This window comes from Pteronotus mesoamericanus, unplaced genomic scaffold (assembly GCF_021234165.1).
Source record: "Pteronotus mesoamericanus isolate MK-2021 breed Mesoamerican mustached bat unplaced genomic scaffold, CSHL_Meso_final contig_22, whole genome shotgun sequence".
Taxonomy (NCBI): Eukaryota; Metazoa; Chordata; class Mammalia; order Chiroptera; family Mormoopidae; genus Pteronotus; species Pteronotus mesoamericanus.
This window is the reverse complement of record NW_026555090.1, coordinates 3,979,284-4,122,329: the sequence shown is the minus strand read 5'-3', so window position 1 is coordinate 4,122,329 and position 143,046 is coordinate 3,979,284. Positions and strand designations below refer to the sequence as shown.

At 46.7% G+C, this 143,046-nt stretch overlaps 3 protein-coding genes and 1 non-coding gene across 9 annotated transcripts; 1 reads left to right on the top strand and 3 right to left on the bottom strand.

The window, feature by feature from the left end:
- Positions 1-40,951: 40,951 nt before the first annotated feature.
- On the bottom strand, positions 40,952-60,696 carry TVP23C (trans-golgi network vesicle protein 23 homolog C). 3 transcript variants are annotated; one of them, XM_054571211.1, is made up of 7 exons: positions 60,602-60,696; positions 57,437-57,519; positions 56,134-56,278; positions 51,085-51,174; positions 49,864-49,995; positions 43,608-43,736; positions 40,952-42,053 (listed from the first exon to the last, which is right to left on the bottom strand). In XM_054571211.1, the coding sequence occupies exons 1-7, from the start codon at positions 60,611-60,613 to the stop codon at positions 42,027-42,029; spliced, it is 618 nt and encodes a 205-aa protein (XP_054427186.1). In that variant the 5' UTR covers positions 60,614-60,696; the 3' UTR covers positions 40,952-42,026. The 3 variants fall into 3 exon arrangements, with proteins under 3 accessions (XP_054427186.1, XP_054427185.1, XP_054427187.1); XM_054571210.1 differs by lacking the exon at positions 60,602-60,696 and adding an exon at positions 58,827-59,178; XM_054571212.1 differs by lacking the exons at positions 56,134-56,278; positions 60,602-60,696 and having other exon boundaries at positions 57,437-57,521.
- A 3,469-nt stretch (positions 60,697-64,165) lies between these two features.
- FBXW10B (F-box and WD repeat domain containing 10B) lies at positions 64,166-102,717 on the bottom strand. 4 transcript variants are annotated; one of them, XM_054571075.1, is made up of 14 exons: positions 102,213-102,717; positions 100,179-100,355; positions 98,827-99,027; positions 98,603-98,730; positions 97,696-97,818; positions 94,658-94,767; positions 92,879-93,079; positions 83,354-83,475; positions 78,975-79,123; positions 76,868-77,010; positions 70,253-70,411; positions 68,273-68,544; positions 67,228-67,383; positions 64,166-64,983 (listed from the first exon to the last, which is right to left on the bottom strand). In XM_054571075.1, the coding sequence occupies exons 1-14, from the start codon at positions 102,715-102,717 to the stop codon at positions 64,166-64,168; spliced, it is 3,264 nt and encodes a 1,087-aa protein (XP_054427050.1). The 4 variants fall into 4 exon arrangements, with proteins under 4 accessions (XP_054427050.1, XP_054427052.1, XP_054427053.1 ...); XM_054571077.1 differs by having other exon boundaries at positions 67,312-67,383; XM_054571078.1 differs by lacking the exon at positions 70,253-70,411 and having other exon boundaries at positions 67,312-67,383.
- Positions 102,718-108,440: 5,723 nt separating this feature from the next.
- On the top strand, positions 108,441-108,549 carry LOC129068823 (U6 spliceosomal RNA). The gene has a single exon (XR_008528956.1). It is a non-coding gene; the product is annotated as a U6 spliceosomal RNA (small nuclear RNA).
- A 6,450-nt stretch (positions 108,550-114,999) lies between these two features.
- TRIM16 (tripartite motif containing 16) lies at positions 115,000-132,010 on the bottom strand. Its single transcript, XM_054571209.1, has 6 exons — positions 131,460-132,010; positions 126,016-126,111; positions 122,663-122,896; positions 120,299-120,464; positions 119,740-119,835; positions 115,000-115,935 (listed from the first exon to the last, which is right to left on the bottom strand). Exons 1-6 carry the CDS (start codon positions 131,940-131,942, stop codon positions 115,352-115,354), a joined length of 1,659 nt encoding a protein of 552 aa, XP_054427184.1. The 5' UTR covers positions 131,943-132,010; the 3' UTR covers positions 115,000-115,351.
- Positions 132,011-143,046: the final 11,036 nt, after the last annotated feature.

Here is a 143,046-nt window from a genome sequence, read left to right as displayed (position 1 = left end):
AGGAAATCAAGTTAAAATTAGGTCATTAGAGTGGTCCCTAATCCAAAATAACTGGATTTTTGTGCCACCCAGCGTGTGACACTTTGTTGAAACAGCTCTAAGAAGCTACTACAGACAGACACCAGCTGAAGCAGAAAAAACAACGTCATCGGAACTGTTTTCCTCAGTTTCTCTAAGATCTGCTTTCCTCAGCATGGGCTCCTCTCCCAGGCGACCTGTCACTACATGGTGGCCCCCAGAAATGACAGACCTACAGCCTTTCAGTTTCAAATGCTCTGAGGAGAGAGTTTCTCTTCCCAGGAATTCCAACGAAAGACCTGGAATCCTCTTGGCGACTTGAATCTGGGGTGTGGGGCAGGGTTAGTCTTTACCCACCCTGCCTCCCAGCGTTTGAGAGCGAGATAAGGATTTTTTCCCCATGGAAAAGCAGGGTTCTAATCCCAAAAGCAGGGAAATGGGTGCTGCTGAATGATAGGCAAAACGTAGGCAGGCATCTAGGCTGCATTTTAACATAAGGGATTCAGTCCTCCCTTCCATCCACAGGTATTTATTGAGGACAAGCACGATTCTAGGTATTTGAGATACAGCAGTGAGCACAGTGGACAGGGACCCCTACCGTCCCGGAGCTGACACTCTGGTAGAAGGAAGAGAGAGTCACTGAAAGCCAGAGAAATCACCGTGGCACATGCCGTGCCTGATAGGCTCATGGGCTATGAATGTTTGCTACAGAAGTAAATGAATGAAAATGAGAACGAGTGGATCTGCCCCCTGAATTCCAGCTACATCTGAAAGCTCATGGAAATGGGGTTATGGGAGTCCCAACGCTATATAAAAGGGGATTTCAGTAGGGAAAGAGACGGGTGGATCTCTGAACCCCAGAAGGTGATAATAAATAACTTCATCCATGTTGGAGAGCCTAAGGCTTGGTGATGTAACGCTCCATAACGAGCACACGGAAAACTGAATTAAAAAATGGACATGCAAAACCCCTTTACAATGGTCCTTTTATGGAGCTGAAACTGGATGTCTCTTAAATGCTGTTTTTCTGTTCCTTCAGGGAGCGCCTCGCCAAGCTGCCCTGGTGTGAAGAGAACTGTGATTATTCCAAAGGGAAAAAAGAAGAGCATGAAGTCACCCTATTTTGCAATCGGGATTCTTCAATAGCCAAAAGTGTTTAAATCCAAAACGCTCCCTCCCTAAATGAGATCACAAATGGAGTGAATACTTGCAGCTGAGTGGGGGAGCTTTCAGAAAAAGCCAAATTCTAAAATAATGGCTTCAACCCATGCACTTCCCTCTGAAAGTGAGTCACTCATAAAAGTCCCTGTTCCCCAAGCAAAAGACCCAGTCTTTTTGTTTGTTCTGAACCAAGGGCAAAGATGGTGGCCACTGGTGAAGGCTTTAGGTGGATATTCACCACCTTCAAAATCATCAGTGATGTATTTATTCATTTATTTATTCATTCATTGACAAATAGATTTTGAGCCTGGTGCCCCAGCGTGAGAAGCAACGGTCAGCAAAACCAGCCTCAGTTCTTCCCTCCTGGAGCTTATGGCCTGTCCTAGTCTATAGTTTGTGCAGCCTACAGTGGCATCAATCAGTCCCAAATAAACAGAAATTTTCAGGGTGCATGGAGCATAGATGGGAGGATGGGACCCAACTGGGATGGAGGGGGGGAGTCAGAAGACGTCTCATGAATAATAATTGCGGAGAAGTGATCGTGCGACTGAAATTTCAAGGACTGAGTGGAAGGTATCCAGTGAAGAGAAAGGAGAAGGAATCCTTCCAAGGAAAGGAACAGAATGTACAAAGGTTAGTAGTAAAGAACAGAGACGCTCCAAGCGCTGGAAATACACAGGGGCCGTGCAGTGAGGGATGGGCCTGAAGAGCGGGCAGGGACGGACATCCATCAAAGAGAAGCCGCGGGAAGAAGCTAGGTCTTCATCGTAGGAGCAAGAGGGAAGTATCAAGGTTTTAAGCAGGGAGTGAGGCACTCAGATGCGTGTTTTGAATTCGTGGTCGACACAACATGGAAAACAATGAAAGGGTCCAGGTGAAAAGTGGCAGAGCAGTGAGGAGGCTGTGGTGGTGGCGCTTGGGAAGGCGGATGGGAACTGGGAGGGCGGCGGAAGAGGATGAAGAAACGAGGCTGAACCCAGAGTCGGTTAGGGGGTCCAGGCGTCAGGGCGTCCTGTTAATGAGGTGCAGAATTGAGTGTGAGAAGGTACCAAGGCCAACTTCTGGATTTCTGGCTTGTATAATTGGAGGCTTGATGGAACCATTGATTGAGATAGGATGAATTGAAAGAGGACCTGGTTTTAAGGAGAAGGCAGTGAGTGAGTGTTTGTTGTTTTAATAAGTAAACTTTATTTTTACAGCAGTTTTAGTTTTAAAGGAAAACTGAGAAAAAAGCACAGTTTCCCCACATGTCCTCCCCCACAGTTTTCCATGATTGACACCTTGCAGGAGTGTGGTGGGTTTGCTACAACTGATGAATCAACGTTAAAACCTTATTATTAACTAAGGCCCATAGTTTAAATTAGGGTTCACCCTTTGTGTTGTATATTCTACAGGTTTTGACAAATGGACCATGTCATGGATCCACCGTTGCAGTGCCACACAGAATAGTCTCGCTGCTCCTGCGCTTCATCTGTTCGTCCCTCCCTCTCTCCCCGCAAGCTTCTGGCAAACACTGATCTTCTGACTGTCTTCATAGTTTTGCCTTCTCTAGGATATCATATGATTGGAATCATACAGTGTGTAACCTTTTCAGTTTGGCTTCCTTCACTTGGCAAGATGCATTTAAGTTTCCTCCATGACTTCTTTTTTTTTTTTTTTAAGATGTTATTTATTTATTTTTAGAGAAGGGAAGGGAGAGAGAGAGAAACATCAATGTGTGGTTGTACCTCACACACCCCCTACTGGGGACCTGGCCCTCAACCCAGGCCTGTGCCCTGAATGGGAAGCGAACCAGCAACCCTTTGGTTCGCAGGCCAACGCTCAGTCCACTGAGCCACACCAGCCAGAGCTCCTCCATGTCTTCTTGTGGCTTGACAGCTCACTTCTTTTTATTGCTGAATAATATTCCATTGTCCAGATATACCTCAGTTTTATTTATCTATTCACCTAATGAAGGATATGTTGGCTGCTTCCAAGTTTTAGCAATTATGAATAAAGCTGCTGTGAACATTCATATGCAGGATTATGTGTGACATACTTTTAAACTTATTTGGATAAATATCAAGGAGAAAAAAATCATATGGTGAGAGTACATTGTGTAAGAAGCTGTCGAACTGTCTACCAAAGTGGCTGTACCATTTTGCATTTCCACCAGCAATGAATGAGCATTCCTATTGCTCTATATCCTCACCAGCATTTAGCATTGTTCCTGTTTTATATTTTAGCCTTTAAAGTAGGTGTGTAATGGTATCTTGTTGTTGTTTTACCTTTCAATTCCCTGATGACATGATGTGGAGCATCTTTTCATAAGCCTGTTTGCGATATGTATATGGTCTTTGGCAGAGTATCTGTTCAGATATTTCCCCTACCTTTTAATTGGCATGTTTGCTTTTTACTGTTCATTTTAAGAGTTATTTGTGTATTTTTGGAGAGAAATCCTTTACCCAATATGTCTTTTGCAAATACTTTCACCTAGTTTGGGGTTTGTCTTTTCATTCTCTTAACAGAGTCCTTTGCAGGGCAGAAGTTGGCGAAATTGATTTTGAACTTGTTTCCCTTGAAGATCCCCTGTGGCACTGAGAGAAAGCTGCCAGGCGGGCAGGTGGGCCAGAGAGAGCGCGGTGAGTTCCGGGACCCCGATGAGGGAACGTGGCTGGGGCAAGAGATGGGGCACAGCCAGCCTGTGCAGGCACCTGCAAGCTTGGGTGAGGAGTCAGGTCTCTATCCCACTGAAGAGTTAATTCCTGAACTTCTGATGAGTCACCCTTGAGGCCAAGCCTTTCAATTCTGACAGAGTTAATACCGTAGACAAACTCCCTCCTCAAAGGCTGTGAAACAGTGAAGAACGAATCACATCTCAGGGTCTAATCCGGTGCTTGGGGTTGAATATATGTTTGACAATAGTTGTTGAGTAAATGAACTAACGTCTAACACAGTGTGTGGTGGCATTTATATAAATATTTACATGATAAATTTGTTGATTCATTCAAAATATATGTCATGAGTTGCTATCATGCGCCAGGCACTATACCAGTTGTGAAAACAAAACCGACTAAGGTCGTTGCTCCCAGAGCTTATGTTCTAGCAGGAGGAAATGGCAAGGGGAAATACAAGCCTAACAAGTAGATTATACTGGACACTAAAGGAATTGTCAAGTTCTAGGAGAAAAGGAAGTGTAAAACAAGGTAAGGGAGTGCCCAGTTCATGATTTTATATGGAAAGCCATGGCATGAGTTGTGGTAAGTGACATTTAAATAAAGATTTTAAGGTGAGGGTGGGGGGGGGGGGCCATAGCCATGTGGTTATCAGGGAGAGAATATCCCAGGAATAGGAAACAGCCAGTGCAAAGGCCCTGAGGTAGGGAAGTTCCTGTAAAGGTCAAGAAACAGCAAGGAGGCCAGGCAGCTGGATCAGTGAGAGTGAGGAAGGAAAGAGTAGGAAATGCTATTTGGGGCTCCAGGAGGCCAGGTCCCATAAGATCCTGTAGGCCAGCATGGGGACTTGGGCTTTTTTCCCGTGAAATGGGGAACTGTGGCTGGGTGTCCGTGGAGCAGTCATGTGACCTGGCTTGCATTTAAAAGGATCCTCTAGTCAGTTGAGAAGAATGGAAGGAAGGACACCTGTGAAGGTTGCAGTCATTCTAGCAAGAGATGATCGTGGCTTCATTCTAGATATACGAGAGAACCCACAGGTTTTCCTGAAAGGCTGGATATGGGGTGAGTGAAAGATAGGAATCAAAGAGGACTTCAAGGTCTTTGACCTGAGCAACTGCAAGGATAAACTTACAATCAACTGAAATAGAAAAGGATGCAGGGAGGGCAGACTTGGGGATGGATCAGGAGTTCAGTTTGGGAGGTGTTGGGTTTGAGATGCCACACCAGCTAGTGAATGGAGATGTCAAGTAGGCAGCCAGAGGGGTTCTGGGCTGGGATTTGAACTTGGGAGCCCTAGAATATAGAAGACAGTTAGACCGTGACACTGAGCGAGGTCACCTAGTGAGTGGAGACAGAGAGAGAATGCAGAACAGAGCCCTGGGGTTCAGTCATTACCACGTTCTCTGCTACACCCTGACCCAAAACCCATCATCAAGTGCATTTCGGCAGCTTTCAACCAGCTCCCTGGTGCCTCACGCGTTCACCTTCTGCCCGTTCAGACAGCAGCCAGGGCCGTCCTGCTACAGCCAGGCCCCGTCACTCCCGTGCTCAGCCTCGCCGTGGAGAACAGCTGACTGGTGTCCACCAGCGGGCGAAGGGACGAGCAAAACATGGCGTACGCCTATAATGCACTATCATTCCAAAATAAAAATGCATCGATGTGTGTTATAATATGGACAGACCTGAAAAATATGTCAGCAATTACATATGTATACACATATACACATACATGTATACGTGTGGGTAGCAAGTCACAAAAGATCCCATACTATAAAAGGGGGATCCCAAAAAATCCAGAATTATCTCCTGGAGGACAGGCCCTTGTAGTACAGGCCTTCCCCACTAGGTGAGTGTTCTAGGATCCCCCCTGTAGCAGGGCCCCAGGTGGAATTGTTCTGAGAAGCCGTGTTCAGCTTCAGTGAATTTTTTTTTTTTTTGAAGACTCTGTCAACCCGTTTGCTCATTTCATGACGGCTGATTTATGGGCACACCTGCCCTGCGCTGAGTGTCCAGCAGTTTTTCACCACAAATGGCCTGACCCCTCTGCCCCACCCTCCCTATTCACCCTCTCTCGCCCCAAGCGACTTTTTTTTGTTTGTTTTCCCAGGTGAAAAAAGTCCTCACAGGGAAACATTTTGCTGATGTGGAAGAGGTGAAACAAAATGGCAGAAGCGCTTAACAGCATCCAAATCGACAAGTTCAAAACCTGTTTTCAGCAGCGGAAAAAGCATCTCGATAGGTATATTGCATCAAATGGAGACTACTTGGAAGGTGACTGAAGATTAAACATCTAAGAATATATACATAATGTTTTATAAATAAATTCTGGGTGTTTTGGGGTCCCCTTGGATCTTTCATCTATGTGATATGGCCAACACAGACGAATCCATAGAGACAGAAGGCAGGCTGATGCGGGCCAAAGGGCTGGAGAGAGGAAGAATGAGGACTGACTGCTAACAAGGAAGGAGTTCGAACATCACACAGTGGTGGTGGTTGCCTAACTCCGAATGTACTAAGAGCCACTGAGTGGTACAACTTAAATGGGTGAATTACATGGTCCATAAAATCTCTCTCACATGCCTATTGAAACACCCTGCTGTGCGGCCCCATCCCACCCAAGCCTGGTCACCCAAGGCTCGTCCAGCTCCTACTGTCTGTCTAACCTCTGCTCTCTGCTCCTCTCCCTGCCCCCTCCATCCTCCTGCCCAGCCCCCTGGCTGGCCCTCAGATATGCACACCTCAGCTCAGGTCTCCAGACCTGTTATTCCACAGACATGCATACTTCACGACCTCACTTCCCTCCACTCTTCACTTGAAAGTCACCTTGTCACCTTGCCCACATGGCCTTTGTTGGAGGACCACACGTGCCTCCGGTGGTAGTGCCTCCTTTGGCCATGTTCTTACTGCCTATTTCCCCATTATCCTTCTCACCATCCAGCCTACATATCCCTTTTGTTAGTTGCCTGTGTCTCAGCTGGCAGACAACATCCTATGAGGGTGGGGATTTGCTTTGGTTTTGTGTGCTGCTGAACCCACAGGGCTTAGCACGGAGCTTGGGGTCCAGAAGGCAGTCAGTAAAGTCCCATCTCTTCCGTGAATGAACGAGTAGCTCTGTGTGATTTTTTTTTCCCCAGGTGCTTTTTTTTCCTGCAAGTTTTCCGTGGTGAACATGCATTCCACAGTCAGGGGGAAATGTTACAGAAGGAAAAAGGGTCCCACCACGGCCCTCCGCAGCCCACAAGATGCAACCCTAAATTCCCCAGCAGATCCTGGCTTTTTAAAAGCTAAACTCCACATCCCCTCCCTACCCTTGGCCAGAATGAGTCCTGTTTCCCAAAAAGAAAGTAAACATTTGAAAAAAGGGGGTTTCCTTTGCTTAAAAGCAGTCAGACAGGCTATGCCCAGTTTTGCCTTGCTAAGAGCCTCCCGCAGCCTTCCGTGCGCGGCGGGACTCTGTGAAGGTACAGCCGGCCACATTGCCTGACGCCTTTGACCCAGGAACCCTTTCCTGGTGGCTGGCCCCAAGAATTAGAGCTCCGGAAGCAAGGCACCGGCCTGGGCAGGCAGGACTCCTGCCCGTCCAGAAGCACCTGTGTCCTCCCGAGATGCTGCTGCTGCAGCAGCCCTCCACCCTTCCCCACCTGCAGGACCCTGCTCGCTCCAGAGCCCAGTGCAGCACGCCTGCCTGTGAAGCTGTCCTCCTCCTCCTGCCCCAAATTAACCTCTTACTCCCCTGGGTTTCTACAGAATTTTATTTATGGGATTGAAGCTTGTGACATAGTTATCGCTTGAGCACTAACCAATTGTTTAAATGTCTGCCTCCAACACCAGTCTGTGAGGCCCTGGAGGGCAGCAATGAGACCTCCCTTCCGGGAGGTTCCCAAGGGCGGCATGGCGCTGGGCCCCAGGAGGGTCTGTGCTCCTGGAGCCAGCCCTCGCTCGGAGGCTGGCCTCTGTCCCTGTGGCAAGCCGCCAGGCCGCCTGCTGGGGAGCATCCTTTCAGCTCCCTTCTCAGGCTCTGGGGCCACTGAGGGGCGAGAGTCCTGGACATCAATTACTTAACTATTCTCATTCTTTAAGTTTGGAATTTCTGAAAAAGGCCTTCCCCCAGTTTTCCTGAGATGTACGTTCTCAGGAAATTGACATACAACACTGTATTAGTTTTAGGTGTACAACATGTATGTGCAATATGTATACATTGTAATATAAAAACCGCAATGTTTAGTTAACCTCACAGTTACAATTATTTTCTCTTATGATCAGAACTTCTTTTCCCCATTCTCTTCCTTACATGCTTGATCCAGAGGAGAAACTAAGCGCAGGAGCAGGGGACGGGTGGGGAGGGGCCCCTTGTCTGGGAGCCCACCGCCCCGCCCCCAACCCCTGTGCTGTGATCAGAACTTTTAAGATCTGTTCTCTTAACAGATTTAAAGTACATGAGTCGTTACTGTTAGCTCTAGTCACCACGCTGTGCATTACATTCCCAGGATGTAGTTCTCTTTTAACTGGAAGTTCGCACCTTTTGAGCATTTCCGCCTCTTCCCCCAATCCCCACCCTCTCTGTCTGGCAACCACCAATCTGTTCTCTGTATCCATGAGTTTGGTTGTTTTTAGATTCCAAATACAAAAGCATATGCTTTTATTCTCAGCCAACATTTTTTATTATTTTTGTCTTTTATCCCCCAGTATCTTAGAAATCGTGTGGAACTGTTTTGCCTACGTGAGTATAAAATGCCTCTACATTTTGATGTCCAGCTTTAGTGATAAAATTAGTTTTTTCTTGAAAAACATGACTTCACTTGTTGTACAAAAAATTAATCAATTTACCTGCAAGTGATTTAATAGAGTTTCTTAACTGACAGTTCACTGAATGTGGGAACAGATCATTGTTCCAATGAAATTCAACTTTAAGATATAAATTGCCATAATTCCTATTCATGTTTTAATTTTTGGCATTGTGTTGGAAATTAGAGGATTTGTAGATTTTCTAGTCATGGTATTTATAGATTTTCACTCTAAATTCCCATTTAGGCTATGCTTACAGTTAACTATTCTATTGTTATTCTAAGATACACTCTGTTTCTCTCATATTATTCTGTGTATACTCTATGTCATTGCTTTCATTACTACTTTTATTCCATTAGTGAATTGCTTCTGAGCCCTTGACTCATTTTTGCTATGGCACTATACCATAAGACAGTAGCAACAACAACAAAAAACTAAACATTGTAAGAAATAGCCTGCAAATAATGAGAAAAATATTAGCTGAGATAAACTGTACCTTATAAAATAAAAGTTAGCCAAGATGAATAACCTGTTCCAGTCATGTAATTTGTACCTGAACTTTAGGTTTAACAATTTACATTAGAATAACTACTAGGGACATATCTAACTTAATGTTTGGACCCTTAGAAAGAAGACACCTACTAAAAAGGGAACCTTCTTAACAGGGCTCAGATTTTGAGAGCAGAGCCTGGTAGCCGTTGCAACACACGAGCCCCTCACCGAAACGGCCCGTCAGGGAGCAGCGGCCCCAGACTGCCTGCCCGCGCCTGCGCCAGCCCTTATAAAGGAGCTCCCGGAATCCTCTTTCAGCCAATAGGACTGAGGCTTTCCTTACCGCCCCATCAGCTTCTTCACTGACCAATCAGAACAGCTCCATTCTGACTAATCATGACAGTGCCTTTTGGACCAATCAAAGTTGCGGCTTTGGAGTGCTCATCTGCCTGCGGGTGAGCCAATCAGGGGCCAGGGGCAGGGTTGTCTGTCTATATAAGGCAGCTCCCCGGGGTTTCCGGAAGTAGTCTGCTTTCCTTGGGAGCGTGCGTTTTTCCGGTTGGTACTGAGGTGCCCTACCTGAGCAAGGTTCGGGGTGGAGCCCCAGGGGGACCAGGCCCCAGGACCAGCTGTTTTTATAGCCGTGCCGTGTCACAACTGAGTAATCTGCACTAAATAAAGCTTTTCTCTGTACTGCACCTCAAATTGGAGATTCCCGTTGGTGTTGAACCAATGCCCTGTGCAATTGACAATTTCATTTTTCAATCGTGTGAAAGGTAGTGAATGATTGGCTTTATTATATTTTCCCAGGAGAGCACGGTTATCATTACCATCCCAGCTTTCTGTGAGGTGGCCTTCAGGGGTATTGCTAGTTTCCAATGTCTACTTTTAGAAAGGCGGAGCCAGCGTCGGTAATGTTCACTTAGATAGAAGGGCAGAGCTGGAGAAAGGTAGCACTTTATTTTTGTTCCTCCTGAGGCCGTGGGTTCCCTCTCCAGACGAGACAGCGAGCTCCCAGCGGGCGGGTGCAGCGGCTCTGGCTCCCGCGAACCTGCTCCGTGCCCGCGGCGCGGGGCTCTGGCTGCAGCACACGGAGCTCTGGCATCAAAGGCTGAGGCTGCGCGGTGCTACTGTTTCTTCTCTGGCCGCCTGTTAGACCGGAGAGCCACTCTCACCAGAGGGTGAAGCCCAGCCTGGACATGCAGGCAGAGAGGTCCACAATGCCCAAGCCCCGCGAGGCTTGAGCTGCCCAAATCCCTTCTTTTGACAAAGACCTAGTGTTCCCAGGGCGCTGCACAGCTCAGCAGTGGGGGCGGCCCCAGCACTGACTGTCTCTGGCAGCCACCCAGGGGCCGCTCTGGACCCTGCGGCCGGGCTCTCCGGTGCCCGGAAAGCACATGCTGTCCTCCCCAGTCAGCAGCTCTCCCTCTTCCAGCTGATTAGCTTCTAAGCAGGAACCAGGCGAGGGTGGGGCTAGTCAGCTCCCTCCTGTGAACGGTCTCCAAGAACATGCTTGTCACCATGTCCCTCGGCTCCTTTTGCTGTCTGGTCGCACCTCCACGCCTTTGCGAGATTGAGGGTCTGTTGGCAGGGGTCCACGTTGCTGTTACTTTGGCCCTTACAGGAACGCCCAAGGGGAAGCAGAACTGAGATTGATGGGCTTCCATCGTTACCACCAGTACCTCTGGGCACACAGGGCTGTGAAAAATTAAGATTAGGTTTATTTGAGAGCTATTTTATATTACCTGCATTTCTGAAAAATCTTAAGGATAGAGAGTGTTTGTTAGGAGGATGGTTTAGCTGTGGTTCTGGGAAAAGGACTTGTTGGGAGACCTGGGTGGCATTATTACTATTATTATTAGTAGTAGTACTACATTTATTGCGTGCTTACAATTGCCAGGCATAGTATGTGTATATAGTCTCATCTAGTCCTCCCAATTCCACTGTCACTGCCAGTTAACAGCTGAGGAAGCTGAGACCCGTGAGGGGGAATGCCTTGCCCAAAGTCAGGAACCGTGAAGTTGAGATGCCAGGCACTACTCCTGCCTTTGAGAGCTTGGTAAGATGCTGAAGTCATGGTCTCCTTACTTGGAAAATCAAGGGTGGGTTAGTTGACTTCTAATGACTTTTTTTGCTCTAACACTATCCCCTTATGTCATCATCTCTGAAAATCACTAGGTCACATCCTAAGAAATGTGTGGAGTGGAATCTTCTACGTGTGTGTCTTTCCCTCCCCAGCCCTCAGCAGAGCTTACTCCATGCCCCGAAGGGAGCCTGTGTCACTGTGTAATTTACTGTTAGTTCTGCTTCTGTTAGAAACCCACTTAGAGCCTTCACTTATGCTAAGGAGCGCACGCATGGTAACAGCCTGAAGTGTTTCTTTGCCACCTAAAGATGGAGTGGCAGGCGCCAACCAGTGGGCAGCAAAGTATGCGCACTTCTAAACGATCTGTTTTCCCCAAACGGCTCCATCCTGCCCCTCACCCCATGGTTCCGTGGGGAAGCTCAGGCTCAGAGAGAGGCTTTGCCCGGGACTGTCAGTAGCTTGCAGACTTGGGACGGAACTCAGGTCTCTAGATCCTCCGCTGGGAAATTACACGAGGGGTCAGTAACACGAAACCTCTCGCACCCTGGAATGTTCAGATTCCCGGCACAGGGTGATACGAGGGGGCTGGAACATTCCAAAGGAAACAAGTGCAAGATGAGTAGAGAGACCAAGACCTGTTAACACCAGACTCACAGTACATGGGTGAGGGTGGCTGGAAACTTCCCAGGGCTGGTGACCGGTCAAAGGACAGTGACAGGAAATGCTGACTCCCAGGGTCCCCAGTCTGGAAGGAAGTGTGGCATTGCCTCAGGCTGTGCTGCTGTGAGGTCTCCATGTTTCAAAGAGCCTTGGCCCAAGGTGACTCAGGCTTCCTGAGAACCCTCTTATCCCAGCCAGCACAGACGTCTGCTCCTCGTCGTGTCCGAGACGTCGCCCACTCAGGACCACTCCCTCCCTCAGCCTGATCGATGGCCCCTCATCGCTCTGCAGGGAGTGTCCCAGGACCAGCCCCATGACCATGACGGAAGCTCCGATGACTGTCTCTCTAGGGTTTCTGTTTGTTTCCTCTCCCCTGTCCTCCTCCCTGTACTCAGAGGCTCCTGCTAGTCCAGGAAGAGTTGACTCATTCTTCCCTTGGGTTTCTTGCCTGCAGGGGAACCACGCCATCACCATAGTCACCATTTTTTCCAAACTAAATCAGGACAAGAGGCTGGATGGAGAGAGGGTAGTGAAGGGACGTGAGGACCACGTTTTAGATTGGCCTCATGAATGCTTCCTCTGGGTGCGGCTGGCCCCCAGGGAGGCAGTGCAGGTGGTTGCAAGTCACACTCAACTCTCTCGGGCCTGAGTTGCCCGTGTCCTCCCCAGGGAGAAGGTGGCCACGCCCCCCCCCCTCAAAGACCACCTTGGAAGGGTCTGGCAAAGCAGGTGGTAATCCCATTTGACTGTTCCCGTTGGTGGTTGTGGAGACCATGGAGCTTTACTGCCTAAGACGATCCTATATGGTCGGTCCTTTAGGGTTGGTCGTCAGACTATTTTAAAAGAAAGGTTTCAGCAAATATAACCCTGGAGGTTGTTCCCTTTAAGTTGATCGTAAGCCCCAGACCTGCAAAGGATCTCTAAGGTCTTCTCATTTTAGACTTGAGGAAATAGTCTCAGAAACGTTAAGTGATTGATCCAAAATTCTTATAATGTTAGTGACGTTCTTAGACTCAAATTAGTGAATTCCTTCCAAATTCTAGTCCAATACTTTTTCCAGCAAGTAAACCCTCCTTTTCACACAGTGGGCATTTTTTATTTTCTAAATATTTCCTTTTCCAACTAATCAACTAGTAGATGTCAGGCTCAATAAGATATGATTATAGTGAGGCCAGGTTAATTCCAGCATCCAGATCGTCTGATTTAAAAACAGATCTTTCCACAAATGGTCAACAGGTACACAAAAAAGTGTTCAACATCACTAATCATCAGAAAAAGGTAAGTCAGAGCCAGGATAAGATATCACCTCACCCCTGTTATAATGGGTACTATTCAAAAAATAAGAGAAAGCAAGTGTTATAATGAATGTGGAGAAAAGGGAACCCTTGTATACTGTTGGGAAGAATGTAAATATTTAAGGTGCAGCCGCTATGGAAAACAGCATGGAGTTTCCCCAAAAAATTAAAAATAGGACTACCATATTATCCAACAATTTCACATCTGAGTGTTTATCCAAAAAACCCACTAACTCAAAAAGATATATGTACCCTATGCTCATTGCAGCATTATTTACAATAGCTAAGACATGGAAACAACCTAAGTGTCCACTGATGGATGAGTGGATAAAGATGTGGTATATATACACAATGGAATATAACTCAGCCATAACAAAAGGGAATCTTGCAACAACAAGGATGGGCCTGGAGGGCATTGTGCTAATGAAATAAGTCAAACAGAGAAAGGCAAATACTGTATGATCTAATTTATGTTCGGAATTTAGCGATAAATTCCTTTATCAAATGATACTAATATCAATGTGTAAGAAGTTGCTACTGAGTATGACAGCAGGTATTTATTTTCATTTGCAACTCGTCTAAACCAGTGGTTCTCTACTGGGTTCAATCTTCCATCCTGCTCCGCTGGCCAGAGACATTTGGCAATATCTGGAAATATTTTTGGTTGTTATAGCTGGAGAAGGTGGCTGAGGGGAGAATGCTACTAGCACCAATGAGTAGAAAAGCCAGGATGTGGCTAATATCCTACAAAATACAGTTCCCACAACAAAGGATTGTCTGGCCCCAAGATGTCAGTAGAGCTGAAGTTGAGAATCTCTGATCTAAACCACTAATGTGCAGAATATGAGTCATCAAAATGGATAGAGTGAAAGAGAGGAGAGGAGAGAAGGGGAAGGGAGGGACATCAAGAACTTAAAGACTTCCGTCTTTTCTTGAAAACTCATGCTATGGGAGAAGAGAGGCTGTTGTTAAGATCATGATTATTTTCTGAGTCATGATGTTCACAAGGCCCCTCGGCCTCCCTCAGCTGAGCGTCAGACACGTGTGCGGCCTTCCTACTTAACACCTGCTGGATTGGTGCAGACGAGGCCAACTAACCTCCCCCATCTTGACTCGGTATTGACGTAAATCGTGAAACCTGTGAATATGGTCAACGTGTGGTTGCTGGAAGTTCATCTTTTAAGCTTGTCTTATGAGGAAATGAGCCCAAATTCAAGATTCTCCTTTTCCACCCTGCAGAATGCAGGCACTCGGGGGGAAAGTACTTTCTTCAAGTTTCGAAAGGAGTTTTTAAGTTAAAATTCTTTTGCTTTGAAAATTATGTCAGAAAAGGCCATTCTCAGGATCCCGAGTAGCTTACAGGGGCGGTGTATCTCACCCGTATGTTGAAGATGAATTTTCAACGCAAAAGCTACATTCCTGCTCAGAGCACATAGAGTTCGGAAATGGGCCTGCTGCCTGCCGGAGTCCCAGGTGGTGAGCATGGGGGTGCGCTCTCTGCTGCTGGATTTTTAAACCCACTGGGGTCTCGCTCTTCTCCCACCACCCCATGCTTTGGAGTTAACCTTGTGGGCAGTAGGCAGGGGGCCTTTTAAGAGAACTTAACTGTTTCCTTCCTTTTCATTTTTCTCTTCTCCAAACCACAGAGACTTTTTAATCTCATTTTAGGTGAGAATATTTCCATTCGCAATGGGAAAGTGGTCACACTCCCGGGGACGGGGAGAGGCTGCATGCTTAGAGAGGGGCGGACAGATGACTGAGAGCCAGGATACCAAAGCCCACACACTAGAGGCTACGAGACTTGAAAGCTGATGGGGATAAAGGCACGAGGATGCATCAGTGGGTACCTGTGCAGACCGCAACATCGCTCAGACTGATGCCGCGCCCCACCACCCCCGTCCACGTTAGATAATGGGGAAGTGGACTCACACACTTTTCTGGAAAGATAAGAAAGATGAGAAAACCCTAGATTTGAATTTAAGGGAGGGACCCAGAAAAGTCCTGCTGTGACTAAGTTTACTCTGAATACTCTGAATTGTCAAGGTCGTTTTCTACGCTCAGTTGGAACTGAGCCTCAGGATCCGGAATCTAGTGATGCTGCTACTGTTAATGTAATGATTATAATAAATGGAGGTCCCTTTCTTACAACGCTGTGTACAAAGTTGGAAAGTCTGAGCCCCACCGTGCTCCTGAATTAGTGTTACTATAGAAACTCAAAGGAACGTGTGGATTTCTACCAGGGCTCCGGAGAGGGGAGGCTTGCTTCTGAGGCATCAGCATCCACCAATTAAAAACCCAGACTGGGGGACAGCTGGCCTCGCCGTGGCTTTCATGCCGACTACCACACCGACTACACCGGATGCTGGAGCTGGGAGAGCCCCGGCGCGCAGAGCACCGAGAAAGAACATCTGCCACAGGACATTTCCTTGGAGCAGGTCCCTTGGGCATTGGGGGCTTCAGAAACACCAGCATTTTATTTACAGAAACTGGGGTGACAGCCAGGAACTGGAAAGAAGTGATGGTTATAAGAAGTTAGGGTTTCAAGGAGCCTATGGATTCCCTCAGTAGAAAACAAAGAGCACCAAAGTGCCGTCTCGGCTTCCCCTGCGGATACGAATCCCCGGAAATCGGCACGTCAGCCCGAAGGCCCCCGACCCCGGTGAGTGGGGAGGGCGCGAGCGCACAGCCAGTCATTTCAAAGCCGCCCTCTAAAGCCTACCCCAAAACTCATCACACACTCACAGAAAACAACAGACTATCAGGCTCCTCAAATGCTAGAGCTGCGAAGCGCTTTCCACATTATCCAGTCTGGCAACTTCGTTCTGCCGATGAGGGCTCAGGGACCCAGAGACAACCTGCCCTGGTCTTTGTTACCCAGTTAGGTATTGGGAATAAAGTTGGAACTAGAACTCTGGTCCTCTAATTCCATAGCTAGCACTTTTTAAAAGCAAAGCCAAATACATGTTGAGTTGTTTTTGTGGGTTTTGTTTTTTATTTTTTATTTTCTGACTGACTCGCTCTAGGGTGACAGCAGGGCACAGCAGGGGAGCAGAACGTAACAGTGTGGCCGGAAGAGGGGACGGGGGCGAGGGGCTCCCACGCGCCAAGGTGGCCCGTGGCCCTGCACGACAGGGAGAGTTGGTCCGAATAGTCTGGAGCTGTGCTTTCCAAATGTCTTCATCATCTATTGGTAAAATGTTTGAGTGTTAAATTATAGACCTGCTCTATTAGATCCATGGGGAGAGAGAGAGAAACATATGCACCAAGGGTAGAAAATTTTTAAAGATGATATTTTTAAAAAATAAATTTTAATAAAAGTCAGTATGGGCTCATCACTGCAACCAAAAACATAAAGCATCCCCCACATTACAGTGGCTTTGATACAACAGCCTCTGCCTTGCTCGTGTCGGAGCGCAGCGTGGGTTGTCAGCGGGCCTCTGCCCCCTGCGTGCCCTGGAGGATTCAGGACCCCTCCACCCTATGGCTACTCCCTCCTCCAGGGCCTTGAGGTCTTCATTCAGCCAGTGGAGGGACAAGGAGAGGGAGCCTTGATGATTCAGAGCCGGGGGTGGGGGGAGCCCCGGGAAGCAGCACAGCTTCGGGGCTGCCCCCGTCCCCCCAGTCCAGATGCAGTCGTGTGGTCCCAGCTAACTGCAAGGGAGGCTGGGAAACGTAGCCTCGCGTGTGCCCGGGAGGGCAAGGCAATAGGGTCTGGTGAACACCTAACAGACACTGACACAGAAGTTCAAGTCCCCCACTCCCTCCCTATTCTCAGAGGGCTACTGAGTTTCCTGAGAGATACATGCTTCTTCACTTTGGAAACCATTGGTCTAGAAAACTCATCCCGTTGCCTCCCCCCTTCCCTCTCCCACAGAACAGGACTCCCTGTGGAGAGCCAGATTTGGGGTAACACAGGAAGATGCTGATAATAGCTAACATTACGGAGCACTCACCCTGTGTCCAGCACTAAGCAATTTACATGTATTGACTCACGTAATCCAAGAAACAACCCAAAGAGGTTGATGCTATTATTATCCCCATTTTTCATATGAGGAAGCCTTCGCTCGGAGAGATTAAGTAACCTGTCCCAAACCACACAGAGGCAGGAATGAAGCTTGACCTCAGACACATGGCTCCAAAGGCCGTGCTGTCAGCCAGGGGAACAAGGAGATCAAGTCCCAGCTCTCTGCAGGCCTTGACACCAGGGGACAAGTGGGATGGGGCTGGCCTGACGTGGGCAGTGCGCTGAGAGCCGAGGCCCCAGGGACAGGATGCGGGCAGAGGGCGGGCACCCGGGGAACGGAGGGTGAAGGGATGGGCCTGCGAAGCCAGGCTGTCAGAGCGCTTTCGGGGGTCCGTCAAAGATTCCGAGCGCCCGGCACTGCCCGCTGCCTACGGGAGCCCCTTTCACGGTCGAGCCTCTCCTTGATTAAGCGCTGGTGAAAACTGGGAATAAGATGGCCCCGTGGCATGGTCATGGACTGCCCAAGTGGCATCCAGGCTGTGAGGTGTGGCAGCTCCCCAAATCCTCCAGACTCAGCCGAAGGGAAGAAGGGAGCCCTGGCTCATTCCGCGCCCAGCTCATCAGGCTGCCTTCTGATGAAGCCTGTCCTGGTCACCCCGCTGAAGAAAGCTGCTTTCCCCGGTCAGAGGCCCTGGGTTGGTGGCTCTGGGGTACCTTCGCTGCTCTCCTCACTTTGCCCTCTAAGCCAGGGGGCTGAACGACCTTGGTTCCATCTCCTCCTCGACTGTGATCCGGGCCTGCCCCTGGCTAAGAAACAGATACTCAGGTTGTGTGTTTGAATGTTGCTCCTGCCGTTGCCGACTGTCAGACCACAGGAAAATCACTCCATGGCTCTGTGCCTCCTTTCCCTTCAGTGAAATGAGCCTAAAACATGATGACTCAAACCCCCAAGGAAATTCTCAAGTTGCTCCGTGTCTCTTACCCTCAAAACTGGTGAGTCCTTTTTCAAAGCGGTGGATGGATCTTCATCTGAGGATATGTGGGTGATGATTTACACGGACAGACTCTGGCATCCCGCGGTCTGCCTGCGGCGAAGAGAGGCCTGCCCTGCCGATGCCAGGTGCCTGAGGATGTCACAGAGGCCACGCTAGCTCCGCCACTCGGCTTCCTCACTCTGGTGGCTGTTAACTCTCCTCCCAGAGAAAACCTCTGCTAGTTCAGGGATACAACCTGGACCGTGGCCCCTGCTTCCGGAAAGGAGATATATGCCTTTTCTGCTTCAATTTTGATTGTTTTAAATGACCTACCTATCAACCCCACTGCTTATCATTTGCTTTAACCAATTTTATTGGACGCGATCCAGGTGGGTCGGAAGCGTGACGTCCTACAATTCCCTGCAGAACCATCGGTCCACCCTAGAACGCTTTTCAAGGCTCTGCCACCCACATGATTCGGTGTCACCCTTCCAGCAGTCCTGGGAGAGCCCTCTTCCTATCGCCATTTTTGGATAATGACACTGCAGCTCGAAGAATGTAAGTGACTCAATCCAGTTCGGAGCCCGTCTGTGGCTGACCGGGGATTCAAACCTAGGAATCCCGTGACTCCGGATCGCAGCCCTTCCTCCTCACTCTGCCGGACCAGTGGGAGAAGGAACATAAGCCAAGGAGAAGTATGTTAAATGGAATGAAAAGAAAGCGGGGAAGTAGGGGGACACAGTCTTGGAAGATTTGACAATCCAGACCCTACCATGTATGTCTATTATAATGGCAGATTCTTAATTATCTGATCTCTTAGAACTGGCAGAATTGCTTTTCAGCTTATAGTTTATTCTTTCATTGTTTCAATAAGAATTTGTTCAAAAATTATGTGTGAAAAATCTTACAAACCTTATATTTTTAGGATATATGGAATTATTAATTTTTAAGCCTGTGGGAGATGTAAAAGATGTAGAAGATACAATTTCTGCCCTGAGGAAGCTTATAACTTGTTTAGTCTACAATATATATATGTCCCTTTAATTTCTTAGACCAAGACTTTAACATCCTCTAATAACTGCGGGAAGGTCCAGGATGTAGCTGCAGTATATCCGCCAGGGTTTTCCTAATGTTCCCCTGGGGGCTTCCTATTCATCACTGCCTCGTCCTTGACTCGTTTTGGCTTGGGATTCACTCTGATCACTAGATCCTTTTCTTCTGTCCTCTCTTCCTCTTGGAGTTCATTCGGACCATTTGAGGATGATTTTGATTCATATTCACAATGCCTACCTCCCTCATCTTGAGCTGACTTGGCGACTTATTAACAATAGTTCCTATTTCATCCAGTACATCTGTGGGAAAGAGAGAAACATCACATTTGTGGGACTGGCTGCAATGCGCCTACCATCAGAGGCCTCACGACCGACTACTAGGGAGTCCCTTAGGGCAGTTAAGGCAGGAAAGGGTCAAGAAGTCAGCGTGGCCTGGCCTGGTAGCTCTGTCTCGTAGCTCTGAACTCTCTCTTCCGCACAAACTGCCAATACACAGCCTCCAGGAGCAGTGAGCGAACGATGGGGTTGCCCAGAGCGGGGCGGCGGGGGGCTGTGGGCAGAAACCGTGCGACGTCGCTGTAAAGGTACGAACTGATCAGATTTCGGGGCTGCCACTCACCTGAGGACAGGTGTAACCCCTCTGTGGGCAGAGCTCTACGCAGGCGGACCCAGCCCCTCTCGACCTTAGCCACCAAGGCATCTCTGGCCTCAGGAGTAGGAGGGAGAGCCAGACACCCGCGAGGCACAGCCTGTAGGGGGCGCCCAGTTGGCGTGCCGCACGCCCTCCCCCCGCCCCGCCCCTTTTCCTTCCCTGTCCTCCCCCTTCTGCCCACCTTCCTCACCCAGAGCCGTATCTGGATCTCTTAGCAGTATTTGCCAGCACTTAGGCACTAAGTAGTGAAATCAGTAAAACTTTTTATCATGAAGGCCCAGAAAAAAAAATAAAAGATGAAATCAAATTAGGGGAGAGGTGACAGAAATACATATTTTCTGGAATTGGACCTGGTTAGCTTTACCTATTAGTCACCCACAGAAGCAAGAGTATGTCATTCTATAGAGGGGCCAAGTCGCAGGCAAAGGAGGGAGGTGGCAGGCCTCCGCCACTTCCACCATCTCCGCCCAGGAGGGACAGCGTGCCGGTAAAAGCGGGCTGGCACGCCCGGAGCTCTGGGGAGCCTGCGGTGCCATCCTTTGTTTGGACCGTCTGTCTCACTGCTTCCTTCCTCCAGGCTGTGCCCTGTCCACCCGAGGGGATGTGCAGGGGGCAGGAGGCGCCTAGCCAGGGCGGAAGCCCCCCTTCCCAGCAACCAGGCCCTGCTGCCCTCTGCCCTCTCCTCCCCAATATTTCCTCTCTCTCTCTCCCTTCCTCTCCCTCCCTTCCTCCCTCTCCCTCTCCCTCCTTTTCTCTCTCTCTCTCCTTCCTTTTCTCCCTCTCGCCCCCCCGCCCAACTCTCTCTCTTTCCTAAGGAGATGAGATTCAAATTTGTGGACTGTCGTTAATGAATTCCAGATGCCAGAAGAAATCTTGGCCCAGACTCGGCAGTCCTGCCATTGGGCCCCTCCCCTCCGCCCCACCCCTGGCCCAGAAAGCCGGGGAGAAAAACAGGCTGCCTGGCGCCACCTGTCGGCAGCCGCGTGGAGCTCACTGAAGAGCAGGAGGGTTTTAGGGTGGGGCAGGAGGTTTCCGGTAAAAAGCTCAATTCACAAATCCTGGGTGGAAGAATTCGGTTTATCTGTTGAGGAGCCCTTGGGGCAACAGATTACATAAATTAGAAAGCTCTGCTCCTTGGAAATGCACGATGAGGGCGCTAGAGATTTATGGGCGAATTGGGACGGTCCTCTGTCTCATTCTGGTCCTTTGTTATGTTCTAGTTAAATTTTTTTAAAAAAAATTCCAGTCTGGAGCACAGCTGGGTTGTTTCTAATGGCAAATCCTTTGAAGGGTGGAGATTTTTGCATCTTGTGTTAAACAAAATTAGCCAAGACAAGACTGCCTGCCACTTCACTAGTAAGTCTGTGGCTTGCTGAAATTCCACAGGCAGCGGAGGAGGGAAATTTAAAGTAAACGAAGCAAGTAGAAATAAACGGTCCTGTAATTTTCAGGGGGGGGAAGCCACCATGAAGATATTCAAGGCCAGCCTATAAAGGCCATGGACGTTTTAATCACACAGAAGGAAAGTTTCTGAAGATGGTGAATTATAGCAGTGCTGTGCTACGGGTGGATTCCAGATCCATTCAAAGCGAGAGCAGGGAGGGGCGAGAAGGACCCCGGGGAGCACGTGAATGAAGTCCCAATGCCAGGGAGCCCGGCACAACCTGGGGCCAGACGGGCCACACAAAAACCGAGGTAATGCTTTTCAGGGAAAAAGATAAAGAGCCCAGTCTTCCTGAGAGCAGAGCGTGCAGCCCGCCCCGGCTGCGCGCGCATTTCATCGGAACTTGGTCCTGCCCCATCACATCAGGCCTGGCCAAAGGTCCTGAAGCCTCACCCAGCCCTGGGGGCCCCGCTGCCCGGGGACCGTGGTGCGGGCACAGAAATGCTGAACACGTGGGGGTGTGCACCCTTTCTTCTCTGGGTTCCCGTTAAAGGGACTTATCTATGACAGTGTTCTGCATGCAGTGCATGTTCAGTAAATATCTTTATGTGCTTTGTAGGAGGTTCTAGAATAGAATTCCAGGGGAGGAAGTAGCAGAGGTGAGCAAGGACAGGAGGAAGATGAAGGTAAGAACGGAGGGGGCGGATGCCTGAACGGAAGTTTATAAAGCCCTCCTCGGCATCAGGGGTGTGGGGCTAAGGGCCTGGGCATCTCAGCTCTGCGATGGCCTGAACGTCACCCTAATCCCCTCGCCCCCTCTGAGATTCCCCAGATTGAATGATGCCAAGAAACTGGAAACAACCAACCTTTACAGATGGCTAACTGCATGCCAGCTCTTCTATACATATTAACATATTCCCTTAAAAAATAAAAAGCCGGTGTCACTGGCCCTCTGTATTTTATGAAGGATGATGAGAGGGGCAGCCACCTGCGGGTCACATGAACTTAGACAAGCCACTTCCTGCATTTCATAGCTAAGGAAACAGGATCACAGAAATTAACCACAGGTACCCGGTCTACATCAGAAGTGTTTTATGAAGACAAAATAGAGGATGGGACATCAAAGAGCTTTGAACACTTCAGAACCAGACAACTGTGAGAGTTTATCATGGGCAAACCATGATGTCACATATTTGAAAGCGTTCCCCGCCGTCAGGAACGAGGATCTGGCTTTACTCCAGCGCGTCACCACAATAGGAACGAAGTCCCTGGCGTCGAGGCAGAGACAAGGCCCCCTGGAAGCCATCGGAGATTGCCTGACTGTAACTCGTAAATAGAAAAAGATCCTCCAAGTTTCCACAGCTTCCCAGAACCCAAAGTAAATCGTTCTAGGTCTCGAAGAATTGGAATCACTGAGAACTACTTAGGACAAGCAGAATTTCTGGTAGTCCTGCAACATTAGGTCCCTGCATAGTTAATAAGCTGGAGGACATACAGTTTTAAAATTGCTCCCATGTTCCCAGTTCTCTCTGTTCTAATGAGAACAGTCTTCCAGCCATGTTCTCCTCCAAATCGGACTAGGCCTCAGTGCGGGGTATGGGCTTCCCGTCTCTACTTGAGGCTGGAGAACACCCTTGTTGAGTTCTTCATTTCCCCTTCCAACAGTGCTTTGTGACCCTGGAAAAATAATTACAGTATCTAAATATGTAAAAGTTGGGCAATCTGATATCTTTAAATCTTGATATCAGACTTAATAGAAATGCAAAGAAGACGCAGGGCATTGGAGATATGGCATCTTTGGTGGTTATTTAGAGAGTGGTTCTCAAACTACAACAAGCATCCAAACAGTGAGCCGTGTTAAAACTCAGGCCACTGGGTCCCCTCCTGGGAGCTGTCGCTGCCCCGGGACAGAGGTGGGACACCAGAATGTGCCTTTCTGAGAATTTCTCAGGTGCTGCCGGGGCCTCTGGTCTGCTGGTCTTGGGATCCCCGTTGGAGAGCCACTGACCTAAACCGCGGTTATTGGAAGAGCCAGGAAACACAAACCACCCAAGCCTTCCCTTCTGTTTTTCCTAGGTTGCGGGTTTTATGATGGCAGAGGGGGCTAGGGTTAGGAAAAGCCTGGGGTCGGGGGGTACGTACTGGGCAGGCGATGAGTCTCATTGGTAAAATCTTGGCCAAAGTTTCCCTGAGTCAGGTTATGCACTGGCCCTGGCTTCCTCCGTCCGTGAGCTTGGAACCGTGAGATTGGGGTTGTTCTTATAAAAACAGGCTCTGTCTGTCTCCCAGGGGCCCCAAGGGGACTTTTCCTGCAGGACCCAAAGGGGCTAAGGGGCCAGGGGGAAGTCACTGCTAACTGCGACAGGGCCCACAACCCTGCAGGGCGCAGGGGTCCATAACAAAGAGGATGACATCGTCCGGTCTGGTTGGACCTGCCCCTGAGTGGGAAGTAATTTGTGTTGCTACAATCTGAAGTGACTGGGAGTGTTTCCTCTGCTGTGCATATTAATTACTGGATAAACATTATATATAAATAATATATATTAAAACATATTTAAATAGCCCATAGAAGATCACTGAGATGCTTTTATTAATATAACGTAGTTCTGACTTGGAAATGCTGGTGACGCTCCCTGCTTACCAGCCCCTAAGTATTCATTGTGCGTTAAGCAAAACAAACCAGTCCTACTGTCATGAACAAACCTAATTGGACCGAAGGAAGTGCCTGGATTGTGAGCTGCACCGACTCAAGAGGGAAACAAGCCATACACTCTCCGGTTTGGGTGGCCGAAGCGGCGACAGACAGGGGCAGCGTGGGACCTTGGGGCCGAGCCCTCTCCTTCTGGGTTTTCAGCTCGTCTTCTGCAAAGCGAGGACGCTAACGTTCAGGAGCTTGGGGGCCCTTTGGGCTCGGACTGCCGTAAACAGTACCTCTCTGTTCTTGCACATGCCACTGCTGGTCCCCATCTCCTGGCACTATGCTAAGAACTTGCCCCATCATCAGATTTGAGTTAGGGGGTGTTGGATGCTCAGAAAGGCTGAGAACAGCCCCTAGGAAACCAGGGCAGACTTCAGACTGTACAGTCAGACTCAAATGGCAGGGAGCTTACACAATGTTCCATTGTGGAGTCTAAAAAACACGCATTTTTAAGAGCCTGGGCTTACCAAGTCAGCGATCTGAAGCATTCTCGAGAGACTAAAAATATCTTGAGAGTGGACTGATTTTTAAACTGTGCTTTAAAAACTTTCCATGTGAAAACAATTGGGTATTTCTTCTTTAAAACAGTCCTGCATTTTCCTTATTTAGATGTCCACTACTGGAAACAATAAGAAATATAGAGGGGGTTCAAGCCTCAGGTGGGGACTTGAACATTACGGACCAAAGGGCCACCGAGACCTGAGATCCTATCCAGCGAACCAAGACTTACAACTTTAAATCTCTCAGACAATTGACACATCCAAAGCAAAGAGGCAAAATGTTTTCTCGTTTCCTTCTGACTACTAGTTGAGAATTCTCTTCACAGCATCAACTAGCAGAATAACAGGTGCTTTTCAGCCAGGAGTTGACATCTGCCAAATGCTAATTCTTGGTGTTACCTGCTGTCTCCCAGCAAGACCTGAGCAGAGATTTGTAAATGGTCTCCAACAGGTAAAATGCGTACCTGAGGACCATCACCCCTCCCCCGCACGCCACCTTTCACACTAAAATCCTTGTGGGCACACAGGGGAGTTCATGGCACTGAAAACTGACACAGTTAAACCACTGCCCGGATCTCACCATAAAACAGAAGGAGCCAGAAGGAGGACGTGCCTCTCCAGCGTGCTCTGAGCCAGGGGCTGTCCATGAGGGGGGCCCGGGGCCCAGGCCTGTCACTAACCCGAGGACCACTGCGCCGACAAGGGGGCTGGTGCGCTGCCAAGAGAGACGCTCCTTCCCTACCCACGGGCTGCAGCAGCTTACCTCGGGCTCATGGCTTAGGAGCAGAGGCTGGACGCTGAGGTTGAACAGGGGCCATCAGCCTGGCAAACATACGCTAAAGATTCTTCTCTCAGGCTGGAGTGGGCTTTTCCGTCCACCCTGTCCCAGTTGGCTAGGGCTGTCCCATTAGAGCACCATGGACTGGGTGCTCACACAACAGGAGTTTCCTCTCACGGTTCGGGAAGTCTAAGACCAAAGTGCTCATAGGGTCAGTTTCTGGCCAAGACCTGTCCCCCTGGCTTGCAGGTGGTCATCTACTTGCTGTTCTCATATGGCAGAGAGAGACAGACAAAGCTCTGGTGTCTCTTCCCTAGATGACCTCATATAAACTGAGTCATCTTCCAAAAGTCTCATCTCCAAACTTTCACATTGCGGGTTTGAGCTTCAACATATGAATTCCAAGGGGAGACAGAACGCAGTCCATAACATATCCCTTTAGCATCCCTTTATGGAGCACCTAATATGTGCCAGACAAGTGCTGGGTGCCAGGGATATGGATACTAAGACACAGATCTGGACCTTCAGGAGCTCCCAGTCAGCAGGGGCCAAGCACAGGCAGGTCACTGCAATGCAGTGCACAGGCTACACTAATAGAGGCTGGGGGGGGGGGGGGGGGGGGCGGTGGTGGGGCAAAGGGAGGGCCCTGGGGGCGCCAGAGAGGCTTCCAGATGAGGCAGCATCTACACTGAGTACTTCTTTCTCGCCCTCTCTTTTTCTTTCACTGTTTTTAAAAATTATAACGATATAATCATGCTCAGTATAACAAGTAACATAATAGAAAGATTTATTTTTAAAAACTATTAACCTTCCCCATTCTGCCTACAGCCCCACTTTTCTAATCTGGCGTGGGTCTTTGCTCACCACCTTCTGAGCTCTTACAAATAGATAGGCACATATATGGAAGAGTTTTTCTGCTTTTTAAAATTTCATATTAAGAATGAAATCACCCACTTCACTTTGCACCTGGATCTCCGAATCCGAGTAACCCTCCAAAATGAAACACCTAGAACCGACTTGCTCCCTCTAGCTAGTTGCACCTGGAGCAGCTCGGGCAGATCTTCACAGTTAGTACTGAAGCATCAGCGCATTTTCTTTCTTACTCTCTCATCTAATTCTATTTCATCGGGCAATCTCACTCCTCTCAGATGAGCGCGCTGATCCAAATCTTGACAGAGTGGCAATAGCTATCTAAGACCAGCATTTTACATATTTAAGCAGCTTGTCCAAAGTCTGGCTGTGTGACACAGTCCTCATTCCCACCTTTCATGGTCGACGCTGCACACTGACAACATGGTCTTCACACCCCAGCCGAAATCTGGGGAAACACACCTAAGCAAGTGGTACAGAGGGTAGAAGATGGCAGATTGCCCGCCTGAGCCCGCAAGCCGTCTCCGCCAGTCCCTTCCCCCTACAGTGGCCCCGGGCAGGCGAGGCAGGGCAAGGCAGGCAGGGCGCCCGGGGCCCAGGTGTGTCTGAGGCACAGTGTGCCAGGTGTGGTTAAGCTCTCTGTGGTGGGAGGCGTGCGGTGGTCAGGGGCGAGCTCCGGCCAGAGCCATCGATGTGACGGGCAAGTGTCAAAGCCTCCACTGTCCATAGTGCTCTGTGCAGAGTGTTCACTCTGTTCGAGCCAGTCTGCTCAGGCCACTGTTTTCTTCTCAAGGTCACTGGGGACCTGGATAAAACCCGCACTGGCTGGGGTGGGGCTGCTGGGCTTCCCCAGCCAAGCTCGGGACTTGGACCTCCACCTCCCCGGCACCGTCCCTGTAGCCTGGCCTGAGGCCACACGGCCCGGAAATGGTGAACTTGAAGCAAGGCTGCCTGTTCTCGGCCAGCCCCCTCGATGAATGCATACCGATCCGCACCATGCTGGCGAGACTGCTGGGGTGGTGGTGAGGACCAACGCGGGTCGGCAGACCCTCAGCCGCAGGCGTGGTTGGCTCTGAGGCCATGAACGTCTGGAGGAGGCTGTGCAGGCTGATGGGGCTGTAGGACCCCCTGACCGCTATGCTATTGCCGTCCACGTTTGATAATCATCCAGCTGAGGCATAGGGCCCTTGCGCGACTTGTCCGAGACGATGCACCGAGCCAGTAAACCTGGCGATGGGACCCCAGCCCAGGTGGCCTGACTCGCAAACCTGTGCCCTCAGCAGCTGCTCTCTGTCTGACACAGGCAGAGGGGGCTTTCTCCATGGTTCCGCTGCATGTGCTTTCCATGACAGATGGAAATTCCCTGTTCCCAAGAAAGCTGGTCCTGTGACATGCATATTGACGAGGTAAACGACAAGTGAAGGGGACATTTAAAAGGAACCGCCCTGTTTCTAAACATTGATTTACTTAATCTTGAAAAACAAATCTTAAGATTCTATAATATCATGTAACATGAAACACATCACCTCTTCTCAATTTAGTCCCAGACATTGGAATGTTTGTAAGATCTGTTAACATGTCTGAGGGTTTCCTTACCTGCTTTAAGAACCTTATGCACTCTCCAGCATTTATTACTTTTAAGAATAATATACAAAAAGCTAAACTATACATAATACAGAGAGCATGAAGGAAAGAAGAAAAAAAATGGTGCTAGGAAGCACAAAATTCCAGCTGATGCAGAAATAGTGAGCAGCTATCACCATGGGAGAGAGTAATGCAGGCAATTAAAGGTAAAACTGAGAGTTCTGCATTGTAAACTATCCTGGTCAATTGTAAAGCATTGGGGTCAAAGGTGAAACACATCAAACGACACATGACATCCTGTCATGTTGGATAGGGTTCACCCTACTCTGCGTGTGATGCCTCTACCGAGTTGCAGCGGCAGCTTCCGGAAACGCAGGGGCAACGCAAAGCTCCAGGACAAATACAGAAGCCTGGCTGCGGCCTGGCGTCCCAGCGACGAGCCCTGCTCTCGGGTGGCTCGGACTGCAGACGTGCGCAGGGGGCTGTAGTGGGCCCGGGTGTGCCCCATCCAGATCCCCTGGACCCCTTTCACTGTGCATCCTTTGCTCAGTTTCAGGGAGCTTTTCCTTCTAACAGCCCAGGGGTGTGACTTTTGAAGGACTGCCCTTGGGCTGCAGAAGCCGGTCAGCCAGACGAAGCGGGCGAGGGGCGGGGGCATTTGCAGTCGCAGAGTGGGCGTGGCCCTCAGCCGATGATTGATGGGAGGGACCGAGGAAAGCCCAGTTCCCTCCCCCTTAGCTCGCGGGACAAACTCCAAACTTAGGCCTGACTCACACTCCAGAGCTCCCCTTGCGGATTCTGCCTGACTTACATCTTAGCCTAAAATCGAAGCTTTTCCTGCTCGCCCAGGTTCTCCCGCTCCTGCAGGTGCCTCCCCTGCCACCAGGACGCCCGCTGACCGGGGAGCCCTCATTTCAGCGTCCGCTCCGGACCCACCGGCAAGCACCCGGCGAGAGAGGTGCCGGCTCCCCTGGCCCATGTGGCTCAGTGGGCTGGGTGTCCTCTCGCCTTCGGGTCGCCTCCGGGTCAGGGCACATGCCGGGGTTGCGGGCTCGTCCCTGGTGGGTCCGGGCGCCTTTGAGAAGCAGCTGATTGATGTTTCCCTCCCTGTCTTTCTCCCTCCTTCTCCTAGCTCTAAAGATTTTTTTTTTAAGGGAAAGAAAAAAAGAAGCACGTGCCAGGCACCGGGGCCAGGCACCAGGAGAGAGAACTTGCTGCCCGGGGAAGGGTCAGCCCTCCACTCAGGAGGCGTCGGTGCCTAATGAGAGGCATTGGCAGGAGCAACGAAACAGGTGCGATATCAGACGTGACTTTTATGCGGAAGTGTCACCAAAGTCATTTGCATGCAGAGAACAGTGAGAATAGAGTTTTGTTTTGTTTTACTTGTTTTTGTTTGTGGAGAACCAGAAAGTTCAGGTAATAGAAGACAAGTTGCTGAACACCTCACCAAGGAATTCAGACCTTTATTATCCTAAACCCAGCTCTCCTCCTGTGTCTCTTGTTGTCTCCAGGGTGGACTGTGGACGTGAGCAAGACAAACTGCAGCCACAGGGAGGTCCGGGAGGCCCCCGGCAGGCCTCTGGCCCAGCAGCAGCCACAGAGAAATCCCGGTGAGGGGATGGTTGTGAAGGACCGGAAGGGGCTTGGTAGCTGGTGTGAGAGCTGCCATAACAAAGAGCCACAGACTGGGTGGCTCAGATGCCAGAAGTTTATCTTCTCAGTTCTGGAGAAGTCTGAGCTCACGGTGTCAGCAGGGTTGGTTTTTCCTGAGGCCTCTCTCCTTGGCTTGTAGGCGGCTGGCTGCCGTCTCCCTGGGTCCTTACACGAGCTTCCCTCAGCTTACGTCTGTCTCCTAACAGCCTCTCCTTGGGAGGTCATATTGGATTAGGGCCACCCGAATGTCCTCCTTTTAAATTGATGGCCTCTTGAAAGACCATAGCTCCAAATGCAGTCACATTTTAAGGTCCCAGGGGTTAGGACTGCGGCATATGAATTTTGGAAGGACACACTGTAGTCTATAACATTTAGCAATAGGACAGTGAGTGAGAGTCCAGAAAGGCTGGGTGTGAGGTGATGGCCAGACCTCTCCAGCCTTCATGAATATCCAGCAGGCCATACTGCAGGTGGGGCTGTAAAACCGAGGCAAGAAGCCCTCGCTGCAGACGACTAAAAGAAGAGCCTGCTTGCCTGCTGGACTCGGGCCGTGCGCTGCCTGGGGAAGCACCAGGTGCCAGCGTCTCTCCCCACTATGCAGGCTCAGAAACTCAACAGCACCCTCTTGCCCAGTGCTGAGCAAGCCCCAGTGAGTCGGTTCGTGCCCCTGTGTAAATGAGAATGCCTGCTTAATACTTCTCCCACAGAGATGCCTGCAAGGATAAGAAATGCCAATCATTTGCATGGGACTCTCCTTTCCTGTTGACTAATTGAATTTCTGTCCCCTGTCCCATTACCCTAGTTTCTGTAGCCTGGAAACTGCATTCTACTTGATTTCACATCCATTGCTAAATGTAACCTTCATTCCTACAGGTATCTTATTAATAATTTATCCTCCCCATCATCTACCATAGTTCCCTGCAGGGAGCAGGTAACCAATAAATATGTGTTGATGGCCATGCAGGAGAGACAGGGACTGGCCCCTCAGAGGTCACCATAGAGCAGTCAAGAGCATCGGCTGCAGTCACACTTCCTGCGTCTGAATCTACAGATTCTACAAAGCTGTGTGCCCCTGGGTACGATCAACCGCCCTGTGTCTGTCTCCTCATCTTATTAAATTAAGGTGATACTTAGAGCACTTACTTCATGGAGTTATGAACAGGCAATGAATTAATGTATGTAAGGGGCTTAGAGCAGTGCAGGGCACACAGTAAATATTATATAAGTCCTGGTCATTTGTAATATACACTATGGACTTGACCCATGACTTGGGTGGTCCCATTAAATCTCCAAACAACTCTTTGAGGTGGGTATTGCCATCCCTGACTCCAAGAGGCGGAAGCCAGGTTCGGTGACGGCAAGCGACGTGCTGCGCAGCTGGTACGTGGCAGAGACAGAATGTGAGCTCAGAGCTGCGCCGCACACCCGTCCTTCCTCCTGCACCACAAGTTAGGCTTAAAATAACCTGCAGTCAAGCACATCCCCAGGCACTCGCAGGGCCCCCACAGGCACTAAGGGGCAGAAGGTGGGACCAGTACAGTTTCGGGCTCTCCCCAAAACTACGGGGTTCAGAGATGTAATCAACTCCCACCCTATATCATTGCAACCCTTATGCTGTAGCTTGGGCTCAAAAGGTTTTTCATTTACATCGCCCAAAAGACAACCCTGGCATTCAGTACCCCCAGGGTCCCCTTGGTACTCAGCCAAACCATCAGCAAGCCGGCTGCGCCTGCAGAGCTCCTACATCTGGAAAGCAAATGACAGCTGGGCTCCTGGCAGCTGGTCAAAGACAGACCATGACCAGGACAGGTTGTTACAGCGCCTTAGCAAATCCTAGGCTTTCCTCCAGCCCTGGGTGGCCAATGGTTAAACACGGTCAGTACCGATTGTAATGAACCAGAAGTGATAATCTAGAACCATGGCTAAGGCTGAGTCCAGTGAAAAAGAGAGAGCTCCGAGGTTGACCAGCGAGGTCTGCCAGGAGCCCGGGGCGAGAGCAGGGCACGACATGCCCGCTTGCCCACCCTTCTGTAAGCCAAACTGCTGCGCATTCACTCAAGTGCTGAGGAAGCATCTGGTATCCACGTGGGTTGTTACTGAGGGCACATGAAAACGTGCATGCGTGATGGTCCTGCCTTCAAGAAATGGTACACAGAGGTGAGAGATGGAATAAAAAGTACAAGTGATGTGTAGGGAAAATCGCTCTGTTGGAAAACCCTATGTACATTAATGTTTCTATGGGGCGGGGGTCTTCAGAGACTTTTAGTTTTCCCAATGTGCTTCAAAAATACAATCAGTTGGTGTCACCTGCCTCTTACAGGGGCCAAGAAATAAAACCTGAGCTATAGCAAATGTTGAGAAGGGCCCCTGGGTGACATTTTGGCTCACCGCTTGCCTGCAGCGGGAATGTCTTCGGCAGCAGCCAGCGTGCCTGCTCAGTCCCACCGCCCGCCCTCCAGGGAAGGCAGCCGCTCCCTCCTGACCCACCACGGTGGCCCCGGTGTTTCCCTGGGCTTAGCCAGGGCCTCTTCCTCTGATTTCCATCCAGCCTTCCTAACTGTGGTTTCCGGGCCATGGAGAGCGTGCATAACCGCTCCCAGCCTGACAGTCTTCCTAAGTCCTGATGACCATCTGCAGGCTCCTCCCGGGGCGAGTCTTTCCTCCTCCCATGTAAACAGCCCCAGGACGTCCACTGTTTCCCAGGTGACGCAGGGCGTCCACTGTTTTCCAGGTGACCCGACTGTCCACTGTTTCCCAGGTGACCCGGGGCGTCCACTGTTTTCCAGGTGACCCGACTGTCCACTGTTTTCCAGGTGACCCGACTGTCCACTGTTTTCCAGGTGACCCGGGGCGTCCACTGTTTTTCAGGTGACCCGGGGCGTCCACTGTTTTCCAGGTGACCCGGGGTGTCCACTGTCTCCAGGTGGCCCGGCTTCCCCTGGGCCAGCTGCCTTGGGTCACCTTTGACCCTCTCAGCTCAGAGGGCTGCCAGGCCTCCTCGTGTTCCTCCCTCCTGATCCCGGTCGTCAGAAACCACCTCCAGGCAGAAACCCAGGGCGGGTACAAGGCTCACTCCATGTATTTCCCCTTCCCGGGCACCACAGTCGTACTCGGCCTATTGTCCAATGGCTGAAAAGGAGTTGCCCTATGTGTCTCCCCCAGTTTTCTAATGGCTCACCGTTGGGGGCTGAGTCCAGTCTTTGTTACGACATTATGGCTGGAAGGAGAAGTCCCGCAAAGTATATAGTTTTCTACACATTGGCAATTGTGAAAGCTCCTCTGAGCCTTTTTGGAGTCCCACCCGCAATGTGTTTGAATGCCTGGCTGTATCTCTATCTAGGTGTTACCAGGCACTTGCATGTATATTATCACTTAATCCCCATGATTCTGTCAGGTAGGTATTATCATCCTCATTTCTTTCAGATGAGGAAACCAGGCTCAAGGAGAGGAGCAGGATTCCAAGTGTTCGAGCCCTGCCTACCAGCCTGTTCAGCGACCTGCCCTGGCCGAAGAGCTCGACTTCCGAGGGGAGCAGGCCCACCGGGGACAGGGCCGCCCTCCTCCCCAGGAGCACACGGCCAGGCGAGACGCAGGGCTCCTCCCTCCAAGTCCCAGCCTCCTAACCACACACAACCTAGGCCAAAGCTGAAACAGGAAAACGCAGGCTTCCTAGTGACTGTGATGCGACCTGGCCGAAAGACCGCTCTGAAATCCCAACCTGATCATGTGCACTCCCGTGTTTAAAAACCAGGCAAAGGGGACAACTCTCTTAAAATATATACATAAAAAACCCAAAATTAACCAAAAAAAAAAAGGATAGAAAGCCTGAACAGACTAATAACAATAAAACTAATTAAATCAGGAATTGAACACACACCCAGGCTCTACCAAACACTCAAGGAATACACGTACCACACTTTGCACAGCGGGTCCCAGAGGAAAGAAAAAAGAGGAAACTCTCCCAACTGATTTTATGAGACTAATACAACCTGGATACCTTCCTGCAAAATAAACATCAGGCTCAAGAGCTTGCTCCAGCACCAGTCATTAAAAGAACAGTATCTCCAGTGTTACACCAACAAGCCTAGGGCACGAAGGAGAGAGGCACGCCCGCCGACTCGCTGCGCAAGGCAACCCCGCCCTTGATGCCAAGGCTCCGCAGGACGGTCGGGAAAGGACGTTCCGACCACTCTCACTCATCAACATCAATGCAGGAATTACTTTAAAACATAAACGTGAACCCAATTCAGCTAGACATGAAAATGGTAAGCCATCGTGAACACGTGTACTTATCCCATGAATATAGGGTTAGTTTAACATTAGAAAATTATTTAACATAATTCACCACTAAAGGAGACAAACACAATGACCTTCACATGAATGAAGAAAAAAATATTTCATAATATTCATCACCCACTCGTGACAAAATCGCTCAGAGAGAGAGAGATAGGAACTTCCTTATCTTGATAAATGGTGTCTACAAAAATCATAAAGCAAATATCATGTTTAATGGTAAAATGTTTAAACATTTCCTTTAATACTGGGAACAAGCAGGGGTACTTGCTATCACCACATCTTTGTAACATTATACTGGAGTTCCCAGCCAGTGTATTAAGGCATAAATACATAAAACAAAAATTGGAAATTAAGAAACAAATTTGTCTTTTTTTTCAGTCTGCATGATTGTCTCCATAAAAATCCCAAAGCATCTACACAAAATTCTACAGTATGTAAACTTAAAACAAGCATTTAGAAAATATAATTATAGAAGATAACACGATGATAGCAAAAACAAATTAAAAGCATCTAACAATAAAGCTAACAGACATATAAAAGTTTTTAATGGAGAAAGTTATAAAAACTTTATTGAAAGAAATGAAGAAATAAAGAAATACACAGTGTTCATGGATTGGAAGACTCAATGTTGCAAAGGTGAGAGTTCTTCCAAGTGGTATGTAGCTTCGGTAAAGTTCTAATTAAAATCTCAATAGGGTTTTTGGTACTTTAAAACTTATATAAAGTTGACTCTAAAATTTATATGAAAGAAGGCCAAAGAAAAGCCCCATAATATTCCTAAAGACTAAGAAGTGCCCCCTGGCATGTGGCTCAGTTGGTTGGAGGGTTGTTCCGTGCACTGAAATGTTGCTGGTTTGATTCCGGGTCAGGGCACATGCCTAGGTTTTGGGTTTGCCCCCTGGTTGGGGTGCATGTGGGAGGCAACCAACTGATGTTTATCTCTCACATCAGTGTCTCTTTCTCTCTCTCCCTTCCTCTCTCTAAAAATCAATGGAAACATGTTCTTGCGAGGATTAAAACCAGTTCAGGGGAGGGTTCCTTAGAAGATCGGAAATTATTATGTATAAAGCTGTATTAATTTAGTGTGGTGTTGGTACAGGGATATTCAAATAAAGAAATGAAACTGAAAAAAGAGCCCAGAAACAGATCTACATACATAGAGAAACATAATGAATGATGGAGTTTGTACTGGAGATCACTGTGGAAAGGATGGATATCTCAGTAGCTGGCTATCCATGTTGAAAATAAAAATAAATGAAGTCATGCGTCAGCCTGCCACGTTGCCGCAGTGGGGCTGCACAACAGCCATCGCCACAGTCTCACACACGTCTGCAGTCAGCGACGGCGTGGGTCAGTCCGGGCTCCAGCTCTGCTCCCCGTAGCTCGCATGCTCCGAACCAGGCGGAAGGAGCAGGGGCCTCCCAGGACATGCACTTCTCATGGTGCAGGTAAGGGATCCACCGGGGGAAGCTACACAACACGGCACATTTAAAGTTTCTTGCTGGGTGGGGCATCCATGGTCTCTGCTCATGTTCCATTCACCAGAGCAAGTCACATGGTTACGTTCAAAGACAGTGGGAAAGTGAAGGATGTTCCGCCCATAATAAGCCAGGACAAGGACAGGGAGCAAAGGAAGAACTGTGAGCAAATCATAAAATTTACGACAGCTCTCTACTTCCCACCGTACATAAAAGTTACTCTTAAGGCTTAAAGACAGATGTAAGAGACAAAGTTTACAAAACTTTTAGGAGAATATCTTTATAACCTTTGTGTCATAACGGGATTCCCAAATATGACACATAAAAACAGAAACTATAAAAGCATTGATAATTTCAGCCTTATAATTTTAAAACATCTGTTCATCAGAATTTCAAAGTGAGACACAATATTTGCAACAAATATCAATGGCAAAGGATTAGTATCAGAATACACAAAGCACCCTTCCAAACAAATAAGAAAAACAGGCCTATATGTATAGCAAACTTGGTATTTGGCAGAAGTGGCATCACAAATCAGTGAGAAAAATCTGAACCACTCAGTACAAGGTGCTGAGACAACTGGGTACCTAAATAGGAAAAGGTAGAATGAGATTCCCTACTTCACACGAAATACCAAAATAAAGTCTGGATTATTTAAAAAGTTAAAGATCAAATGCATCATTTTATCATTTTAAAAAAGAAAATGCAGAGTACTGTTATGCACAGCTTAAGGAAAGAGCGTTGTAAATGAATACTGAAAAGTCAAGTTATAAAAGGAAAGGGGTAAATTTGACTACTTAAAAAAAAAAAAACAAACTTGTATAAGCCAAAAATCCCCTAAACAAAGTTGACGTTATAGACCCAAAGAAGATATTTTCAACACATGTCACGAAGGATAAATATCTAGGATATTTGAAAGCTGCCTCAGGTACATGAGAGAACGCTGCTGAGGGAAGCCTGGCCTACTTGGAGGAGAACCAGGTGCCGCCCAAGGTTGTGCTGCACGGTGGCGTGTGTGTGTATGCGTGTGTATGCGTGTGTGTGTGTGTGTGTGTACGCGCCTGCACACTACTCTCCACCCCTTTGCCTCAGCAGTTCCTTTGATTTAGACTGTCCTTTCCCTATTTTCTTCCTGAAAGTGAAAACAACTTCATGAAATTAGTTTTTCCTTCCTTCATGCTTCTGTGTCACATTTTACCTCCTCCATGAGACAAGCTTTAAAACATTACAGTTCATTATGATTCCTATTGTATTCGCTTGGGCTGCCATTGCAGAATACTGCAGACGGAGCCCAGACAGCACGCGGTCACGCCTCACAGTTCTGGAGCCGAGGGGCCCCGCTCCCAGCGCCCGCCGGTTTGGCTCCGGAGGACGGCGCTCCTCCTGGCTTGCGGGCGGCTGCCTTCTCTGTGTGCTCACGTGGCCTTTCCCTGCTGCGTGCACTTGGGAAGGGAGATCCCTCTCTTTTCGTTCTTATAATGTCACCGATCCTTTCAGAGTAGGACCTCACCCTTATGAGTTCACTTAACCTTAATTACCTCCTAAAAGCCTTATCTCCAAATAGTCACGTTGAGGGTTAGGGCCTCAGCTTATGAGGCTTGGGGTTGGGAGAGGGTATACAGGTCAGTCTGAGCAAGAGTTCTACCTCCCCTAGTCCCGTTCTTTGAGATCCGTACAAGTCTTTCTGCATCTCTTACAAGTCCCTCTCTGCCCTGGGTATTAGGGTATCAAGACGAGTGTTTGGTTGTTGCCAGGCTATTTATATAGATAAACCTAAGGAAGGGGGTGACGGACAGAATTCTAGAAGGCAGCATGATGTAATCCTAGAGAAAGGAGAGGAAAAAGATAAGCGAGCATTCCGAGATGTTTTTCAATGCTCACCAAGTAGGAGGTGACGCCATTCTCTTTAAAGTGGAGGGAGGAACAAAATGAGACGCTCAAAGGCTCCCAAAGGGAGGGCATTTGTAGCCCAATTCTTGGGCGATGCTGTCACCATCTGGGTGGGTGCACTGTGCAGTCTCTGTCTTTTCTCAGAAGGGTTGCTGGGTCTCAGAAGGATGCTCCGGGGCTGGTCTTTCAGTGACCACAGGCGCTCACAGATCCAAGGTTACACACCCTTACCTAACCTCAGCTCGAAAACCTTTGCGCTTCATTCTGAGAGGCAAGGTTGCATAAATAGCATCAGGAGCTAGAAACAGGTGCCCACAGAAACCTAAAAACAAAGACAGTACATGCACAGCAGAGTGTCCTACAAGGACCCCTCCTTGGCTCCTGGTGCTGGCAGCCCCTTCTTACGGCCCCAGCAGGAGGGACCATCAGTTGCTTCCCCTTCACCTCCTTCCACCCCGTGCGGGGACCCCCCAGAGGGCGGAGTCTGCCGGCCCAGGTCTATAGCTGACTAAAGGCTGCATACGCCCACTTTCTCTGGTAGAGGTGGTTACACACTCAGTAAATGGTTACTGAGTGCCACTCGGTGCCTGGCAACGGGCTAGGCGCTGGGGATAGAAAGGCAAGCCAGAGAGCCAGGCTCCTGCTGGGGCAGAGCGTCCAGACAGCTGCAGGAGGGCGGTGTTTGGTTTTGTGTGTCAGCTTGGCTAGGCTACAGCACCCAATTGTTTACTCAGTTATCTAGATGTTGCTGTGCAGGCATTTTGTGGATGTGGTTAACATCTTCAACTGTTGCCTTTACTAAAAGCGATTGCCCTAGATACGTGGGTGGGCCTAACGCAATTAGTTAAAAGACCTGAAGAGCAAAACGGATTGTTCCCCGAGGAAAGACAGAGGCGGCCTGGAGTGTGCCGCATGAGCGCCTGCCTGCGTCCCAGCCTGCGGCCCTGCCCTACTGAACAGGGCCGGCCAGCTCCCACCGTCCTCCAGGCCCCTTCCTCGACATAAACCTCCTGTGTCTGTGCACGTTCATCCTAGGGATGTGCACACTTACATAAAGAGATTATGTCAAGGAATGTACCCTACTAACACATAGCTGTAGATATGTACAGATACCTCTCTCTCCAACCGGTTGTTTCTCTCAAGAACCCCAACTGATACAAGGAGACTTGCAGACACACAAGGAATTGCTAGACAGCGTGTGGTACTTGGCAGCGGAAGCCCAAGTCAGAATCCTGGCGCCATCAAATACTAGATATGCCACGACCTTGGGTCAATTCCTACATTCTCAAAGCCTCGGTTTCCCCATCTGTAAACGGAGATAGATGTCCCTCATGGGGTTACAGCAAGGCGCCAAAGGGGTTAAGTGTCTCTGCGAAGCCGGCCCTTACACCCGGCCCGCTCCCAGTGCAGGGACCCCTAGCCCTCAGCCTAGCATCTTACTCCTTGGGGATTACTCTTCAGCTGTTTACTCTTTAACAGACACTTTTGCCATTGAGAGCTCCATACATTGTTACTGTTTCAACTCTGCTTTACAAAGATGCCTCTCAATGTACACCTTTGGCCCAATGCTAAAGGAGAATTCCAGGTTTCCATCCCACTCCGACACTTGGCGGTGATCATTGGCTTCAAATCCAACGAATCTTGTATTCAAAGTCATCGTCTTCCCCCACCATTGATTGACAAGGCCCAGCTTCACCTCTCTCTAGAGGTATGACTCTGGGAAAGCTAGTGGCCCCTTAACCCTCAGAGTTCTGATTTGTTCAAAGGGGATGGGTGTGTTTGGCACTTTAAGGAAGGCCCGCAGGTATCACAGATAGTTCCTATTGCTCAGTGCATTGTAGGTACTATATTATTGTACTTATTCAGCATCTGTGTATTCATCAGCACTGATTTTAATTAATTGCACAAGAGGAAACATGGATGTAGCTCTCGTGCACTACTTACAGGCAAATTTTCTAGGAAAACCATCATTCTCCATTAGACCAAGTAAATAACAGGCTGCTAATTGGTGCTTATTTAATGTTGGTGTGCTGCCATCTAGTGGACGATGTGCAAGTTACACGTATGAAGATTCCGTAGCATAGTTGAATTTCAACAATCTGAAGAACATTAAATGACAGGCTGCGTTTCAAATATAAAATAAATTATAAACGAATGTTATAGCAAGTTACCAGCTCATAATATTATGATCTGACTTGTTCTAAATGAAATTAAAAAAAAAAAAAGAATCCACATTCTTTCCCGTAACTGCTGTGAATTCTCCATGCCATAGATTGGATGTGAATCTAGAGAGAAGCCACTTACCGAGGGTTAGACTTTCTGGTAGCCCCATCTTCAACTAGCTAAACAATTCTCTTGTGCTCTCTAAATAAATTGCCATTACTGAGTGCTCAAGACTATGCTGAATAATTAAATGGATTATCTATCTCATTTAATTCTTAGGAACTGACCCCCCACCACCACTAAAGGGTAAGTAATGCTACTTATGACCCTCCGTTTACTGCCTCATCTGTAAAAGTGGGATAAGTAACTTGTTCAAAGTCAAAACCAGGATGTAGAGACTGGTTCCACAACCTGGGTCAGTGTGACTCAAACACGCGTTCTTCACAATCACATCTTCCTGCATACACCACCTCCGGCTTTCTAGGCATGCTGCGAGGATGAAACTAGCCATACAAAGAACTTTTTGGAGAAAACACAATGAATGCTTATATAACAACGTCATCACCACAGACAGACATAACGCTTTAGATTCTATTGGGACAACCCTTCACTTCACGCAAAGTATTCAGCACGGATTGCGCTTTCTCAGCGGTCGTGTCCCCTCCATCGTCCCTGATTTTAGTCATTTCAGTCTTTTTTTATTTTTCCTAGTCAGTTCCTTCGTTCTCCTTCCTTTGAGTTTACTTTGTCCTTCTCTTTCTAGTTTCCTAAGGCAAAAGATTAGACTATTGACCTGCAATCTCTTTTGATATTTTTTAAGACTATTTTTTAGAGTACTTTTAGATTCACAACAAAATTGAGAGGGCGATACGAAGATTTCCCACGCTCTACATACACGCAGCCTCCCCTATCGTCAGCCTCCCCGACGTTGGTTGCAGTCAATGGCCCTGCACTGACAAATCATAATCACACTAAGTCCGCCCTTTACCTTAGGGTGCACGCGTGGTGGCGTACATTTTGAGTTTGGACAAATGTGTAATGACATGTACCCATCATTATAATATTATACAGAATAAGAACACGTCACTGCCCTAAAAATCTGTGCTCCATCCTTCTCCCCACCCCCATTCTTCGCAACCAGTGATGTTTTACTGTCTCCATAGTTTTGCCCTTTCCAGAATGTCATACAGTAGGAATCACATGTTCTGTAGCCTTTTCATATTGGCTTCTTTCACTTACTAATATGCATTTAAGTTTCCTCCACGTCTTTTCATGGTTTGAGAGCTCATTTCTTTTTAGTGCTGAATAATGTTCTGCTGTCTGTATGGACTACAGTTTATTCATTCACCTCCTTCAGGACATCTTGGTTGCTTCCGATTTGGGGCAATTATGAGGAGAGCTGCTGCAAACATCTGTGTGCAGGTTTTCATGTGGACGCTAAGTTTTATTTCATTGAAATAAATACCAAGGAGCCTTGACTAGTGTGGCTCAGTTGGTTGGATGTCATACTGCAAAGTGAAAGGCTGCTGGTTCAATTCCCCGTCAGGGCACATGCCTGGGTGTTGGGCCAGATCCCAGGGAGGGGGCGTGTGAGAGACAACCAATTGATGCTTCTCTCACATATCTTAAAAAAGAAAGAAAAGACACTAGAGACGAATATTTCCTCTGAAAACAGTAACGTACGTTGATGAGTCTTCCCGCAACCTGTTTCCTGGGGCGAGTCACGCACTCACCTGAAGTTACATTCCCTCATCTGCACACAGGCCTCACGCAAAGCAGGTGCGTCATGAGGATCAAATGAGACTGCACGTGCCAAAGTGCTTTGTAAACAGTAGAGTTTTATACAAATATAAAGTTATGCACCTTCAAAGCTATCACTCCAATTAAACAAAACAGCTTTTACAAATTTTTAACAATGTATAAATACACTGACAAAATAATCTGTTGATTAAGACTCCAACAAAGTTTAAGTATACCTACAAGAAAATTTACAGACATCTATAACAGTTTGTAGACTGTTACATATATTGCTTTTTAAGAAATATTAATACAAATGCATGATTTACAATATCCCCACTATAGCAAGGAAAAAAAAAAGATTCATCAAATAAAATGTCCTTTAGGCATTTGTTATGCCAGGTGTTTAAATGCTTATTCTTACTATGACATAAGAATAGTACTGTTTAGTGGGAAAGACAGGCCTCACTGGGCCAAGACCACTGAAGTGCTTCTGGGAGGCTCCAAGTCAAGTCCAGCCGCCGTTCCAATGAACAGAACAGAAGCAACCTCTACGTATCCCTTTCACATAAATTGTGAAGATTTACTTATATGAATTGAGCCTAAAATACACGATTTGTTACAAGTAAAAATAAAGTTTTACAAACTAGTTCATGCCACTGACCCAAATTTGGTTTTTATCTGCCTGTGAATGCCTAGGATAAGAAATTTCATCATGAGTATATATTAAGTTGTAAAATTAATAATTATTTCTAACTTATACATAAATCAAAATGCTCATTCTTACCATGGAAACAAAATTTCTTCTAAAGATAATCTACAGAAATAATATAATAAACACACAGAGTTTTGAAAGGAGATTAAGAACATCCTGCTATGTCCTACGGATCAAAATGCAAGGGTCATCGTTACAGATGTACACATAAATATTTTCATCAAGTGCGATATGTGGATATTACATGGCTGAGCATACACATATGTACACAATGAACCAAATTTTGACAATGTTTCTAGCAGTACCATATTTTCAAGCCCCAAATGCTAGAAATAAAAACTTTACTTTTTTAAAGTAAGTTTTAAAGTGAAAAAACCAATCCAACACTCTTCTCTGCAACATGTGCTGAGTTCTAAAACGTTCCGAGTCAAGCATCTCTTCAGTCGTCCCCAGTGTAACAGAGCACACAGGCCTTCTTCCCCTCTCCTCAGGAGGTCTGATCCTCTCCAGTACTCTGTAAGAGAGTAAGAACTCCTTAATAAAAAAGAAAAACAAACAAAGCGATTTTACTTAACATACCACACTTCAAAGCACTAGGAAAATATTCTGTATTTATAAGCAGAGCCAGCTACTCTATTAACTTACATTCAATGGCCCAATTAGGTTAAAAATTATGAACATGCTGGAGAAGCAAGTCAAGGATCCACCCACATGTCCGGCAGGCCGGTCTCATTTTAGCAGACCATCAGCACGGGCCATGTAAGTCCACGGATCCTACTCACGTTATGTCAGGCTCAACATCCAATTTTGCCGGTATTCAGCGTCTACCCCACTTCAGAAACCCTGCAAATCCCAGGGGAAAAACCCCGCTTAAGCACACACTTGACAATTAGCGTAAGGCGGACCACAGCGAGGTATACTGGAACCACACAAAACCCTCGGGTGGAGAATCATGTCCCTACATGAATGTTCATTTTCTCTACTTCTTTATACAAGAGAAGCTGTACAGTACAATGAAAAGAACAATGGATTTCAAGAGAGGAGAGCTGGGGTGAGCCCTAGTTTTGTGCCACGTATTAGCTGTGTATCCTGGAGTAGGAACTTAAATCTCCCACGGCTTTAGTTCTCTAAGCACAGCCCTTGAACCAGCTGCACCAGCACCCCCTGGGGACATGCAAATTATGAGACCCCCCTCCCAGAGCCAGTGAATAAGGAGGCGTGGCGGTGCGACCCGGGGATCCCTGCTTCAGCCTCCAGCTGATCCCGCTGCACAGCTGGTCTGAGCACCTCCGTCCAGCACCACACTGCTTGACCAACCTACCACATGCAGACACTTCATCATTTTCCCCAAGAGATTTAACAACCACTACTTATTTCATCAAAAACCTTGATTTAAATATTCATATTGGGGAACTGTAATAAAACCTGTATGTTCTAAAAACAAAATCTGAGTACTTTAAAACAACCTTTAATTTTATTTTGTTTCTCGTTCTTAAAACCCTAAAACCACACAACAGCATTCTTCGAAACTCTTAGAGCCACCAGAACTAATGAGAAGCATTAAAGAATTAACTGAACTTAAGATACTTTTAAAAAAAATTAACTTATTACAGCCCTGTCTGGTGTAGCTCAGTGGACTGAGAGCCAGCCTACAAACCAAAGGGTCACTGGTTCAACTCCCAGTCTGGGCACATGCCTGGGTTGTAGGCCAGGTCCCCAGTAGGGGATGAGCAAGAGGCAACCACACATTGATGTTTCTCTCCCTCTCTTCCTCCCTCCCTTCCCCTGTCTAAAAATAAATAAATAAATTCTTTAAAAAAATGTTATTATCAACGATAGTTTATCTCTCTGGTTTTAAAATATTTTCAGGACACTGACATACATTTCTACAATGTCCTAAAAGCCCCCAAGAAGTTATCAAAATAAGTTTATCATCTTCATTTCATACTTAAATATGTGCCTTAAAAACTTTAAGCATTTCATAAAAATTAAGCTCTACAAGAGTTAGAAGTCACTGTGTTAGTCAATGACCACATCAAATTCATCCTCACATCCAGAAAACGCTTACTTGTCTTAAAAACTGCTTTCCCAGGTACGATGTGGCTATGCTGGTTAAATTCTTTCTGCTGCCCACCTTGCATCTGATGTAGCCGTACAGGTTGGCACCTTGCAGCACCACACCCATGGTAACCACTGCCTGGGGAAGAGAAAATTAATCAATGGTTACTGGCCCTAAAGTGACTAACCTTTCTCTGCGCCATAAATGAGGCAAGGCAGGGGTCATGGGAAAAAGAAAAGGGAGCTCTCAGAGGGGGGCTGCTCCGGTAAGACTGCCCCACTTGCCAGAACAGACCGACCCAACACCGGCTCTGCACCAGGCACCCCATCGGCCACCCAGCAGGTATTGGTTAAGTACACATGTTCTGTGAGGTACCAGGCTAGCCTCGGGGATGCAGTGGGGGGGCCATTCTGTCTCCATTTTCCATGGGCCTGTGTATAAAGATACAAAAAAAGCGAAAGTGGGAAGAGGCTCAAATGATAATTACTCCTTGAAGAATTCATTACGAAAGAAAGGTCAAGAAATAGATCAAGTTCAGCACACTGAGCACGTGAGGGGGTGAATCTCCGCTCGATGCTAGCGAGCGTGCGTCTCAGCAGGCTGCCGGGACGGCACACCAGCGCCTCGGGGCCGCCCACAGCTGCGCCCCTCTGCTGGGGGACAGGCGGGTGGGTGCGGGGGACGGGGGTGGGCACTAAGGGACGCACTTCGGCAGCCTTGCTGCTTCCTGGCGTTCACATCTGGGACCCTACGGACGACCCCACCAAGGTCATTAAAGATTGAGAACAAGAAAATCAAGCCTACTCTTAAATACTAAGGAAATAAAGTTAATTAGGGCAACATAAGGGGATCACATGGTTAAATGTTCTAGAATGGGCCGGCGAAGTTCCGGTACAGGCTTTGCGGGTCGCGTGGTCTCCGCGGCGAGCACTCAACTCTGCCGTTGCAGCCCCAGAGCAGCCCCCCAAACACGGAAACGACGGGCAAGGCTGTTCCAGTGAAAATCTACAAAAACCGGTGTTGGGCTGAATCTGGCCTACAGGGCCGAGTTTACCAACAGGCTCTTGAAAAAAACAAAACAAAACCAAGTCTTCAATTTATCTGCTAGTAAAAGGATTACGGGGGGACCATTTACATCTATAAAAAACAGGACAGTTACAGAGAACGTCTTTTTTCAATCCAGACTTACTCTCCTTAACAAGCAGTGCAGGCGATTTAAAGCAAGTGAGAGGAGGACTTCAGTGTTTTAATTAGGGGATAGGTTCAAATCCTTAGTAAAGGAAGTATGTAGAGTTGTACTTTCTGTTTTAAATTGATGTTTCACAGAAATAAGCACATTAGAATTGCATAAGGTTGCTAGTTACCTAAATAAACATAAAACTATGTTTTTATTTAAATAAATTTCCTTCCACTTCCCCTGCTTCTCCTACTGGAACCACCCTGCGTGAGCATCACCAACACGCCGGGCCCCCAGTGCACAGGCTGAGCGTGAGCACCGCCGAGGCACCGCCGAGGCACCGGCCGCGTCCCCGGGCAGCGGACGTGAACATGCATTTGGAAGTGAAAGCAGGCAGCCTCCTGGCTTACAAAGGCGCAGTAAAGCCAGATACCACGATCTCCCTCCCCCTAAGATATAAACAGCAGAGACTTTTTAAAAGGCAAATGAGCTTGTACCAACAAATATAAAAAAGGGCCGGTTGTCAGAGAAAGAGCCAGCTTGGTGTCGCTCTATACAGCTGCTAAGTGTCCAAAGAAGCTCTAAGGAAGACTTTTACTAGTAATCAGCGCCCCCAAGAACTTAGAGGCAAAAGGCCAGGGGATACAGGGAACCCTAAGGGGGAAACGCAGAAACAGACAGGAGAGCAGCAGCCCCTTCCAACCCCCCAGAGGCAGGAAGACCCGGCAGCTCGACACGCGATGCCCCCTGGTTGGCGGGGCGGGGGCGGAGGCGGAGGCGCAGCACCACCGGTCACGGGGCTGAAGGCCTGCAGAGAGCAGCGAGCGGGGGAGGCTCGCGAAGGGCCTGGGGGGGCCCCCTTCCCCCCTGTGCTCTTAACGTGAGCCCAGGCCCCTGTGACATCGCCTTCCCCTGCCCCGGTTCGGGAAGCGGAACCACTGCTAAAGAAAGACTGGGCTTCTTGGGCTGAGGGAGTCCCATCCGTTCATTTTTTCCTTTATTTCCATTGCCCTGGGAGACATATCCGCAAAAGGAATGCTCCAACGAATGTCTGAGATCTTACTGTCTATGTTTTCTTCTAGGATTTGTATAGTTTTGTGACTTACATCTTATCCATTTTGACTTTATTCTTGTGTATGGCCTAGTTTCATTTTTCTACATGTATTTGTCCAAGTTTTCCAACACCGTTTATTGAAGAGACACCAATTCAAAAGCATATATGCATTCCTATGCAGCATGATTTACAATAACCAAGATCTGGAAACAGTCCAAGTGCCCATCACTAGATGAGTGGATGAAAAGCTGTGGTATATTTACACGATGGAATACTACACAGGCAGAAAAAGAAATCCCTATTCTTTGCAACAGCATGAGTGGACCTAGAGAACGTTATGCTAAGTGAAACAAGCCAGTCAGAGAAAGACAAACACTGTATGATCTCACTTGTATGTGGAATCTGATGAACAAAATTAACTGACCAACAAAACAGAAACAGAGGCGTGGTTACCTGGAACAGACTGAGAGCTGTCAGAGGGGAGGGGCGAGGGGAAGACTGGAAGGAAGAAGGTGAAGGGATTAACGAAAAGAACATGTAAGAATGACCCACGGACAGAGACGACAGTGTGGTGATGGCCAGAGGGAAAGGGGAGCTGGGGCTGGGAGATGGGGACAACGAGGAGGAAAGTGGGGACATCAGCAAAAGTGCCAACAATAAAAATAAAGGAGAAAAAAATGAAAGACTGGCCTGACTCTCCCAGATGGATGCTAAGGCTCCAGGGCCTCACGAAGGATCTAAAGCAGAAGGGGAGAACCCCAACAGAGCACACACCCAACCAGGAAGCAAGACTCCGCTTCATAAAGAGGCAAAGCCCCAGCAAGCCAGACAAGGCCGCCCGAAGCCTGGCTCTGGGCTCCCCCCTCACGCCTGAGCCTCAGGCCTCCGAAGTCTGGCCCCCGGCAGAACCCAGGTCACTCAGATACGTGGCAAGGCCATCCGTCAGGGGAATTCACCCACACGATGCCAGCATAAAGAGAAGGTCTGGGCAGAGCTGCCTGCAAGGGGCAAAGTGGAAGGGCATCTATGCAATACTACAACAAACAAGTAAAAATAAAGAACACAGTGTGCAAGAGACAGGTGAAGAATCTATTCTGAAGAAGCACAGTCCACCAAAATACAAAGCATTCCTGGGAATACCTTGCCCCATGCAAGAACCTGAAGGCAAGAAGTCAAAGAGAATGAAGGCAAGATAACAACAGGAGATGAGGACAGAGCCGGCAGAGCTACGGACGTAGGGAGAGAAGGCTCCCCGTGCGGAGCGACCCCCGCTCTCGCCCTTGCACACTCTGCTCTTGCTCTGCATCGTTTATCTAGGAGCTACTGTGCGTCCACGTTATCCCCTGGGAGAGCGTCAGCCGACCCGGGCAGTTACCTGTTTATCCAGCCGCCACCAATACCCCGGTGCCTGGGACAGGTCTGCTCACAGGAGACCCTTAAAAATATTTGCTGAGTGAATAAACAGAAGAAAACTTAGAGCTCAAGGCAAATTAAAGATGGGAGATGAGAACAGATAAAAGTGATCCAGCAAACAAACAAACAAACAAAAATAGAATGCAAATAAACTTAAAGACTTAACAGAAGACAATTTTCCTGATTCAAAGCAAAATCTGCAGCTGCATATTACAGGGGCACACAGTTTCCAGAAAAATCAATCTAGAAAGATATACACAAGGACATTCTGGTTTTGATATTTTAAAACTTCAACAATAAAAAAAATTCTTTGTCCAGGGAGAAAAATGATTCACTCACTTACATGGAGATTAAGTAAGCCTGGCCTCAGATTTCTCTGCAAAATTCGATATAAGAAAATAATGAAATGGTGTCTTCTAAATGACAAAAGCAGCTGTGACCCAAGATATTCACCTTGCCAAGTCGTCATTCAAGGATAAAGTCACTAGGCTCATATTCTTAAACATGACAGAGCCAAAGGAGAGTAACACCTATAAGTTTTTTGGAAAAAATCACCCAACAATGAAATGTAGCTAACCATCCAAGAGGTAAAAGGAAAAGCTGCAATAAAAAGTTTCAATCAATGTATTTTAAAATACTGTAGTAAAATAAAATACTGTATTTTAAAAGACTGAACAGTCAGAAATTGTTCGAAAGGTAACTGTTACAAACCTTGACAACAAGAATAATAGTGGAATAAACAAAACTCAGGTGATAGAAAGGATAGAAACAAAAAAGTGTAAAGAGTATTTCATTTCCTTTTTCTAAACGGAGTCTGTTAAGTCTATAAACAGGTTTAAGTGTATTACTTAAAATAACTAAGACAAGACTATGTAGTCAAGTTTTGGGGAAGTCAAAAGCTTTACACAGATTTTCAACTGTGTGGGGGGGTCAGCACCCCTAACCCCCATGTTGTTCAAGAGTGAACTATACAATCAACAAAATACAGAGGAGGAAGCAGGGAGGAAAGGCGGGAGAAACCATGAGTGCTGGCTTCACCATCTCCATCCCATAGCAGGAAATCAGATATTAAGTACATTTCCTAATTTATGAAAGAATGTATGATACAAGCATGTAGTAAAGATAAATACTAGAAAAACTAGAAGTAGACAATAAAGCTTCCGAATCGCAAAAAGGAAAGTATTTATGTATATGTACACACAAAGAAAAAGAGAACCTATAGAGCAAAACAGAGACAAGAAAATAATAAAAAATAAGGAAAAAAAAATAAGGCTAAAACATATCTGCTATCAATAAGTGAGACAAACTTAACTTTTAAAAGAACAAGACTCACAGTTTGGGGTAACAGATTACATTTTCTGGAGATGGTAGCAATAATATTGCCTGTTCCACATGCTCTTCTAGAAACTTCTCTACCCTCCCCGCTCCATCAAGGTGTAAAGCCTAATTCCCATTCCCTTGAATATGAATAGGTGGCAAAGTGATGTTGTGGCTTCTGCGCTAGGTTGTTATTATGGGCTGAATGGTGTTCCCTGAAAGTGCGTATGTTGAAGTCCTAAACCCAGTATCCCTGAATGCGATCACAATTAGAGACGGAGTCTTTAAAGAGGTGATTAAAGTAAGATGAAGTCACTGTGGGCCTTAATCCAATATGACTGACATCCTTGTAAGAGGAAAAGAGGACACAGGCACGTACAGAGGGAAGACCATGAGGACACAGGGAAAAGATGAGCATCTACAAGCCAAGGAATGAGGTCTCAGAAAAAACAAACCCTGCCTACGCCTGAAGGCAGATATCACCCGAAGCACTGGACAGGCTTCCAGGCTCTACGGCTGTAAGAAAATAAGTTTTGTTGTCTAAGACACCCAGTCTGTGGTATCTTGTTACGGTAGCCTGAGTGAACACATACAGTTGCAAAAGGTAATTCAGACTGTGAGCTGAAACACTGAATTGGAGCTGGACCCGCCAGGACGCAGTCTGCCCGCCACGGGGCCACCAGGCCATGAGGAAGCCCAGGCCATATGTTCAGAGCACACAGGAGGCCTCGGGACTGATGAAGAGGAGATGCCTCACAGCTCCCAGCCTCTCCAGCCACGGCTGCAGGACGCTGACTGCTCTACGTTAAGGTCTAGAACCTCCACACAAGCCCTTCCCAGGCTCCGCAACCAAAGAAACTGTGAGAGATCATAAAATGACTGTTGATGTTTTAAGCCACTAAGTTTTGACAACATTTACCATATAAGCATAGAGAGCCAGAACAGATTACCAACCAACATTTTCAAAAAGATTACTCTGTTAGTTCCAAATTAAGCTAAACATGTTTGTTTGGAATTCACTGAACATCTTCATCCAACAAGGTAATAATGTGATTAATCTGGCCATCTCCATACAAGGTGGGTTCAATTAAAATTCTCCTAGGCACCTGGAGAACTGGTGCATGGAGTCTTTCACCTGACTCTGCTCAGCAATACCTAAAAAGCAGACGTGGGAAATCAAACTTGGGAAATACATGATCAAGCTGCCTAGTCAACATCGGTCCCTAATGTTAGCCTCGACGGCTGCTTACTGTGATTACCCTGCAGGCGCCCCAATGGTGCCCTAGCTCTGCCCTGGTACTCACCAACCACTTCACTCTGAAGGAGAAGAGGGCACTGAAGGCGAAAACCACCCAAAGCACAGGGCAGGCAATAAGTCCTAACCAGAAGATTCTCGATTCAGCCTCTGAGACCGTTTTATTCTCTTGAGAGGATGCCTAGAAAAGAATATGAATTTAATAATCAATGGTTTTTGGTATCAGTATGAAGTTTAACATTTCTGATGAAAAACATCTTACCCTCAAGTTCAAATAAATTAACACAGACAACCCAAGTCCTAAGTTGGAAACCCCTCCTCCACAAAGAAAAACATTTAGTAGATCTATCACTACTGTAATTTTAGGAACCGGTTTTAATATACTTTGTTTTAAATCAAGAAGTTTGCAGGGATAGGCTTCGATTCGATTCTTCTTGCATTTACACTGTTCAGTCACAGGGCAGCGTTAAATGGCACCTTCTCAGGGGAGGGTCCAGGAAATCAAGGCTACGATCCTCCTAAATGGTCAGATCATGGTCCAGGAAAACAAATGGAATTAAGGGACTCGAACAATGACCAGAGTATCTTAGCAAAACTGAGGAATTTGAAAGAGCGCTGAGTTGTGTATAAGGTAGACTTTATAATACAAAGGAACATGGGCTCACTGAGCAAATGACTGCTCTGTGAGAAATGCCTGCAAGGATGTTCCGAGCGGAAGGCAAGCGCACTGGTGCTGTCTCCATGGGCTTTGTCATCTGCCACCCAAACTGATGTCCACCGAGAAACAATGCTCACTGTAGGTAAGCCGGCCAACCCAAAACAGGGCAGGGTGCTCCAGGGCCCCCGAGGTTCCAACGTAAAGAATAGACTGCTGATCAATTCAGATATTCTGCCCGGTTGCAATCCTTCCACTTCTCTTTCTTGCCCACAATGGAAAAGGACCACGGGGGCAAGGACCGAGCAAGCTGCTAGACGCAGTTATCCGAGGCCTGGCACCATAAAGCTGAGGGTCATCAGACAGCAGCCCCTAGCAGAGAGCTGAGCACACCGTGTAAGTCCACTCTCTGCGGGTGCTTCCTACACCCACATTGTTTCCGGTCTGAACTGGTCAGAAAAATATAATTAGTTTTAGGCCATATGGCTTAGGGTTGACATGCTCAATGTTTGGGATAGTATTTGTAATCTTAAATACTTTGCCCATAAATATTCAAATATAATCTACACCTAATTTATTGATTAGCACTCAAAGAAGGGGGAGGGAGGGGCCTACCTTCCTGGACTCGAACACCCAGTGGCTTTTTCCATCTTCATCAATATGATTCCACCAACGCAGGCCCACCATTAGTCTACCTGTGACATTCTGGTAAAGATTAATATCACACACATGTTTTAAAAACATTATTTAAAGATCTACCATAAAGTCATATCTTAGCATAACCTTTCACAAACAAAGCAGCATCAGCTCTACCTCCATAATATTGTTTTATACCCTGACATACCAGGCCTGGAGAAAAGATGAAAAAATGACAACGGCAGGGCCAGCAGGACGGAGGGGACCGCGTAGGCATCTCCATCAACATTCCCCTCCCCTGTCCCTCCTGGACTCGTCATCCTCCCACCCCTACTGTGTTGCTAAGCCCCTTGCTCTTTAGCACTCTGGCCTATCTTTCCTAGGTATCCTGACATAGCGCTATATATTTTATAACTGTGTATCTCTAAAAATCGTTGTTATGGGCTGAATGTTTATGTCCCCCCAAATTTATATGTTGAAACTCTATCCCCCACCATGTGATATTAGGGGGTGATCAGGATTAGCTGAGGCCATGAGGGTGGAGCCCTCTTACATGGGATTAGTGACCTTACAGGAATCAAGAGACAGCATTCGACTGCCGAAGGCAATGGTTACAGGTGCTGCCCTTCACTCAGTACCTCAAAGGTGCCAAGTTCTCTTCCTCTTACTAACAAATTACGATAGCTTTCCTAATGCTTATTTACTCAACAAATATTTATTGAGCATGTACTAATATGGCGATAGCAGGTACGTTTCCTATCCTCGTGGAGATTTAAGTGCTGTGGAGAAGAGAGTCAACCAATGTGCGTATGTTCCATTACCAAACATGCTAAGTTCTGTGAGGAACAAGTGTGGGCTTCATGAGTCTAACAGGGAAAAACGATCTTGTCAGGAATCAGAAAGTGTCTCTGAAGATGCAACATTGGGAATGAAATTTAAAGGATAAGTAGGAATCAGTAATGCAAGAAATTTTTAATCAGTGGTGTCCATTAAGTCAGGGGTTCTCCGAACTTGGGGGAAAATCCTGTTTATTTTCACTAACTTCTGGCTAAAATTTAGTTTACCTTTAAATTATGAATATAGACAGTTAGCCACGGTAGAATTAACAGTACCTGCAGTTTTGTCACAATAAAAACCACAGATATTTTTCATATTATACTTGTTGCAGATATCACAAAATATGGTTTGTGTTCATCATTGCTTTCAAAGTAATTAAGCCTGCTACTAGATCTTGCTATTTAATGCATGAATAAAGTACATACCACTAAATTAGAAATTTGCCTTTTTAATGTTTTCATTATATTTCAATATAAGTTACTTCCTTTGACTTCCGTAGTGATATTCATTCTTAATGTGTTTTCTTTTATGTATTTAAAAACACTACTCATAGCTTCATAAGACTGCTAAAGGAATCCATGGCACAAAAAGATCAGGAAGCCCTGTGCTGAGGTACCGTGTGAAAGAGAACAGTCCCAGCAGGTAAGCAGGCATGGAGGCCTCAGGCAGGAAGCACAATCTACCGGCTCATGGGACTTGATGATTAACTTGATATGGGGTTTGAAGAAGGCAACTCATATATTTTTGGCTTGCTCATGTTAAAAAAAAAAAAGGTTGATTCAAGTCCCTGTGAAAGGAAATGCTAGTGGAAGAACAGCTGGGAGACGACAAGGAGTATTTTACACATGTTGAATTTGAGGTGCCTCCAAGAAAGCCAAGTGAAAATGTCAAGAAGACAGCTGGATAGGTCTGGAGCAGCAAGGACAAACCTGGGCTGGGGTTGCAGATCTCTGAGGCAACCTGGCTTAGAGATACGCACCCGAAACCAGAAGCAACGAAGGTAGTTCTTAGGAAAAGAATAAAGAAGAAAAGGAGGTGTCTTAAAGACTGCAATTCATTTTGAGGAAATGGTAACATTTCCAAGCTAAAAATGGAGATCTGGCAAAGACCGAGACCAGCCCAAGGTCTATTTTATTGGCATTTTCAAGTAATACCTCTTAGAATATTTCATCCTCTATTTTCCCATTTCCCAATTCTTTACTTTCTACTTTTATCAATATTAGCTTATTTTCCTAATTTCTTTCAAGCTGACTGCTTTTGTTTTTAAAACTTCTGGACCTGCCCTGGCTGCTTGGCTCAGTTGGTTGGAGCATCGTCCTGTACACCAAAAGGCTGCAGGTTCAATCCCTGGTCAGGGCACATACCTAGGTTGTGGGTTCGATCCCCAGTCAGAGCTTGTACAGAAGGCAACCGATAAATACCTCTCTTTCTTTCTCTCTCTCTCTCGTTCCCCCTTTCTCTCTCTCTAAAATCAATAAACATATTCTCAGGTGAGAATTAAAAATAAAATTTAATTTAAAAAATTCTGGACCTCTAATAATAAAAGCCTTTAGTCTATTTTTTTTTGCTCTGAATTCAGCTTCATGCACATTCCCAATGTTTATATGTATATATATATGATCATTATCATTAGATATAATCTATTATTTATAGTTTTTAAATGTCATTAGGTATAATCTATTATTTAGAGTTTTTGTTTTCTTTATAAGCCAAGATATTTATCAGGTTGGCTCTTTTTAAAATTCCAGTTTTCACAACTGTTTTTTATTAATTTCTAGTTTTGTTGCACTGGGCTAGAAAATGTATGTGCTTCGAACAATTTATTTCAATTTTCTTTGTAGTGACATTTAATTTGTGCAAATGTTGCACAGGAACTGAACTCTTGTCATTAAATTATCCTTGTACATAAAAAGTTCCAAATACTGTTATTAAATTGACCTTGCTGTTTCATTCAGATCCTTTAGACCTCATTTATTTTTTGTTGCTTTGATTGATCAGAGGCAGTGGCTTGTTAGGCCCCTACCACAGTAATGTTCCCTCCATGTTCTTCTAGTGTTTCTGGGTTTTTTACTGCGCATAATTTGGCGTATTTGAATTTTGTGAGTGAACCTCACTGTCATTCATAAAATGACCTTTTTTGTCCCACTGAATGCTGTTACTGACATTTCTATTTTGTCTAATGATCATATTCTAATGCCAAGTTTCTTTTTGTTTGAATTGGTCTGATGTTATCCTTGCCTTTTACCCTTTTTCTAATGTCATGATTTTAGTTAGAACTTTTTGGTTGGACTTTTGATTTTTGACCCAATCTTAAAATTCTACTCTCTTAAAAGAGAGTGTAATCTAATTACATTTACTGCTGTAACAAATTTGCTGCCACTTCCGTCACTCTCCTTGTACTATGTCTTGTGATACTTGAGCTTCCTTGACATGTGCTTTCTTTCATTCTCTTGCTTCATAAACTATGTTTTAGTTGCTCTTATCTTCTCCAGTAAGATACACAACTTATTTTAAATTTTATTAATAGTTACCATGAAAATTTTAAAACCATTATTTAACATTTTTTACTCCATTGGAATAAGGAATAAAACAATAGCACCAGAGGCAATAACATTTAAATTTAAAAAATTTTTTAAAATAATTTTACCCTTTTATTTATCTATTTTATTTTTTAATGATTCTATCTCTTCTTTTGATAACTGCATTGAGATGTATAATAATTATGACCCATCTATGCTCTAACTAGTGTGGAACCCTGCCTACCCCGCTTCTCAAGTTCATTTAATAACTTCCCCATCTTGACTTTTTAACCGTGCTCCATCTAATGTTTGTTTGGGTATCTGTAAGTAATTTTGCCACAGATAAAAGGGTGACATTTTTAAGCCCTCATTAAAAAAAAAAAAAAGGCAACTTATCAAAAAATATGCTTTTAGGCTCCATTTTTTAAAACCCTAAACCCACTGGCATTTAATTATAAGAACTTGGTATAAATTACCAGGAAGAACTGCATAAAGGCCATGTTCTATGTGGCTAAACAGAAATTACATGAACAACAAAAAGGAACATTCTTCAAAGACAAAATTGTGACCAGGATACAGTAAACGCTTTAGAGCATAAAGCAACAGACGAAATTCAAAGAAAAACAAGCCAAAGAGGGCCGTACAAAAGAAAAGCCTGAAGAAAAGAGACTTCTGTAGTCTTCATTCTCAGCATTTCGTGGCCTATGGAAACCAGCTGCCAGCAAGCCAGTCACTTCTGGTATCTGCAAGAATCAAAAGATCTGAAGCGGCCGAGCTGGGGGCTGTGAAGACTTGTAACATCTTACTGGCCTTTGAAGCAATACACATGTCTCTTGAATTCCAAAATCGGCTTTTACTTTTTTTTCCTTTGACTTTCTCACCTACCATTTTGCTATGAAAATTTCCAAACACGTAGACAAGTCTAGTTTTATGGTGAACACATAGGGCCTACAGCTAATATTTTAAAAGTTACTGTATCACATACCCACCCGTCTATGTGCCTATCTATCCATCCATCCCTCTACTCATTGCCTTTGAGTTGGAAACCACTTCTTACGCTCCTCTCTATCCTCTACAACAGGGTTTCTCAACTTCAGCCCTACTGACATTATGGGCTAGATGATTCTTTGCTGTGGGGAGCTGTCCTATCCATGCATCTTAAGATGTTTGGAAGCATCCCTAGGCTTTATCCATTCGATGTTCCAAACAGCACACTTCCCCCACCTCAGTGGTGGTAACTAAAAATGTCTTCATTGACATATGTGACAAGGCGCAAAATTAGCCTTGGTTGAGAAATACTGCCCTAGAGCCTTCACAAATGATGGGTAGTCCTGGAGCTTTTGTGAACAAACTATCCTGGGGTCTTTCTAGAAATCATATACGGCACAGCTGGAGGTGACCCTGAAGCAAAGGCAGTGAACTGGATGAGAAGCACTGTGTAGGGCCTGCGCCTGCTGGTCACATTTATTTGTTTAACTGCAAAGCCGACGTAGGCTGACATAAGGCACAGACAAGCAAGTAGGATAACCTGCCTGTGATCTGACATACCTGGCACTCGAACAAAAAGATAATTTAATGCAAACCCAAAATGCTAAGTTTCATTTTTTTATTGTTTATATGCCATTCAATCTCATCATATTAAATGGTTTCAAAGAAAAATAATCAAACCTACCTTGACTGCCCAAAAGTCACATGACAACAACAAGATAATTGTCACCATACAGGCAATAAAGCTGCTGCTGAACAATTCACAGAGAAGATAGACTACAATTGCACTGACTCGAAAGAATAAATGGAAAAATGATGCCACTGGATGTCTGAAAACCAAAACATAAAAAAAGAAATGCAATTACACTTAGACAGGTACTGCGGATGTAGATGAAAAATGCTTCAGCCATAGCATAACCATGCAGTTTGGTCAAAATAAAAGAGATGACTTGGGGAAGAAGCAAACCGCATACCTCTCTTTTTCCCTAAGTCCCACTATTTGACCAAGCCCTGCTGTCAGAGCAAATCCACTATGTAAACATGAGATTAGCACCTCGGTGAATATAAACTTTCACAAAATACATGAGAAGAAACTTTATTATGTTTGGAGAAATATTGAAACCATACTCTCGGGACTCAGTCCTGTTTTTCTATGTCCCAGAATCACGACAAAAGAATTTCAAGGCCCTCAGAAATCACTTCAGGCATGAAGGCAAAGTAACCATCAGGAAGTGCAGTTTTCTTGACAGCTTTATTGAGATACACACCTATACCATACAACTCACCTATATAAAGCGTGTAATTCCATGGTTTTTTATGCATCCACAGACTGTGCAACCAACACCACAATGCGCGGCCGAACTCTTCACTGCCCAAAGCCAGCCCCATGACCGCCAGCCCCATCCCTTCTCCAGACCGCGGCGACCATTCGTGTACATTCTGTCTCTACAGATGTGCCTATTCTGGACATTTCACATAAATGAAATTGTACAATATGTGGTGTTTTGTAACCGGCATCTCTCAGTATAATGTTTTCAAGGTTCAGGTAGAATTTGATTCCATTAAATGAATTTCTTTAGCGGGAACTAAATCTGGAACAGAAATGTTTGGCTTGACATTCTCACGGTATTTATATAAAAGATGCAATTTTGAAATTTGCAAAATAAATCAAAATGTCATGATGCATGTACAGAGACCACCTAAAGAAATGGTCTTTTTAGTAAACAGTAGCTAGAATTAACATACTAGTGTTCCCTTACCTGGATTTGCAGACGTGAACACTCAGTACTGAGTAAAATTCCATATGCCAGTTATTTTCAAAGAAAATCTGAAACGCCATTTTTGTCTCAGACTACAGATCATACTAGTGCTATACAATATTCACACGTACATCACAACCCCTCTGCCCTGGGTCCCATCAGCTGACAGCAGTCTACACACAGAACGGCACTGGACATGAACACAACTCCTCAAAGTTATCTTCATACCTGATTTTGGATTTTTTGGGTCTATTAGCTGTTTCCTCTTCTGCATCAAACAGTGCAACATCTTCAGCGTCATCGTTACTGTCCTAATAAGAAAATTAAATATCCATGAGGCAAAATGAATGCAGTATGTGCATGCCGACTGCATGCAAGGCAGCATGCGAGTCAGAATGGAAGACAAGATTAGGACACGGTCAAAGCCATCTGGAATTCGCAGCCTAGGAAAAGGGCATGTGCGGTTCCTTCATCCTCGTCCCAATCACCTGGCAGAAGCCCCACGTGCTAATCCAAGTACCTGCTGTCTTCGTCCCTACCCGGGCCATCGAGCCCTGTGAGAAATCCACCAGGGTGGAGGCGATGCTCCTGCAAAGTCAGAGACCGCTGAGCCTACCGGGGACACACTCAGTATTTTTGGCTCTTTCATAGAATCGTCTGACTTGCGTTCTTGTTGCCCTGACCCCTTCTCACAACTCTTCTTCTCCAAAGCAAAATCAACTATTTGTGCCCAGAATCACTTCTTTTCCTGCCTCCTGAGAGGCTTGTTCTATCAATTTTCCTTTCATTTATACTTTCTTGCAACTTCAAAGGTTTCTATTGGATCTTTCTAATTAGCATACAAACTTCTTCAGGGTTCTCTTGTAGCAGGGGTCCCAACCTCTGGTCGGAGGCCCAGTGCCAGTCTGTTAGGAACTGGCCTTGAGCAGAGTAAAGCCCACCCCCTCCTTCCATGGAACCGGTCCCTGAAAGTTTGGGACCACTGCTTTATAGCACGAAAAAGATTTTTTAAAAACCCTGATCTTGACTTTCTCCTTCTATCTTCTACTTTCCTTCTTATAGTGCTCCTTCCTCTCACAACTTTAGGCTTCTAAGAATGGTTCACACTTCAACTCACTGCAATTCACCTTCAGCCTCAACCACGACAGATCTGCTCTTTACCCCTTTACTGGTGCCAACCACTCGCCAGCTTCCGCGCCTCCATTTCTAGCCACATGTCCAGCTCTACTCTAGCCTCTCACTGTTCACTGAGTCAACCTCCCAACATGGAAGTGACATGGAACCACATCACTCCCTGCCCCAATTTTTCTATGGTGCCGCTCCATGTAAAGGGTAAAACTGAACTCCTGCACACATAGCACAGATCTCATGATCTGATCCCCCTACTCACCTGAGGACCCTCCCTCCCGCTGGACAGTACAGCAATAGTTACTGAGTGTCCTGAAAACACGTTGACCTCTCCCCTCCTCCTGCCTTTCATATTTTCTCTGCTCAGAAAGCTCTTCCCTTCCCCCATCCCCTACACAGCACACCCTGAGGCAAACACCAAATCATCTTTCAAACTGCAGCTGAAATACTGAATTAGCAGAGAAACTTCCCCTGAAATCCCCAGGCATACCGTTTCCCCTGTTCCCACAGCACTTGAACAAATCGCCCTTTGAACAAGTATTTCCGGGTCTTCTTCCTGCAAGCCTACTCCTACCTCCATCCAGACGCTAAGCTACTGGAGGGCTCTGGGGTTAGCAGAGCGCCAGGTGAGGCAGCGCCCACTGTTTGCTGAAGCCTGCGGGACACAAAGGACACAAAGGTGACGGTTGCCCGTGAGACGCAGCAGACTGGGGTCAGCGCTAGAGAAACGTAGGTGCAGACGGGAGCGCAGGGAAGAGGCTCTGGAGAAGCTTCCTGAGGGCAGTTAATCGGCGGGGTCTGGACAGAACAAGTCAGTCTCCTGCTCTCTCTAGTCCCTTGACCAGGCACATTTTCTAAGGCACAGAAGTGAGGGCACACACGTATGTATAGGGAATGCCCAAGGAACCCACAGAGTAAGTGAGAGGTGGAAGAGGTGAAGCAGGAACTAAAGCTAGAAAGGTAAAATGCATTCAGATCTATAAGACCAGTGGTTCTCCACCCTGGCTACAAGCTGGAATTACATGAAAGAATTACATTTTTTTCAAAAAAATGGATACCTGGGTCCCACCCCGAGGTTCAGGTGTGTGGTCTGGGCATTAGGATTTTTTCTGGGCTCTCTAGATGGGGATAACGTGCAGCCAAGACTGAGATCTGCTGTATGCAGCTCTTGATCCGGAGTCCCATCTCCACCCCGCAGCCAAGGTGACCCTTTCACATTGGGCCGTATCATTCCTGTCTGATACCCACAGCACTTTGGCTGAAACACCGACTCCTGCGGCGCGGCGCCGCGCTCCGGCCCCTGCCCCGCTCTCGGCCCCTGCCCCGCTCTCAGCCCTCGCCCGGGCCATCCCCCGCATCTGCGGCGGCGGCCCCAGCGAGCTTCCGCTCCCTGCGCCAAAGCAGCCCGAGATCCTGGACATTTACTTGGCAGAACCAATTTCGCAGAAGTGATTAAATTAAGGATGTTGAGATGGGCACCATCCGAGTGGCCCCAGGGGTGTAATTAAAATGGTCCTGATAAGAGAAACACAGGAGGGTCGGAGTCCGGGAAGGTGCTGAGACCATGAACGCAGAGGCCACAAGATGAAAACGGAAAAGTGGCCGCTGTGTTTCTAACAGGGGGCCTCAGTAACAGCAGTGCCTGGGCCATAGCAATCCCTCAAACAAGGGGAGGAAAAAAAACCTTTGAGAATCTAAGTTAAAGTGCACTTTACAGTATTTTTTTTTTAATAGGAAGAGAGTATTTAATTATTCATTCTAGTGTCTGGTTGTAAAGTTGTGGACTGTAATTAAAACCATTAACCGCCCTCAATTCAAGGTGTCTGGCAAGTAAACGTGAAAGCAAGGCCCCGGCGGAGCCTCCTATTACTACAAGGTGGCAGCGCACCCCGAGGGGTCAGGCTGCTCCCCCGCACTTGTCCGTCCACGCGCAGCTGAGAAGCCCACCGCCACCTGCCGCAAGGGCGCCTCTGTGAGCCGGCACCGGAGCGACCAGCGCTCCACGCGTGATGACGACGCGCTTTTCCGCACGGGATCTGTTCTCGCTCAGCACAACCTGGGTCACCGTCCACCAGGGCTTCGGGGCGCCCAGCCGCGTCCCCGGAGAGCGGCCCGCGGCCCTCCGCCCGTCCCGCCCCTCCTCCGACTCCGGCAGCAAGCCGGGAGGCGGACACAATGGCCCCAGGCCGTTCCACTGGCGCCCCACCACCTTCCAGGACGAGTCCCCAGGGACCGCCAACCTCACGACGCCCCACAGCCCCTCACCTGCTGCAACATCGCGGCCCAGCGCCTATCCCACTTCCGGGCGCCACGTCAGGCCGGGAGGGGCCAACGTACAGCTCCTGCCCGTTCCCACTTCCGCTTCTAGGCGCCTTGCAGGAGGAGCATATACGGGGGCGGGGCGAGCATGTGGGCGGGGCGCTGGAGCTGCTACAAGGGAGTGGGCGGGGCGACCCCGGAGCTGGAGACCGGGCGTACGCCTAACGCTGGGTCTGGGAGAGGCGCGTAGGGTCTACAAATGCCTGCTAAGGGGGAAAGCGGGACGGGCGGCGGGGTCGCGCGGCGTGGCGGGGCCTTGGCGAGAAAGTGGGCTGGACGGCTATAGATCAGGGCAAGCCTTGCCACTTAGGGCGAGTGCTGATCCAAGACCGAGCGAAAAACCAGCTGGGAAAGGATCCCCGTCCCTGTATTGGTCTAAGAGTGAAAGCTTCGTGGTTTGTCGCGTGGAGATGTTGTTGTTCCCTAAGAGCTGTCATTTCCACCAGCATCGATATCCTGAAGGCGGGATGAAGGTAGAAGGCTTTATTATTCCATAGTTGCGTTTTGTTTGAACGGCTTTCTGGATATATTTTCCTGTATAGTATCATCTTTGTAACTTATATTTTAGAAGCAATTGAAAAAAAAATTTATTGTGCTCCCCAGAAGGGGTAAAAGGTTATTAAGAGGAACAAAGCAGGAGGACTGAGTAAACAATGAAGGGTTTTATTATGGGAGGAAAACAGACCGGACACTGGGAAACAGTAAAAAACAGAAAGGTTGAGAGCTGAGCGCCAGAGTTTGAGCATCTCATTTTGAGCCTGCCCCACTTCCACCCTTGTGCCAATGCTCTAACCTCCATGTACATCTTTCCTGAGTTGTAAAATGGGTCTGATAATGGTCTCCTACAAGGTAAGTGGGTAGTAAATAGAAGATGGTATTCTCACTGCTGTTTTAAGTTTAGCTGCTAATGGTGTGACATTGTGACAATATAGGATAGTAAGAAGCTAGGAAAATTCCTGGGCAAGTGGAGTGGGCAAATACAAAAAAAAAATTGAACAAGGCCAAACAGTTTTGAGCAGCTTACAGTCACATGGTAAATCTCAATACCTTATTCCCCGTAACCAAGGGAGCTAGTGGTTTATAATTCTCCTCTCTGACTGGAGAATGGGTACCTTAAATCACCCTCGTCTGGGGGCTTCCTTTGATACTTCTTGCAGTTGCGACAGACCACAGGTGTCCAGGGAAGAGAGGAATGTTAGGCAGGACAGATAACACACCAAGGAAGGGAGGGGAAGAGAAATTAATTCAGTGATCCTGTTCTGAAAATCACAAGAGAAACACAAAATAAACTATTTCTATTGAGCTTATTCACAGGGCTTAAAGAAGGAGAAAAACAAGACCGGGGTGCACCTGTGGGAAGAAAATAACGTTGGTCAGCACCCTGTAGCCATAGAAACTCACACCAAAAACGGAAGCACCTACTCCCACCCTCCCGGACCCAGTAAAAAGCCTGAGCGTTCGCACGCAGGCAGGAGTCTGGTTCTGATTGCCAGTTTCCTCTCTCTGCAGAGCTGAAATGAATCTTAATTTTCATCATCAGCATCCCTGAGCTAAATTTTTTATTTGGGGAGACAAGAACCCACATCAGTTGCGGGTTCGGTTCGGGAACAGTCTGGCCCATGGGAAGGGCCTGAAATTCAGGGACGGTAAGTCATCTTTGAACCCTGATTTTAGCAACGTCCTATCTGTGTGGCTTACGGGTCACGGTGCTTTTCAAGGCTCATGGAATAATGCATACTAGCACATTTCCTTAACTGAGAGGATTCTTCTGTTAATACCTCTATTTTTACATTGCTATTTTCCAATGCTACTTTAAACCTAATCATGAGAATTTTTTTTTTTTCAATTTGGCAAACAATTGTATTCCTGCACTTGGAAGTGGAAAGTGGAGGCTGTGAACAGGCTACCTGTACACCTAGACTGCCCATGCCATATTTTTGGTGGCCCATCCAAAATATACATTGCGGGGTTTTGCGGCGTTGGGATTTTTGTTGCTTTTGTTTTGCATTCTATTTGAGTTCATAATCATCTGTATGGGGCAGGGGGAGACAGTTCTCCCCTATTGTGTTTCTCTCCTGTGTGTCTTTACTAAATTTCATTAAATTCTGACACAATATACCTGGAGATAGCATCAGATCACACAGTAAGTTAAGGGCTCCTCAGTCCTACCAGACTCTCCCTCACACACACAAACACACACACATTCAGATACCAGTCACGAGCCCAGGTTATAACCTGTGCTTCCTACCAGCCAGCTATAGATCAGAGGTTCCAAGGACCCCTCCTCAGGTGAGATTAACTTGCAAGAGCAGCTCACAGAGCTCAAGAACACACTTACGGTTATCAGTGTATTCTAGGATATGATAAAGGACTCAGATGAACAGATAGATGAAGAGAGACAGAGGGCGAGGTCTGGCGGGTCCTGAGCTCAGGAGCTCCGGGGGAGTTGGTGTGTGTCGCCCTCCCGGGAGGGGATGTGTTCACCGGCCTCGAAGCTCTCCAGACCCCCTGCTGTTGGGATTGTGTGGCGCTCCCTCATGCGGGCATGTTCAACCGTTAACTCCGTTTCCAGCCCCTCTTTTTGTCTCTAAAGAATGGGAGGCTGGGCTGAAAGTGCCAAGCTTCTTATCATCGTTTGGTCTTCCTGGTGGCCAGACCCCATCCAGGAGCCCACCCAAAGTCACCTCATTAGAACAAGATACTCCTACTGCTCTTATCACTTAGGAATGTACAAGGGGTGAGGGAGCTCTGTGCCAGGAGCCGGGGCAGGGGCCGATATGTATTTTCTGTTATCTCACGGCCTCCTGTGGCCCTGCTGAGCCGCTCAGTAGGAGGTATGCCCTTTGGATGGGACTCGAGGTCCCCAATGGGCCATGCCCTTGTGAGATGCTCTCTTCTAAATTATCTGCCTGAACCCTGATACCATCCTAAGAAGGTGTAACTAGAAACCTCAACACACTTGTTATTAGTGCCCACTCCCTTTGTAGAAAGGGTAAGTCTGCTTAATATTCTTTCATAGGAGTTAGTCCTAATAAGAAAAAGAATACATAATGTTCTCAGTTGGAATCGGTCAACACCATTGAGGGCTTCTGCTATAGATTCTTAACTCACTGAGCTTCATCAGGCTTCCATGCAAAAATACCAAGGAACTCCAATGCATTATTCTGATACAATTGTATCCATTCATTCGCTATAAAAATGATAGTACTTAATTGATAGTGATGAGTGGTATTTAATTTCCAGTGATCACTTCCCCACCCCCCCCTCCATAAAATTGGGTTTCCATAGTCTCAGTGAATGGTTTTCAGTGGGAATACGAGGCTAATGTCTCCCAGCCTCCTTCTGCTTTCTTACTTTGATAATATCAATTCTTTGGTTCATGGGAAGATAATTAGGAGTCCCCGTGTTAACTGCCAGGGAACATTAAAAACAACAACAACAAGAAGCCAAACACCAACATCCAGTTGGTTTCCTTTTAATTGCAGAACATTGTAATTTCCCAAGGGTGGTTTAGATAAATACATTTTGACCAAGTTCAGGGGCTGCTGTTTTCCCTTGCTTCATGAAATTATCTATAGGCAGGCCTTTGATCTTCCTGATCCAAGCAGCTTTCCTGGCTTTGTCTGGATTGACCACTCCGGTGAGCTTTCTGGCCTGATATTCTTTCATCTTGGCTTCCTCATACTCTTTCTCCTCCCTCACAGTCAACAGCATGAATTCAGTGTTCACTCTAAAGGGATTGAGGGCCGTGTAGAGACGAGGCCGTTCTTTCTTGACAGACTGGGTTGTCCTGCTTACTGGTGGAGGCAGCATGCGGTTTGGCATAATGACCTGCATGCTGGTTAAGGGGCTGACGCTGCGCACTGTCCTGTCAACTGAACCGGTTGCTCGGTCTTCACCCTCTAAGCGGCCAGCGAGCCTGGTGTGGATAATCCTGCGCTGGGGTATGGTGGACTGGACTCGGGAACTGTGCAAAGACTTCTTCAAGTTAGGCTGCAGTGTCTGAATTTCAAGGGGAATACTGGTTTGTTTCACATCTATGGGAGGGTGGCTGGCTCTCAGCCTATCAACTGCATGTTGTATTGATTTTCCTTTGAAACTAAGGACCTTCCTTGGGTGTGAAATTGAAGGCACCCAGGTGTCAATGACTTGGGTCTGGGGCCTGCGGGGATAGGCAAACTCCCGTGAATTATGGGCTTGCTGCAGGGCATTAATGGTCAGGAGGAACCGGTCTGGCAACATGGGGATTTGCCAGGACTTTTTATTTGAGGGACTGGTCAGGTCTCCAGGAGTTTCCAGTTCTTGTTTTGGTACTTTCTCCACATCATCTTGTTTTTCAAAAAGAAAGAAAGAAAGAAAGAAAACAAATCAGTGTACCATCAAAACATTAAGTATGTATGCATAAAAATTAAATCAATTCTAACTGCTAGGCAGACTGAGGTCTTTGTTGCTTAATGGATATGCCGTCATGTGGGCAGAAGTCCTCTATGATACCAGCAGTTACGGCATATTCCACAGAACAAGTCTTTAACAAATACACTAGTGTGCAAATGTGTATTAACCTGTAGATATGCATCTTCTGCAGGAAACACATGTGATCCCAGTGCTCCACATTTTTGAAACTTCATACCTCTTTTATGATTCCCACAAAACAGGCCTTATACATGTATAGTAACATACCTCTGTTTTTAAAGAAAAAGTGAATCACAAAATTTGATTTCCATCATATTAATCAAATTTGATTCCAAGTGATCTTTGGACATTTTTGAAATTCAAAATCGCCTTAAAAAGAATGTCATCCCTGGGAAATGCTAAATATCACAGCATGACCAGAAGGCAGTTCCTGAACAGGAGTTCCCAAAATGTTTGAACAACATCAGTGGGTCCAAAAGCTGCTGACAAAGACCAGAGATTCATTCTTTCACGGTATATCGTGGTCAAGATCTCCAAAGTGCCTAAGACCGTGAGTGAACAAGGATGTCTTCACAGGTGAGCAGATCTATTATATCAAATCTATTATATTCCATTTGGTCCTTTCAGTCCCTACAGTACTTCATGGATACACTGAATGCATTATTCCTATTTTACAAAAGGAATAACTGAGTCATAGTAAGTGGAAGTCATTTTTTTAGTCAAACCTTGAGAGGAAAAGTCTGTACCCCATACTATACCAATCTATAATTAGTAAATAAAATACAGCCATTTGTTAAGCATATAATTTTCCTTGATCAAATAGTTTTATCCCAAGGTGTTTATATATGAACACACTAGGATGGGATAAAACTTCAAACTTCTCCCTGACTTTTACTTTGTGAATTAAATAATATTTTATTAAAACTTATAAAACTAGAATTAAGATGTCAAAATCTTCCCCTCACCCCTCTCAATTGCAGGGAAAGCTGTTCCACATGTGTATGTACATGCGTGAGAAAACACAGTTATTTCTCCTTTTATGAGAAGGAATTGTGATGACTCATTGTCCATTAACTTGTCTTTTTTTGTATAATATATTGTGGACCTCTTTCTAAGTCAATATAGGGAGGTCCTCATGATAACAATTTAGCTGTTGTAGAATATGGCGTAACATGGATTTTTCATTATTTACTTAGTCATTGCCCACTGATGGACATTTAGTGTGTAAGTGATCACCCTTAAAAAATGCAAACACCATTTTTACTTATCATACAAATGGGAACAAAATGACGGATGAGACCTAGTGCTGGCGTGGGTACAGTGGGAGCTCTCATTCATTCTTGGCAGGATGGTAAAGTGACCCATCATTTTTAAAGGACAACCATGGCAACCTCTTTCTAGTTTTTTAATGAAATTATCCTTTGGCTCAGCAGCGCCACCCCTGAGGCTTTACACCACTGCGTGCCCACACAGGTGCAGACAAAGGTGCCCACTGTTAGCAGAGCCCTCCTAAAATGCAGTCGTTCCATCCTCACCTTGAAGCTAGTCTCTGCAGGGAGTTTGATTCAAAGAAACACTATTCTATTAACCAAAACTATTGGAAAGGCATTTTAAATCTTTATCAAAGTTTCTCAAAAACAACAAAGGGGCATACTATTTGTGATGTCCAGTAACTCTTCTAAAAAGCTCCCTCCCCATCTCTCTCTCGCTCATCTCCGTATCTCACGTACATAGCACCCGTCCCCAAACCTAGCTCCTTCCTCATGAAATCCCCTAACGCACCCTCTGAAATCAGCTGCAACTGCCTGTTCTTTCTTCTGTGCCCCCTTCCTCAGACCGATGACAGTCCAAGAAGCGAGGAGAATGCACAGCAGGGAAGGGAGTTAGGCTGTGAGTCCAAAATTGGAAACTTGGCTCTTACAAAGGTACCTGCTATGTGGCCCCAACTTAGTAGAGACAAGTAAAACCAATCACCCTTAGGAAAAACTGGGCATTTTATCCACCCAGAATTCTTAAAAATAAGCAAAGTATCGATCTGCTGAAAAACCAGACAACAGCAGATCGATAACTAGATTGAGCAATAGAGAAGGGTGGAGGGGGCTGGGGGGAGCAGAGAGAGAGAGAGTTGGGTCTTCCGCTGGTTCAGACTAAAGCATCACCGTTCATCTTATCTCCTGCGAGGGCGTTTGCCTCCGAACTCTCCGGCCCACCATCCAGGCCGTTTGCTGCCTTAGAAACAGGACTCGCTCTCTTCTTGCTGTCTCTTTGGGGTGATGCTGGCTTTCCTTGACCGTGAAGTTCCTCTGTGGAGATTGCTAAATACAAATTGAAGCGGAAACCAGAGAATTATACACAATCCAGTGAGGTGTGACTAGTGGGGGCCTAGCTGATCACCTGACTGGTTTTCACCCAAACCATTAGCTTATTGCTTATTGCTTATTATCTTATTCCAGGGGAAACTAGGTAGTCACCTGGAGCCTAAGGATTCAGTCACTGCCTGACTTCCCTCCTGCGTGCTTTTCCTCCTGAGTACTCAGCTCTGGGCATTATGCAAACCTCTCTCCTGGCTGACCGTTTGCAGTGTAATATGCCGGGGACAAGATCTATTGATCCATGGGCCCAATTTTGCACACCAAGTACAGGGCAGGTAAAGGAAAGGAGTCTGCCTACTCTAGCCCGCACATAATTTATTCCTTGGGTGTCTTCTAAATTGAGTGAGCCACGCCACTCCGCCCCATACCTGCACACCCACATGCACACACGCCCAAGTACCTGCTTTATAACTAATATCTTCCAGGTATGCAGGTTATCAGTCAGGGGTCTAGAGATAACACACTGCATTGAACACTTTTCTGCAGTATACTATCTTGTCTGTCCTAAGAAATCATTATGTACTGTGTGTTCAGCTTGGGGGTATGGGGAGAAGATGTTGGTGGTTTGTTTTTTGTTGTAATGGCAAGTGTTAGTTACCATACAAAGTTTGCAATACATCTGAAAACTCAGGCCTTGAAAATCAGCGGGTTTCCTGGAGCTGGCTAACAGATTGGCAAATCCAACAGAATTGCTCCCACCTTCCTTCAAGGGAGGGACTTCATACCATCAAGAAAACACTGGCCAAAATATCCCACAAAGAAACTAGTACTGGGAGCCTGTCACCTGCCCCACTGGCTGCCACTGAGGGGCCCCGGGAGTCTGTCCTCTTACCTGATGGGAACCTGGCTGCCCTCAGCAGGACACGGGACCTGTGAGGCTTACTGAGCAGGGACTCCAGGGCCACCACCTGTTTACTGGATGTGGAGGCCTTCAGGCTGTATGCCTGAGTGCTGGCTTTGGAGAGGACTTCTGTGAGGCTGCTTTCTTCCCTGTCCTCCTCTCTGTCCTTGTTCTTCCTCTGTTTGGCCCGTTCCTGGAAGTACTGCCACTTTATATTCTCGAACTGGAACATGAGAATATTGCTTTCCGTGTTGATCACCATCCTGGAACCACAACAACGAGATTGCCCACTAAAGGAGCCTGGAGGCCACTGCGCTGCCTGGCCTCCCAGCCTGCACATTGGCTCCTGTCCTGTGCAGCCCTCAGGCCACAGGAAAATGCCCGGGACGTGGCCGTGCCAGCAGGGTGTACAGGCTGTTGGAGGGTCTAGACTGGCGACGGGCAACAGCCACACAGCAGGGCTCCCAGGCTCCGTAGTTGTGTTGTTGTTGCTGTTAATTAAATGTGAGTGGGCACATGTGTTCTGATTACTTTGCTTTTGGAGTTAAAATCTTTTTAAAACAGTTTCTGACTTTGGAGGAAGTGCCAAGCACCTAGGATGCCCAAGGCAGACGCTTAGGTGTTCCGCCCCCAGATGTGTTGAAATTCACTCTGTTTTAAAGCACAGCATCCAAATGCCATGTTTCTAGTGCTGTGATGGGGATGTGGACAACTCCTCAACGGGGAGCGTGCCCCACTTCGACGATCCCCCAGCCCGCTCTCCTTCCCTCCAGGACTCCAGGGTCTCTGGGCTCGCTCTGTGTTTAGATGGAACATTTCTTCTTTACAAAGTCGGGTGAGTTCTGTCTCCCTATTCCCCACTTCAGTGACCTGGTAGGGAAGGCATTCCAAGTCTGGGCCCCCCAAGAACTGCCTCGCACCTCTGCATTGGTTCCTGTCGTTCCCAGTGTCCACAGAGCAAGCTGCTTTCCCCACTCTGGTCCCATAGACCTCCTGCCACTATAGACAAGGAACAGAAACACTGTGTGCGGGTCCCTCCTGGCCCCAAGAGGCTGCAGTTTCAAGACCTTAACTGACTGTTAATGCTCTGAAATGGTGACTAGTTTCAGTTGAAAACACTGGAATAAAATTTGGGGAATCATTCTAATTAGAAATGTCTTTCAGATTTATTTTAATTCAAGCCAAAAGGAAACATTCTCTCTTCAGATGTCCTGAATGAGAAAAAGCCAGGGGTGATTTTTTTTTTTTAACATCATTGCCTCATGACTGAGAAGTGTGTGTTTATTGAGACTTATTACCAGCCCTCCCCCTTCAAGATGAGAAATAGTATTCATAAAGTTTCATTAAAGAGAAGGCAAGATAATTCATGGAGATCAACTGATGCCTGAAGTGAGCCTCTGGTAGAATTTAAAAGTTAATTCTACTTGGGTATTTTCACGTAATATCACCCTGAACGTGTCATATAACAAACACAGTACTACATACAGTCAGTTTAGTCATGGTTCCGGTTTCTGTTGACTCATCTGCTCAGCACCATCGCACTGAACACCAGACCTCCTGCCCCTGCTGTCGCCCGCCTCCCCCAGCCTCCGTACATCTCCACAGCAGAAGAGAGGGTCAAGGATGGCCCTCGCGGAGCTCTCAGGCAGCCGAACGCTCACTCGGCGCAGGCAGGGGCTGCAGTTCGCAGACCGTGGCCCCCGCAGCAAAGCCATATGGCACTCACTGCGTGATCTGCCCAGACGTCCAGAACAAAAAAAAGTGATGTGAACCCTGATTGCTAAGTTTGGTGCAAAGACCACTCGGTTTCCCATGAGACAAGTACTGTCCTCCATCCAAAGTTGGAGGAGAGTCCAATTTTACCTACTCTCTCCCACTGCCCGAGAATCCAGGGCTGGTGTCCCAAAGGAGAAGAAAAAGATCATCCAAACAGAATTGTTCATGGCTCTGACCTGCACACCTACCACCCACCTGTTGCCCTGAATAAAGAAGGACAGCACGGGATCACCTCTGCCGTTGGCTTTCATCACCTTCAGACAGTTCCCGTTTAGGAAGTTGTAGATGCGGATCTTGCCATCTGCACAGGAGCTGATGACCCTGAGGAAGAGAAGGGCCACGTGCAGCACCTCCCTGGAAGAGAACAGAGCCACAGGCAGTAAGCTGTTAGTGTTTTTGTTTTTTTGTTTTGTTTTGTTTTGTTTTGTTGTAGTTCAGGGTATTTTGCGTATGGTTGGGAGGCAGTGGTTTTAATTGTGCCTGAATTGCTGCTTGCCGTCCTTTTAGAATTCTGGATGTCAACCGTAACCCTCAAGATGGGGCTGTCTCTCTCCTCCCTTTCTGCAGTTCTTCCTGCACCTTGGTCATCGTGCCACTGGTGGCCAAGTACAAAGGCTTATGTCATTGTGTGAGGTCTGTTTTATAGGTGATCCTGCTTTTCTCTTATAGTTGATTCCTGGCTATCAACTTCTACAAAAGTCCTCCTGACAATTATTTAATATTTTGATTCCTTTTCAAATAGTATTATTAGAGAAAGAAGAAAGAAAGAAAGAAAGAAAGAAAGAAAGAAAGAAAGAAAGAAAGAAAGAAAAGAAAGAAAGAAAAGAAAGAAAGAAAGAAAGAAAGAAAGAAAGAAAGAAAGAAAGAAAAGGAAGGAAGGAAGGAAGGAAGAAAGAAAAGGAAGGAAGGAAGGAAGGAAGGAAGGAAGGAAGGAAGGAAGGAAGGAAAAGAAAGAAAGAAAAGAAAGATCATCCTTGTATGAAGCAAAAATCTGGTATTTAAGCAGTTTCTTCTGGGTCTAAATTGGTGGCTTTCATTCTTTCAGTTAAACATCCTGAAGGAGAGTTGTGCCCAGGCAGGAGATTTATGAGTTCTCTTCTGTGACAACCAGCAAGAAAAAAGAAAGGAGCAGGTGAAAACTTAGAGAGGTGACTCCAACAAAATGCTTGCTACAATGGATGGGTCCCAGTCAGACTGCAGATATGTGGATTATTCAATGTGAGAGGTATAATTAACCCATTCCTATTGATTATACTGAAAAGTTGAATTGGATGCCACCAATTTGATTTTATACACAAAGCATATCCACCCATCCCTGCCATCTCTACTGATCTAAGTCCATCCATGGCCTGGCTTATAAGGCCGTCTTTGTCTCCATTTCCCCCTGCACGCACATGCATGCACACACACACACAAACTTTAAGCATACTGATGGGTTCTCTAGGGTACAACCTAAGTCTCATTCATCTTTGTGTGCCCAGCATGGGGCCTTGCCCCCAGCAGGTCCTCAATAACTAATTGTTGAAAAAGTGAGTGTTGGCTCATGTTTCCAAGTATAATCATTGCTACGATGTATTAGAAAAAAATGACATCCACTTCATACCATTTTGTGTGAGCCTTGATCAGATCTAAGGGCCAGAGGAAGACTTTTCAAAGCCCCTACCACTAGCAAAACAGAAATAACAAAGAACTTGAAAGGCAGAAGCATGTTCAGCCTATTCAAAGGAAACCAGAGAGGCCAATGTGGCTTGAATCCCTCCTCATGTGATAGAGGATAGATGATAGATAGATAGATACATAGATACATAGATAGATAGATAGATAGATAGATAGATAGAATAAATTAAATATTAGAAAGTCCTACAAACTTACAGATTTTTCCCCAGATGGAAATGGAATACCTTTATTGGTGCCCTAAGTGCATCTTAGTCCACCTGTAGGACAATCAGTACTAGGAAAGATGCCTTGTGGTGGAAGGGTTTGCCTCTTTTTTTGTCTCCTTTGATCTTGCTGAGCTGGGCCTGCACTTTTCATAGATTCCTGTGACATTGGGTAGTTCAGCCTATACCATTACAGCCCACTGATACAAAGCATAGGCTTTGGGATCAGAAAACCTGGGATCAAAACCTTATGCTACCGCTAGCTGGCTGTATAACCTTAAGAAAGTAACCTCTCAGTCTTCAGTTTTCTCTTCTATGGAGAGGGGAAAGTGATTTCTGCCTCAGAGAACTGCTGTTGGGATTAAACCAGGGAAAGTATTTCAAAAACAGCTCAGTACCTAACTTAATTGTGGTTATTATGATCTTAGCGTAGACCAGTCTCCTTTCAGGTTTTGTCTCTGTCCTAGAAATAAGTCATTTGTATCCTCCTTTGTTGCTTGTTTTTCAAAAACAAAAAACACTACAAAGAGTGATGTCAATGAAAATAGAGGAGGCAAGAGCTCAAGAATTCTACCCTTCCATTAAAGTAATGAAAAAAGGGCAAAAAAAAAAACAAAAAACAAAAAAAACAGCCTATCAGAATCAACTATTTAGGAACTATGGAAAATAATCAAAGGCTTACAGAAAGCCAGGGTGCATTTAGACAAAAAAAAAAAAGTCTTAGTCTCAGTATGGACCTTAGTCCCCTTCCTAACTCCCCAGTCCAATGGTCGCCATGAAAATAGCTCATGTTCCTGGTATTGGAGGAAACTCATTCACAATGAATTAATTGATCTGTCTGATGGTTTCCTGAAAACTGACTCAAAAAAACTTATTTCACCTCACTAGGAACTCAGTGCTAAAGCTGCAGCCTGGGGGAATTTATTGAAAACATTTCTAGACTCATATTTTCATCATTGCTGCCTAAGACAATGCATATTTTTGGGGGCATACAACTGACTAACCAAAAAGCTTTGGAGAAAAATCTGGGGGGGTGGGGGATGGTGGGTAAAATGTCCATAGGACTTTAAAAAGCTCATACATATTCCTGGGGCTATGCATTTACTGGGAAAGATGTGGAAAAGCCCTAAGGTCTCACTCTTGGCTGACTGTGATGTTCCACACAAACAGGAAGTAAGAGCTAAGGCGGAGTTTTAACCTGCCTAAATGAGTGTTGAAGGCTTCCATCAACAGCGCAGCACAACTTGACAGAGAATTGGAGGTATTTTATTTCCAGATGTTCAAGTAAATCTCATTCTAGTCACTAGTGTACCACCAAGGCAATAAAATGGAGACCAGTGGCCAAGCAAGATGAAGAATACAGACACACTAAACATACAAACACTACAATAAGCTACAATAATCAACAACAAAAACAAACCCTGAGGAAAAGAAAGGTTTGATTTCCAGAGTTTTCATATTAAAATACTCAAACTGGAAGAAGGAATACTTCCTAACTCATTTTACAAAGCCAGCGTTACCCTAATACCAAAGCCAGATGAGAACAACACAGGCCAGTCTCTCTGATTAACATTAGAAATTAACAATTTAAGGCCAAAGGCCGTAATATAAGAATTAAGGAACAAAAAATATATAAGACTGTAGAAAACAAACAGCAAAATGGTAAAAACAAGCTATTTTTACATTAAATGCGAATGGATTAAACTCTTCCAATAAAATGCAGAGATTGGAAGACAAGATTAAAAACAACATGACTCAACTATATGCTGTCTACAAGAGTCTCGCCTAAGAATAAAAAATGCAAAAAAATTTAAAAGTGAAATAATGGAAAAAGTCCATACCAAACAAGAAATGGTGTGGCTATATTAATACCACATAAAATTAATAGTGACAAAAAAGGACATTATCTAATGACAAAAGGATAAATTTATCAAGAAGATATAACAATTACAAATGAATATTTACCTCATTACAGTACCCCAAAACACATGAGGCAAAACTCACCTATCTAAAAGGAGAAATAGACAACTCAACAATTATAGATGAAGACTTCAATACCACATTCTAGATATTGGATAGATCAACTAGACAGAAGGTGAGCAAGGAAACAGAAGATCTGAAAAACATTAGAAAACAACTAGACTTAAGAGACATATACAAAACTTTCCACAAACTACCAGCAGAGTACACATTAATCTCAAAATCACATGGAATGTTCTCCAGGATAGGCCTTAATTTAGGCCACATAACAAGTCTCAATAAATTTTGAAAGATTAAAACCATGCAAAGTTCTCCAATTACAATAAATTAACTTAGAAATTAATAATAGAAGAAAATGTGGAAAATTTGCACATAGGGAAATTTATAGCAGTTGATGCCTACATTTCTCTAATCAATAACCTAAACTTTCCCCTTAAAAAAAACTAGAAAAAATAAGGTTAAACTAAACTCAAACCAAGGAGAAAGGAGGAAAATAGAGCTTGTAACAGAAATCAGTGAATTTGAGAATTTAAAAACAAGAGAGAAAAATCAATGTAACCAAAAGTTGGTTCTTTAAAAAGATGAACAAACCTTTAGCTAAATACTTGACAATTATTTATTTACACTGACCAAGAAAATAAGAGAGAAAACTGAAATTACAAAAATCAAAGTAATTTTAGTAACTGATGGAAATGTTCTTTAATAAATATTGATGGTTGTACAAATTATGAATATACTAAAAACCACTTAATGGTACATTCTAAAATAGTGATTTTTATGTTATATAAATTATATCTTAATTTAAAAGTTAAAAAAATATAGTACTAGCTGTAGAAAAGGCATTAGAGAATAAAGGTTTTGCGGGGTTTTTTTAAGATTCTACAGAATACATAAGCTTGTCTACAGATTATCATTGTTGTCAGTCCTACTTTGTATCCTCTAATTTTATTTCCCATATCCATTCTCTCCCACCGTATGCATAATTTTAATTTTGGATGAAAAACTTAGACCAAGAAGACAGACAACAACTCTGTTTTTTCACCTATGTCATCTTCAAAAGATGGGTATCAGCCCAATCATTATAACAACTCTCCAGAAAGGCAATCTGTCAAATTAGTTCTCATTACAAATCAAGTGGAAATACTTTTTGAGTACTTACATATGTACAGCGCTAAAACCAATGAGTAGGACGAGGGTTGTATAAACAAAAGCACTGACCATGTCCTCCAGATGTCTGTGGATTTGCTGTAACTACGCAAGGTATCAAGCAAGACCAGTGCAAATGGAATGTTGGGACTGTCATTCAATGCGAGTGAGGATGGTTTAAGAAGGCCTCATAGCTACAGTAGAGTGAGAGGCTCATGGATTGGTGGAACGGTGACAAGACTTCTGGGTTTTCTTGCAACAAATTACTTTTTAATACTTAAACGAAATCCTACCAAATTGAGCTTGGAAGGTTTTAAAAACAGAGTTATAATTTGCAGATGACATTGTAAGGTTTGACTCCCATATGGGGGTCAAGGTTTGATAATCCAGATGATAGGCAAAGAGTTACTGATAATCACCTAAGGACTGGATAAATCACTGAACACAGGCCCTGCCCAGCACGCACCCATCAGTAGTGCAGCCACATGCCACAGACAGAGAACACACACATGGATATCCAAATCCCCTTCCACCTCCCCCAAAGCCGGCGTGCCTGTTCAAGAGGTTCTTTTGAGGGTATAAGGAAATTTAGGGATGTATTTTACTAAATAACTGCCCCCCGACAGATCCCCCGGAAGATCCATTTACTGCTTTAATCGATCAGGATAGCATTTCATCCCCTGGAATTGTTTATATCGCACTCAGAGGAAGAAGAATTATTCGTGTAGCACAGGAGAGGCACAGAGCAGCCTATAAAACCTACGGCCGTGGCAAAACCATTAACTGACCACAATACCCTTTCCCTACGCCCAGATGGGACTTCAGACTACTTCTCAAATGGCTCAGAGCCGCCACCACCACTAAACCGGGATTGGAATTGTAAGATAAAATCCATTTGCAGTCCTGGAATAGAATCTAGCCCACAGACTTGAAGTAAGCTCCTTGAAGCCCTCGGTTATTATTTCTTTTTTCAATTACAGCTTCCATTCAATGTTATTTTACATTAGTTTCAGGTGTATAGCATAGTGGTTAGACATTTATATAATTTAAGAAGTGATCCCCACAGTAAGTCTAGTACCCATCCAGCACCACACATAGATACTAGAATATTATTGTCTGGGTTCCCTATGCTGCATTTTACGTGCCATGACTGTTCTGTAACTGCCAGTTTGTACTTCTTAGTCCCTCCCCCCTTTTCACCCAGCCCCTGTACCCCCTCCGAGCTGGCAACCATCAGCTTGCTCTCTGTATCTATGAGTCTGTTTTGTTTTGTTGGTTCATTTATATTGTTCTTGCAATTCCACATATAAGTGAAATAAGTCAGAGAAAGCCCTCAGTTATTCTTAAACCTTTGTCACTTGGATCATTTTAAGCTTTTGTAACTCTAGCTTCCTAAGGTAAAGGCCAATTCTAACACTTTTAAGTTTACTGGAATTGGCATTATTTGGGACCGTTCTGCCAATATTCATACACTTAGTAGGAAACAGATACAAGTATATCACATGTGTCATAAGTATGACATTTCAAACATTTCTCAAAATCCACATCTGGTATTATTATTTCTCAAGAGACACGAGTAGGGGGGTGGAGGGAGGGTGAGAGGGACTGGCCAAACAGAGCAGGGGACGGAAGGAAACTGGTACCGGGCAGCAAGGGAGGAGGAAAAAGAAATGGGTGAGGAGCAAACGGGACCAAAGGTCAGCAGGCAGCGGAAGGGCCTGATCTGCCAAGACTCAAGGCCTAGGCTGTGACGGGGAAAGGAGAGAGCACTACGTCGTTCAGACAGGGCTTTTCAGGCACGTACTTGGGATGCTTGTAGGCCATGAGGCATCGCTCATACTTGCCCACCATGCTCCAGGCTATGACCAGGCCGTCGGTACTTCCCGAGAGGAGGTGCCACTCGTCAAAGCACAGGCACTTCACAGCTCCCTCATGGCCACTGAGAGTCTGCAAGGAAAGCTGCCTCTGTTTTCAGCCCATCTTCAACTCCGATTGCGCCTCCTCCAAGGGCCAAAGCAGGAAGCTTCTTTAGATAAATTGCAAAGCCACACTGAACCCATCCATGACTCCCACTCACTGGTGTTTAACTAGCCAACTCTGCTTCAGCTCTAAGGGGGCTGCTAGAGTCCATGCCTCCCTCGTTCCAGAGCCCTCCTCCCCCGAGGGAAGGAAGAATGTGACCAGGGAGAAGACTGGCTCCTGGAGGGTCTGCGGCTGAGGCAGGCCCCATCTCCCTGGAGTGCCAGGGAAGACCAGAACTCACCATCCTCTGCTGCCAGCAGAGTGCTCCTTCCCAGCTCCTTGCCAGGGCCCAGAGGGCACCTGGGCATCCTTGTGCCTGCAAACACTGGTTAGACCACAGTGACAAGACTGGTGGGAAAAAAATATCTACCCACCAAGCCAGCACCTTCTTGTCGCACTGCGCGGCAGCTATAGGGGCGCACCGCCACAGGGGAGCACCGCAGAGGGCACAGTGCCCCCTGAAACCTGAGGGAAACAGGCTGGGGCCAGTTGAGGTGGGAGCAGGGCTCTGGAACCCGCAGAGCCCGTCCTGGGTTCCTGGGGTTGTCACGGATGATGGGGGAATAAACACAAAATGTTGCAAACACTTCTCTGTTTGCCGGGAGAGCAGATGGGGCACATCCCCCTAGTGGGGAAGGCCCCGAGCCCTTCTCTGAAATGAGAATCTTATTGAGATTCTTATCAGTGGGCTAGGTAACAGGAATGCATGTGTACACTCGTTACATTAGCATGGTAAGTTTCACAGAGAAGGGATACCTTTAAGAAAACAAGTGGCAGGAATTCACTGATTTACACGGGTCCAAGAGGAGACCAGTCTAAACAAAAGAGAATGAAAGTAAGGGCAAGCGCCTTAATGATAAAGGGTAAAGGGTATAAATAATGTGAAGGTCCTTCGCAGCATGAGCTGGCCAGAGATGTGAGGAACAGAGCACACTCTAAAGAATTTACTTTTAGGCCTGATTACCCTGGCAACCACCAGATCTGATTTAGGGCTGTTTTTCCTGCACTGTTTCAAGCCTGAGCCAGGTGCGGGGAGGGAACCACCAAGAGATAAGGGGACTGCTTCTCGGCTGCAATGAGGACTCCGGCCATGTCCAAGCCAAGCCGAGAGGTGCAGGGGCCTTTCTGCCCCTTCTCCGTGTCCCCCAATTTCTTATCTGCTGCCCATATCGGTCAATGCCTGTCAGGTTGCCCCTCCCCCGAGGGGTCTTACCTGTCCTTGGCAGGTACACAAGACAAAGCATAGCCCCTGCCCAGGGGAACAGGTCAAGTCACCTGAGGAGCTTGTTTCTCCAAGGCCTCCTGATTATTTCCAGCCTTGGGGCCCTCCAGCCTGTTGGCAGCGTTACAGCTCCTGAAACCAGGCCAGGCGTTTCCCAACACCTTCTCAGCGTGATCCTACGATCCTGGCATAAATAATACCTCACCACCACCCACTAGGGCCAGGGGGTTTCAAGTGCAGCAAGAACATTTTGTGTATGTGAACATTCAATCACTTCCAAGACTCAATGTTCTCATCGGAGAGTAAGGAGAAAAACCACTGTGATTTTATTCATTCTCTTACCCATGCCAGAGTCGGAGTAGAATGTTCTGGAAAAAGAAAAGCTGCTTCACTGCTATTGAAATACCCTGAGCCCGTCTATAATGCCAAGGAAGAAAGCAGCCTTCCACCACCGCCGCCATGATCATACGGGTCCTGACTCTCCACCAACACACAATGGCTCAGTTTTGGAGGGGGCCTTCCCCTTCAGCTCTTCAGGACCAACCTTACGGAGACTGTAACTTGACTGCTCCAGGGTGGTCCGGGGGGCAGCACGGGGAGAGACCGTCATTCTCCTCCTACCCATCACCACCAGGGCCCCGTTCGCTCCGCAGCCCCCTGCCCGCACCTTGACCAGCTGAGCCATGGCGATGTGCCACACTTTGACCAGCCCTCGCTCACAGCTGCTCACTATGTAGGTGTCATTGATCCTGGTGGCCAGGATGGGGTCTTTGTGTTTAAACGTCTTCAGGCACTTCCCCGTCTCTATGTCCCACTCTGAAAGGAAGGAGAGAGAGAGGTGGGGGGGGGAGGGTAAGAAGGGGGTGACGGCAGGTTACAGCAGAACTTCGCGTCCCATCCCAGAAGCTAAGACCAGTGCAGCCCATTAAGTCAGGCCCCAGACGGCCTTGGTCTGGGCCGGCACCCCACAGGCTCTCCAGGAGCTCTGTGCACGTGAAACAGAGAGCGTCCTGGTCGTGGGAGAGCCAGCAATGCCTAGACCTTGGCCCTAACCCAGGAACTTAGCCTCGGAGTCCAAGTGCTGGACAGCCCATCTCCAGCGAGGCTCCCCCTCACGCCTGAAAAGTGCTGGCTCTGGCGATGTCAGGAAAAGGACGGCACGTGTTTCGTGGCATCGTTCTTCCGAGAGGCTGTGCTCCTGACCCACCCCTCCTACCCCGAAACAAAAGAAAGCTCTCTATTTTCATTTACATTTTTAACTGTTTCCGAATCTGATGTGGATTTTCCTAACTGAGAGGTTGTCACAGCCGGGGGCAGGTTTAATGCTGCTCCATGTAGACGGTGCTAGAGCAACAGCCTAGGGCAGCGGTCCCCAACCTTTTTGGCACCAGGGTCTGCTTTCGTGGAGACAATTTTTCCACGGACCGGGGTGGTAGGGTGTAGGGAGATGGGAGGCAGAGCTCAGGTGGTAATGCAAATGCAAGAGAAGCTTTGCTCACTTGCCTGACCGCCTCTCACTTCCTGCTGTGCGGCCAGGTTCCTAACACGGTGCTGGGGCGCCCTGGCCTAGGGTACTGCAAGCTGGGTGACTGTGAGAGTGAATGGGTGGGCGGGAGAACAGAGCTTAAAGGCTAAAATTGAAAGTGGGCACCAAGAATTCAGGGACGAGAGCATTAAAGTCAGCTTCATCAGCTCCCAAAGTACCTCCCAAGCAACAGAATGTATGACATAAGACAAAATAACCACAGCTGATACTTGTATAGTGCTAACGACGAGCCAGGCACCATTCAACACGCTTGACATGCAGTAAGTCACCTTCACAAGACAAGCACAGTTATTCTTCCCCACTACACAGATGAGGAAACTGAAGCAGAGAGAGGTTCCGGAACCTGCTCAAGATCACCCGGGTGGTTAGCACATTAAGCTGGGATTTAAACCCAGAGACTCTGGATCCAGGGACATCAGATTAACTCTAACTGCCGGAGCATGTTTTTCTTTTCTTTTTTACATATATATTGGCCCTTTTATCACATTAAGTATGTGAAAATTGAAAAAGGAATTAAAATATTCATTGGCAAGGTGACCTAGTTTAAAGAATTTAAGAAGTGGGGAGTTACCTTCCAGTGGTCACTTTTTCCTTCTATTTTGGTGACCCAGGCAGGTAGGAAGAGCCCAGGGGAAGCAGGTGGGCTGGAGGCCCAAGCCAGGGTTAAGGTAAGAGAGATCTTTTGATATTTTTTCATCATGTGCATTAATTTTGACTTTTTTCATACTGCATTAAGCCCGGCTGGTGTGGCTCAGTGGGCTGAGTGCCAGCCTATGAACCAAAGGGTGGCCAGTTCAATTCCCAGTCGGGGCACAGGCCTGGGTTGCGGGGCCAGGTCCCGAGTGGGGGTCACATGAGAGGCAGCCACACATTGATGTTTCCCTTTCTCCCTCCTTTCCCCTATCTTTAAAAAATAAAGAAATAAAATTAAAAAAAAATAATGCTGCATTCAAATATGTGTCTTGATTACTGAGGGTTTATTTGTTTGTTTGTTTGTTTTTTGGTGCCCCCCTAAGTTTTACACCTGAGGTGAGGGCCTAACCCTCCATGATGGCCCTGCCTGTGGTCACACAAGACTCTCCCAAGCTTGCGGCCTTGTCTGCCCTTCCACCACCGGACCCTCCCCATTTCATCCTTTCTGCTTTCCTTCTCAAAGTGACGATGGCAACAAGACTTTCATTCAGGCCGAGGAGGGCAAAGAGGTAGGGAATATCTTAAGTAAATGTGCGTGTCTATGGATTTAACACCACTGTATTCTCCCTTTCCCACATTTTTTTCCTCCACCTGCCCCTCATGTGCTGTGGTTTCCAGGGTCCTTTGCTTCTCTTCCCTTCAGTCTTTCCTCCTGATCTGCATAGGACATCTCATCCATAACGGGGGCTTCCGTCTCTCATTATAGCTGATAACCACCGAATCACCGTATTTGGAGCTCCAGACCAGGACAGCCACACCTGCCACTCCCCACTGCACCTCTCACCTGGATAGCCTCAGGGATCCCGCACTCAATTTATTAGCTTTCTGTTGCTGCTATAACAAATTCCCACAAGCTCAAATGCTGAAAAAAACACAAATTCACTATTTTACAGAAATCCAACATGGCTGCAAAAGGCTACAGTCAAGGTACCAGGGGGCCGTGTTCATTTACGAAGACTGGGAAAGGGGCTCGATTTCCTCGCCTTTGCCGCCTTCTAGGGGCCTCCCACATTCCTTGGCTCACGTACTCCTCCCTTCATCCTCATGCCAGCAATGTTGCATCTCTCTGACTGTTCTTCCATAGTCACATCTCCCTTTTTTTTAAAAGATTTTATTTACTTATTTTTAAAGAGAAGGGAAGTGGCAGGGAGAAAAAGAAGGAGAGAAACATGGATCAGGGAGAGAAACATCCATCAGTTGTCCCTCTCACACTCCCAACCTGGCCTGCAACCCAGGCAGGCGCCCTGACTGGGGTTTGAACCCATGACCTTTGGGTTTATGGGATGATGCTCCATCCACCGAGCCACACCAGTCAGGGCAGTCATATCTCTTTTTTACCACAGACAAGAAAGTTTGTTTTTAAGGATCCATGTGACACCCCATGGGTCCACACTGAAAACCCAGGAAAATTTCTCCATTTAAAATCCCTTACCTTAATCACATCTGCAAAGCACCCCTTGCCATGCAAAGGAGCAAAGCCACAGGTGCCCGGAGGTTAGACGTGCAGCCCTCCGGTCAGCTGTTATTCCGCCTACCACACTCATCACGCCCAAAACCTAGGCCACCGCTTCCTCTTCCATGCCTCAGCCCACCCTACTCTTCTGCCCCACTTCCTATTTGCATTAATGGCACTTCCAGATCCCCAGTGGCCTGAGTTTAAAAGTCCGGCCTCATCATTTGCCTTCCACCTTTCTCAATTTTCATATCACATTGGTGGTGAAGTCCCGCCGGTTCTCCCTCTGAGACTCCCTGCACTGACATCCATCTGCGTTTCTTCACACTTGCCTGGTCTCCAAGAGCATCGAGGTAAAAACGCCGTAGTTCTCTAGGCTGAGTAGTGTCTTAACTTGTTCCCTGTCTCCACATAGCCACTGCTCTCCAAATCCTTCTTCCACACTATCACTAGAGTTACCTTTCTCAGAGGCATATTTGATCATGTCAGTACTCAGCTTAAAATGCATGTAGAGCTTCCCATGTCCTGTTGGATAAAGTTCAATTTCCTACCATGGTGCAGAAAGCCCCTGATCGCCTGGCCACAGACAAACTTAGCAGCCTTCTCTTCAACACCACAGTGCCATACCAGGCAAGGGGAAATTCCCTGAATGCAGAGCTTTCTTCAACCATCTGTGAATTTGCCTGCACTGTTCCTTCTGCCTGGAATGTCCTCCACTCTCCTTCTGCCTGTAGAAATCCTCAAAGCCATACTCAAAAAGCATCCTTCTGTGGTGCTGCCCCTCTTGCTCTTACTTCTGTGGTCCCTTACAATTCTGAATGTTGGTTAGGAGCATGTGATTTAGACTCAGACAGCCCTGGGTTCAAACCTCCACTCTACCACTTCACAGCTTTAATTTAGGGCAAGTTATTTTTCTGAGTTTGGATTCCTCTTCTGTACCACCTCATAGTGTTCTTGTGAGGGTTACATAAGATAATACATATAAAGCATGTATCGCAGTCACAAAGTTAGTCCTCAGTAAGTGGCAGTTGTTATTATTCACATATTTATTATATTCCCCATTATGTATGTATCTATTTTCATTAGGAGATGATAAGCCTCCTGAGGAAATAACGAGCCATATTGAAAGAGCCATGTTATACTCATTTTTTCCCTTAACACCTACCATGGTGTCTAGCATATTGTAGGTAGTCAACCGATAGTTGTCAAAGGAATGGATCAATAGATATATGGATGTGCGGATGGATGAATAAAAGAGTAAATATGTTGCCTAGAGAAATGAGCAAAATATGTATTTTGGCAACCTATGAATTTGGGGAAACTTCTTTGAAAGTTTAAGGCATTCCTTTCTCACCTTTCACCTGGCAATCTCTTGCTCCAGATACGAGCTTGTTCTTATATAAATCGATGCAAGTGATTGTCCCCTGGTGGCCATTGAAGATTCGTATGCAAGCCCCACTTTTCAGGTCCCAGTATCTGCAGGAATTAGGCCAAAAAAATGTTTTTGAGATTTTCTGAGTGCCCAAAGGATCATACTGTATAGAGTTCTTGTAAATCAAGAAGCAGTTGAAAGGTACAAAAGTTTCCTGGTGAAGCTCAGAGGCCCGATTTGAATCTCAGTTGTAGCACCTATTTGGTATAACTTTGGGAAAGTTACTTAATTTCTGTGTCAGCTTCATTTCCTCATTGGTAAAACAGAAATGATAAAAATTGTAGTTACCAGATAGGATTTTTGTGAAGAATTAAATACAGAAATGCAGTGATTGTCCCCCCAGGGTGATTTCCATGCCAGGGGACATTCAACACTGTCTGAGGCATTTTCGATTGTCTCAGGTAGGGAGAAAGGTGCTTCTGGTATCTAGTGTGTAGAGTTCAAGGATGCTGTTAAACATCCTACAGTGCACAGGACTGTCTCCCAGAAAGAATATTCCAGCCCTGCACGTCAATAGTACTGAAGTTGAGAAACCCTGCATCAAGGCATGTAACATTAGAACAGTGACCAACATGTAGAAAATGCTTGATAAATGTTAGTTGGCATTAGGTAGAAGGGTTCCTGGAACGACCACCAGGCCTAGAATTCCTGGCATTAATTCAGTGGGAGAGCTGATATTCAAACAAGAACAACAAAACAATTTACCACAGCCACTTAGATCCAAAATACTGTGTGTATGTTTCTGAAACATATCTAAGAGGTGTATGGAAACATGTATGAGTCATTTTTTTTTAATAAACCAACTTGCCTGAGGTCTCAACTATCGTCATCACGGATTCCCACTTCCGCCAGATCGCTCCTGTGACGGGGCAAAGCGTGATGTTTAGATAGTAGACGCTGGGGCCGGATGCCTGAGATCCGGTGTGATCTTGGATAAGTCACTGAACCTCTTGGTACCTTGGTTTTCTCAGCTGTAAACTGGTGGTCATAATGTTACCTACCTCATAGACTTCTTATTAGATTTGGCACGAAATAAATGATTAATAATAATATATAATAATAATTAATAATAACATGTTTTTGAATGAGTTAAGTGTTTTCTTCTAATGTTACCAAGTGTGCTATGGCCTTACCCGTCTGACAGAGCCTACTACGCACTCACAATGTGTGTAACAATGTCCCAATAGCCTGAAAAAAAAGCATGTTTTGAATTTCTGTTTCTAGCAACATGGCCAACCATGAGGCCAGGTTGGTTTTCTTAATTTATGCAGAAAATATATTTGATAACACTTGTAGAATAATAAGAATAGAAGGAAATTCCTTGATTTAGTGATCTTATAAACCGAAGTCATAACCGCAGGCATAATGCTCACGAGAGACGCTTCGGGTGCCCGCCCTTCAGGAGGGGGAACTCGGCACAGTGGCCACTCTCGCGGCCGCTGCTCACCCGAGGGCCCAGGCAAAGGCAGAATGAGAGAGAAAGAAGAAATCATGTGATCATTGAAAAAGAAGATAATATATTGTCATTTCCAGTTGATAAGATCATCTAGAAAGACAAACCAAATCAACACCTATACGATTAGAATTAACAAGGATTGTTACCAAGATCAATGGACAAAAAAAATCAAACTGCAAAACTACAAACTACAAAAATTGATGTAATTTCTCCACACCAGCAAAAACCAAATTAAAATATAAGTGAAAATAAGATACCATTCACAATACCGATAAAAGTATAAAGTTTTAGGTATTAAATAAGAATACAAAGGCCTTTTAGTTTTAAAATATTTAATGTTCTAAGAAAGAGCAAAGAAATAAATGTGTTGCACAAATCAGTCTGTAAATGCAATGCAACCCTAATCAAGTCTTAGTTAGGTTTTCTTGAGTCAATAAACTTACACTAAGAACTCAAAAATTATATACCATAGCTAAGCTTCATTAAAAAACATAATATGAAAATATTCTCCAAGTGTATGACTATAAACAAATAAAAATTTGAAAAACAACATGGGCACAATCAAAATCCCAGAAAGTTATTTTCTGGATATAGACAAATTTATTCTAAAGTTTATATGGAAAGGCATCAGACTCAGAATTGCCAACACAATACCAAAGGAGGAAACAAAGTTGGACAACTGCCAGTACCCAGCTTAAAGACTTACTATAAAGCAGGGCTTCTGGTTAAGATGGCACAGTCAGTAATGTGGTACTTGCATCCTCCCACAACCACATCAAAATTACAATTAAACTACATAACAACCATCATTCAAAACTGCTTGAAATCCAACTAAACGGAAGTCTTATAACTGAGGATATAAAGAGAAAGCCATGTTACAACTGGTCCCAAGGAGGGTTCCCAGGTCAATACCAGGCCCCCAAGCCCAGGGTTTCAGTGACCAAAAGACAGGTTCCCATAACTTCTGGCAGACGCAAGTCTTCTAGAGTCTCCGGCATTCCTCTTAAAGGGTTCATGCATGGACATACTTGGCCTCACTCGCTCTGAGTTCCAGCACTGGGGAAGCAGCTCAAAAGGACCTGGGGACATACCAAGAGGAACTGCATTGTCTGCCATTCGGGCGAAGGCTAGAGGGGCAGCTTTCTCCCTGACAGAAGTGTTGGCAGAGGCCGTTGTTCCTTTGCAGAGTCTTTACCCCACAGAACTGGCAGGAAGCACCATATCTGAATCTCCATCAATCTGGCAAATACTACTCACCTCTCTCTGGTAATTTCCTAAAATCCTGAACCACCTGTCTTGCAGACCCGCCCAAGCTATTTCCAGGGGCTTTTCCATACAAATTACTTGTGTTGACCAATGCTATGGACTTTCCTAAAATCTCTCAAAAAAAAAAAAAACATTTGAACTCAGGGTGCCCCATACCTCTTTCTAAGTGGCGCCTGGCTGTCACTAGCAGCAGGAAGCCTTGGATCACAGCTTTTCCTCTCCCAGGCACCTCTAAATCCAGCACAAGCAGCGGTCAAGTGCATATTGCTTTGTAGCTCAGGCAGGGTGGTCCTGGTCAGGGCACAGCCATTGACTGACCTTGGCCTGTACCTCCTGGGAGGCTTCAGAGACAGTGAACCTGGTGGACAGCTTCAGACCATGCCTTAGCACCAACCAACAACTTCTACTAGTGACACACTCAAGACACACTCATGAGTCTGGCTCCATGGAGTCAGCCTCTGAGTAGCAGATCCTCCACAACCACAGCCAGTCCTCACAGCTGACTCGCATGAGGATAATCCCTTCTGTTGACATGCCAACAGCAATCAAAACTTAACTACAACAGGAGAGTGCACACAGCCCACAGAGATGGTACACCTGGAGTACTCAGCTCAGGTGATCAAGGTTGGCTGTGCCACTAGGCCCTACAGAACACCTACTACATTAGGCCATTCTACCAAGACTGGGAAACGTAGCAGCTCTACCTAAAACATAGAAACAAACACGGGGAAAAATGTCCCAAATGAAAGAACAGGACAAAACTCTAGAAAAAAGAGCGAAACAAAATGGAGATAAGCAATCTACCAGATGCAGAACCCAAAGCACTGGTTATAAGAATGCTCAATGAACTTAGGAGAAGAGTAGATGAACTTAGTGAGAACTTCAAAAAGATATAGCAAACATAAAAATGGAGATAAAAAGCATGAAAAAAAACAGTTAGAAATGAAGAGTGTAATAACTGGAATAAATACATTACAGGAAATCAAGAGTAGAATACATGAAGCAGAGAATCAAATCAACGATTTGGAAGTTAAAGAAACATCTAATGAGAACAAGAAAAAGAAAAAAGAATCCAAAAAAATGAGGATAGTTTAAGGAGTCTCTGAGACAACTTGAAGTGAATCAACATTCGCATCATTGAAGAGCTGGAAGGAGGAGAGAGCAAAAAATTGGAAGCCTATTTGAAAAAATAATCATTAAAAAACTCAAGTCCAGGAAGTGCAGAGAATCCCTAACAAGATGAACCCACATAGACCCTCAACAAGAGACATCATAATTAAAATGCAAAGGTTAAAGACAAAGAGAGAATCTTAAAAGCAGTGAGAGAAAAGCAGTTAGTTACATACTGTCAGCTGATTGCTCAATAGAAACTTTGCAGGCCAGAGGCAACTGGCACAAAATATTCAAAGTGATGAAAAGCAAGGACCTACAACCAAGACTACTCTACCCAGAAAAGCTATTATTTAGAATTAAAGGGCAGAAAAAGAACTTCACACACACAATAAAAAGCTAAAGGAGCTCATCATCTCCAAACCAGCAAGTTACAAGAAATTTTAAAGGGTCTTCTTGAAAAAAGAGAAGGAAAAGAAAGAATAAGAAGAAAAAGAAGTTAAAAGTATGAATAATAAAAGGACAATAAACACATCTATCAACAATTATTTTAAATGTAAATGAAGTAAATGCTTCAGTAAAAAGACATATGGTGGCTGAATGAATAACAAAACAAGACTTTTTCATACACTGTCTACAAGAAAACAAGACCCTTTTATATTCTGTCTACAGAAGATTCACTTCAGACTGAAACACACAGGCTGAAAGCAAAGGGATGGAAGAAGATATTTTATGAAAATGGAAACAAACACACACACAAAAAGCTGGGATAGCAATACTTACACCAGACAAAATAGACTTTAAAAAAAAAAAAAGGCTATAATAGGAGGAGAGACAAAGAAGAGCCCAGCAATTCCACTTCTGGGTAGTTATCTGAAGAAACCCAAAAGGCTAAATAAAAAAGACATATTATATCTCCATATATTCACTGCAGCATTATTTACAGTAGCCAAGATATGGAAACAACCTAAGTGTCCATCAACAGACAAATGGATATAGAAGAAGTGGTGCACATACACAATGGAGTATATCTCAGCCATAAAAAAGAAATGAAATATTGCCATCTGCAACAACATGGATGGACCTAGAGGGTATTGTGCTAGTTGAGATAAGCCAGACAGAGGAAGACAAATGCCAGATGATTCACATATTTGCACAATTTAAAAAACAAAATAAGTGAACAAACAGAACAGAAACAGACTCATAGATACAGTGAACAATTTGATGGTTGCCAGATGGGAGGTGGTTGGGAGATGGGTGGAAAAAAAGATGAAGGAATTAAGAAGTACAAATTGGTAGTTACAGAATAGTCATGAGGATATAAAGTATAGCATAGGGAATATAGTCAATAATATTGTAATAGCTGTGTATGGTCAGTTGGGTACTGGATTTATCAGGGTGATCCCTTTATAAGTTATGTAAATGTTTAATCACTAGGTTGAACATCTGAAACTAATACAGTAGTGTACATCAACTGTAATGGAAATATAAAAAATTATTTAAAAAAAAAGACTAACTATAAAGCTACCATAATTTAAGACAGTGTGTTACTGGTGACAAATAAATGGATCAATGGAACAGAATAGAGAGTCCAGAAAGAGAGCCCCACAAACATAATCAACTGATTGCAAAGGCTGTACAATGGAACTACCATAGTCTTTTCAATAAATGTGCTGTAACAACTGGGAATCCACATGCTAAAAACTGAATTTAGACATAGACCTTATACCCTTTATCTTACACCAGAATTAACCTGAAATGATCATAGACTTAAATGTAAAACCCAAAATTATAATACTTCTGAAAGAGAGCATAGGAGAAAACTAAATGACATTGCATTACAATGACTTTTTAGGTACAACACCAAGGACATGACCGATGAAAGAATTATTTGTACTCTATTAAAATTAAAGGTGCCTGCTCTGCATAAGAAAGTATCAAGAAAATGAGAAGACAAGCCACAAACTGAATGAAAATATTTGCAAAAGACACATCTGATAAAGAAGTACCATCCAAAATATGCAAGAATTCTTAAAACTCAACAATAAGGGAACAAGTAACTCAATTAAAAAATGAGTTAAAGATCTTAACAGACACTTCACCAAAGAAGATACATGAATGGCAAAGGAACACATGAAGTGATGTTCCACATTATAGGCAATCTGGGAAACACAAATTAAAACAATGAAATACCACTACAAATCTGTTTAGAATAGCCAAAATCCAGAACACTGACAACTCCACATGCCAGTGAGGATGTGAAGCAACAGGAACTCTCCTTTGTCACTGATGGAGCTGCAGAATGGGACAGTCACACTGAAGATAATTTTACCAAACTAAACATACTTTTACCACACAATCCAGCAGTCAAGCTTCTTGGTATTTATCCAAAGGAGTTTAAAACTTATCTCCATACAAATACCTACACAGAGGTGTTTACAGCAGCATTATTCACAGCTGCCCAAACTCAGAGGCAATCAAGATGCCCTGCAGCAGAAGAATGAATACATAAACTGTGGCACATCCAGACAATGTAATGTTATTCAGTGTGAAAGAGAAATTATTTATTAAGCCATGAAAAGACACTGGGGATCCTTAAATGCATATTATTAGGTAAAAAAAAAACAAACAAACCACAACTGAAGACGCTACATACTGCATGATTCCAACTATTGAACAATCTGCAAAAGCAAGCTATGAAAATTATAAATATCAATTGTTTCTAGGTGTTGGGGAAACAAAGGATAAATAGGCAGTAAAAATACCCTGTATGGTACTATAGCAATGGATACATGTCATTATATATTCATCAAAATTCATAGAATGTACCACTCCAATAGTAAAACCTGAGGTAAACTATGAACTTTGGGTAATTATAATGTGCCAGTGTAGGTTCATCAATTGTAGCAACGGCACCGCTCTGTTGATAATGGGGAAGGCTGTTCATGCATGGGAGCAGGGAACACATAGGAAGTCTGAGCACCTTCCTCTCAAATTTGCTGTGAACTGAAACCTGCTCTATAAACATTGTCTTTAAAATTTTTTAAAAAGGTAATCTTGATGCAAAAAAAAAAGAATGAAAAACAAACCAATGGTCTAGAATAGAGAGCTTAGAGATGCTCTCATTTACATTCCCAACATACAGGAAATTACCATGAGAAAAAGATAACACCGTAAATCAGTGGGGGAAATTTCAGGTTATTTAGTAGTTGCTGTGGGGGGAAACTGCTCAGTTTGTTTAAAAATAAATAAAATAAAAATTCGCCCTGTCTGGTGTGGCTCAGTGGATTGAGTGCCAGCTTGCAAACCAGAGTGGCCGGTTTAGTTCCCAGTCAGGGCACAAGCCTGGGTTGTGGGCCAGGTCCCCAGCAGGGGGCGCTCAAGAAGCAACCACACATTGATGTTTCCCTCTCTTTCTCCCTCCTTCCCCTCTCTAAAAATAAATAAATAAATAAAATCATTTAAAAAATTCTACCTAATACCACATACAAAATCTGACTGCAAATAGAGTGAAGAACTATAAAGTTAATAGAGAAAATTTTTTTAAATAGCTTGTCACCTAGAGTTGGGAAGGATCACAGACACAAGACAAAAAAAAAAAACCTTGATAAACTGGTATTTTTAGTAAATCAGTATATTAGGAATGTTTAGGAGATCCAAGTGCAAGTTACACTCACCTCCTCCCAGGACCAAACAGGAATTACAACTAACATATAAAACAATCAACCTGAATAACCAACTCATCACTAGGCTACAAAGCCTTATAACTAAGGATATACAGAAGAAGGCACATTGGGACTGGAAGGAAGGGCAGAAATGCAAAAAGGGCTGACCCCACACCCACGTTTGGCAGCTGAGAATCAGAAAGAATTTCTCAGCTGCAAAGGTCCCACCTTAGGAACATGGCGTCTCAGCCCCGGGCCGGCTCCCCAGCCCACAGCACCACTGCCAGCAAGAGGAGCTCACAGAACACCTGGCTGTGAAAATCAGCAGGGATTCTGTCTGCCAGGGAGAAATGGGAGTCTGCTAAAAACCGGAATACCCTTTCACAGGGCCAAGGCACAAAATCTTGTTCACAGCCACTAACCACGGGCTCCAGGAGAGGGGGCGTGGCCCACAGGGAGCTGGAGTCCCGGGAGGAGAGGCGAGGTTGCGTGGCTCCAGGGCCGCGCTGGAAGGGCAGCTGTCAGCGTTCCTCTCCCATACCGCCCACAAATGCCACACACACACACACACATATATATATATTACCCTGACTAATACAGGTAAGACAAAAGGTTCAACCTCATTAATAATCAAGAAAGTCAAAACTGAAACTACAATGAAGATTTATTGAATACCCATCATATTGGCAAACATGTTCAGCACTGCCAATACTGTTGATGAGGATTTGAAAGAAGGGATCTTCTCATACCTTCCCATGAAATTGTAAGTAAATACAAGCACTTCAGTAAACAATTCAGGACTCTTACCTAGAAATTCCACTACTAAGAATATACCTTCAAAAAATCCACGTACTATAATTAACGAGACTGTGTCTTACATGTGAAAGTTGCTAAGAGAGATCTTAAAAGTTCTCATCGCAACAAAAAAAAAGTGTAACTGTGTATGGCAATGGAGATCATGGATATAACAAAACTTATTGTGGTAATCAGCTTACAATATATACATATGTGAAATCATTATGCTGTACACCTAAAACTAAAATGTTTTATGTCAATTTTTTTCTAAAAACTTATATACACAGGCACCCAGAGACAAATCTAAGAACACCTATTGCAGCATTCTTGAAAGAATAAAAATAGTAGAAATAATGCAAATATTCATTAACAGAAGAATAAAGATATATTCATTCAATAAACTACTATATCTCAGTGAAAATAAATTAATTACTGCTAACTACATCATATGGATTAATCTCAACATCATAGTTAAGTACAAAAATCAAGTCCAGATGAATATTTAAAACACAGTTTCATTTATGTTAAGTTCAAAAATGGACAAACATAATAAATATATTTGGAGATATGTAAGTAGATAGCAAAACTATAAAAGAAGCCTATAAAAATACAAAGGAATAAGTAGTATAAAATTTAGGATAACATTACCTCTAGTTAGGAGAAAGAAGCAATAAGAGAAAAGCACATAGTAGGATTTGGAGAATTATAATGTTTTATTTCTTGGCCTGGATAATGAGTACATGACTGTTTATTATATTCTTTAATAATGAATGTACATTTCAAACACTATTTTGCTTCTATATCATATTTTGTACCTACAAAAAACTACTTTCCCCTGAAGGAATCTATAAAAGCAAATATAAATTATGCCTCTAAAGAATGCTAAAAAATAAATGCCTTCTTAATCATAGTCTTCAACTAAAAAATAGATCTGTTAATTGTTATAAGTCTATCTCATTCAAGTTTAAACAATATACAAATTCTTGGTCTTTACCTCGCCAAAAAAGAAAAATGTTGTGTGTTATTCTAGAAGTTAGCATCACGTGGGATACCTTTCTGACAAATAGGAAAAGGAAAAAGAGTGTGTGCTTCTTCCATGAGCTGGCATCAGGCCCCGGGCGGGCTGAAGAACCACGGCCTCCTTGGCCCACTCACCTGATACTCAGGTCGTAGCTGCCGCTCAGGAGGAAGTTTTCCTGCTCACACAAGAAGAGGGCACGGACTCTGCCAGCGTGGCCCCGAAATTCAACAGGTACCTCCTTTACTTGTAGGATGTCCAGGAGCTGGATCTTCCGATTGGATGACACAGCTACCAGATCTCCCCCAGAATAGTGGATGATTCTGTTTCTGTCCCACCTGAGTTGCCAGGGAAAAGGATGGTTCACAAAAAAAGAGTTAGTGTGCTGCCTGGAACTCACTTAGCATGATGGCTCTCACTGCAGGTATAATGGAGAACTCAAGGCCTCCCAGTTCGGAAACTAGCACTAGGCAAGGCTTAGTACTAACAGACCCTGATAGAACCCTGCCTCATACCACAACAAAAAATCCATTTTGAGTAGATTTAAAACCTAAAGACAAAAGGCAACCCACCCAAAAACTTCTGCTAATTAATGTATGATAGATCCCCAAAGCAGAGAATAGAGTATGCAGCATTTCCCAAACTTATTTGACCATAGAAAACTTTTTTCATGGAAACCTCAGAGAACACAGCTGGGAAGCCCTGTACCCACTGCATATACCACTGTTTGTTTCTCCTTTCCTCCCTTCCTCCCTCCCTTCCTCCCTTCCTTTCTTTAAAACTGATATCCAATGAGCATATATTAGGTTCACAGTCCTGTACTAATAGGAACCATGGGAAATACAAAGGTGAGTAGGACGTGAACCTTCCTCTCAACGAGCTTGTAGTCCAATAAAACAGTATGAGTTGAATTAATTTTCTAGTAATGGGATTACTAGCAAATAAATAAAATATGAGCAGGATGACCAAATGATTTATTGTTCATACATTTTTATTGTGAAATAGAACATTAATTACTCCAGGATCACTGAGTAAGTTAGGAATGATTCAGTAAAACGGGGTGTATGGTCACTCTAAATATGAGGAGCAACTTTGTCCTCTTTGCATCTGTCATCGCTCGAGTTCAAGCAGTCGTCATCTCTTCTAAAGAACACTTATCACCATACTACTCATAAAAACTCAACTTTGCCTTTCCCCTCTCTGCTCTACCTTCCCCTTAAGAACTGGTCAAGATGCAATTTCTTAAAACCATTCAGAGCCAAAAATAAAATAGGAATGGTCCTCACAAACATTATGAATGAAGAGTGAAGAAGTCCTGGGCCTAAAGTATGGCAGAAAGTTGATTATTAAAGGGTCTTCTTATGACAAATCCAAATGATGTCACACTATGCAGTCATCATAAATACTATTTTCATATTTAACATGGAAAGATATCCACAGTATTTTGCTGAAGTGGGTTACAGAAATATGTAAAGCGTAACTCCATTCCTATTTAAAATAGAGGCTCATGTACGGAAAAATTCTAGAATAGACACCATTATTAATGGTGATTATCTATAGATGACAAGATTATAGATCTTTGCTTTTTTTCTATACATTTTCTGGCATTTGGTGGATTTTTTTCCCCACTAAGAATAGGTTACTTGTAAAATTATAATAAAACAATACAGATATTTCAAAAAGAAAGATTTTATGCATATTAATTTTGCAAAAGTTTGTTGGTCAGTATACCCAAAATTTATAAGGGGAAGTGTCTTCTATACACTGCTGATAATGGTTCAAAAAATCAAGCACCTCCTCTCATGTTAGCTTGGAAATAGAGCCTTTCCAAGTGAACAAAGGTCATGGGAAACCGAAGATGCCACTGGGGGTAATTCAGGGTCTCTGAGGACCTGGATTCAGACCTCAGTACCTACACGTCAGAGACAATACGGATGTTGTAAGTCCCACAGAAGACATTTCTCTCCTCCATCTGGACCTGCTGCGTTTCCTGGTTCTGGTATGCCGTCCACAGGTTGTAGTCACTCTGACAAAGGAACACTTGGAGTCAAAGTACGGCAGCCACTTAACCCACGCATGCCCCCTGGAGAGGATTCGGGAACCCATGGAGTCTTCCTCTGCAGGCTGTGGCTGTTGTTGCCGTGCTGATGGGGCTGGGCCAGTGAGCTGGCACTAGAGTAATCTCTAAGTTAGAAAATGTTGAGTCCAGAGTCCTAATTCTTCTTCCACCTCTTTCTGTTCCTTATGTGTACTAATTCCATGAACTTTGAATGTCCCTGATAGCACAACTTTTCTAAAAATGAGCTCACAAAGGGTATGCTCACAACTAAAGTCACAGGTGCCTTTGGCCACTTCACGGAAGAGGGGGTTTCACATTTACATCACGTAACGTGATAGTACAAAGTACATTTTGGGAACTCAAGCCATAGGTGAAATTACTGCTACACACTCTATGCATTTGCACATCAAAGTTTTCATACAACTGCAACCTTAATATCTCGTTATTGTTGCCTCACAAAGTACACCATTTATCCCACAAAGTAGTCACATCATTTTACAGATGAGGTGTCTGAGCATCAGAAAGAAGAAATCGATATATCAAATCTCAACAGAAGTGCTTGCCTTCCCTTTTCAATTCTTCCTTCCTTCCTCCCCTCCTTCCTTCCTTCCTCCCCTCCTTCCTTCCTTCCTTCCCTTCCTGTTTTCCTTTCTCCCTCCCTCCCTCCCTCCTTCTTTCCCTCCCTCCCTCCCTTAATCACACACCTTCTGAGCAGCTATGGCATGCCAGGCACGCTAAACTCTGGCATAGATGATGACTCAACTGAATTCCTATTTCCACACTTCTTCCCAGCCATACCCTTTACCCTCCAATAGCAGAAAATAATAATCATACTACCAGGAAGCCAAAGAACAGGGTGAGTTTCTCATGAAAGCAAAGAAGACCACACCATCATGCCTGCATCTGGGAGTCCTCCTGGGGACATCTCTCCCTAAGTCCCCTTCCCAACCTGAGCCTTCTCCATGCCCGTAGACCCTTCCTCAGGACACCAGCTTTCCTCAGCTCACTCTCCCTTTTAATCTCGAACCAAGTAGTAATATCCACCTAGGAGTTTCTCCCCACCAGAGTGCAAACAGCTCTGATATTCTGCCTTGAATTAAAAGAGGTTTCCCTGGCTTCTCATAGCCCAGGCTGGAATTCCTTGGCTCTTGCTCATCAGTTCAGTTCTGAGAGCCTAGAAGCAACATGGTAGAGTCGTTGAGAAGAACAACACCTGTGTTCAAATTACAGCTCTGCCACTGACCAGCTATGAGAACTTGGCAAGTTTTCTGACATCATGGCCTTCATTTCCACTTCCATAAACTGAGAGCAATGCTAACGACCCAACCTATGGTGAGGATCAAGTGCAGAATGTCTACAAAGCCCTTGTCACCATGCCTGGCACACTGTTTGAGCTCAGAAGCACTCACCTCCACCTTTTCCTAGCAGACCCCTTAACTGCGTAGGCTCACTGCTTCTCATGTTCTCTCCTGGTCTCCATCCTGCGTGACCCGTTTCTCACTCTGCTCTTAAATTACACATTTCTAAAATATTAAACACTGTCTGACTAGCCCCCCCCCTTTTTTTCAGGCAATTACAGCTACATCACCAAAGGAAGAAGTATGTTAATTTCACTATACTTATCAGAGCAGCAGGCTTGGAACAAGCACGTGAGCGTTTGACTTGTTCTCTGTCGCTTCACTGGCTAGGAACCTGAAATTCTCTGTGCCTCCATTTCTTTAGCTATAAAATGAGTGACTGGGCCAACTCAAAGATAAAAAAAAAAAGTTGCAGGTCACATGAGGTAAACAAATGTTTTCCTTGGCCCTTATAGGTTTTTTTGTTTGTTTTAATATTTTTAATGGGTTGCCAGCATTTAAGAGACGCAAAGAGTGTTGCACGATCATTCAGATTTCTAACTTTTCTTGAAAGCTCAGATGGTCTGGGAGGTTGAGCTCTACAATCTCCCGTGGCAATAATTAGCTGCAGCCGAGTAACAACAACTGGCTTCTTCACATGGGAAGTGAACCCTCTAACTCGTCACTGTCCCATCATCCCTTCTCCGTTCACCCCACCCTCCTCCCTCAGTCATGGGATCTGCCTGGCCTCTACAGACAGGGGAACTAGATGGTCTCTGTGGACACTTCTATTTCTCAGATTATAATTTATGCTACCCAGTTTTCTTATCGGAAGCTGCAGTCTGACCACCCTTCATTAAGTATTCTTTTGGGGCCCATTGAATAGTTTCAAAATAGAAGGTCCTTGAGCAAAGGGGAGGGAGCAGGAATCTAACAGTTTTAGGAATGAATTATGCCTGGATAGGCAGAAAAAGATTTGGTGGGGAGGTCTGTGGTGGAGTAGCTCTCCCCTTCCATCCTAGAGTCAGAACAAACATGGAAGTGAAAAGTGAGAAAGCTCAATTCATCCTGGACTCTGGACTTTCTGGACCGGCTCTGCCCTCCTCTGATGGCCTCTCGTCCTAGAGCCTCATCTCTCCAGCCGCTAGATGCATGGACTGGTGGGTGTGGAGGAAACGCCCAGCTACTGCTGGCATGCTCCCGGCTCCGAGCACACCACCGGGTGACTGGGCGCCATGGATGTGGGACATGGCTATGGGCTTTGAAGTAAGGACAAACCCTGAGAGGACAACCAAACCAATCCACCTGTTTAACAGGGGAGGCATTTAAGGCTTAATGAAAGGAAGTGACGTACGTAAGAACATAGAGCACAGAACTCTGGTCTCCCTTAAGGAAGGTCGCTTTCCCTATCCTACCTACATCCGTATGCTATGTTCTATGTCCTCCCGTGTCCTATATGTGAGTCCTTATGCGAGGACGGAGCCTGGCCTTCAGCCTTCAAAGGCCAACGAGAGTGCGCCACTCGCAGCGACTTGCCCCTGATGCCGTCAGAACCCACCTTTGTTCTCAGTTTCCATTTCTGATTTTTCACACGTATGCGCTTTCCGTCATCTGTCATTTTAGGAACTGGAATGGAAAGCTTGTTGGCGTAATTAGGATCTATTCCCCTTGTGTAGGACCCCTGAGGGGGGAAAAAACAGAAAACGGCGACTCTTGGTCCCCACTCTCCAACAGAAGGGGAAACAAGTGCTTGGCAAGATCTGAAAGATGGGTGAGCTCTGGCTAAGGAAGGCCTGGGCCTGGCCAGGTAGGCCAGGAGGGGTACAGACTAGCGTAAGGGGATAATGATGCCAAAAATCTGGAGCAAGACCAGAAAGACATGGCCAGCAGTTTCCAGCTTTCCCGAGTTCGGCCAGCCTCACCGTGCCCGCCTCTTCCCCTCTTCTCTCATCGATCTCTGCTGGGCAAGTCCCAGCTACCAGGAATCTGTGATTCGAGTCAGGACTCAGGCAAGAAAAACAAATAAAATGCCAGAAATGGCAAATACCAGGGGAAATAGACTTTGTGGACTTGTACACATCTGTGGACCATGTCAGGCTGACCTAGAAGCATGCTCATGGCTTTCTGATTGCATCAGCCACAATGCAGTTCTTGACAGGGGGTGGGAGTTGGGGGGCGGGGAGCGGGGATTCCCTGCTTTGTGAGGTTTCACAGATTCTGCCTTTCTCTTCCTAAAAGGCTTCTTTCTGTACATGTTGCCCCTGTGAGGTGTACTGACAATGGTATAGTAAGCAGTGACTAATGGGGAGTCCACACAGAAAGGAGGTGACTCCTTAAGCCTACGAAGCAGCAAGCAGGGAGTAGGAGTCCTGCTAAGGGTCTCCTGAGTAGACCGAAGGGCTCACAGCCTGGCCAGCCTCACTGAGGGGGTGGGTCTCCAGGCCGCCCCCCCAGGCAGGACGTACCTGCAGTAAGGCAATCCGGTTCTGGATGAATGTGTGCATGGACCGGTCCAACCTGACTTGCTGTGCCAGGACAGCCCAGTGCTGGCTCACAAAGGAGCATCTGTTCAGGCTTTTTTTATCAAGCATACCTGAAAAAAAAGAGAAAAAAAGATAAACATGGGAACCTTCGAGCTGGGTTGAAGTGGGAGGGCGCTTGATAAATGCCCCAGTGCAGCCCAGCATACTTAGAATATACTTGGAGAGGTGGATGGGCAGGTGACGGATGAAGTCCCGGTACTTGCTGACGCCAGAAGACAGGTCTCTGACAGCATCCATGTCAACCAACAGATCGGAGGGGGCATGCCCAGTCTTGTGCATGTCTGCTTTTTTGGGAAATAGCCTATTCATCTCGGAAATACACTGGAGCGAACCCTTCCATCTTCCCTCTAGAATGAAGCCGGAGAAAGGTGCATGGGTAGGTTGTCTCTGTGGTAATTCCACCCAGTAGAACTCATCAGAGTCTGTTCTTAGGCTATTGGTTTTTGTCATTTTTTTCTGCCAAAATGAAAAGAGAAACCCCCTATCCAAACATACAAGTTCTTTTCAGCCTTCCCAGCTCAAGGATATGTCTGTAGCCTCAGAGTCTGCCTGTGCAGGTGAAGTGCCATGGTGCCTGGAATTTCCTTTAAATCACCCCAACAGGAAAGTATTTTAAACAACTTTAGAGGAGAGAAGTGGATGAAATAAGAATAGGGAGGTGGGTGGTGTGAGCAGTAAAGGATGATGGGACGGTGATGAATTAGAGGGTTCGCTTCCCATCTGAAGGGCCGGTTGCTACTCAGCTGCAGCTAATTATTGCCATGGGAGATTGTGGAGCTCAGCCTCCCAGACCATCTGAGCTTTCAAGAGAAGTTAGAAATCTGAACTATCACACGACGCTCTTTGCTTTTCTGTTAATTATTGAAGCTAGGTGACAGTTATGTGAATGGCTATTATACTATCCTATTTTTGAAATTTGACATTTTCTGTAGAAAAAAAGTCTCAGAACCTATGTGTTGCATTTGCTGTCACTGTTTCATATATATGTCTTGCTGTTCAAAGCTTAGGATGGCCTTGGGGTCAGGGTCCATATTCCCCACTGCTCTTATTTCCTCCATAAGGAATCCAATGTTGCAAAAATGGCCCTTGAGTATTTTCAAAAGGGTGGGTTGAACTGTAGCGACGCCCGCTACGCCACAGGTCAGGGGCTGGACAAGGGGCTGTGGCCTGGGGCAGAGGGAGACTTCCAAAGATGCCTCAACGACAGCTCCCTTTCCGATGTCTGTTCTCAGGTGTCTCTGAGAGGCACCGCGCTGGAGAAGTGAAAACATGGGCTTTTGGGTCATCCTGAGTGATTTTTGTCCTTGCTGCTTCCCTTTCCAGATGTGCGATTAAAGGAGGGAATAAATATCAGCGAGTCCAACACACCATAGGTGAAAATGAAGGCTAATTCCCCAAATCTGTCATCCCCAGATGCTGTTGCCTTCTCAGCACCCCCACCTCCACTGGGACTTCCCAGTTTCATGTCCATTGGCTTTCTCACGTCAAGCAGACTTACCAGTATTAGATGCTTCCCCCCGAGCCTTTTTATGCAACCTTTCTTTTCCTAAATCTTTGGACAAAGGGAAAGATGTGTTCTTGGTTCTGGCTGTGCGGTAAACATGTAAAGTATCAAACTGTGAGTTGCAGTCTTTTTCAGGGAAGAAAAACATATGGTTAGAGTCTTGATCGAGCCCTGAAAAACAGAAGATCAGGACAAAGTTGTTCTTTAAGCAGGTGTGTGGAGGAGAAAGAGACAGAGGTAAATGGTTTCATTTCTACTTGCTTCTTTTAATTCTGCACAAAATAGGCCTGACCAGTTATGTCTGTTTTCATTTGGGGCTTCTGAATTTCTATGCAAAAATTGCAAAAGCCCCTACTTAGATTTTGCCAGCTCACCTACAATGCAAAGTTGATCAGAGCTTTCCGTACAGGAGGGAGCATGAGAGAGCTGAGGGCAAGAGCCTGAAGAGGGACTGCTCTCCCAAAGCTCTGGCTTAATTTTCTTCAATGATATGCATAACTGTCCTTTAGTCAAAACAGAAAATTCAATATTTTAGAAGAGAAGCTTCCCTAGGAAAGGAGAAGGTTGCACAACCCGTAACTGGACTTTAGTGTAAGGTAAGTAGCTGATTCCTGTGGAGGATGAGGAAAGCCTTTGAGAGAGGCCCACGGACGGATGCCTGTGCGTGTGGAAGCCAGGCCCGCTGCAGGCCCCCCCCTGGGGTGAGCGATAGCTCTGCACTGTGGGAGATGCTCAGGAGGGGAGGCCTGGTTCTCAGCCCCCTTGCTGGGTGACCTTGTTCAAGTCACTCACTTCCCTGAACTTTGACTTCCTTATCTATAACATTAAAGGGCTGGCCTGGCCGACCTCTGATCTATTTGTAGGAGTCTCCTTTTTTTCCACCTTGTCTTCATTCCGGATTATTGTTCTTTTACCTCCCTAATGCACCAAAGAAGTTAAGTGCATTGTCCAGCCTTGGCTACATAGGGATCCAATTGCCCCGCAGGTCTAGCTTTAAAGTTGTTTGGGATCCCATTAGTCTGCACCTATAACCACAAATCAGGTCTCATGGACATTAGGAATTCTTAGGCTTCAAGACGTCAGACTCTGAAACTCCTCTACCTGATGCTCCCCGCCGCCAGCCTTCTCCTACCCTCTCCTCCAAACCTGTGCCTCCCCACACTGGACCTTCCACTCCCAGATCCCAGTAGAATCTCCTATCTCTTGCCTCCTTTCTGTCTTTTTTTTTTTTTTTTTTTTTGGCCTCCCTTATTGAGTAGGCTCAGCATTTCCAAGACTTTTTCACCAACACCCTAGATCAATGGCTCTCAAAGTGAAGTGCCAACAGCAACCTCAGCATCGTCCACTGGGAACTTGTTAGAACTGTCACTTGTCAGGCCTGCTGAGTCAGGAGGCCTGAGCATGCCCCCTCATCTGGGATTTCATAAGCCCCGCTGGGGATTCAGATACAATCTAAAATTTGAGAAGGATGCTGCTAGTCTTATTTGGCCCTTTTGCTTTCCCCAGTCTTGGATAAACCCCACTTCAAGTCTGGATATTATGTACAAGCAAGGAATATGGTAGAATGAATGGGGGTGAGGTGGGGAGACAACTTTTGACCTGTTGGACTGGTTCCTGCTCAGAGCCAGGTGAGGGGCAAAACAATTCAATAGCTTCCCCCTTACATCCTTCCTAAGGCCAGTCCAATCTCTAGCTCACTAATCATGCACCACACCAGCCTAAAGTAATAAAGACACAGACCAGCCATTTCTCAGCCAAAGGGATGCAGAAATTCATTTTAAATCCTGGACAGTTAAAAGTTCTATCCACCCTTCTGCATTTGTCACTTGACAATTTTCTAGAAGGAAGTCACATTCAGCAATTTCTCCTTTGGGAAACAGGATCAGGTGTCAGGACAAAGAACTCTTTCCTGCCTTCTGGGAAGTCCCCATCTGCCTCAGTTTGTCCACACCTCTGGTCTCTCTACAGGTCCCGGAGCCCGGCTCCTTGGTCTCCAGGGCCCCCAGGTCTCCTCCGTGGCCCATTTACCTGAGATGTTGTTCTGCTCTCTCTGAAACAGGACTCTGACGACAGTGGCAGCCGTGAGCAGTAACTGAGGGTTGCACATCTGCAGCAGCGAGAGTGTATACTTTGCCTTAGTCTGGTGGGCGGTGGTCCCAAACCAGCACAATAGCTCCCTCATCTTCTGTTCTACTGTTTTACTCAGCATCTGGTTTAAGGAGGACTTCATGGTTTTCCCCTCCTTCCTGCTGAGGTCAATCCGGGACCTGTTATAGATGAAATCCTTCCCCTGAATGGACTGGAGGATAGTTTGGAAATAGTGTAACAAATAAAAGCTATCTAACTGTTCCAGGATGCTAACTAGAAACCTCCTCTGAGCTATCTCCCCGATCCTCTGGAACCACTCTTTGGTAAAGAAGATCTTCCGAGCCAAGACGCACGTTTCGCACCGCTGGCACACAGGGACAGAATCGTTTCCCTTCTCACAACGAAAGTAGGAGGCATTCTTGAGACTTGATTCCAGGTTTGCCATGATCCTGAGGTGGCCAGCTCATTTTATCCTTGCCTGTGGTCAACTCCACCAAACAGCAGAGGGCCAGGAGAAGCTGACAAATATCCCAAGTGAGCCTTTTCTATTATAAACATCTCCTAGAGAAAAAGTTAACCTCTACAACGGATGGAAAGCTTATCTCTCCCGGAAACTGCCAGTAGAAGCCTGGCTTTTTGTACTGACCTCCTAGGAAACAAGGCTTTACCGTAAATCTCCTAAACCTGGCACTACTTACATGGAGGCAGTTGTTGTATATTCTGAAAGAGCTGGTCACTTCATTTCTAGAACAAGAGTAGGATTAATCAAATTTAAGTAATATATAGACCACTTTTAAAGAGAAAAAAATATGTGAAGCCTTGTGTTGAGCTCCAGTTGTTGTTATTAATGAATTTTAAATATTTGTGAATATAAAATTAGATGTAACTTCTTACGGCTATAGCTGTTTGGTTATATGGTGGTTATCCCAATGGTCCTGAATATATTTACATTCATTTTCTTAATTCATCATCGAAGTAAAAGCACAGCTGTTTAATATAAACTTGTTATTTAACTGCTTCAATGTGAACTGGAAACCTCTTTAGGAAAATAGTCCTTGGTGGAAGGATTTTCTTTGGGACCAAGAGTGTGTCGGGGAACATCCAACCTCAGTCGCATGCCCGCCCATGTGTCTGGGAGGCAGGACAGCTTAGGAGTGAGGAACAGGAGGTCTGGGCCAGACTCCTGAGTTTGGAGCCCAGCCCACCTGCTTACTTATACGGCAGCTCTGGGAACACGGGTACATTATTTAATCCGCTCTGCTGCAGTTTTCTTGTCTGAAAAGCTGAGACAACCAAAGTTCCTACTTCATAAGTAAGGATTAGATGAGCGACTATATGCAAAGCGCTTAGAAGATTGCCTAATACATATTTAGCCCTTAATAAATGCTAGCTATGGACCTATTGTCATCATCATTATTGTCATTGGGATCATTCTTCTGGGCCGCCAAACAATCAATGTCCATTATGATATCTGTATATGTGTATGTTCATACATTGAGATGCATGTAAAGAAGTAATGAGTGTGGTATGTGTATGTATGTGGTTTTTAAAAGAAAAATGACTTACCGATTTCATGCGATGTTTACCTTTTAGCCCTGGCTCACGATCCATTCAGGAGAGATGACTTAGGCCATTAGAGCCCACGAGTGGGTTCTCTTGTCCACAAGGGCCCACCTCCTACAGAAGGCCTCTGTGGGCAGTTATGCCCCAGAAAGAGACCAAGGACTCACTGGGTTTTCAACCATTTTTAAAGAGCAAAATCCTGTTTGCAAATCATATCTTATGTCAAGGCTCAATACATACCATAGAAAAATGTAATATTCTATTAATACCAAGTTATGTTATTAATTCAAAAATTGACTTGTTAGCAAGGCAATTATTGAGAACAATGGGGCTATTCTGATGAAGACAAAACCTTTAAACCTGAAGCCAGAGATGACAGATACTGTCTTACATCAGCTTCAAAATCCACAAAATTTAAATTAGTGATTTTCAAAATGTTTTCTGTAGACTCTACGTTCCCCTTCTGGCAACCCTGAATCAAGGCTCATGAATGCCCCCTATTTTTGTTGTGAGGAGGGAAGTGATTCTGTCCCCCATGTGCCAGCAGGGTGAACCTACAGTCCACAGAAAACAACCTAAAAGTCATTATCAAGTGCCGACATATCCAGGATGGGTATCTGCAAATAGTTCTCAAAAGGCTCCACTAAAAATGATACACACACAAACACATATCCTGTGTGTTTATATGTACACACACACACACACACACACACACACAGAAAGAGCAACTGTAACAAAATGCTAATAATTGGGGGTGTGGGTAAAGAGTAGATGAATGTTCATTGTTCCATTCTTTCGGGTTTTTGTAGATTTGAAATTTTTCAAACTAACTGCTCAGTTGGAAAAGATTACTATAAGGTCAGGAAGATTACTGCTTCCTGACATAGCTGCCCAGCTTGCCACTGCAGCCAAACTTCCCTTGCAAATGTTGGCAGCCAAGAGAAGAGATCAGAGACACACCAAGACCGTCCTACTTCAGACAAGACTAGGTCCAAACACCGATCCTGGTCCTTCGGAACTCTAGGACCTTGAGTAGGCTGCTTGACCTCTCTAAGCCTCAGTTTCTCCACCCTGTTGACAAGGATGGCAGAGATGAAGGAAGATAATAAAAATTAGAGCTACCATCTAGGATTATATCAAATGCATGAGACCAGTGTCACTGCTACTATTGTTGTTATTGTTATTAATCCAGGTTAAACCAAAAGGTTTACGATGCCGTGAGCATTTCCAGTGCCCACATCTGGGGACGTGGCCCAGTTAAAGAAAGGCATAGGAAATCATTGCCAGAGTCGGTTTGCAATGGCAAGCTCATTCAAGATCGGGTGGGGGACAATAGTCAGGCTCAGGAGGACACCAGTTCTCGCAGCTCAAATTGTTCTAACTGAGGAGGCATCTGAAAGGCAAGAGCAGATCAGCATCCCATCGCTGGAAGGCAAGACAAAGGAGGGTGGCCAGGAGGAGGGAGGCCCAGAGCAGAGGTGTGGGTATGTAAGGGGGAGGGGACATGTTACCCCCAGAGGAGCTACAGGCTAAAAGTAGTTTGTTTTTGAAAGTCCAAATAAATTAGGATTTTAATCTGTGAGCCTGACATACATCAGGGAAGCAGCTTTACCAACCCAATTCAGCCTTCCTTTCATGCTTAGGGGCCCAATGAGCCTCACTGAGGGGCGCAAACTTCAGAGTCAGAGACAGGTGGAATTCTATTGCTGTTTCCTACTAGTGGTGTGGCTGTGGCTTTGAACAAGTTATTCCAGCTTCTCTGAGCCCCCCTTTCCTTATCTGTAGATGACACAGGATCCTCCCTGCCCCGCGGGATGTTGTAATGTGAGCATTACTTTAACCAGAGTAGGTGAGCATGGTAGTTACTGCTGCCTCCCACTCCCCACCTCTGCACACACAGAAATGAACGTGCATGCACGCACACAGGCAGGTGCACTCAGGTGCGTGCACACAGCCTGTCACCTGGCTCTGGCAGGAAAGTTGAAGCCATTTGGGATCTGGCAGTAGAGTTTAGAAAGTGGCCTTGGTGAAGGACAGAACGAGACGACTTGATGGGATGAGCCAGGGTAGAGGAATGTCATTGATGCTACTCGAAGAGGCAGGCAGGCAGGCAGGCAAAGAGGTCTCATCAGACAGGAAAACATTTTTCGAAGAGGAGGGCTTTGCGGCTGAGAAGTAGGTATTTCTCAGATATCCAGGCCACCAGCAGCCAGAAGACCAACCCCCCCAGCTTTCCTCTCTGCCTTCTGTTATCCCTTGTTCATGATTCTGCCTGAATCCTCTTGCCGTATGGCACTGGATCTCCACTTCCTTTTCCCACCCTCCCCTGTGGTTTAGAGAGCCCTGCCAGTGCGGCTGCTCACCCCCCAATACCCTGCTGTGCTGTCCTGCCTAACCCTGCGCCCGAGGTTCTTCTGACTCTCCCGCAAAGCTCCCTGCCCTGGGTCAGCCAGGGAGAAGTCAGGAAGGGCTCAGGGTCCAGAGGAGGAGCGTGTGGAATGAAGCCAGGCTGCACGGCAGAGCAGGATAACTCACTTTTTGTTCTCAGCCTGCTCTCCTTCAGACACGTGGAGAATATAATTCAACCTAGGTCACAGGCAGGTGTCAGGGTCATAGGAATGCATGTTTTTGAAAAGTCACTTTATAATGTGTGAAGAGCTATGCAAGAAATTATTCCCCCCTTATCTGTGGGAGGTACAGTTCCAAGACCCCAATACCTAAAACCTTGGGTAGCACCAAACCCTGTATATAGTATGTATTTTCTATACATATATACATATAATAAAGTTTAATTTATAAGTTAGACACAGTAAGAGATTAAAACAATAAATAACAATAAAATAGAACAATTACAACAATATACTGTAAAAAAAGTTATATGAATGTGATCTATCTCTCTCTCTCAAAACCTCTGATAACTGATTGGATAACCAAGATGGCTACTAAGTGACTAGCAGGCGGGGAGTGCATGCCACATGGAGACCCTGGACAAAGGATTCATGTCCCAGGCAGGAAGGAGTAGGACAGCACGAGAGTTCATCTTTCCGCTCATATGGATGCCCAATTTATAACTCATGAATTGTTCATCTCTCGAAATTTCCATTTAACATCTTTGGATTGTGGGTGACTACAGGTAATTTAAACTTCAAAAAGCAAAACCACAGACAAGGGGGAACAACTGTATTGTTATCTTTAGGGAAAACGGGGAAACTGTCATTCTTCAGCCATCACTTTCCCATCATGTATTATTATGTTGGATGACCAAGTAAGTGAGAAAAGTCTGTGTCCGTGAGAAACCAGTGAGTTTCCAGGTTGCCAGTTTGTCCTTTGGCTTCAAAAGAAGCACGTGGGAGCCCTGGCTGGTGTGGCTCAGTGGGCTGGGTGCCGGCCTGTGAACCAACGGGCCACCAGTTCAATTTCCAGTCAGGGCACATGCATGGGTTGCGGGCCAGGTCCCCAGTAGGGGGCGCTCAAGAGGTAACAACACAGTGATGTTTCTCTCCCTCCCTTCCCTTCTGTCTAAAAATAAATAAATAAATAATCTTAAAAGAAGAAGAAAACGATGACAACAACATATGTGGGAAAGAGGTCATTGGCTAGAAATGTTTTATTATCCAGAATGGGAAGAACTAAGAGAATACAGGAAAGTTCTCGATCTAGCTGAAAAAAGCTTGAAAACTCCAAGAAGACACTGTATCCCTGGAGCGGCCAAAAACTTCTTGCTTGTACTACAACTCACAGGCACTTGCTATTGGTGGTTGAAGGGCAGAGCAGGAGACAGAGACTAGATGTAACCAGTGGTTCTCAAACCTAAGTGGGCTTCAGAGTCTCTGGAGGCCTTATGAAAACGGTGCTGGGCTCTACCCTGGGAGTTCCTGAGTCTCTCCATCTGAACAGAAGCCCAAGAATTTGCATTTCTAGTAACTGCTCTGGTGGTGCTGATGCTGCTGGTCAGGAAACCACACTTTGAGAACCACGGATAGAAGCTATGCTTGTGTCTCAATATCTGTAAATATGACTTCACTTCAACATAAACATAATACTTAATTCTTTCAAAACTTACTATTAAGTGTCCTTGACTGAGTTATTTAACCTCTCTGAGCCACCAGTTTTTTGCTTTCTTTCCATGAAATAGAGAAAATAATATCTATCTCTTAGGGCTGCAAAGATTAAATGAGATAAGTAGTGGGAAATAGTATCCAAAAATGTTACTCTAAATTCTAAAGCCTTTTCTACTTCTCATTAATCTTTTTTAACAAACTGAGCTTTTTAGAGGATACCTAAGGACCTCAGCAAAACTTTAGCACAGGAACATAGTAGCCGGGGATGGATTTGAAGAGAGAAAGAGGACCCTGAACCTCTGCTGTGTTGGACCAGCTCAATATGCTCTTACACGTTCTCATTTGTACTTAGGGAGCTATCAGAGGTAGGGAGGGTATCAATCATCTAGTTTATTTTTTATAAAGGCTCTAGAAATCAGGCCACAGTAGCTTTAATAGCTTTTTGTGGGTTCTGGCTGATGTTTATCACTGATGAATACATGATGTGTTGGTTAAGGGTACAGAAGTGGTCACTGATGTTCTGTGACTAAGAAAAGGGCCAGGCCTGAGCGCACTTCAGACTCACATACGCTAAAATCAAAGTGATACAGAGGAGGCTAGCGTGGCCCCTGCATAAAAATGACACACAAATTTGTGAAATATTCTGTGATTCTGACGCAGACTGGAGTATGGTGGTTACCAGAGGGAAAGGGGGATGGGGGAGGTACAGAGGGTAAAGGTGGATAAATGGTGACAGAAGGAGACTTGACTTTGGTTGGTGAACACATGATGCAATATGCAGACAATGTATTATAGAGTTATACACTTAAAACCTGTATAATTTTATTAACCAGTGTCACCCCGATAAACTCAATAAAAAAATTTTAAAGAAAAGGGCCAGTTTTTAGTGCTGGATGACTCCGAGAAACATGTGGGGAGTCCAATGGTCCTATTTCATATATGGGGAAACTGAGGCCCAGAATGGTTGAGATAGCCAAACTAAATGGAAGAACGGGTGAGAACAATGAAATGAACAATACTGTCAAATGGAAAGATTGGGCATTGAAGAGTAAGCAAACTAACTAACAAGCAGACCTCATATTTTATGGGTTATTGTTTCACTCTAAATTGATTTAACCAACTAAAAGGACCAATAAGCTCATCGCACAGAGCCAGGCATCCTAGTCTTCCCCCAGAAAGAGACAGGGATAAAAATAGACCAAGAGCCGGCCTCTTGAGTGGGCCTCTGTCTGCGCCCTGGACCACTAAGACAATCCCCACTTCCCACCACCCTTGCCAGCTCACACAGGTTCCCAGGGCCCTTCCAGCACCTCCAGCAGTGAAGCCAGGGTGCCAGGGAGGAGGCCAGCCACCCGGCACGCAGAGCCATTCACGCTGCCATAATATCACAGCATAAAGCCTGGAGCTTCCTGGGGGAAAACAAAGCTCAACTTCAAAAGTAAGCTTTAAACTGACTGCACTGAAGAAGGAGGAGCAGAAAGAAGCGAGGGAGGGTCTGAGAGGCATGGCCGGAACAGAAGAAAGAGTGACAAGAGTTTATATGCAGTCTTCTGGAGAGAACATGATAATTCAAAAAGGCCAAGCACACCCAGCAGCAGCTTCATAGGATTTTTAAGAGATTTTTCTTTATATGACAAAGACACACACATACACACACTCTTTTTCAGGTTATCATCAGGGTCACTATATAAGTAATTAATTTGAGGGAAAATTTTGAACCTCAGAGGACTGATCACCGCAACGCCAACCCTCGATCCTCATTAGATGACCTGTTACCCGTCTTCCCTTCCAGTGCCTGGTCTCCTTCTCTGAGAGAGACGGTGGAATGTTCTCAACACAGCTCCAGAGCAAACCCGAAATAGAAACGAAGTCAGGGTATTCCGGCAAGGTCCCGAAGGCCAGTCACTCTGTCTGTGCCGTCCACGGCGCGTGCCCTGGGTGCGGATATCAGATACACATGGGACAGTGACCCGCCCTGCAAGGGCTCCTGCCCCACCACCGTGATGTCTCCGAACAGGTGTGGAGTGGGGGGGGGGTCAGTGCCCGAATGCGCAGGCGCTGGGAGACGCATGCAATGCGCACACTACTTTTCCTTCCGCATTCTGTGTGGGGCTAATGGGGCTGGACGGGCGGCCCCTGGACTGGCGGAAGCTGGTGTAGAAATGGGAAGCAACCAAGGAACACGTCAGTCAATGACACCATGAAGAGCTCAGTCACTGGAGGTGGCTTAAGAAAATGTTATCTCAGAAGCGGGGCACCAGGGCATGGAAATGAGGCATCCCTTCCATAGGCTCCCTGGTCTATCATTGTTTTGAACAGTAGATTCCTACTTAGCTCTTCACATATGAACACTTTTCACTTTAACTTGAATCAACGTCTTGTGCTCAAAAGACACAGCTGGTTGTCATCAAAGTTACTGCACCTTAGCAACTAGTGCAGTGGCTTGCACGTTGTAAATGTCACACCCATTGAATTGATTTGAGGACAGTCACCCCCAAAACATTCCGAACCCCGCTGAAGAGATAAGGGCTCTGAGACTGAGCCAGTATTCATTCGTATCTCATCACTTCCTCATGACTAGTGGGAAAATGTGGGAATTTGCTCGGAATTTGTAAGATTCCTAGAAGAAAATGCCATTTGCCTTTGAAGCCAGTCAAGATGGCAGGGAAGTGAGTGAGGTACTCACATCCTCTCACAAACACGTCAAAATTACAACTAAAGTACAGAACAACCATCGCTGAGAACCACCTGAAATCTAGCTGAACCAAAGCCCTATAACTGACGATATAAAGAAGAAGCCATGTCGGACTGATAGGACATGGGGAGTTGCCGATGTGTGCATACGTGCCCACCTGTGGTGTTAAAATTCTGGAGGGATGTCCCAGTTGCAGAGGTCTCCCTTAAGGAACGAGGGATCCCAGTGCCACACCATGCACCCCAGCCCAGCGTTCCAGTGACAGGAAGTGAAGTCCCCATAATTTCTGACTCTAAAATCCAGCAGGGATTGTGGCTGAATGAGACTGAAGACTTCTGGAGTCCCAGGCTTTTCTCACAAGGGGCCCAGGCACAAACTTCCTCAGACTCACTCTGAGCTCCAGCACTGGGGCAGCAGCTTAAAAGAGTCAAGGGACATAGAGGGAAAAACTGAATTGTCTGGCATCAGAGCAAGCTGAAGGGGCAGCTCTCTCCCAGACAGAGGTGCTGGCAGAGGCCATTGCTCCTCTGCTGAGCCCTCCCCCACGGAACCCGCAGGTGACTGCCATATCTGAGTCGCCATCAGCCTGGCTCACACTGTTCCTTCTCGCCTTCCTGTGACTCCCTGACACCTGCCCCACTCAACTTGCAGGCTCACCAGGCCATTTTGAGTGCTTTTCCTGTCTTGGCTCACGTGGTAGACTTTCCTAAGATCTCTTAAACAACCAGTATCTGCCCTTGGCATGGCCCATACCTCTTGCTCAGTGACCCCAAGCCCAGCATTTGCAGCAGCCAGGCTTGGTTCACAGCTTGGCCTCTCCTGGGCACCACTAAGCCCAGCACGAGGAGCAGCCATTGCCGATTGCATATATGCAATGGAATATGACTGAGCCATAAAAAGACGAATAAAATCTTGCCATCTGCAACAACATGGATAGACCTAGAGGGTATTGTGCTGAGTGACATAGTTCAGACAGAGAAAGACAAACACCAGGTGATTTCACTTAATATGTGGAATCAAAAAACAAAAAACAAAATAAATAAACAAGCAGAACATTTTGATGGTTTGATGAAAGGGGGTTAGGGGATGAGCGAAAAAGCAGAAGGGATTAAGGAGTACAAATTGTTAGTTACAGAACACTCATGGGGGTGAGTGCAGCCTAGGAAATATAGTCAATGATATTATAACTATGCATGGTGTCAAATGGTTTCTAGATTTATCAGAGTGATCCCTGTGGAGGACGGTGAAGGCTGACGTCAAAAGTCAGGTTAAGCACTTGGCAAGGCCACTCTCGACCACTTGCATCTGCAAAGCAGAGCAAGCTGGCAACGGGCGACAGCCCGAGCCCAGGGTGGGGGTGGGGGCGTTGAGAAGGGAGTAGACACCCGCAAGCTTCCGCTGAAGACGACTGCAACCTTTACAGAAGAAAGTTTTATCACGTAGAAAGCCTGGGAAAGGAACAATCCGTGCCCACAGCGCTCCCCTAAGTCTGCAAAACTCCCTTGAGCTTTATCTAACCAACCCCAATAAAATAAGCACGGAGACCGTGGTCGTTGTCATTGTCTCCCCATCAGAGGACGATGCCCCCCCCCGCCCCGGCCCCCGCTTTGCTGTAAACTGCCTTGTGCTGTGTCTTTGTGTCTGTTGTCCTTTCTCAGTCTCCCATCCCCACTCAGGGGCCACCACTCCGTGGGGGTCGCGGCAGATCCCTTTGTAAGTTACATGAATGTCTAATCACTGGGTTATATACCTGAAACACGTGTAACATTGTATGTCAGCAGTAACTAAAAAATAAAAAAAGATTTAAAACTAAAACAGTTGACAAAAATAAATTTATGTGGTGGCTAAAACTGCGTTCTGCCTCTCCAATCACAAATGATCTGGTAATGGAACAAAATAATCTGGCACCAAAAGGAGCTCTTGATGAGTTCGGATTTTTTTTTCCAAAATGAGTTTAGTTTACATAATGAAAGAGGAAATAAATGTCGGTAAATACAGAAGAGTGACACACACAGCCAGGGGAAATAATAAGGAATGTAAAATAGGCCGTTGTTCTCTTTAAACATTTTTTTGTTTGTTTTAGGTTATTTTCAGTTAGTGGGCCACGGGGGTGGGGGGGGGGAAGAAAGATATTATGCCTATCTGTTGAGGCAATGACAGACAGAAAGCAAATATTCCTAACTCTCAATTTTGCTTTGATTTTTTATATCAAGAAAAAGCCTTGAAACTGAAAACAGACAAAAAGAGCTGACAAGGAAACAAAGTTCACAACAGGCAGGGAGGCACCCGAAGGGTTCCTTTTAAATGAGTCAGATATTCTGGTCTAAAAAAATGACATCTTGCCCTGGCTGCTGTGGCTCAGTGGATTGAACGCCAGCCTGTGAACCAAAGGGTCGCTGGTTCAGTTCCCAGTCGGGGCACAGGCCTGGTTGTGGGCCAGGTCCCCAGTAGGGGGGGCTCAAGAGGCAACCACACATGGATGTTTCTCTCCCTCTCTTTCTCCCTCCCTTCCCCTCTCTAAAAATGAATAAATAAAATATTTTTAAAAATAAATATAAAATTTAAAAAATGGCATCTCATGACCAACACAATTTACCAGCGTTACTAAACACTGGGCATTCATTCCTCTTGGAAAAACTGAGGAGAATGGTAGAAGATGGGGGCAGGAAAGCTGTTTTGATTTTTAAAAAGAAAAATAAGGTACATCCTGGAAACAACAGACTAGTAAACTTGATGTTAACCCACAGAAAATTCTAAAATGGTTTATCAAATATTTTGTGAGCATTTAGAAAAGAAAGCAACAGGCATCCACAACCCACAGGGTTCAACAGAAACAAAGCAGGCCAAGCTGACCTCCTTTTCTCTTTGGAGAGCAGTGTTAGGCAGGAGCAGCAAGGGAAGGCAGAAATGGCTGACCTTCATCTCCGCCACTGCTGCGTCCCCTTCTGGTCCAGCGGATGGAGGGGCAGAAGGCGGGCCACCTGACGCTCCAGTGTCACCGATGCGTAACTCACTGAGTAACTAAACCGAAGGCCGCCAGACTGAGTGCTGCAAGATTCTGTATTTGGCCCTACCCTAAACAACACATGTATCAAGATCAAGACTTAAGCAGAAGGATTGAACAATTCTGGACTAGGCTAAGAAGGAGAGCTAATATGTGGGAAATAGAATCATGACACAAAACCATCTCAGCAAGCAGCAATAAGGTAATGAAATTGAAAATTCAAGTAAAAAAATTAAATTCAAATTTTAAAAAATGCAATGAGAAGTTCAGATCCTATACTGCATATGTCCTCAGATACAAATAAGAATAGGGGCCTCTGGCAACAAGTCAAGATGCCGAAGTAACGCACTTTGGAAATAGGAACATCGCATTGGTCAAAGGCAAGACAAATGTTAGAACAAAGTATGCTCCCAGTGTTCTTATCTCTTAGGAAATTACAAGGGTTTCAGGAGCCCTGTGCCAGGAACCTGGGGGGCAGGAGCCAAGTAGGTATTCCTTATTATAAATCACAGTATCACATCTGTGCTCTCTGGTTCTCACGCACCCCTTTACCAGGGGAAGAGCAGCTTGGTAAACAGATTTGCCTTGACACAAAACCAGAGGCTGTATTTCCCACAGGGGCTTCAGGCTATGTTCTCAGAAAGTCACTCAAAGACAATTAATTTGTCATTTGCCTAAAGGCTTGATGACTATTCACCGTAAGTGTTATGGAGCACACCTGTGGAAAGGAGGATGCAATGACCAGGAGGGTGAAAGATTTGGAAAGTGGGAAATAAAGCGTGAAAACAAGGAAAGTGGGAAATACCATGTGGAAAAGCTTCCTGGGAGGATGTGTTGTGAGAACCGCCCTCCCATGCTCGAAGAACTGGCCTTTGAACAAGAAATCAGACAAGTCCACACACTCCAGGTGACTTCAGGAGAGAGGCAGGAGGCCCTCCCCAGAGGTCACGAGGACTAAGACTTGGACTGCACTAACACCTTTCTTGCAATCCTTGCTATCCCCAAACGGAGGCGTGGATGTTCTGCTGCTGCACAGCTGCATAGCCCCGTCAGACGTGGGGCCCGCAGAGAGATTTGCAGGCGGTGCAGGATGCTCTATTTCCATGTGAATAGTTCAACACGTAGTCTATTCCCTTACATGCAACACCTATGAACTAATGAAGAAGGCAGCATGTTATCGTGGTGAGAAGTTCAAGGTCAGCCCTCCAAGTTTGAAACCCAGCTCTGCCACTTACTCACCATGTGACTCCAGTGACCTTGAACAAGTTAACTGTCCCCCCAGGGCACCTTCCCCATCTGCAAACTGGGGCTGAAATGAACACCTACTCATGGGACTGGGTGAGGGTTGGGGTGTTGATTCAAAGGAAGCATTCAAAAGAGTGTCTGGGACATAGGACATGCATCAGAAAGCTGGCAATTTATTATGATTACTCTGTGATCTTTTCGATCTCTCTGAAGATTCCTGGTTCGCAATTCTGAGCCCAATATGTCGTTCACCAGAGCAGACAGGAGAATACCACTCAAAAATGGAAGACTCAAGTATCACTCAAGGGGACCTTTCATCTGAAGGTGACTTCAAACACTGGGAACAGCACGGCAAGGAGCAAAAGGGCGAAGCCAGAGGCGCGCCTCCTCATCCGCAGATTCCGGGATTTCTAAAGCCAGTGACCCCTGGCAGAGATTTCTGCCCCCAGGTCGCTCTCAGAAGGCAAGTTGCCGCTTGCGTTAGCGCAAGATGGAATGTGGATCCCAGAGTCTACGGAGCAGCCGTCCCTGAGGTCGGCGCTGGCTTCTCGGGCTCCTCTCCCAGGTCCACAATCCGCACGGTGTCTTCCTTCTTGGAAAGCCAGAAGGCCGCGTAGACTGGCTCCGAAAACTTACAGTCAAACGTGTGAATCAGAGTCATGGCGTCTGGCTCCACACCGTAGAAGGAGAGGATCCCTCCCGGGAAGTTGACGTAGACGCCCAGCCTCCGGAAGGGGCTGGCTTTGAGCGGGGTCTCCGTGTCACTGTGCCAGGCCGCAAACTCCTTCCCGTTCCAGTGGAGGCTCCAGGAGAAGTTGTTTCCAGAAATGCAGCTGTTGCGCTCCTGCCCTTTCCGGTCGATGCCTTTGCATGTCAGGCCAACATAGGTGCCTGCCCCCAAGATCTCTACCTCGAAGTAGTACCTGTGCAGGTACAGGCTCTGTTGGGACAGCACCTGCCGCCAGTGCAGGAACCTGCTGGGGAGGTCCGGGTAGGGATGCTCCCAGGGCGTAGTGTTGGTGACTTTGCGATTGTCCTCCTGTAGCCGGAGATACCTGTGTGCCGTGTCAGGGTCAAACACGATGTCACACGCATCTGAGGAGATATGCAAGTCAGGGAGAGTAGGTCAGAAACCGACAGGACACTTCAAACCTGACCAGCCTCCAAAGTATGAGAAAGCATCCATCTCTCTGTTCTCTATTTTCCCAGGCAGATGAAAAGAAAACCAGAAGACAGCAAACACAAATGTGATATTGTGACATATAACGAGAAGTACATATTTGGTCCCTGCCCCCCACCCCTACATGGCACAGAGCTCCTGAAAACCTAGTAATTTCCTAAGTGATAAGAACACGGAGTATCTTTTGTTCTCATAATATATGGTCTTTGACCCTAGTTCCCAGTTCCTGACACAGGACTCCTAAAACCCTTGTAATTTCCTGGGTAATAGAAAGGTCTTTTGTTCTAATGAGGAGAGAATGGGTGGGCTCTCGGATGGGCTGGTCACCACAAAGGCCGAGCCCTGATTGGAAGCTTGGGGTTTTCAGCACTGACGCCCCCTACACACACACACACACACACACACACACACACACTCTTCTCCAGAGAGGGGAGTGGGAAATGGAGTTAATAAATGGTCATGCTTGCATGAGGAAGCTCCATTAAAAAATCCCATTAGTGAGGGGTTCAAAGAGCTTCCAGGTGGGTAAACACATCCACCCTGGGAAGTGACGTACCCTAACTCCACGGGTCAGAATTTCCAGAGTTCAAGACCGTCCCAGACCTCATCCCATGTATCCCTACATCTGGCTGTTCACCTATGTTCTTTATCATCGCCTTTAATGAACAGGTAAGCATGAGTAATTGCATCTGTGCGTTCCGTGAGCTGTTGTAACAAGCTAATGCAACCGAGGACGGGGTCTTGAGACCCCAATTTGTAGCCGGGTTGGACAGAAGTTGTGGTGAACCTGGGGACCTATTCCTTGTGACTGGTGTCTCAAGTGCGGGGCAGTCTCCTGGAACTGAGGCCTTAACCTGTGGACAGGGGCAGAATTGGGTTAGGACACCCAGCTGGTGCCGTGGAGGGCTGCTGGTTGGGGAAACCACCCACACACATGCTGCAAGTTGTCCCAGGCCCTCTTTTAATTAAATATTTTATTGTTATTCTACTACAGTTGTCCCAATCCCCACCCCCTCTTTTAATAAGTCATTTCACTTCCTTTCTTCCTGAAGCTTAAATTGTTTGATATTTCCTGTATTATTTGCTCAACTGAATCAAGAAATAAAATCTATGAATTCACTGTTTCATTCATTCAGCAAATATGTGCTGAAAATCAGGCACTGTTCTGCCCAGGACTGGCAAGCGTTGGGAGGAACAGGCACTCCTGTGCTCACATTTGATCCATTTAAACAAAATTGACCAATTTTTAGCCAGGGGAACTCTGAAATAATCCCCACACATCTTCTCCTCCACGTCCCAGAAAATGGAGGTCGCACCTCCATGCACCCAGCTGCTCAAATCTCACTGAAGCCACGTTTGACATTTCTTTTGCCCTCATCCTCCCCCCTGCCTTGTCCCTCCTCACACACACAGGCGGCAGCGAGCCCTTAGGTCCCATGCACTTCTCACCAGTGCACGGCTTCACCTCCCACCTGAGGCTCCTCAAATCCCGCCCAGACTGGGGCAACAGGCTGCACACTGGTCATACTGCTCTCCCCTGCTCCCCTTTCATACCTTCCCCATGGTAGAGCCCCCGGTGCTCATTTTAGGGTGTAGGTGAAGGCGGATCACGTCTCCCAGCTTACAGCTCTTTGGTGGTGTCCTTTGCTCCTAGGATGAAGCAGTGGCCCCTCGCCCTGCGTCGCCAGCCTTGTCTCCTGCCCTCTCCCCTTGGATCGCCACCCTCCAGCACCACGACCTCAGACCTGCCCAACACTGAACCCACGGAAGGGCTTTGGCCCAGACCATCCCCCCTGCGACTCACTCCAGCCTGAGTCGGGGTGAGTCCTACTGGTCCTTTCAGGCCGCGGCTGAGAGCCCATGTCCTCAGAGCGGCTCCCTGATCCGGGTCACTCCCATCGCTGACTCTCAGACCCCTTGGCTTTTTAAACTCCATGTGCTCATTGTGATGTGTAATAAGCTATTTGTGTGTGTGTTTCATGTTTGTCCTCCTCCTTATTTGTAAGATGCACATTTTATGTGGGACTCTATCCTGGGTTTCCAGCTCAGGGAAGATGCACCGTATATCCTTGCTAGATGAATTAGCATATTAAAGTTTTTTTAAAAATCCACTAATTTAAAAAAATTAACTTAGTTCAACCTGGAGCTTTCCAAATTCCTTTGGTATAAGAGAAAGTCTTAGTAGTCAATGAGACCCCATCCTGGAAGAAAAGAAGGGCACAGCAGTCCAAGAAGTTAGAGGCAGAAATGAGTGTAAACGGAGGACCGCCGAAGGCAGACGGCCTGCAGCTGCGTCTCAAAGTGGCCCCAGCAGCGTCCGCAGCAGCACCGCACCCACCACCAGCCCTGAGGCATCCTTAGCGTCAGGTATTGAGCAAGAACAACCTCATCCAAGGGGACCCCGGACTGCCAGGATGGCAGGTGACTCCATGTTTTGGGACAAGAAAACCAGAATGGGCCTGGAACTTTCTGTTTGTTCCAGCAAGCAATGATACTTTTAGGAATGTCAAGGGCAGAATGTCAATGTTTAAAGGAGAAAGAGGCCCAGTGTACAAGCGGCTCCAACTGGTCGGGTTGGCAATTTGGGCCCCAGAACTTTGCAAAGGGAAACAACCTGAGTCTATAAAAGGTTAAAGGTTCATAACAATGCTCAAAGAGAAAAAGTGAATACTGGATGTACAAAAGGATATGTCATGCAAAAGAAAATAGATTATAATAAGATATCATGTCACTTTTATTTGAATGTTCAGAATGAAGGGTGTTTGGCTTCTTGTACTAACTACCTCTGTTTGTGAAACATAGATGTTCTTCCGTCAGGAAGACTAGAAGAATAAATACTGGAAACTGTGGAAACGAAGGGGTCCTGGGAAAGTGGGGCTGTGGCAGGAAGAGCAGATTGGCCTCAGAACCTGAGGCTGCGTGGAATAACCAGAGGAAAGGGGGTCCCGGGGCCCATCAGCCAGTGGTCACTCAAGGAACAATTAGAAGAGCATTCAATGCATGTTCCAAAAAGATGAATTAGCCAAATGCCTTAAGAAATGAGCCTTGAATGCACAGATGCAGGCCTTCCTCTACTAGCAGGTGCAACTGCCCCGGCTTGTTAACCATAATGAAGTATTGATTGAAAAAACAGTGTTTTTAATAATGTTAACAGACCAGCTCGATACCACATAATGAGAGCACAAAGGGCTATGCCATTCTGGCCATGCCACACTTAACAGGGAACCACTTGGTAAGTGGCCAGGCTCTACAAAAGTGCCAAGGTCATGGAAGACAAACAAGGACTGAGGGACTAGATCCAGACTGGGGGAGAGTAGGGCAGCATCTGTGACCCTGGAACGGACCTTAGGCCAAAAAAAGGACATTGGTTGGAACACTTGGTGAAATTTTGTAGATTAGTTAATAGCACTATAGCAACAACATTTATTTCCTGGTTTTGCTCGATGCACTGCAATTATGTAAAGTGTTAACATTTGGAGAAGATGGGTGAAAAGTGTATACAGGTTCTTTGTCCCATTTCTGCAATGTTTTTGTAAGTTTGAAATTGTTTCAAATGAAAAGTTAAAAAATATTGTAATTAAATGTTTAAAAAATGTGCCATGTAGAGATAGACCAAGATTGCAAGATCCTGAACCCTATGTGAGAGATCGTTTTCTTGCTTCAGCAAAGCGTTATACCAACATCAATAACTAAGGAAGAGAGAGCTGTTCACAACTTACATTGGAGGAACTGTTGCCTGGTGCTGGGCTCAGGTTTTGAGGTCCAATACTTGCGCTGAACAACAGCTGACACTTGAGTTCTGATGTCATACTCCTCTAGAAAATCAGAAAGTGGTGAATATGCACCTGTCCCGGTGGTCAGGGGAGTGTAAGAAGCAGATCTTCCCAGCCACTCTTCCCCGGGTGTCCTGTAGGGAGGTGGGGCTGGAACCCAGGCACATCTCAGAGAACCATGCTCGCTGGACCACATTTCTCTCACGGATAAAGTAAAATAGGCTGAAAAAATCCCAGACTGACTTGGATTTCACTTAAAAGTATACACATTAACAATCTGAGAAGCTGAACATAGAAATGCCAGCCAGTTGGACTAACTCCCCCTATCCGGGTCTCAATTGTAAAATGAAATCAAGATGTGTCCGTTAGTAATGTAGCCCAGCCAGAGGGTGGCTCTGCAAATGAGATGTGCCCTTGATTTCGCCATCCTCCCCTGGCTCTCTCTCACCTTCCCCGTCGACTACTCGAGAGGCACACGTAGCACAGCCCACAGAAGGCTTCTCACCTTCCCTTGCGAACTCCTCCAGCTTCTTCTTGTAGTTGTGCAGCAACTGCACTAAGTGCACAGTGGAGTCGGTGATGACCTTGCGGATGCCTGAGAGCTTGTCCTGGAGTCCGATGTAAACACTAGGGAAGGCGCTGTCCTCGGTGTTCTTAAACTTGCAGTACTCCTGAGGGGAGGGAACATGGCATCACCCGCCCTGGTTTCCGTCTCTCCTTAAACTGGGCTGCCTCCTACTCACTCTCTGCAGCTGCAAAATGGGTTGGTGGTAATGTGCACTTCCCAAAGAAAATATGTCATGTGCCCAGCGCAGGGTCTAACAACATCAAAAGCATTTATTTTTTAAATTAGGAAAGTGGGTTTTTGAAAATCAAGCGATACTAGGTGCCCATGAACAGCTCCAATACACGGCCCAGACTGGAAACCAAAAAACCAAAAATATATTTTGTGCCAGGAGCCCAAATGAAGGTAACATTCCTGTTATGCATACCCTCAGGATTTTTTTTTTAAATAATTTAAACACAAGTCCTCAGACAGGAACGCTTGCTGCCTTTTCCTTGTCAGTTCAGTCTAATACATGATTCTGATTCTCATACTATGATTTAGAGTTTGAAGTGTGTTTCTACATAGATAATCACAGTGAGCCAGTTATGCTTCAAAACAATGTGATGACCAGGAAGGGTTGCTTTCAGACGTAACTCATTATTATCAAAATTCAAATGCAACTGAAGCACTGAAAAGCAGACTGGATACAGCGTGAAACTCAGTGATAGAAGCAGTTGTACCAAGATGGTGAGGTGAGAGAGATGAGCGGAGGGGAAGAAAAAGTCCAAAATAGATTGTCAATAGAGAGAGAGACAGATAAACATTTTAAAACCCCATATAGATTTTATACTACATGTGATAAAAGTAGCATTTTAAATCAGCGGGGGAAGGGATAGGTTACCCAATATATGTTGTCATTTCAACTGGCTATTAGGGGGAGAAGACGTTATCTTTAACCAAAATAAATGTTAACTTACACTAAAATAGATTTGGTGCATATTAAAGCTTTTATGTTAAAGTTATACAAGGAAAATGAAAATAAAGAAAAATTATTTATATTCTCCAGGGGAACTCATGACAAGGAAAGACAATTTTTATTCATATTTTCTTCACATTTTGATATTGAAAAGCAAGGAACTGGCAGAAAGACATCCCATCGGTATTTTTGTCTTTGCTTCTCTTTCTCTCACTCATTACAACTATCATTGTCTCAGGGGTTGGAGGATGGGTGATTATTTTCCTTCATATTCTTCTGTTTTTTCCCACAATATACATTTATGTCTGTTGTAACTAGAAGGAATTTTTTTTTTCAAAAATGCAATCAAGAGCCCTAGCTGGTGTGGCTCCATGGGTTGAGCGCCGGCCTGCAAACCAAGGTGTCGCTGGTTCGATTCCTAGTGTAGGGCACGTGCCTGGGTTGCAGGCCAGCAGGGGGCATATGAAATGCAACCACACATTGATGTCTCTCTCCCTCTCTTCCTTCCTCTCTTCCCCTCTCTAAAAATAAATAAACAAAATCTTAAAAAAACTAAAATTAGGAATATTAGATCTGTAGGAACAGATTACTTACTCTGACCTATTTGATAAATGAGGCATTTAGGACCCAGAGAAGTTTCAAGACTTGCTAAAAACTACATAGCTATTTAGGGACAGATCCAAGACGGCAGCATGTGTGCCCAAGCCAGGGTCCTTCCCTGCAAGGGTACACGTGCTCCAGTCCAGCCCTAATAGCATGTGCCTTGGTGCTTCGTGGTACCTTGCAGTGAGAAGTCCCATCTGCTCTGCCGGGCCTTCCTCTTTCAGCCCCACGCATGGGACAGGCCTCCAACCCCACCCTGCTGGCCAGCCTCCTGCCCACTGCCAGAGTGGTTCCAAAAGCACACCGATCTGAGCTCACCCCTCCCCCAGCGGAAGTCCTCCCCTGGCTTCTGTGGCTTCCTGGTGAAGAGCGAACTTCCCCCACAGCCAGACAGCTGGCTGGCCTGGCCAGCCCCATAGCGCGCCACCTGGGGAAGCACCCAGTCAGTCCCTCCAATCCGTTGCACTCTCTCAAACCTTTCCCAGAACACACTCCTATTTGAGCATTACTCATCTGCCCTGCCCTGCCCTGCCCTGGTTCCAGCTTGCCGCTGGCTCAGGGGAGCCTTCCCTCCCCTTCGGGCATGGCTGCCCTCGGCGGAATCAGCACCTGCTCCCGCGTCCCCGCATCTCCCTGTGCACCCCATTCATCAAAAAGCAGTTCCACTCCCACACCTGCCCACCAGTTCCCTGGCCTTAGCTTCGCGGGCACCCCCGCCCCGCCCCGCCCCGCCCCGACGGTACCTCCAGGAACAGGACAGTGTTGCTGATGGCAGCGATCCTCCCCAGCTCCTGCTGGCTCTTCTCCATCTCCGCGCTCCTGTGCTCCAGGTGCGCCTTGATGCCATTGGCCTGGCTCAGAGCGGCCTGCTCCTTCTCCTCCAGGAAGAGCATCACGTCAGCCTGGGCCTTCCTCACGGCAGCAAGGAGTTCCCCAAACTGCTCCTCCGCCACCATCTTCACCTCTGACACAGACACCTGGCGGGCCAGGGACGGGGGTGAGGGCACAGCAAAGAACCTGTTAGCAAGGCGTCCAACTTTATCAAAACTCAGCACACAGAAATACAAACTGATGTAAACCTGTAAATTAAGGAGCAGTTTTCTACTGTAAAAGGAAGGTTTTATTCTCATCTGAATCCTGGGTTCCTGGAAAGAAAGATGGACTCCCTAGCATGTGAGTCCTTATTTACCCACCTGGTACTTAGTCCCCCATCCCCTAGATGAGAGCGTGGATCGTGTGCGTCTGAGGCCCCTCCCAGCTCTGAGAGCTGGGCTGCTAGTCACAGTTCTCCTATCAGCTTTTCTGCCAGGGCCAATCAAGCATTCAGTGTGCTTGATACTTATCTTTTTTGTGGTAAATTAATAACTTGGCTTCCTTATACCAATGCATCACATAAAGGAGCTTCCTTAGCATTTCATTTTGTCCGGTTGAACTGTCTGCTGAGGCCCTCGGAGCCGAAAGCACCGGCAAGTGTCTGGAGTCCTACCAGGCACGAAAGATTTAGGGGGTGTGTTGGCCACGGCACCCACACACTGCAAGATGCGCACACCCGGGCAGAATGGGGCGCTCCAGTCATATACGACATGGAACGGCTCAATGTGCTAAACATTAAGCATTCGCACGGTGGCACTTGTGCACGTGGGACTCTGTCCTTTCACAGGGTGAATGTCCGTTATAAACGCCTTCAGCCAGGATCATATTTACAGTATCAACCCAAGTTTTAAGTGATTTCCTCTTCTCTTTGGTAGTTCTTAAGTACCGGTGCTGATGGTTCTTATCATAAAAAGTTCTTTTTTACTATAGTTAAGAGTTCTTGAAATATAATAAAAATAATGCATTTTTGGACTCTGAGTTCTAGAATAGGAGGCTGGCTGCAGGGTGGGGCGCTCTTAGTTCAGAAAGGTTATCTGTCAGAAATTAGTTGGTCTGGATGGTGAATGCCTGGGGGTCTAGAGGACGGGTGCCGGGAGGTCTGGGCGCAGCCGGTGGTCTGGGGAACGGATGTCACGTGCATGCCAGGTGGCCTGGATGTCTGAGTTTTCGGGGGTGATCAGAGGGTTATCGGCAGGTCTGGTGTGCGTCCACATGTGTACCCAGGCATCGACACAGGACAAAGTTCAAAAAGTTTAAGTTCCCAGGATACTTTGGACAAGAATAGAGTCTTCCCTCACACCTCAGCCTTCAAAATGTTAATAATTTTAGCAGCTTGTTGAAAGTGACTTCATTTAATATATTCCCTATCTTTAACAAACATTTATTTATAATATAAAAGAATTGCAGCTCAGAGAGCACAGATTTGGGCAGAAACCCAAATAGTGTCCCAAGTACAGGGTGAGGGCAAGCTTTTTATATGAGGAAAGGAAAGGAATTATTACATGAATAACAGAAGAAGAAATTTCTATTGGTACTAACAAGCTGAGTGAGTCTTTAACTACTTGTGGCTGGTTTCTGATTCAGTCTTCAGAAAGAGAGTCCATAACCGTCAGTCCCGGGGGTAGGAGGTCTGCTGTCCTGGAAGCTTTGCTGACACTTTGTAAGACAATGTGGGTTGTAAGACAATGTGGGGTTGGCCCTGGGTGTTGTGGGAAAGGAGCGGAATTCGTTTACGCCCTGAAATGATGACATGTAGGTTCCTCAGAGAAGCATGACACCATGAAGCTCAGAGGCTACCGATGAACTTCAGGGTCCCCATCCCCCTCCCTGACTGAGGCCCTTCTGAGGAAACGGGGTAGACAGGCAGCCTCAGGCGATGCTGGTAAATTCACTCTTCGGCAGCTACCTGGGGCCTCTCATTCCCCAGCCTTCCCAGGGAGAAATACTTCTTCCTTCCTTGCATGTAAATGGAATGTAGGAAGGGTATCATTTGCTGCCCACATGATAACAAATAGATTCTATGGGAAGGTGCGGCCCCAACCATATCCCAGCACCACACATAATGGTTGAAAGAGGATGGTGCACATGTCTGCCAACGCGCTGAGTTGTTCTCAGGCCGAGGGCACAGCAACCCCAGGCTCCCAGACAACTCCCCTCACCGCTCTCCGTCTTCTTGTCCCTGTACGCGGTGGCAGTGTGATGACCCCCTCCCGCAGTCCCCATGCAATCATGGAAAGAGCTGCAGAAGGAGCCAAGTGTCTGCGACTGAAAGAGCTGGGAAGGGCAAGGTGCTCTGCATGGTTTCCACGTTACGCTGAGCCTGGAAATCAACAATCTCTGAAGGTTTATAAGGCTTTAAATGGGAATTGTTTTTCTTATTTTCATTATGTGAGTAAGAAAGATATGTTTATCCTTCAGTAGCTAGTTAGTTGTAAACACTAAGGAAGAGGACATTTTTAAGTTGAAATGAATACATGGGTTACATTCAGGTAAGTGGGTGGATGGGTGGATGGGTGGATGGATGGACAGATGGATGGGATAGAATCATTCCTGATATGCGAAGAATGATGCCGCTGATTCACTGCCACGGGGAGGTGTATGGCATTCTCTGCTGAGTGCTGGTTATTGGTTTGCCGCTAATGAGGAGCATTTGTGGGACTGTTGGGGTCTACTTAGAGTTGATATAGAAAATGATCATAAAATCGGAGAGACAAAAACTAAGTGGCCTGGCACACCTCTGACCTTAGCATTATCATCCACTGACCCAGCCGTCCTCAACTCCCCCTCCTGGCTGCCAGGACATACCACTGGTGGCACCTGCATGCAGATGGAGAACCCAAGATTACGTATAATTCCTGGAGCTCTGTCTTAACCCCCACAGCCCTTCTCCTGGCTAAGAAAGCATACACAACTGTAAAAATAAGAATGCTGTTATTGCAGGACTAGTCTTGTTTCTACTCTCTATTATGAAACAGTAACCCATTTGCCAGTTTTGAACCCTAAATTAATTTCATAGCAAATCCTGCCAGCAAGGTTAGGCCGCTCAGTGGTATAGCCGACTGTATCTGTGCCTATAATTCTTGTTTGCTGAGACACCCCAAGTAGCCCAAGGGCACGGAGGCTGGGCCTGCAGCCCCATGTCCTACAGCCCTGGTGGGCCTCGCCAAGCCCACGGCAGCCCCAGGTGCACTGAAACCTGATAGGTGACACAGAGCAGCCTTACCAAAACGGATTTGTGGTTGGCTTGGAGCCGGGCAATGGCGTTTTCATTCAACTTGAGTTTCCGCTCCAGGTCCAGCTGGGTGCCGCGAAGCTCAGCCTAAGGGAAGGAAAGGACAGCGTTGGACAGGAAGGAGTCCCGTGCCCGCAGGAGCAGCAGCACGCTCCGCTTACTTCCATGGGCGGGGAGCTTGACCTGGGAAGCTGCTCTCAGAAGCAGCCAAGGGCACCCTAAAGGGAGGTGCAAAGGGTCACCTGTGGGCCAGCACCTCCTGGGGCTGAACTCAGCATGAATTGGCTAAAATATGGGGCACGCATATATTGTGCTGTGATTGTCGTCATTTTCAGCATTCCTGTGGACTACCTCCCGTCATCCTCACCACACCCATGTTAGGTGGATGTCATTACCTCTGTTCTGCAGGTGACACAATCAAGGCACCTGTCCAAGGTCACACACATTCAGCAGGGGAGTTGAGCCCAGGCCGTCGGACCCAGAATCATCCTGACAAGGAGCGTGGGCTTGGAGCCGAGGGGGGATCTCAGGTTTTCTACTTAGCTGCTGAGACTTCGGAGAAACCTACTTACTTTCTCCACCCAGACTTCCCTTCCTTCACCTGTGCAACAGGGGGAACTAAATGCCCGATTGAGGGGTAACCGTGTTAATAGGAACTTCGCTGGTGCACTGGAGTGCTGCCTCGATGTCAGCGATGCCATCGTCACCGTCACTGCATCCCTGTCCTTCCTCCTGTTCCCGCACGGCTGCTTCGCACCGTGCATTCCCGTCCACCCCGGGAGGCAGCGAAGCGAGCCCCCGGAGGTGCCCCCTTCACTCTCGCCCCCTGGGGCTCCCTAAGCACCTTCGGCCAGAAGGTGTCCCAAGACAGGAAACTTAAGCCTTTGAACACCTCAGAGGCCCTGTCACTTTCCTCCTTCCACAAGGGCATGAGACAGCAAAAAAGAAAAACAATAGCTCTAATGGCTTTTGATGGGTTATGTCTGTGTTCTGTGTTTGTAGCTGTGAGTCACTGTTCCCTAATAGAACTCAGAGGCTATAAACAAGTGTCCCTCCTTCCAGGCCTCCGGGGGAGGGCAGCCTTGGCAGGCAGGGGACTCGCCTCACAAGGGCCCTCTGCAGATGGCAGGTAAACGTTGGCGCAGGCTCTGGGGCACGGACTGGAGCTGAGGGAACCCCAGTGGCCTCCCAGTCCTGACACCTGAGACCTGGTGCCCAGAGTTGGCGGGGGGGGGGGCAGGAGGAGAGGGGTGTCTGGCCCATTTGAGGGCAACTGCAGACTCCTGACCTCAAAGCCTTACACAGTGACCTGCTCCAGAGGAGGCGGAAGGAAACATGAGCTGCCTGTTTAAAGGTGGAAGGGGCCCTAGGAGCGCACCCCAGCCGTGGGCATAGATGCGACAATGTGCTGACTCAGTCGGCCCCCCACTTAATCCTGAGCCACAGGGGACACCCACAGAGCCTCCAGCGGGGGACTTCTCTGCACGGCCTGCAAACCACCATATAAGGAGAAGGCGGCTCCCAAGCACCTAGTGGAGGCCTCTCTGAGGGAGTCATCCCACAGGGAGTCGCCCCAGAGGAAATCGCTCCCGCATACCACAGACAGTGGGGCCGCTGTGGGAAACCAGTCTCTCCAGTTATTCCTCCTCCCGGAAAATGACAGGGCGGCTCCGGCTCTGGCTGCCGGGTTTCCCAGGATGCCAGCCCGCACACCGCAGGCGCGGGGGCAAGCGGCAGAGTGATGCCCAAGAGCCTGGGCAGCCCCCATTGAAGGGCACAAGAGCCCTGCCGACGGGAGCGGGGGATGCCGAACGTGCAAACGCCTCCCGATTGGAGGTCTGAAGGTCTCTGCCATTGCCTGCCACACAATCTTTATCCAACCGTGGGCGCCTCCTCTGGGCAGGACCACCGGGACTGGCAACAGAATCGCTCTTTCTTCTGTCTACAGGGCAGAGGCGGCAGCCCAGAGCGCGGTGGCCAGGACCCAGGTTGGAGATGGACATGGAGGAGCAGAGGGCATGAGAAAAGAGAAGAAAAGTCCAGATGGCATGAATTCCTTTGTATTTCCAACCACAAGATGTTGGTCTTTCATATGTTTGCCTTTTGTTTACATCTGACTTCTTTTCTCAATTTGTCAGAACCTACTACACGCCAGTCCAGTTAAATAAGACTTCCTCTCTGATCTCAAAAGACATGTTTAACAAAAAACAAGTTACATAACACTGAGTCCAAGGCCGTCCTCAAAATTCCTAGAAGAAATTCTTTTCCTGAGTGGCCTTGCATCACCCACCTTCCGGACCCCAGCAGACAGGCTGCGGCCAGTGCTGGCTGACTGCTCCCCGGAGATGTACAAATACCTGTGGTTCCCAGAAACTTGGCTCCTGTTCTACATGGAGACTCTGTGGGCAGCATTCAGTTCTGAAATTTCTGGAACCAGTGCTGACATTGAATGCCATGGCCTGTCACTAATGGGCTTCAAGATCTGAGACAGGGCCCGAACGAGTCTCCTGCCTCCGCGAACCCAGCCCTGACCTCACCCCTCCCCACGGCCGCACCCGCCTTGGACCCCTGGCAGCGTGTTGTCCCGGCCCTTTGCCGTTCCGGGAGCTGTGGAATGTGTCTTGGCTTCCTGATTGGAGTTCCCTGAGAACAGACCACGTAGCCTCACATTTAGCCCACAGGAAGCACTTCCTAATGTTCGATAAACGTGAGGAAAAACAAGAAAGAGTCGTGTATATTTCATGGGTCAGAACAAACAGGAAAGCAGTCAGAAGGAGCGCCCGTTTTACAACGCATACATGCACATGGGCACATGTCCATAGAGCAGCCGGTCTAAGATTCAGAGGAGGCGAGAGGAGTCAAGGCCAGCTGCCCTTAGAAGCGAAGGGGTCTCGGAAGCTGGCGTGGAGCAAAGAGACACGCTGAGGTCCCCATTGGGAAGAGTCGAAAGGAATAGAAAAAATAATCAAAGAACACCCAGAATGCCCAAAACTCAGAGTTCTTGCCCCTGACATAGCTAGATACCATGGGAGTTTCAGAAAAGACTCGCTTGGCTAACTGGGAAATAAGTTGCTCTGCGGTCCTGTTGCAGGATATTGGCCACTTTGTGTCCTCATGGCTGACCCTGCCATTTGCACTTTTCTACGCACAAAATGCCTGCCTGAGTCATTAGCCCTTAACACGATCCAAAGTGACCTTCGGCAAGTGGTGCCAGCAGGCCTGGGCCGGCAGACGGGAACACTGGACTTCTAGAGCCTTGATTATGTCTAACAAGACTTTCAAAATGATCCTGGTGGCAGCTGCAGCCTTGTCCAGGTCCTGCGTCGTCTGCGCTAGTCTTCTTGGGCTCCTCGCAGGAAACCTTCCGGCTCCTCAAGTTTGGCAGAGCCACCTAGAGTGCGGCTGCCGCTTACGTAGGACACTTAATATCTGAGCTGAAAACAAGGCCGCGGGGTGGAAAGGGCAAGAACTCAGGCAGATCAGAAAGCAGAGGGAGTGGCTTGGGGCCACCCCCAAAAACCTGGGGTCTGGTGCTACCGCCCTGTATTTATAACCATGACTGCTTTTCAGCCCTAAAAACGTCCCTGGAACACTTACCCAGGTGTTCTGATTTTACCTTATCAGTTCTCTCCATACACGCTGTGCACGGGTCTTCCTGCTCGGAATCACAATTACCCTAAATCTCTGTAATGCGTCAGTTTACGCTACGTTTAAAATTCGTACTGTGTCCATGCTGCCACAGGCACAGAACATTTCTTAGAGAAAACAGGAGAAAGTGTAGACAGCGGCGATCGCCTCCCCGGAGGGGGATGGGGGATCCAGGATGGGAGGGAGACCTTTGTCTGGTATAATCTATTGCAATATTTGGTGGAAATTGTTTTCCAACATGGAGATGCATCACTTGTCCAGTTAAGTATAATAAAATTCAGATATTATACCCAAAGGGAAAAGCAATACATTTTGCCTTAATATTTCTACTATACGTTTGGTAGGTTTGTAGTGCAAAAAGAAAGGTGAAGTTCCAACATTGTGATCTTGGGGACCTTCCCTTGTGTTCCTCCATCAGATGGCTTCCCCGAAGCCTTCGGTCCTCTCTCCATGACCCCTGTGTTTCAGTTTGGGCAAATGCGATGGAGATAAAAGATCACCACCTCACAGGGGGGCCTGGGGACTGGATGAGAAAACCCACAGGAAGCGTTTAGCACATGGCAATGCTCAAGGAAGACTAATCTTCTCCTTCATGCAGAGCTTTTCCCTTCGATCTGCCTAGCTGCTACTCAGAGCCTCCTCACAGTTACAAAAGCCAGGAAATGAGGGATATTCCCTGACACTGGAAACCCTGAAAACAGTTAGCGAGTGGCTTCCAGAGTTGGAAACAATGACGCACTGACATCCGGACTACACAGCTTTCCAAATTAATTCCCACGAGCATGGGGTAACATCTGTGCACAAGGACAAGCAGGGGGGAGGGCCCCGGCAAGCCAAGTGCCCTTCCTAGGAGCCTCTTCCTTTGCTGCCCAGGAAGCCTGGGCCAAGGGTGGGCCTGCCCCATGCGCAACACAAACAGAGACCTGCCAGGAGCGTAACCCTAAGGAATGTGGGACAGAAGTCGCCTGCACCTCCTCACTGACGACAAACAAGTGCTCGAGGAAAGTTCAAGTATGAGAAATAAAGCATATAAAGCTGCTAAATCCATTCCCAGGAACTTTGGGTTCTCAGCTGGAGGGCTAGTTTTTCTAGACACAATGTCCTGATCTCATGGAATAATGTCACAGGCTATGTGCATAGTGGTTTCTTTCTTTTTCTTTCCCCCAGTCTCTTCCTGATACCGCTACCTGATAGAGAACTTTTATTTTCCCCAAGTCAAGCCGTCCTTGACATTGTACATGGAGGTAGGTTTCCAACTCTATGTAATCTTAGTACTTTTCAAGCTCTTGGATTTCACCCCGGGTACCTCTAGGGGGCCACTTCCTACCAGTCTCTTGTTTGGGGTAGAGGGAAGAAGAGAAATGAGGGGCAAGGTGTGACTCTTTTCTCTTGAATTTCTGCCAAGGTTTCCCCTTCATTAGCTGCCAGGCAGATCCAGGCGGAGGGAAGCATCGCTTCCCTGCGCCGCACCCCTGCCCTGCCCCAGGCCCAGCCTCGCCGCCGTCACTGTCACCGAACGCTGCACGGGCATACGAGCAGGACACTACCCCAGGAGGAGGGACAGACACAGCTAGAGAGAGCGCAGGGAGTCGGGCCGAGATGGGGACAGTGACCCACTTCGGGCTTCCAAGCCCAAGGAAATGGATATTTACGCTGGACGAAGGGCCGAGTCCTAGGGTAAAGTTCCCCTCAGGTGAACCAGGAGCACAGACGAGCAGGCGGTGGCTCGGCCTCTGCCCCGCACACGCCTCCCCGCCTCCCTGTCCCGCAGGGGCCCCAGCACTCGCCTCCTTGTCCCTCCGGGCAGCATCCAGGGAGACCGAGGCGTGGCCCTTGTGCTCGCCCTGGCCGCACTCCTGGCAGACGCACTGGCGGTCGGGGCAGCAGAAGGCGACCAGCGGGCTGCGGTGGGCCGGGCAGGTGCGCAGGTCCCGGTCCTTCACCGGCTCCGTCAGCTGGTGGCTGTGCAGCTTGGTGTTCTCCTGGTGCGGCCGCAGGTGCTCCTCGCAGTAATTCACCATGCAGGTCAGGCAGGACTTCACCGCCCTCACCCTGCCGGCCCCCAGGCAGAAGTCACAGAGGATCTCCTCCTCCCCGTCGCCGCCGGAGCCGGCGCCCTGCCCCTCGGCCTCCCCCCGGGGGCTCTCCAGGGAGCCCCCGTCCTCATCCTCTGCTGGGCTGGCTGACCCAGAGTCTGGGCTGAGAGCGACCGCGGAGGGAGCGGGGACCCCGGGCAGCGGCCCTGGAGCCATCACGCCGAGCTCGGCCATCTGGAAGGCCCTGCCGCCTCGGCCGCCCTCGCTCCGAGCCCGGCAGGACCGGCCCCCGTCGGCCCGGGAGCCACGCCCAGACTGCGGCTGCCGCGGGACTTCACCGTTTGCTGCCTCCCAGAGGAGGCGCGGTGCCCGGACAGCCGCCCGCGGCGGTGCCGGCAGCCGGCGCGGTTACTCACGCTCAGGACGCCGCGCAGGATGAGTCCCCACAGGCTCGGGCCTCTCCTCGGGTCGGGTCCAAAACTCCATTCTTGTGTGAGTCATTCGTGCCCTGTGGCTGCCGCTCTGGGGAGGCCTAGGGATCCCTGAGCTCTGCTGTCCAAGGCCTGTATTGCCTTACATGGGAGGACAGCCGAAATTTGTTTTCATTTTTTTTTTTTTTTAGATACAAGTGTAAGGATTTCAGTCACAGGGCAGCCATGCAATCATTCCCTTCTCCTAGAACTAGACACGAGATAGCCAGGACCAAGACACATGTTTCTGAACCTGACTTTTTCCATGGCACCTTCTCGCACATCCCAGGAGACAGGCTTCAGGTGGGCGTTTGGTGTGGGTCAGGAGGGCGAGCGAAGAACCTGCCTCCTTCCCCAGGGAGCTCCACTCAGACAACCCTCGCAGCTGCACGTCCACCCCCGGTTCCTAAAGGGGGGGGGGGTTATGCCAGGAAGCTGCCCTTTTGCCCGTTTAATAAGGAGTTCCTAGACATGGTTTTTTACTTTGCTTGAGCTGCTGGAACAAAATACACTGACTGGTTGATTTTGTTAACCTAAAAAATAAAGGGCCAAACTGAGAGGCAACAAGTGTTTCTGTGAGATCAAAAAGAATAGCCCTGGCCGGTGTGGCTCAGTGGACTGAGCTCCGGCCCGCGAACCCACGTGTCTCCGGTTCAGTTCCCGTTCAGCGCACGTGCCTGAGTTGCGGGCCAGGCCCCCAGCCCGGGGTGTGCGAGAGGCAACCACACACCGATGCTTTTCTCTTTCTCTTTCTCTCTCCCTTCCCTTCTGTCTAAAATAAATAAAATCTTTAAAAAAATTAAAAAAAAAAAAAAGAACAGTGGAAACACTGATTCAAGCAGAAACCTGTGGAGGAGGAAGGAAATTTTCTCTACCATTCTAGGTTCTTCCAGCTGGTCTAGTATTCAAATAGACATGAGATAAACAAGGGAAAATAAACAAAGTTAATTACATACATATATATGGGAACCCTGCATACATGGGAGAGTCTGAGACCTCACGTACATGAAAGGTTCAGAGACAGAAAAGGGAAATTAGCCACATGGTACTTCTTACTGAGGATAAGTAGGGCACCTTGGAACCCGGGGGGCTGGGGCGGGGTGTCACTCACAGGGGAACAATAAGAGCATATGTTCAGTAATCAGATGTTTGCTCAGCCCTATAAATACATCATAAAACTTCATACCTGGTGATAACGTTTATTATGGGCAAGGACACAAGTTTAAATTCTTTAAGGGAGAGGTGAGAGTTTCTCTTGAGAAGACAGGGTCTCGATTGCCTTTAGCTCAAAGTAATTCACATGCAAAAGTGGCACATCTTGGGGAGGCCTGTTCTGAACCCCTTCAAGTCCAAATAGTTTTTTGATTAAGGGGTGAAGGCAAGGGGTTTTTATGAGAAAAAAGAAGGGGAAGGATTACATGAATGAAGGAAGGAATTTCCAAAGGTGCAAATAAGCCCAGTTATCCTTCAGCTGCACGTGGCGGTGCTAATTCTAAGGGATGTCTTTGGTTTTCAGTCAGGGGCCCTGCTTTCCCACCAGCCTGCAAACAATTGTTTGAAATACAGTGTTGGTTTGGCCCAGTACAAAAGCTATTTTTTCCCTGGTCAAACATTCCAAAGGTTGGAGGGGTAAGTCATGCAAGGCTTCCCTAGTTCTGTTTTTAAATAGCTTCAACTTAGGTCAACTTCTCACGGTTTAAACATGAATTTATTTTCTCACAATTATCGAGGGGAGAAGTCCAAGATCAAGGTGTGGGCAGGGTCAGCCTCCTCTGAGGCCGCTCCCCTTGGCTGGCAGGCGGCCTTTTCTCCCTGGGTCCTCACATGGCCTTCTCTCTGTATTTGCCTTTGTCCTATTCTCCACTTCTTATAAGAACATCAGTCATATCGGATGAGGAACCACCCTAATGACCTCATTTTCCCTTAATAACCTCCTTAAAGACACTGTTTCCAAATATAGTTGTATCCGGAGCTACTAAGGGCTGGGGCTTTTACCTTGTGAGTTAGGGTGTGGGGAGAAAAGTGATTCAACTCACAACACATGACCAGGGGATGAGACAGGACGCGTCAAGCCCCTGCGAAGAAAAGCATCCCCACTGGATGGGGGTTCCACAGTGTATTTAGTATTTGCCAGATGAGCACCCAAAAATCCAGGGTACTTGGACCCCAACTCTGTATCCTGAAGAGACTCCGCAGTTTCCCCCCAGATTTCTTCAGATACGCTCATATGGAATTGGAAAGCAAACGGAATGAAGACAGAGTGGGGCGGGGGCCCTGGCGCAGCTCGCCCCTGGGACCAGGGGTTGGGGTGTCTCCCCGTGGCTCTCCGTCCTTGGGCCAGTTCTGCAGGACCTGGATGAAACTACATAAACCAAGGATTGTTTCTTGCCAGTGACCAGGACATCTCACAGATCGAAGTAATCCAGAAGCTGCCTAGAGCTGGAAGGCATAAAAGACAATAAAAATCTATCTCAAATATGGCCCTGTTTATTTTCAGCCATGCATAGGATATGCATATCATGATTGCTTAAAACAGTGCTTTTTAGCAATGCATATGGTTTCCCAGGTATCCGTGTCCTAACTACCCTCTTCCATGCTAAGGATAACCTCAGAGGGGTTTCCTTATATTTCACGTCATTTTTTTTATTTAATTTTGTTATTGTTATTCTATTACAGTTGTCCCAATTTTTCCCCTTTTGCCCTCCTCCGCCCAGCCCACCCCCTGCTCCCGCAGTCAGTCCCCACACCATTGTCCGTGTCCATGGGTCATTCATACATGTTCTTTGACGAGTCCCTTCCCCTTCTTTCTACCCTTCTCTCCTTCCCCACTCTGCTCTGGCGGCTGTCAGTCTGTTCGATGTTTCCACATCTCTGGTTCTGTTTTGCTGGTTAGTTTATTTTGTTTATTAGAGTCCTCTTATAAGTGAGATCGTATGGTATTTGTCTTCTGCTGACTGCCTTATTTCACTTAGCATTATATTCTCCAGTTCCTTCTGTGCTGTTGCAAAAGGTAAGAGTTCTTTTTTCTGCTGTGTAATATTCCACTGTGTAAATATACCACAGCTTTTTGATCTACTATCTACCGATGGTCACTTAGGCTGTTTCCAATACTTGGCTATTGCTATGAACATAGAGGTGCATTAAGTTCTTTTGAATTGGTGTTCTGGGTTCTTACCAGGAGGGAAAGGAGCTGGCTGTTGCTGGTCGGTCTTGGGGCTTTCTGAAATAGTCACAGGACAAGGTGGCTTTACTTTCAGAGAGCCCTGGTGCTGGAAACAGAACAGAGCCTTTGATCTTCCCGGGGAGCAGAGAAGGGGAAATGGTTGCCTGCCTGCCCTGTTCCACAGCCCCTGGTCCAGCCTGGGTTTGCGCGGGCCTCTCACTCGCCTCCCGTTCTTCAGCTCCCCATCTCTTTCCCATGCGCTCTCCTTCCAACGCATTGTTTCCCTGCCGCACCTTCTGTACTACCCGCCCGGTCGGGCAGCTCTTGGTGTGCTCAGCCCTTCTCACTGGAGCCTTTGGGCTCACCGACATTCCACAGTGACGCGCAAGACAGGAAATCTGAATTTTCGGTCCCAGATTGGCCTGAGAAAACCATCTGTCCTCTCTTAACCTCACTTTCCTTGTCCATAAAATGAGCAAGTTGGTCTAAGCCAGGGCTGGTAAATAGATTCTTGGTTTGGCTCCCTGGGAAACCGTATTGTGTCCAAGTTCGTATCTGAGCTGAGTAGGGAAGGGCACATACCCTGCTTCCAGGACCTCATCAGGCCGCAAACCCCCTATTCCACGCTTCAGCCCCAGGAGGTGGGGCCGACGCCCTGCGTGTCTCCTAAACTCCCTGTTGAAACACTTGCTCGACACCCCCCACCATGCCTTTACTCCCCATGCGCCCTAGGATGTCCCCCTATTCTCAGGCTCCTCTTAGCTCCCTCGGCCTCCTTGCCTGAACTGCAGCTTGGCTTTCCCCAAAGACGCTGTCTCCCACCGCCTCTCACCTGGCACCGTTCCTTCTCTCACCATCCGTGTTTCTCAGTCCTCCTCACCCCCAATGTCCTCCTCACGCCTCAATGTCCTGTCCTGACCGCCGGCCACCCAGCCGCCCTGTCAGATCTGCTGCCCTGATGCCCGCCCCGGCCGACAGCGCCACCCTCCCCCCCCCCGCTGTCTCCTCCCAGCCTCCCCACCGTGCCCCTCCCTCCCGGACTGAAGCCTCCCCTCCACCCTGGCTCCACCCTCGCTCTCAGAACCTCCACCTCTGGATGTGGCCTTCACCCCCTCAGAGCGGAGGTCCTTTTCCTCAGCCACCCACCCTGGGGTCACACCTCGCGGGTTTTAATGCTGTAAAACATACGTAATAAAATGCACCACCTTAACCATCTTTAAGGGCACGCGGCTCAGCGGCCTCAGGCACATCCACATTGCTGTGCCCCCTCCCCATCCCTCGTCCCTAGGACCTTCACTCCTCCAAACCGGACCCCTGTCCCCCGGAGACACTCGCTTCCCCAGCCCCTGGCAACCACCCTTCTACTTCGGGTCTCTGTGAACTTGGCCTCCTAAGTACCTCATGTAGGTGGAATCATACAGGGGTTGTCCTTCATGTCTAGCCGATTTCACGCAGCCTAACGTCCTCAGGGTTCATTCCTGTAGCCTGTATCAGAATCTCCTTCCTCACACCTGGATTTTGAATTCACCAGAAATCTTTCTCCAACATCAAGAACTGAGAATCCCGGGCTCTGACTACTCCTCTAGCTCCCTTGGTGGATGCCCTTTGGAAAAAAAGGGCCTTGGGTCCCTTGGGCCCCTCATCCACTGCTCTCCACCATTTCCTCTCTGCCACCTTCCCCTCCTGTCTTCAGTTTCTTCTTTCCTTCTTGAAGACTCCATGGTCCACCACAAACATCCTTCTCTTGCAGCTGCCCTTGGGCCCCTCACCCTTTCTCCCTCTATCACATTCCCCTGGCAACCACAGGATGCTACATGAGCCCCCCTCTTCACATTCCCCGAGCCTGCAACTAAAAGCAAGGATTATTGGAGCAAAATCACCAGTCACCCAGGGGAGAGCCGCTGTAAGTTCGAGACCATTTCCCTCCAGTGGGACCCTGGCCATATGCTGCACTGCTCCCCTCCCTCCCCGAGGGCGGGGCTCCTCACGCCTCAGCCCTCTTACTTCCTCCCACGTCCACTCTGTGCAGAGGACTTTGACTCACACTTCACTATGAAAAAATAAGCCACTAATCAGGAGCTCCCTACTGTTCCCATGGCCGACCGACGAAGGTGCCGGCCTCTGCAGCCTCCCCACCTCTTGTCCTCCTGCTGCAGTGGAAGCTGCGTCCCCAGATCTATTACGTCCCCTACTCCTGTGAACTGGACGCCCCCGACCTTCGCAGGGACTCTGCTCCTTCAGGAATGCTCCTGCCCACACTTGTGCTCTGCGCCTCTCCACTGGATAGCTCCCACCAACGTGAAAATACATGCTAGAATCTGCCATCTTTAAAAAAGTTTCTCCTGACTCTACATGCTGGTCCAGCTCAGATCTACAGGTGTCAGCTTCAGTGTCCCTCCCCAGGGAGGCCTCTCCTTCCCAACCACTCACTTTCCACTGTTTATCCAGCACCTTTCATTTGAGCCATAGATTTGCTAAGTGAATGAGTGAATGACTGCATATGGTTCCCCTGCTCCTATAGACGCTTCTGGTCTGTAGAAGGCCTCTTATAACTGTAAGATTAATAGTTTCTGACACATGTCCATTTCCTGGTCAATGCTCCTGTGCCATTGTGAGGATCTGAAGATCATCTGCCTTCCAAAGTCACTTAGATAGATTCCCGCTCAACCACTCCATCAACAAGAAGTGACACCCGGGCCTGGCTGCCATTCCCTCCCATTCCCGGCTTTGCTCAGTTCAGCCCTGACCATCAGTCCATGGGATATTCTATTGTAATATGTGCTACTCGGTCTCACCGAGATCAACTCAGGCAAAGAATGGTCCTGCCAGAGTGAAGGCTTAGGTGGTGTTAATCAGGCATTGCTGACTCCATCATAACCACCCCTCAATGCTCAGCCTTATACAACATGGAGTGTCTCTCGCTTCTTTACAAAACAAATGTAATTTCACCCAGATATCCTTTCCTCAATCAAACTTGCCACCACGAATATTAGGGTCAAGTTGTGGTTCGATCTTTCTTTCCAAAATTGAAGGAGATTTTTCCACCCAGAATTTTGAGAACTCAAATTCTACCAAGCCATGTGGTAGGTCATTGGTAAGTAGGCAGCTAACCGTTAATCTTTCATCCAGTTGACCCTGTGACAAATAATCCCACAAACTAACAAAGTTACTCAGGGGTACATAAACAATGAATGCCAAGGGATCTCATCCCAGTTTGTGAGTGTAAGTAAGGCCATCACCTTGAGGAATCTGGAAGAAGCCAAGAAAAGCTTTCTTAACCCAAATATCTATTTGGATGTTTCTGGCTAAAGATGCTCTTTAAACTTTTTTTCTGAGCAAATAGCTTTCAGTTTGTCTCTTCAAAATTCTCACTGGATTTCTTTTTTCTCTTGTGTCTCTGCTGAACCATGCAGTGCTGTGGTTCACAAAGATATGTAACGTTCACCCGCTGGCCTGTGGAAACCCAGAAAAATCAGGCCATCTGACTGCAAAAAAATAAGAATAATGTAATAAACAAGTCAGAAAGCTGAATTTGATCAATTTTAAGGAATCATACTTTATTGAGGCTGTGTCCTTTCCTCTCTTCTGGGATTAAAAGTCTAAGCTTTTATGAAACTATGGGGATAATTGTCAGGGGTGGAGGTGTCTGAGAGGGTTACTTCTTACTCCTCCAAATTCACTGTGCAGGTTTCCTGGTAAGGTCCACAGGCTGAGAACCACAGAGCTGGAAGTTGCATTGCTCTTCCAGAAACCAGCCCAGCCCTCCCTGGGTTCACCTGGGGGCATGGTTCCAGTGGATTTTCAGGATTGGAGCTGCTCTCAGCAAATTGGACCCAGCCCTGTTTTTCTTGCAGAGTTTTGTGGTCATTAATTATCGATAACAAAACAAGCGAATGAACCGGTGCAGAGGAGAGCAGCAGTTACAGACTCACAGGCTCATCGCTCCTAGTCTGAGAACACGCAGGACGCACCTACCCCACACCTAGCTCCTTGTGGGGCAGTGACTGGCCTCCACAGGAAGGTGGGGTCTTCCTTGGACATCGCACTTGCCGTCTCTTCATAAAGACTGGGGACACACATGTTGGCCAGGAGATGAGATGGCGAGCTCTGATGGGGCCCCGCTGCCCCGAACCTCCCACAGTGCCTGAAGGACTTCTGCTGGTGGCTGGAGAGAATACCGGCCAGAAGCAGCTTCAACTGTTCCTTTAGCTATCAACACCCTCCAGCTAGGAAAGTGTGCTGCGTCATTTCCTCCAGAGCCATCGAGCTGTTCCTAGTCCGGAGCTGTTCCCGGCCCTTCTGTTGCCAGGGAGGCGTGGCCGCGGCGCACCCTTGATCACCCCTTTTCTCTAACCACGCAGGCTTGAGGGGCCAGCATTGGCCGCTGGACTGCCCGGGGACCTACAGGAGGGGCGGGCGAGCCTTCAGTGCCCTGGAAACAGAGAGCACAGATTTGTGACCACACTCTCCAACGGTTCTGAATGAATTCCAGACCCGAGGGCGTGACGTTTGTGTGTGGCACACAGTTCCCACATTCAGTGGTCTGTGCTCTGTTGAATCTCCATGTCAACCTCCATAACAACCCTAACAACTGTAATATAATAAAACCCAAAGTCATTATGCAGATCAAACTCCAGTTATTTTTATGAGTTAGGCCCCAAATGGCAAAATAACTGACTCATAACAAATGAAGTAAATCTTTTAAAATATGTAACAAACATTATCTCTGGCCCTGGAGACAGAAGATGGACTCCCCGTTCGGCTGACCCCAGAAGCCCCAAGCCAGCTGCTGCTCTGGTACTGCCACTTGTCTGGAAGCCAGACAGCAGCCCAGCCCCCCGTCAAAATGAGCACAGCTCTTTGCTGGGATACCACACATTCCATAAAACCTATTCACCTTGATAAAATTACCTTTGGCAAACCTAGGCCAGCAGCCAGCCAGGGTGTGGTCACCACCATCATGCCGAGAGCAGCAGCAACTCAGCAGCCCACGGGTGAAGGGCCAGGGAGTAGCCAGGTGGGCAGGTAGGTTACAGGGCCAGGGGAGGGACCTTGTAGATTTACTAGGAGGTATACACCTTCAGAGTTGGAGGAACCAGAGAAAAGGATCCCCCTCCACCCTCCTCCCTCCTAACATTTACAAATAAGGGAACTGAAACCCAGTGAGTATTAACATTTGACAGCAAAAAAAAGAAGAAAAAGAAGAAGAAGATGGAGTAAGGATGGTGACAGGTATGGGACACCAAGCACACTGACTCTACGAGCACATGGCACAGAGGAGCAGCGTGACAGGGGGGCAGGTTGCACAGGCCACCGCGGTAAACAAGGTGATGGTTAGCAGCAGGAAATAGGCCCCAGCCTGCCCACAGTCTCTGAGTGTGTGCACGTGTGAACTGCTGAACGAAATGGCTCTGATGAACGTGTGGCCTGGAAATAACCACGACCCAACAACTCCCAGGAAACACGCAGGGCAGCTCCAAGGTGGACGAAGACTTATCAAGAGACATGGGGAGCAAACACGGGCCTCTGGGCTGCAGGGAGCGCCTGTGCGTGGTGCCTGGGGAAGCACAGCCGCGCACTGTACATGCAGGGAAGGGTTCTCCCAAGGGAAGATGGGAAATGGGGCCTCTGCCAGAAGGTGAGGCGGACACAGGCTCCAGGGCCTTCCTTCATCAGCTCAAGCCGAGGGTGGTAAAAGAGGACCACAAGCCGGCATGGACAGCACCAATATGAAATTCAAAGCAATGCAGAAAATGTACAGCCCTGAGCTGGCTGACGCATCTCTGCACATCAAGTTTGATGAAACGCAAATGTGTACAGTGTCGAGAATACTAATGTCAATATCCATGCGAAGACTTTACACATACCATATGGGTGAATCTTCACAACTACCCAAAGAGAGAGGTGCAGTTCCTATTCCTGTTTAGAAGATGAGGAAACGGAGGCTTATCTGGGTTAAATAACTGTCTAAAGATGCTGGGTTCTGAACCGCCTCGGATCGGAAGCCAGGAGGCTGACTCAGAGCACAGGATGCTAACCACCCGGGAGGAGTCCACGGTTTCTACAGTGTGAATGACTACACTGCATTGTGAAACTCTCCTTCAGCAATCTTGGAATCAGTTCCTCTTGTTTATTTACTTATTATTATTTCTTTAAAAATAATAAGTAAGGACTACTAACCTAGGTCCCTGAACACAGGGAGAAAAAGCACTCTTCATCCTGAGTCCAAAACCTGCTCCTCCCTCCAGGGGACTGTGTGTGGCCAGGGCCAGGGAACACTGGGTCATTTTCTCTACGAGCACTAGACTCTGTCTCCCCAAAGTGCCCTCCCAGCGGGAAGACACTTATGTCTCAGGAGCCACTGAAGCTCCTGTCTTCATTCCATGTCCTCTGGGCCACCTTTTTGCTCAAATAGTTTCGATTTCAAACTAGCACATGGTTGAAAACCAGAGGACTGAAGAACGCCCTTTCTTTCTGCACGCCCAGCTGGATGGAGGGAGCGCAGCATCTGCGTGTGGATTTGCTGGGTTGAAGGGGCAGCCCTCCTCCGGAGGATGGTGCAGAGGCTCGGGAACTAAACAAAACACAAGCGTGCAGAAAAGAAGAAGAGGGGTTTTTACCTCCATGAGAGGGAAAGAATTGCTGTCCTGCCAAGAATAGGTTAAGAGGAAGGCTTATTACACAGGATGCTTGAGTGTTTTGTTAAGGGAGGACCACAGATATCATCAGAAAGAGAATCTGGAGTTAGAACCATCAAATGCTGGTGTCGTGATCCCGGAACCTACCAGCACTTTGACCTTTATTAGCGTCTTATCCTCTCTGAGCCTCAGTTGCCTCATCCATCAAATGGAAATGCAGTATCTGTGCCAATTAACTCACAGCATGGTCCGTGAGAAAATGCAACAGAATTTGAATGCCTGTAACAGTATGTTCACAAACACACTGGAATTTGACGACCTGAAAGATCCTCCCAACAAGTTCTCTCAAGCTGTGAAGTGAGGGGCAGGTCGAGCATCACCCACCTCTCTCTGAAATGTGTGAAGCCCTAATATCCCCAGGTGACGGAAACTTGTGACTATAAGCAGGGTCACAATTACAGTCACTGTTCGTGTTTCCTGGCCCCTTCCCTGACAGACTGAGGCCAGGGTCCCAGAGCTGCACAACCCCTTGTCTCCATGTTTCTTGGGGTCCCTGGGGCCGCCGCTGCTTGCCCCAGGCACCTTCCTCTCTGACCACTGAACCGCTGACGCTCTGGAGTCCAGAAGGGGCCCGAGTTGTCGGGCATGAAGCATCACGTGTTCTGTCAGAAAAGGCCCAAAGTAAGGGTGTTTGGTACACCGTGCCCCTCCAATTTTCCTTCCACTGCTCATTCTCTTTTGAATGGGGGCCCTTTGTCTCCCTAAAGCTCTGTGGTTGCACACAGGGGCGGCTCCCGGGCAGGTCCTAGCGACACATCCTGCCCTCCTTAGGGCCACCGTCTCCCACGGCCCCGACCTCGTGACACGCAGCCAGCTCACCACAGTCATTCAAGTCCTTCCCTCAGGACAAGCATTTTGCTAGGGGGCCCCTCAGTTTCTCAGGAGTGAGACTCCCAGGGGAATGGCCCCTGAGTAGTTCCCTGGAGACGCCCAGACTTTCCTGAATTCCACATTCAAGCTTCACTCTCAATCGCCTAATGGCAGAATGTAGCTTTCTACATTTTTCT

What these genes read in the sequence shown, in the direction of transcription:
- TVP23C (XM_054571210.1), bottom strand. Translation starts at nt 58,916, where the DNA reads ATGGAGGTAGGAGTAGGCTTGCAGGAAGAAGACCCGGAAATACTTGTT. An exon ending in CTGTGGGAACAGGGGAAACG is followed by an intron (nt 57,520 to 58,826) that starts GTATGCCTGGGG and finishes TTTTCTTATTAG; the next exon opens with GACAGTAACGATGACGCTGA. An exon ending in GAAAGCAGTTTTTAAGACAA is followed by an intron (nt 42,054 to 43,607) that starts GTAAGCGTTTTC and finishes ACTCTCTTACAG; the next exon opens with AGTACTGGAGAGGATCAGAC.
- FBXW10B (XM_054571075.1), bottom strand. Translation starts at nt 102,717, where the DNA reads ATGGCAAACCTGGAATCAAGTCTCAAGAATGCCTCCTACTTTCGTTGT. An exon ending in AATGGAAACTGAGAACAAAG is followed by an intron (nt 94,768 to 97,695) that starts GTGGGTTCTGAC and finishes TTCCTTTGTCAG; the next exon opens with AGTGACTACAACCTGTGGAC. An exon ending in CCATGGCTCAGCTGGTCAAG is followed by an intron (nt 77,011 to 78,974) that starts GTGCGGGCAGGG and finishes CTTTCCTTGCAG; the next exon opens with ACTCTCAGTGGCCATGAGGG.
- TRIM16 (XM_054571209.1), bottom strand. Translation starts at nt 131,942, where the DNA reads ATGGCCGAGCTCGGCGTGATGGCTCCAGGGCCGCTGCCCGGGGTCCCC. An exon ending in CCAACCACAAATCCGTTTTG is followed by an intron (nt 122,897 to 126,015) that starts GTAAGGCTGCTC and finishes CTGGCCCGCCAG; the next exon opens with GTGTCTGTGTCAGAGGTGAA. An exon ending in GGAGGAGTTCGCAAGGGAAG is followed by an intron (nt 119,836 to 120,298) that starts GTGAGAAGCCTT and finishes CTGATTTTCTAG; the next exon opens with AGGAGTATGACATCAGAACT.